Source organism: Hipposideros armiger, unplaced genomic scaffold, assembly GCF_001890085.2.
Source record: "Hipposideros armiger isolate ML-2016 unplaced genomic scaffold, ASM189008v1 scaffold_24, whole genome shotgun sequence".
Lineage (NCBI taxonomy): Eukaryota > Metazoa > Chordata > Mammalia > Chiroptera > Hipposideridae > Hipposideros > Hipposideros armiger.
In genome coordinates this window covers 1,222,118-1,366,296 of record NW_017731374.1, presented here as the reverse complement: position 1 = coordinate 1,366,296, position 144,179 = coordinate 1,222,118, and the positions used below count along the sequence as shown (strand labels likewise).

Here is a 144,179-nt window from a genome sequence, read left to right as displayed (position 1 = left end):
CGCAGAAGTTATAGGTGGGTGGCCTTAGGGCCCAATCTAATCAGCACAATTGTTTGTTTCCTTTGGCCCACCCAGTGTTTTAAATTTGTTCCACTGTCAACATTTAAAAATGGAAATTTCATATACATGTACAAACAAAAACCTACATTTCCAGCTTTTCCTGAAAAATCAGAAAATCTGGTATTCTCAGCACAATTTCTACAGGGCCACAATAGGTGGATGTTGGGTAGCTGTTGCCTCCCCTAATGATCCTTTAAAAGCCCAGTCCACCTCACTTCCCACTATGGTCTTATCCCTACTGCCTCACCCTGTGAACATGCAGGCTTTGCCAGCCCAGACTGGACTCTAGAGGCACCCATTGGACCTTCTCCCTTGGATTCTGTCTTTGACTGTACTGTTTGGCTGGGAGAGAAACATTTCTTTCCAAAATCTGGTTTTAGATTTTCAAATTGCAAAACAGCCAGTATGTTGTAAACCTGGGTATCGTGCCCATACATCTTAATCTTCAGTGTGTTACATCTTGCACAGTATTGTTTTATAGGAGTTTTGGAATGACCTGAGACAAATTACGAACCCTTGTTAGAAAACCGTAAGAACCACTTGATGAATCCAATGACTGGTCAGTTTTGGCATTTCAGATGAATGCATCTATCTCACCATTCACTTCCAAGCATCAACTATTTGCATTTGCACATAAACTAGCAATGCCTTTTGTATTCAGAGGTCTGCACAGTTTAAAAAAAAACCAAAAAAACCCCACTTCCCCAGACATTCTTTCATAGGCTCTCCACAGTAAACTGAACAAAAGCAAATATATTATCCTCAGTTATTGACAAGAAAAAGGAGACTCAAAGAGGGTATGACTTTCCCAAGCTGACCTGGCCTTTGATGCCGGACTCTTGAAGTTTTACTAATTTCTAGCCCTGCAATTTCAACTCCCTCCATCCCCATGCTGCCTCTAAAGAGTGCTTTCCTAAGAAAATGTCCCTTTAAGAAATACCGCGAGAACTTGCAATGAGTGACCCCCTCATTGCAAGACACTGATCTAGAAAACACAAAGCTTTGGAAACGCTAACTCCTGCGGTCACATCTGCTTTCTGACCTCACACTGTTCAGATTAGATTGCTGTCAGAAAAGCCTTGATAAATCAGAAAAACAAAAGATACCAAAGGATACTTGGTACAGTGGAAGGAACAAGGATTGTGGAGTCATACATACAGGCCTGGGTTCCAAGAGTCCCCAAACCTCACCCCCACCAGCTCAGCCAAGGGAAAACCACATGCACTCAACTGGCTGAGCATGAATTAGAGGCAATAGAAGGAGGAACAGAACCTGGGGGCAGGGGGGATAAAGACACAAAAACAAACACTCAAACAAAAACCCAAGAGTCTTGTTTGATGTGAAGAAAAGAGGGTCAAACTGAGACAGAAAGACACACCTGATGTCTGGCTTCAATGGGTTTAGAAGGTCACAAACGTAAAGAACTGCTTTATCCCTTCTTTGAGACATGGCATGAATGCACAATAGTTTGCTAGGGGGCTCTCTGGTATCAAGCTGTCCCTTCCCACCCGCCCTTTACTGGGAGAATAGCTAAGGTGTTATGCTTGCTTAGCCAAACTGACTCCCTTGCTAGAAGGATGTTCAAAACATGAAATTGGGGAAAGGTATACTAGATTGTGTATCCAAGAGCATTTTTACTAATTATGTCTCTGGGCTTGAGGAGGGACAAAAAGGTCAGTGGAGCGCACCATTCCGTTATTGCTCATCATCTCTCCCCTGGAACACGGCAGCAGCCTTTTAAATGGCCTTTGTACTTCTCTTCATCCAATCCATCCTCCAAGCTATAGCTAAGAGAAGTGGTCTCATCCTTGCCCACATACTGGAATCACTTGGGAAGGTAAGGGAATATTGGGTTGTTGGAAAAGTCATGACGTATTTTTTCTATGTTTTTCATTCCAAAAATGCGTCATGACTTTTCCAATTGACCCAATGAATGAAGGAGTCTGTGGCTTGGTTGGGAATAGTTAGGTATAGGATTTAGACTTTATCCTCTAAGTAGTTTCAGAAAGATTAGTTTAGCACAGTAACCCTCAAGCTTGATTTTACATTAGAATCAACTGAGGAACATTTAAGACTTTCCCAGACCAACTATATTAGCATCTTGAGGGGTTGAACCCAGGCATCAGGGGTTAAAACTTCCCTGGTGAATCCAGTGGCATCAAGGATGAGAACCACTACTCACAGTTTCAATATGGAAGATAGATTGGAAGGAGAGACCCTAAGGAAGAGGCAGGAAGGTAGGTGAAGAGGCTGATATAGCGGTTTAGGTGAGAGAGGATAAGGCAGGAACGAAGGCAAAAGTGTTGAAAATATGAAAGAAAGGATATGAGCTGGGTCCAGGAAGGAGATGCCTGGGGTAGGCAGGATGAGAGAGATGTCAAGGATGATTTCCAGGGTTCTGCTTGGTCAACTGGTTGAATATGGTATCATTACTGAGATGGGGATGACTGGGAGAGAAGCAACAGGGGTGGGGAGGAGATGCTGAATGTGGTAGGTCTGCAGGACACTCAGGAGGAGACACTGAATGTATGTCTGAAGCTCAGAGACAACACCCAAGGGAAAGAGTATATGGTTCTGCCCTGGAGCAGGAGAATAGTTTGAGAATTCTCAGCATCCAGGCAATAGCTGAAACGGTGGGTGTTGATGAGTGACCAGGAGAGAAAGTAATAAGAAAGTCAAGGACATCAGTGAAAAGGGGAAATAATTAATAATGAAGTAACATTAAACAAACATAAAAATTGTGACTGAGGATAAGGCCAAGGGTTCTTATCCCCCAGCATCCCAGAGGGCAAGACAGACAAGAGAGGAGAGCAAAAAGACTAGTCAGCATTGGCTCCCAGCTGACATAGCTGCTTCTGCCTAACGTATGGCTCAGGTATTTTAAAGAACACAGTCCCTGCCGCCGCCCCTCCCCCCACCATATGCCACTAGCCTGAGTTAGGGATGACATCTGAGTTAAGAGAATAAATCTGAATGCAACATCCTGCTCTTGTCAGGTGGCATCAAGAATCCCAATTTACCTCATAGCCCTGCCATCAGGAAGGAGTGCAGCCTTATTGCACAGATCTGAAAACTGAGGTTCAGAGGATGGACATGCCTTGTCAAGGTGCCACAGTGAGTCGGTGACAGGATTAGGGAATTGGCACACAGGTCTCCTGGGGACCAGTCCACAGCGCCCTTCATTGCATTTTGGACATTGTGTCTCATTGTTGTAAAGTCCAGCACAGCACTCAGCATTTCCCCAGGTACTTGGTGTATCAAAGGCAACTTAGAAATGTCTTGTTAAAGAGATAAAGGTTTCAAAAATATCTGAAATCTGACAAAATGGGTATTATTAAGAGGAAGACAAGAAGGTGCCAGGGGTCACGAACTTGAAAGCAATCATTTGGGCATAATATTTGCTACAGGAGAATTAATGAAGCTTGCTCTATGGAGTTATTTCCTTAACTAAATTTGGCCACAGGTTGGTCAAGCAGCCATCAACAGGCTCTGGCTAAGAAACATCATCATAGTCTGGGGTCAGGAGGAGAAAGAGCAGTGGAATGAGAGTTAGGAGGTCATACCCAGTTTTGCCTTTCCCTGGGTTCTTGAGCTTATCCTGTCCCTTCTCTGGGTTGCCTGTAAGGTGATGAGATCAGTCTAAACCATCTTTGAGATCCTTCAAAATCAAAGGCTTGGTTTACCCGTTGCCTTTCCCCAGATCCCCGTGAGATAGCTACCGTAAATTCTTTCCCAAATATGGAATAAGGACTCTTCCTTTTGCCCAACGCCTGGCTCCCTCCTCCAGGTGGAATTAATTAGCTATCAAGGCTTGATGTGGGGGAAAAAAGAATTCCATTCTCGTGTTATATTTGTTAAAAACACATTTCCATATAAGCACATACATCTGCCTCTGGCTTGCACTGAAAGGTCCTTCTGCTGACAGTTTCTTGGAGAGTTCAGAGCAGGAGGCCTCTTTTTCCAGTCCTCACCTTGCTCAGAAGTTAGGGTTTTGAAGCCCCATCAGTCTGCAGACTTTGTGGTGTTGGGGTGCATATATATCCCTGAAAAGCTTACAAGGTGCTTTCCCATAAATTATGCCATTGGGTCCTCACCTCAGCCCTACAAGGTGGGTAGTGTGGGTGTTATTACCATTTTGCTGGTGAGGCATCTCAGGTTAGGAGAGGTTAGGTGACTTGACCAAGATCACAGTGGTCGCTGGCAGAGCTGGGATACCAGTGAAGGTGTCTTGACCCAACAGCCAACGTTCTTACCATTACTCATTCATTCATTCATCCATCTATTTGGCATACATTTACTAAGCACCTCACATGAGTCAAATGCTACGAAAGTACAAGGACGAGAAAGACACAGTTCCTCCCTTGAGCTGCTCATTGTCTAATGAGTTGGCAGACAGATCTGTAAAGCATTTAGTGGCAACGTAAGTGCTATGTTTTGGGAGGGAGGGAGAATGGACCTAACTTCACCTGGGGAAACCTCCTCAGGAAAGCAGATGTTGGAACAGGAGTTTTCAGAGCAATACAGAGGGAACAGAGCACTGTAAAGAAAAGGAACAGCATGGGTAAAGGCACAGAGGCCTGAATAGTTGAGATGTTCAGGGCACACTGAAAAGTCCAGTGTAGCTGAAGATGCAGGTGCATGGTGCGGCACGGCGGGAAGTGAGGCTAAGGGGTTAGTGGGGACTGCGTGGTAAAAGCTACCTAGCTTTCTGAGGGGAGCTGGTCTTGCTCCAGTAAACGATAGGTAGTTGAGTCGTCAGCATGTGGGTGTTCCAGAGTTTCTGGTTTGGTTAATCATGTGTTGGCTACTGTCTGTTACACAGTCACCTTACACAGTCCAATTGTCTCCTCCTCCCTACACATGGCTGACTTGACCCAATTATTCCAGAGCATTGCTCAACCTCTGTATAGCTTCCATAAAAGGAAAAGAGGAGGAGAAGAGGGGGAGGAAGAAGAGAGATGCTTGAGCAATCCAGGCCCATGTGGGTTTCACATTCTCAGGAAAATCCTTGCTGCCTCACTGGCAGAGGGAGAGTGGCGGTTCTCCATGCACTCACTGTGTGAGCACAGGTCTAGGCCTGAGTGGGAATGAGTCAGTGGCCTCAGAGCAGGTTTGGAAGGGAGCTGGTGGCTGATGGAGGGCATGGGTGGAGGAAGTATTCAGGTGGGGGTGCTCTTCTTCTGGTCAGGGAGATCCTCCTGCTCCTCAGCCTCCCTCCAACCATGAAAACTCCCTGTGTTATCCCTTGTCCCCCCAAAGGCAAGGGTCAAAAAAGGGACCTTGTCAAATACTGAGGGTGAACAGGAAACCATTTCAACTCTTGTATTTTCAGCCTTGATTTACAGTTAGCCACTTCCAACCACAAAAAACAACATACACTGCCTAGTATTTGCACAGCCCCTTAGAATTTATACTTTATCATCCAAACTGGGACCCTTGAGAGTGTGATGTTGCCAAACAGGACACTGGGACATCAGGCATAACCTGGGACTGTTCTGGACACACTGCGATGTATAGCTACACTAGATACCCCCAGGTCACAGGGCCTCGAGATGGATCTTACTATGTCCACTTTACAGTTGAAGAGAAGTGTGTGTTTCCTGTTGGCTGGCTCAACTTGGGTGGTGTGCTGCCAGGGGATGGAAGAGGAAGGTGGTCCAGCAGACTGGATGGGGTCAGTGCTTGTCTTGCCCAGCTCTTCATGGGCAGCAAGGGGCTGCATTGCTAGAGGGAAGGCACCTGGTGGGGCCAGGAAGGGAGCTTCCAAACGTGAGTGCTGAGGATGAGGTGGGTCTTGCCTTCAGCGTTCCTACATCCATTGCCTCACTTAATTCTGACATTAGCCCTGAGGAAAACAAGGTTCCGAGAAATCAAGAAACTTGTCTAAAGTCACAGACGTGTTAAGTGAGAAGCTGGGATTCGAATCCAAACCCGAACCTTTTCATTGCACCGTGGGGCCCCCACGCTAACACGCCTAGCGTGAAGTTCTCAAGGAGGCCGATGTCTGGTGGTGGAAGCTATTCTCTGCCCCCTTCAGTAATCGACTACAATTTTAGCCTCAGGCACTTATCTAAATATGCCTTGAGTCTAGCCACAGTTGTGCCCAATATGCAATAAATGCCCGGGAAGAGCTAGTAAACAAACTGTCATTAACTCAATCTCTCCGCTCTGGCAGGGTGGCTGCTCAAACAGATAATGCTGTCCAGAATCTGAGTGAGAAGGCCAAGAAGTGCTGTAGTGATTGTCTCTGCTGGGTTGGCCGTGGCTCCAGGATTCCTGCTAGGCCTGGGAAAGCCAGAGCTTCCAATGTAAAGGGCAGAGCCCGTGGCTCTAGCTTCGCTCTTGGGGTACCATAGTCTCCCCCTGATCCTGTCCTGATCCCAGCTAACTCCAAGAAGCCGTCTGGACCCAGGCCCACTCGCTGCCTCTGTTCTCAAGTGACAAGGCAGGGGGCCCTGTAGCCACCACCCTTCCCTGTTCATGGACGACAAATTGCACACAAGGCAATGGGCGTCTGGAGTGTGTATTCTCTTCAAGCTACTCATACATTTCATAACAGGAGTCTGCATCGCAGAGTTACGTCATCCTGGATTGCTTGTCCAGGTGGCTGCAATCTGACCTTGCCAAGTTTTCTCTAGAACACTGTGAGCCCTATTAGGTTCCTGTTTGTCTGAAATTTTCCTCCCTTCTCCAGTGAGTCAAAGCCTAACGTGGTCTATTCCCTGGCTACTCGGTGTGTGAACCACAGTTGAGTAGCATTGGTACCATCTGGGAGCTTGCTAGCGATACACCAACTTGAGTCCTACCCCAGACCTACTGAATCAGACTCTGCACTCACCATGATCATGAAGTTTGAAAAGAACTGCTCTAGATGCCCACGAAAGTTCAATTCCAAAGTGCCATAATTTCCTAAAATAAGTTTAATAAGGATCGAAGATGACAGTCAAGTGCTATAAGGTATTATTAAAATACTACAGAGCATTCTTCTACTCAGTCTATAAAAAGTTATGTGAGCACCAGTTAGAGAGATTAGCAAAATTGTCCTAGTTCAAGAATATTTACTGGGCCGGCTGAGTGGCACGTTGTTTAAGAGCTGGCTTGGGATGCCAGCTCTGAGCAGCAGGGCCCTGGTTCGGATCCCACATGAGGGCCAGTGACACTGCCCTCTACAGCTAAGATGGTGAACAACAGCTCGACCTGGAGCTGGGCTGCCGTGAGTCACTGGCTACGGCGTAGCCTGCAACCCCTGCTGCAGTGGGCTGCCATAAGCTACTGTGTGTGGCCAGCAGCCAGTGTGAGTGGCCAGCAGCCGCTGTGAGCAGCCATCCAGAGGCTGGCGACCGATCTGCCTCACCCAGGAAGAGTGCAATGATAATACCAACATGGGCCAGTGAAGCAAGGTCCTCCACAACTAGACTGAAGAACAAAAGGACAGCAACTTATCTATTCCCCTTCCCCCTGATTCCCCAGCACTGTTGCCATCCCCCAATTCCCCAATAAAATCTTTTTAAAAAAAAGAATATTTACCAAAATCTGTCTTGAAGGCCAAGGCCCAATTTTCAGTAGTGGCACCTGAAGCTCTGTGCTGAGAATAGGTTTGGTTTGGGTTAAGGTCAGACAGAGGCTGTGCTTGGGTTTAATGGGAACGAGTTGTGATGGATTAGCAGTGTCTGCCATGGACCCACAGGTGCAGTAGCTGCACTTTGCCCTCTGCACTTCGGCATTTGCCCTCCCTGTCCTAGGCACTTGCTGCTCCCTGGCACTTGGTCTGATTCATATCTCTTGGCAGTTTCCCTATTCAGCCTGTGGCAGTTCCTAGTCACTCCTGGGGACTGGGGACTAGATGACTTCAGACCTGATGATTTGGGACAAGGTCTAAATCCAACACCAGCTCACTGTCCTGTACATGGTGACCCCATGTTTGGGCCTTCTCCACTCCATAGTCACAGCTGCATTTCTCTAGGAAGAGGGCATAAACACGGCCCTGAAACAGGCTGCCGGCTGTGTTAAATTCATTTTTTCCCCCGGCGGCTGGGGGAACCATGGTCTTCTTATCAGAGATTCTGGGACTTCTCACAAGTCCTAGAAACATATCTAACTCACAGGAGCATTACCCTCAACACCAATTTTGCTCAGGATATACTGTTTAAGTTTTAGACACAGTCACCTTGAGTGTCAGTCCATCCCGCTTAGCCTAGAACTTAACAGGAGTGAGAGTAGTGACTGGCTGGTATGAAATCTTATGACCTAAGATGTCATTAGCAAGGATGCCTGAGGCCACGTCAAGAGGCTAAGAGCTCCACGTGAGACCCAAGGATAGAAGCCTGCCCTCATTTCCCTCTTGGGTAGAGAAAGCCATCCCAATTCTCAGCTCAACAACCCTCTTCTTTGAAAACAAGCACTGCTGAGGCTTCAAAAACAGAACCTGAGGACACCAAGACCCCTCGCCTAGGGCTGTCTCAAGTTCCTTGCCTTCCCACAGCTGCCTAAAAAATGGGAACCACTATGTATTGAAGTGCCTATAAATGCTATGCAATTTCATATACTTGATCTCTCTGACACGTCACAACAATCCTATATGGTAAATGTCATTTTCCAAATTTATAGACAAGCTAAGTAACGTATCCGAAGTCACACAGCTAGTCAGTGGTAGAACTAAAATTCAAACCCATCCCGATTGTTGAGCTTCCAAAGTGGCATGCCTCCCATGTTCATATTTTCTGCAGTGACATCCAGTGATCTCCCTGTTGCCAGCTTCAGTGGTTACTTCTTAGTCCTCATCACAGCTGATATTTTAGCAACATTTGACACGGCTGACCTATGCCCTCCTTCTTGAAACACTTTCTTCTCTTGGCTTCCAAGAACTCTCACTGGCTGTTGCTCCTCAGTCTCCTTTTCAGATTGTCTGACTGTGTTCTGCTTAATCTCTTCACTTTAAAGGACTCAGGACCCAATCCTGAGCGTCTTCTCTTCTCCATCTATACTCTGCCTGAGTGATCCCACCCATCCCCTGGTTTAAATTCCATGCATGTATGGAGGTTTCCAAGTCTGCAATTCTTGCCCTGACTTCTCTCTGGATTTCCATCCTCACACAATAAACTATCTGTTTGACCTTTCTTCTTAGATAATAGGATTATTAATATTTCCCCTGGAAAAAATTTGCTTCTCCTCCAATTTTCCCCATCAAAGTACAACATCGAGTTACCCAAGCCAAAAATCTAGGAATCACCTCTGATTCCTGTTTCCCTATGCCCCATGCCCAATACTTCAACGAGTCCTATAACCTCTACCTCCGAAAAAACCCACAGTATCCCTTTCTCTCTGTCTCCATCTCCAACACCCTAATCTAAGCCCTGAGCACCTCTTGCCCAGATCCCTGCCGTGCCCTGAGAACTGGCATCCGCGCTCCCAATCTCCCTGCAATCCATTTGCCACACAACAGCCAGAGGATCTTTCAGAAAACAGAAATCAGATCAAGGCACTTTCTTACTTAAAAACCTCCCAGTGACTTTCCATCTCCCTTTGAATAAATTCCCAAGTCCTTGCCTTTCCTCGCAGAGCCCCATCTGATCCGCCCTTATCTTGTGCTGCCTTCGCCTCCCTCACCCACCACCCTCCAGACACACTGGCCTCCCTTCATACAGCACACCCACGAGGCGGGTTTCTGCCCGAAAGCCTTTGGGGCAGGCTGACCGTTCTCCAGAATATCCTTTCCCTGATCTTCCTGGGTTGGCGCCTTCTTGCCACCAGCTGGAGTGCTCCCTCCTCAGAGAAACCTTCCTGACCACCAGTCTAAAGTAGCCCCACAGCCAGCCAGTGTCACAGCCTGTGCTTTAACTCTCTGCATAGCGCTTCCTGCTTTCTGATCATTTCTTGTTTATACATTTGCTGCTATAGTAAGTTCCTCATTATACATCAGGATCCAAGACCTTTCCTGTCTTGTTCACCCTTGTCTCTTCCGTGCCTAGAATGGCGTCTAGCACACAGGAAGCTCTCCTCAAATACCTGTGAAATGAATGCATGAATGAATGGTCAAGAAGACAAAGCACTGATGGTTGTAATCCAGAGAGACAAAGTCACCAGGCAGCCTTTGAAGAGAAGAAAGCATGGTGAGCTAGCCCAGAGTGGTTCAGGCACATCAGAGCCCTGTGCTTTAGAGGTGAGGCACTGGTCTGGGGGCGCTTGTGAACCTCCTGCCGTCTTCAAGGACAAAGTCCTCAGTCGGAGTTTACTTCCTTTCCTTTCTTCTCACACTTTCTTGTTAATTATAGAATGATATAAAAAAGCAACACATAATCTCATCGCCCTAACAGAATTTTTTTCACGTATGCCTATTGTCTTCATGTCTTTTTCCATAAGCAGATATAGTTCTTACAAAATCGTAATTGTAGAATACATAGTATTCGGTGGATTTTTTTGCATCTTCTGTTGTATTATAAATGTTTTCCAGTCTACTCCAGATCTGCATGTTTTTCTCTAATATTAATAATAGCTGGTGTATATTGGGTGTTTGTGCCAGCTACTATTCAAACATTATTATGGATTGTCTCATTGTATCCTCCCAGTAACCTCACAAGATGGGTACTATTTGTATTTCTGTTCTGTGGGTGTGGACACTGTAGCACAGAGAGGTTAAGTAACTTGTCTGAAGTAACCCAGCTGGAAGTGGACTGATTCCAGAGCCCCAGCTCTTCCTACTACGTCTTACTGTCAAATGAAAGTCACATTCTCTGGCTATTAGATATTCAGCTCTTTATCTGTAAAATAGGGATAATAACAGTGCCTCTCTCATAGGGTTGTTTTTAGAACAAAGTGAGAAAAATGTGTGAAGTATATAAACAGACAATTCATAGAATTCAAGCAGCCAGCCAAAGTAGTAAAGCTGGTTACTTTAGTATTGGAGTCACCAGCGAAACGAATATTAAATAGCAACGAAAGATCAATGCCAAATATTGGCAAAGATTTGGGGAAGGGAGCACATTCACGCATTGTTGGTGGGGGAAGAGACTAGGGAAGGTTTTTTTGAATTGCAGCTTAGCAGTTGCAGGAATAAGCATAAACTAGGATCTGGAAGTTCCTCTTCTGAATCTCTCTCCTGATAAAACACCTGCCCATGGGCATAATATGTATGAACAAGAACACTCATAATAGGATTGCTAATATTCACTGTATACCACCTAAATGCCCAGGAAAAACAGAATGATTAAACTATGGTACATCAGCACAGTGTAATAGACTACCATTAAAAAAGAATTGTATAAATCTACACAAGCTATAATGAAAGCAGGTGTCATTAAGTAAAATAGTAAGATTCAGAACATCGTGTACATTATGATCCCATTAAACTCTTTTATTTAAAAAATGATACTTGAATGAATAAGCACAATGTGGTATATACATACAATGGAATATTATTTAGTATTAGAAAGGAAGAAAAGTCTGACACATGCTACAACATGGATAAACCTTGAGGACATTATGCTGAGTGAAGTAAGCCCACCACAAATTATATATATGTATAATTTTACTTTTATGATGCTACAGACGGAATGTTTGTGTCCCCCATAAATTCATAGGCTGAAACCTAATCCTCAATGTGATGTTGTTTGGAGATGGAACCTTTAAGAGATGAATAGGTCATGAGGGTCGAGCCCTCATGAGGGGGATTAGCACCCTTATAAAAGAGGCCCCAGGGAGCTCCCTTGCCCCTTCCGCCACATGAGGACACAGAGAAAAGACAGCCATCTATAAACCAGGAAGCAGGCTCTCACCAGACACCTAATCTGCTGGCTTCTTGATCTTGGATTTCCAGCCTCCAGAACTGTGAGAAATACATTTCTGTTGTTTCTAAGCTTCCCAGTCTATGGTATTTTGTTAAAGTTGTCCAAATGGACTGAGACATATGAGGTACTCAGAGTAGTCAAAATCATAGAGACAGAAAATTGAGCAGTGTACTAAAAACTTACATGGAAAAATAAACACTAAATTCTGGAGAATGGTTGAGGATAAATAGGAATGAGATCAGGCTGGTACATATGGGGATTTCCAGGAATGGTTTCTTTTTAAAAATAAAAAAAAAAGAGACAAAATGTTATGATTGACAAAGCTGAGGGAAGAATGAATGATGATGAATGTACATAGATGAGATAGATAGGTAGGTAGGTAGGTAGGTAGGTAGGTAGATAGATTTAAAAAACAAACAAACAAACAAAAAACAGAGGTTACCAGGGGCTGGGGGGAGGGAGAAATATCGAATTATTGTTTAATGGATATAAAGTTTCAGTTTTGCAAGATGAAAAGAGTTTAGGATACGGATGATGGTGATGGTTGTATAATATGAATGTACTTAATACCATAGAACTGTATACTAAAAATCGTTAAAATTTTGTTATGTGTTTAAAAAGTTATATGGGATATATATTATATATATAATATATAACATATTATATATATATATATATATATATATATGACTTTACATGTAAAGAAACAGTAATGGGAGAATGTACACAAAACCGTTGACAGTGGTTGAGGAGAGAGAACGATGTGGAGATATGATATAAATGGAGAATTTCATTTTTTCTATTTTATATCATTCTAATTTTTTACATGGAGTATGTATTGGAAATGGATAGTCACACAAGGTTTCTTCTGTCTTTGACTATGCCCAGTGATTGGCTCAACTGCCTTATTTTGTACCTTCCTCCCCAACCAGTGTCTAGGAGAAGGTATAGTTCACTGTAGATGCCAATTTGAAAATTTATAATAAAGCTTTAAATTCATACTGCAAGATAAATTGCTATATTTTAAATAGCGAACTTGGAACATGAGACAAGGGAATTTTGAATTTCAATTTGAATTAAAAAGAGGGTGGGGAAATAGTGTGTGGAACATTTCTCAGGGCCTCTCCTTTCTTGCCCCTTTTCAGGTCTTTCTGTTGGGCTCTTCTGTTTTGAAGGGTAGCCGGGGCACGCTAAGCTCTCGGTGGATGGATTGGAGATGGAACACTCTGTTACAAAGCAACTAACAATAAACAGTTGTTGAATGAAAGGCAGAGGGGCAGTGAAAGAAACTTGAGGTATGACTTCAAAGGAACAAAGGGGTGCACAGATCTCTCTGGCCATGGCAGCGACACAATGCCATCTCATGAGGATTAAAGATGAGGGCGTTACCTTGGTTACCAGGGTGTAGCTGGGCCATTCTATCCTGTGTCATGATGCGGGAGGGGTGGGGGGGCGGTCAGGTGGTTGGAAAGCACCATTCCCTATTATTCTGAGGGGGACTGTTAAGAATGACAAGCTGAGCATCCCTTGTCTTGGAGGAGGTGTTAGCTGCTGTGTGGTGCTTTCTGCCTGGTCGTGTACAATTAGTTTTGTTGCTGAAGTGTCCACCAGCCATTCAAAGCAGTAGTGGTGACTTCGACCAATTTGTTGGGATTCTTAGAACTCTTCCTAAGGATCAGCTACATCATTTGCAGGTCCTGGTGCAAAATAAAAATGTGAGGCGCCTTGTTCAAAAATTATCAAGCGTTTCAAGAAAGTGATGTCAGAGGATTAAACCAAGCAGAGGTTCCTTCTAAGCAGGGGGCCCTGAGTGACTGTCTGCGTCTCAGGCCTATGGAGCTGGCCCTGCCATCCACATAAACACACACTCAATCCCCACCTTTCTCTGAGTCCTCAGTTTCTCATTATCCAATTCCTCCCACCTGCTCTGTTAAACCATCCCTCAACCCAGTGTCCCCATATCCCTGGCTTAGGTAACCCCATCATCCTCATGCAGTAGAGTCCTAACTCTCAGTTCTTGTATCTTGCTAACTCTGGAACCCTCAGTCTCACCAACTGTCATTGGAAATGCTCCTCTACCTGTTTTCTGAATTAGTTTGTGGACTGGAAAGAGGAGCTGGTGGGGAGGCTTGGAGTCGCCAGCTGCAGTTTGCTCTCCCCAACAGAAAAAGCTTTTACTAGTTTCTTTTCAGTTACCTGAGGGTAACACCCCTCACCCCTGAAACCATTAACCTTCTTCCAAAGGTCACAGTTCTGTCCCATAGGATGAATATATATTTCTTCTATTAAGAAAATATTGAAACTTTTCCTTGTGACACGATAGCCCTGTCATTGTTGTGTTCAAAGAAACATCTTTGGCTTGTTTTTATTAGAAAGAGCCCCACATTAGCTGAATTATTTTTATGACTGAGCCAACCGGAACTATTCTGAATAATTCCTCTCTGATGCCCCAATTTTTTCTTTGACAGAAAAAGGAAGTTGTGTTTCTGTCATCCCACCACATCTCAACAGGTCAGAGAGAGCAGGGATGGTAAGCCTGATTCTTGGGGGCTACCTCTGAGTGGGTAGAAATGCATTCATAACACTTGACAGATTCCTTGTTTGTCGTTTTGATTAATCCTAATCCGGGGATCCTATGTTACTGCCCGTTGTCCTTCTGCCCCACCTATTTGCCTCTTTCTGGAGAAGCAGAGCACATCACCAGGCTCCAAGCTCAATACGGATGGAGGCCGTGGGCCCATGATGCTGCTCCAAAACCTTTTAATCTAGCCTTTGCACCTTTGCTGCTCTAGTCTTTCAAAAACATTTCGCCTTTTCTCATACCCTACACATTTCCCAGCGTCCCTCATCCTACAGAACTTTGTCTCCTAACACCAAGTGAACACCCAACTCTTCTCCATCCCAAAGTACCTCTGTAGTTTTGCTTATCTTCTTTTCTTTCCCTTTACCTGTGCCTGGAATCCCTTCCATCACCTTCAAAACTCTGTTCCTTTGACTTCCTTGTCTTTCTATCTTTGACCTCCAGTCCTTCCTCCTCGGGGTCCCTCCTTTCTGCTTATAAACTCTCCAAATATCACCCATCTTGAAATAACTTTTCTTTACCCCAGCTTGCCCTTAAGTCATCATCACATCTCTTTCCTTAACTTTGCAGCCAATAAACTCAACAAATATCCGTCAAGCTTTGTCTTCACTTCCTTGCCTCCCACACATCTTCAACCCATAGCAATCTGTTTCCTTTTGACCTTGCCACTGAAACTAGTTTGACAAAGATCAATAGCCTCCTTTTGCTAAACTCAATGGGCACTTTTCCGTCCTTGAGTCACATGACCTCTCTGTGAGTCTCATGTTAATCATCCCATTCTTTATGAAACTCACTTCCCTCAGTCTGCACACCTTTCTCTCAAGGTTTGACTCCTACCTTTTTGGCATCTTACTCCTTTTCAGTTATATCATCCTCTGTCATAATGACAGCAGACAGACAGCACCAGTAATTAGGGGTAGTACGTGAAACTTGGGTTCCCAGTGATGTTGCTTACTGGGAGTTAGAATTCCACTAACTCTTAGCCAAGAACTTGGCAAACTCAGCACAGGCATGTCTAACGAGCTAAAGACATCTGTGTCCAGGTGCTCAAGCAAGTGCTATGGAAAATTCTGATTATCTTCCATCTCTTCACATTGTCTTCCAAGTTTCCAGAAGCCTTCCTATCAGGATGGAGATAACCACGAAATAGAAACATGGTCCCAGCACTCAAAAGCCATCTGGTTCTATAACATTGACTAAATCGAAACAATTCAACCTTAGAACTCTGAGGACCAAGGGTGCGGAATGATTGATGTGCAGTCTCTCCCTTCATTCATTGTAAGAACTTTACCCTGGTGATTCTTCCCCTCGCTCTCCTACATAACCAGCTTCTTCTCTCCACTGGGTCATTTTCAGCCTACAAACATGCTGTTATTCTAATATCATGCAATATTTGTTTTTCTCTGACTTATCTCTGACTTAGCATAAGGGCCTCAAGGTCTAGTCATGTTGTCAAAAATAGCAGGATGTCCTTCTTTCTCCTGGCTGAACAATACTCCATTGTGTGTATACATCTCACATCTTCTTATCCATTAACTACTGACAGACACTTAGGTTGTTTCTATATTTTGGCTTGTGAAAATGCTGCAGTAAACATGAGAGTACAGATAATGTTTCAGTATCATATTTCCTTTACCCAAAAGTGGGATTTCTGGATCATATGGTAGCTTTGTTTTTAATTTTTTGAGAAACCTCCATACTGTTTTCCATTGTGGCTGTACCAATTTACAACCCCATCAATAGTGCACAAGGGTCCCCTTTTCTCCACATCCTTGCCATCATTTATCTCTTGTACTCTTGATGACAGGCATGAAGTGATATTTCATGGTGACTCCATGAACATCAAGGACTCAGGCCTCTTCTGTCTTGTTGCATTGACATTCTTCACAGACACTTTCTCCTTATTAACTGAAATGGCTGCTCAAACTCCAGCCATTACATTCACATTCCTGTCAAATGAAAGGAGAAAAGAGAAAAAACACACACACCCTTCCTTTACTGATACTTCCTGGGTTGCAAAACCCACTTTTCACTTATATTGCATTGAGTAGAACTTAAGTCACCTACGTACAAAGTGCCTGGCATATAGAAAGCACTAAATAAATTCTTGTTTCATTGTGGTGATCTATTGCTAGTAAGGATTTGTAAAATCTCACGGAAAGTCTAGGACAACATGAACCAATGGTTCAGGGCAGAGGCACAGGTGTTTAACCATGCATCTCTTTGTATTCTGTATTTTTGATATTTTGACATGCTGGGGACTTGATCACTCTGGAGGGACTGTCCTTCCCAGGACTAGTTAATTCCTAGAGATAGTAAATGACTGACCTGGGGGTGTGCCTTTCATATGCAAACCAACCAATCCAGAGCCCCCCCACCCCCACCTTCTCCTCTATCAGGCTGGCAACTCTGGGCCGCTCTCCACCTGCCTAAATCACCCAAGAGTCAGGTACCAGGCAGTAGTGACCATGCCCCAGAGCCCACTACAGTTATTCGAAGTAGCCAATCCTCAGCCCGCTTACCCTGCCTAGCCTGTTCCTTCCCATGGAAACCAGTTACAGCTCGTGCCTCTTTTCCGGGCTCCCTCTGCCTCCTGGCTGACCTTGGTGCTTCTGCGAGTGGCCCTGCCTTGCAGGCCGCGCCTGTTTCTAGAGAACCGTGGGTATAAACGTCTTCCTTCATAACAGTCACTTCCATATCTGCATGTCTTACCACACCTGACTAAACAAATCCTGAGCACTTTCAAAACAAGAGGACAGGGCAGCAGGCTGTTGCTTGGCTCCATGGGACTCATGGTGAGGCTCCCCAAGAGGCTTGATTTATTGCTGCTGCTGCTGGAGAGGCCCTCAAACCATGTGATTTACAGACTCAGCCTTAGATGAGGGGGCTTACTTCATTTTGGGCAAATGGACCATATGAGTAGCGGTGGTGGCGGCAGCCACCTTTTCTCTACCCTTGGAAATCCTCTGCTGGCTGGGCCTGAGCTCACCCCTCTGTAGCTCTTGGAAAGGATGACATCACAGTGCAGAAAGGCACAGGGGGACCACCGCTTTGGGGGCCTGGGAGGGAGGGTGCAAGCTTGCCAGGTGGAGGGGCAGCCTTGGGAAGGACAGGAGATGGGCGGCGATTCAGGAGGCTTCGCATGGCCATCGGGGTTGCTATGGATACCTCCTCCTACCAATGGGAAGAGGTGCCAGCAGCGGCCACCGGAAGTGCGGGAGGCCCAGGGGAACAAGCAGCTCAGGAAGCACCAAGGAACCAGATGCTACGGCCAAATCCCAGGGGCAGTGTGGGGTTCAAACAAAAATGTCGGAAGATGAGAGACTGGTCGAGAGGTGACTGAAGAAGGGAGAAAATGGGGTGATCCTGGAAGCAGGTTGGGCCCTGGGCTGAGGTGGCCTGATGAAGGTGGGGAAGCAATGCGACACCATTCAAATCCACAGACATTCAAGTTTCACCTTCAGACTTGACTTTCAGAGCATGTCAACCTCAAGTCAGCTAGTCCAACCTCTGTCCTTACAACTCCTTGGGAATGATATGTAAAGTGAATTTTCATGGATTTAATGCCTCTTTCTCATTGATACCCATTAGCATTTCACACAAGCGGTTTCTGTTGGATTTTTACGGCTTCTAGGAGGCAACATAACCTAGTTCAATGAGCATGAACTCGCATCAGAAAGACTTGGGCCGAGACTCTGCCACTTACCAAGACTCCATTCTGTCACTTTTCACATGGGGATAATGATGGCCACTCCAGGCTGCTAGGAGGACCAATCAGGGAGCATAAGCAGAGCACTCTCTTCCCTACAAGTTTAGAGCAACCAGCTGACCAAAAACCAATTCAGTCGTTCATTCCACAGGACTATGACTACACAGCACAGACCTTGGGAAGTGTCAGCTGTCCGACGACCTTATTTTCTTAGCTTTCTGTGGGGCTACAGGGGCAAAGCAGTGGGTGTTCCAGGTGCCACTCATCTCGGAGCATGTGTGATAAGGCGACCCTTGGTACCAGATGAGGCAGGGACTTCCTCTGGGGAACTCGATGGTGAGGGGTGGGGAGACCACGACTTCGGCTCTCTCGGTGGAGGGTGTTGGGGTCTGATGATGAGAGGTGTGGGGAGGGGGCTGACTAATCACACAGCTTTGCTTCCTGAGAGCTGAGCCACTTGAGAAATAGACACGAGAGTTAGCTGGGGATCAAAATGCCAGGTTTTGGCTGTACTGCTGGACTGGAGAATGTGCTTTGCACCTGCCCCGCCCCTTCCCTCCTGCCATTCAGGTGAACCCTAACCATGGCCTTAATGGCAATGATAACCGTAATCCCAGCCATAACCCTAACCCACCCAGTCTGAGACAGCTCTGGGCCTGCGTGCAGGGGCTGGCTAATGAGCCCGTGGAGGGGAGGAGATCACGTGTGTCCTGGTACATTCTGGAACACAGTGAGCCCAGGAGTGGCTGAGTGACTGCGTTCTTGCCCAAATGACTGCTTCTGTGGCAGAAGTGAAGAAGGAGAGAGAAAGGACATCCCTCCAGGGAGCAGAGTGAAGTCTCTGTCCTCTCCGTCAGAAGAGGGGCTGTTGGCAGCCTCACCTCCTACAGCCTCCCCTCCTGTGGCTTTGCTGGTTCAGGGGAGTCCTCAGCCCCTAACGATGGATTCCGGGCTCTCCACTGAGCAACAAGGACAGCTGGGCCTGAAGCTGCTGACTGAGAGTGGACACTCACCCTCCCACGTGGTAGGATGCACTGAGCAGTGTGTGTGTGTGTTTGTGTGTGTGTGTGTGTGTGAGAGAGAGAGAGTGAGAGAGAGGGGGGGGGAATGAGTTAGAAGAGCCCTGTCACTAAAGCACTTTTCCCTGGAAGCTGGCTTCTGCAGTGGGTCCCTTCTCTGAGGGTGACACTGAAGGGAGAATGGCCTCCCATTCTGAGGTATAGCCAGGGGATGAGCCTTACTGTGGGCAATCAGCAGACAGAGTGCCGGGCTTCTACTGAGAACTTCGAGGTGGTGCTGGATCAAGAGAGAGCAGTGGCAGGCAGCACGAAAGGTGGCATGGTGGTTGCCACAGACAGCCATCTCCCCTGCAGCCATCCAGGCTGAGACTGGTGTAGGCAGGCACTCCCCGCAGGTGGCAGCAAGAACACCCCAAGACTGCTTCTGGGTTTTGAATTGACCAGAGTAGGGGGAACCGAGAAGATGTCTTCATAAGCAGCCTTGGAATCATTCCATTTGAACTTTAAAATAAATCTGACCTTCTTTGAACTCCGGCTGTTAAAGTGGCACGTATCAGATATTTAGTTCATTTTGGTTATCTTTCACATTGAAATTAGATTTCTTTTTCTGATCACATATTAATAATCAGAACTATTCCTATAAATATCTGGATAAAAATATCACTTAAAAATCTCAGCACTCTGAGCTAACTGTCATTAGTGTTGGTTATCAGCTTTTCTTGGGCCTTTTTATGCCTTCATGTACACAGGTGTATATGTAAATCCTCATAAGAGAGATGGTATCAATTTTTTAAAATCATGGATACCTTTCTGTACCATCCCCCACCCTCTCCACACCCCGCAGGCAATCCTTGTTCATAATCTGGTATGAGTCCTTTCTTTTCTCTGCCCCCACACAAACCTATACAGTTTGTTGTCTGTATCTTTATACTATTGGTCTTTGTTTTAGAAAATGAGATCACTTGTTTCCTTGCATCTTGCTTTTCTCTATCGGCAGCACTCCTGGAAATCCCTCCAGGTCACCTGGAAGGGCTCCACCTCTTCTTAAATGGCTGCTAACTGTTCTATGGTCGGTTAGGTGAAGCTGGAATCCTCCACCCACTTTCTCCAAAGACTCTGACTCAGCTTTGAGAAGATGGTGTGGGGCAGCGAGACACCAGGAGGTTTGGAGACTGAGAACCTCGCTTCCTTAGTACCTGGTGAGCGTGAACTAGGAAGACTATGGGAAGACAGCCTCTTAAATAATGATGATGTGGGTACAGATGGTGATAATGACGATTATTTGCATTTATTGGTTTTGACCTTCTTAATGACTTCACTTACTGACTTTTCTAAGTTTACGTTTTCAATAAGTAATGCCTTCCCATGGTTCAAAATATCAAAATGTACAAAGGGTACACAGTGAGAAGTTCCTTTGCCACTCCTGTCACCCAGCTGCCCAGTTCCCCACCCCACAGAAGACCACAATTACGGCTTCTTGAGTTGGTACATTATATATACAAGTAATTTTGAGTTTCTTAATTCCACTTACTCTTCCTACCACAGTGAAGTGGGTAGTAGAACAGATATTACCCTGTGTCACCAATGAGGAAGCTGAGAGTTCAGGATTGAGACACTAAGCACAGCCTGGACTGGGACCCCACAATCTGTCAGAACCCAGGCCCCCTCGGCTGGGCATTCCATTCATTGAATGAGCTCACCTGTGTGGTTCAATGACAATGTGGCCCATTGTCAATCCTTCCCTAGAGGGAACACTCACCTCCTACATTGACTTACTGGATTTTTCTCCCCAGAGGCATTTTTTTTTTCTTCCTGAGGAGCAGAGCTGATTCCCTGAGCCGTGGGATGTGGCCGAGCCAAGGACTGTCCCACCTCTGTTCTTGCGGCATCTGGGAAAACTTCTGGAGAAGGCTGGTGCTTGTGCAGCTGGGCTTCTGCTTGTGCCTCCTTCCTATCTGCCTGGTGTCTGCCCCCGGGGCCTCAGGACAGAGGCTGTCTGTTCTTTGCATCTGTGTTGCTACCTCTGCCAAGAAGCCTTCCCCAGTGCCCCTTAATAATAATCCCCCCGATGCTTGGTTGAGAAAGATCAGCTGAGAGTTCATGGGCTTATCCACCTACCTGATTCTCACAACAAGTGGATGAGATAGGCACGAGGAAGCTGAGTGAGGCTCAGAGAGGCCAAGCGACCTGCCCAAGATGCCACAGCAGACAAGTGGCCCTCCTGGGACTTAAACCAGGGTTTTCTCCTGCCAGTTCTCAGTCTGGGTCTACTGTACCGGGCCATCTCTATGAACTGCCCATGCCCTTAGCTTCTGCCTCTAGTGCGCAGAGGTGAAAGCCATGGGCTTGGGGATCAGCAGATGGGCATTGAGGCCTGGCTTTGGCACTTGCCAGATCTGTCATTTAGGGCACATTCCCAGTCTCTCTAAACTTTGCCCAGCTAAAAAGTGGAGATCATAAGATTTCACGTATAGGGTCCTTGCGAGATCACAGTACTCCATGAGAAAATGAGACCATGCACACAGCTCACCCATCGCAGGGCTTGTTAGAAGTGAGCAGTCAAGGCTATTTATGATGACTTTAAAAACTGACTTATTAGACCCAGTTCTCCTCCCTTGCTTCAGGCAGTCAGAGGCCTAGACTCACCAATCTTTGAGGTTGGAGCAGTGCTTTGCACAAAACAGTTGACATTTTGAGTTGGAGCTCGAAAGTTGGCTAGTCAGACAAACAAGGGAGGGGCTGCCAAGGCCAGCAGGTGTGAGAGTGCTGGGGTTTTCCCCAAATGATGGCTCTTCCCATGTGCCTGGACCTTGCAGGTGGCTTGAGGGGGTGTGGGGAGAGATAAGCCTGGAGAGGTAAAGAAAGACCTGACCAGCACAGGGGGTAAATGGAGAACCAATTTGGCTTTTTGCTTGGAGTGTGTGTGGGGAGGTGTCCATGACAGGGATCAAACCAGAACTCTAAACCTGAGGCTATGTTAGGCAGGATAGAAAAGAAACAGAACTTCCTGGGTGCCTCCAGCTACCCCACAACGGATTGGCAGCAAGAATAAGATTTTTGTCGTCGTATGAACTCAACTGTTTCTCTTCCCAAATGCAAGTTTCCTTTATGGATAATTCTGATTTCTCTAGATTTATCAGTCTACCCTTCCCACTGCTAGGATCATTTCAGATAAAGATGATCGCTTATGAATTTGGGAGTAGAAGCACCGAGGAACACTCAGTTGTATAATCAGAAAGGTTTTTTTCTTTTTTTTTTAGCTGAGCCATCCTGCCACCTGTTGGCAGCTCAGTGGCAGCTCAGCTCGGGCCGGGAATTGAACTGCTGTTGCTCAGAGCTCACACTCTTGAGCGAGCTCTTAACCAACTGAGCCACTCGGCTGGCCCCAGAAAGGTTTTTATTACTGGGAGGAAGGATCAGACTAAACCAAGAAAAAAATAAGAAAACAAAAAGCTGCCTCTTAACAGGGCCTGTTTGCAACAAAACCAACAGTAAAACCAATTGCTGGGTTTCTTACTAAAACCGTAGAAAAAATGAATTATGTAAAGTTTGTATTGAACACGAGATAGTGCATAGAAAATAACAATATAGTACCATAATTTTACATATATAACATGTCACCAGCACTTACTTTGTTTAATATATGCCATCTTCATTGTTTTATTTTCATGAACATAAATTTTCTAAGCATAACCTAGTTTCCCTAGGCCTTGCCAACCAGTGGGTAGTCTGGGGTTACACTGAACAGTAATAACCCTATTTTTTCAGTTTATGCCTATGATACACAGAATAATGGCTCCTCCAAGATGGCCATGTCCTAGTCCCCAGAGCCTGTGGATATGGTAGGTTACACAGTGAAGGGGAATTAAGGATGCAGATGGATTAAAGCTGCTTATCAGCTGACCTTCAAAGAAGGAGATAATCCAGGCGGGCCCAGTGTAATCACAACGGTCATGATAAGAGGGAGACAGGAGTGTCCAAGTTGAAGAAGGAGGTGTGAACAATGGAAGCGGAGGCCTGAGTGATGTGGCCACAAGCCAAGGAACATTGGCGGCCTCTAGAAGATGGAAAAGGGAAGGCAACTGATTCTCCCCCGGAGCCTCCAGAAAGAAACGCAGCCCTGCTGATGCCTTGATTTTAGCCTCTTGAGACCCTCTGACGTCCAGAACCATGAGATACTAAATCTGTGCTTTTTTTAAGCTGCTAACTTTGCGGTGATTTATTGCGGCAGAAATGGGAAACTAACATGATGCCTTTACTTGCTGACCCAGGAGCTGAGCCCTTCCACCCAGCCCAAGCCTCAGTGTCTATTCTGGACAGACGTCCTTGGCTGACTCAGGAGAACTCCCAAACCCCTCTCCCAGGCTGTTCCACTCCGGCTCCATGGGTAATGTGCGATGCCTGCATTGCCTTTGGGCTATGTTTTGCCACGGAGGCAGGTGTCCCTTGAGAGCACCCAGGCCCACCCCAGGGGATCATCTTCCAGGACACACAAGGCCTGAAATGCTGTGTTTCCAAGGTGGCACTCTGTCCTTGCTATATCCCAGTCACTTCAGACCCCACCGCTGCCCGTGAAGAAGCTGAGAAGGCTTCTTCCCCTACGTCCTGTTTCACTTGGGCATCTGGTCTCCAGGGAGTGTTGCTTGTGCCCCTGTACACCTTCAGCCTGTCTCCCCAACCCCTTGGGGTGCGGTCTCCAGGAAGGACTGGGGCCGGCGCCCGAGATGCCAGGCTGGCCGCCCTGCCCCGGCATCTGTTCTGTACTGGCCTCCCTGAGGCTCTCACTGACACCTGTCCTGCTCCTGCAGCCAAATACCCTCACCTATGTGAACTTCCACACACCTGCCCACGCTCACCAGATGGGCCCAGGTGTGTTTTCATCCCTGTTAAGGTCCCAGGGATCCCCTTCCATGACCACAAAAGAGCCTCAGTTTTACTTGCCTCACCCTGTTCCCTAACCCATGCTCCTAGAATCTTGAGTTCCTCCACAGTGAACATGGCCACCACGGGGGTTTCAGGACCTCAGTCTGCCAGGAGGGAAGAGCCACTGTAGTGCTTTACTCTGGGGCAGGGCGGAACTCATACTGTGCCACCATCCCACCTGCTGCTGGGCACACTGAGCAGAGAGAAGTCAGCACCTTACCCAGGTTTGTGTCCTCAAAGATTTACTTCCCAAGGCAGCCTCTTTGGGCATGAGATGAGGATATGGCAGGAACTAAAGACCATTACCCCCACCTTTCAACATCATCATCCCCTGCTAACCTCAGCCACAAAGCCGGAGCAGGCCATCAGGAGCCGGCGGGGGCAATCCAGGGCTCTCAGAGCATCATCCCAGCTCCATCCTCTGCCTTGGCTGACAGAGCAGTTGCAGGGGCAGGGGAAGGGTCTCCTGTAAGCAAGGAACCAATCAGACCCTGTCTCTGCAGCTGAGTCTCTTGTGGAGCTCATTTGCATAATTTGGCTCAATATTTACAGAGCCAGCCTCATTTTCTGGGCCGCCTCCGTGACCAACAGCTGGGAAGGCTGCAATTACGGCATTACATGCACACAGGGAAGCCACTGCGAGTGCACGCTGAGAAGCAGCTTCCAAACCAATACAGCCCTAGGGGAGCCCTCGTCTTAGTCTACCCCAGGTCCCTGGCGCTGGAGCTCTGCCTGGGCCACATCTGCGAGCCAGGCTACACCCAGACACAGCTGACAACATCAATGGCAAACGGAAACAATTACAGTTACTTTTCATTATGCCAATCACAGTAGCTGACTTCTGTTGGGTGCTTAGGTGCAGGCACTGAGCTAAGTTCTCTGCATGAAATTTCTCACTTAACCCTCACAACAGCCCTAAGGAAGGAATGCGTCAGGACAGGTTCAGGCCACTGTTCAGACAAAATGATTTCCTATGGACTACTTGTGTCTCCTGATACAGTAAAGTAGTTTTTAAAAATAATAACACTATTTTTTAAAGCATGCTTTGCCATTCACAATACACTTTTACAATAATCTCATTTGATTCTCTCCAAATGTCCATGTGAATTAGATGATAATAACTAATATTGGTTGAGAGTTTATCCGTGCCAGGACTGGTTCTAGATGCTTTGCATCTGTTAGTTCCCTTCACCTTCACAAGAGCCATATAAAGTGGATGCTATGCTCCCCGTGTTACACATGAGGAAACAGAGGCACAGAGAGGTTAAGTAACATGACAATGGTCACACAGCTGATAAACGGCAGAGACCCAAATTGTCTGGCTTCAGGCTGCCTTCTTTAACCACTAAGCAAGATGCTGTTCTAGTTGGTTTCATGAGAAAACTGGACCTGGAATAATGCAAAGGTCTCACAAGTGGCAAAGCCAGGAATGAAGTGCAATCATCTGCATCTTTTCCACATCCCAGCCAGCAAAGCTCAGCCGTGTTCATTCCATAGGGTAAAGGTAGTGTGCTCAGAGCAGCTGCCCTGGAGCAGACACACAACCAGCATCTATGAGGTCTGTGAGGTCACCGACTGGTATGGGAGCGAGAACAGGGGTCCCCTTCTTAACTCCTCTTTGCTTCAGGTCACACCTGCAGGGCCAGTGAGCCCAGGTGACGGCGGGTCAGAGAGAGGGGAAATGCTAGCTGGTAGTGCCTGGAGAGCAGGGAGAAGCCTGCAGAAGCTCTGGGGGTCCTGATACAGCAGCCACCCCCACACACACACAGGAGAGCACCAGGAAACAGCTGATGGGCCAAATCAAAACAAGCACCATACTGAGTTGGGCCTGGTGGGAGTTTTTTCCACATGCCAGCAGAGAGGAGACACAGAAAACAGTGAGTCGTCAGATGCCACATTCTGGAACTGCCCACACACACCTGGGACAGCGAGCGGCACCTGGATGGTTTTTGGCTGCAAAACCTTTGTGGGAAAAGCAGGCAGTAAGGCAGGCAGGTCAAGTTTACACCTAAGTGTCCTAATCTCTGTGATGCTAAATGCAAGGCAGTATCTTGGATTTGCTCTTGGAACAGTAAAAGGACATTAGTGGAAATCGGCATAAAGCCTGTGGTTTAGTTAACAGTAAAGCACCAGTGTGAATTTCTCAGTTGTGACAAATGTACCATGCTTATCTAAAATGTCAACATCAGGGGACACTGGACGAAGAGTATACAGGGGCTCTCTGCCTTATCTTTTTCTTAAAGTTTAAAATTACTCCAAGTAGATTTTATTTAAAAAATTAATAATTCAGGGGAGAGATTCAAGATGGCGGATTAGGTAAATGCTGTGCCTACTGTATTCCAGGATCACACCAATATTACAAATAAATTATAGAACAATCAACCTCAAGAAGCATCTGGAGGAGACACAAGATGGCAGAGTAGGTAAATACTATGCCTGCTTCCTTCCATGAACACATTCAAATTACAACTAGATTATAGAACAATCAACCTGGAGAACCATCTGAAGGCTGGATAAACAGAAGTTTTATAACTAAGGATATAAAGAAGGCACGTTGAGACTAGTAGGAGGGGTGGAGACATGAAACTGGCCTTGCCCCAAACCTTTGAGTGGCGGTTGAGAATCAGAAGGGATATCTTGGCCATGGAGATCCCCTCCCCCCGAGGAGTGAGGGACCCCAGCCCCACACCAGCCTCCCCAGCCCAGAGTACTGCTGCTGGGAAGAGGGGCCCCCACAACAACCAGCTGTGAAAAACAGTGGGGATTCTGACCTTCCGAGTGGGATGGAAGGTGGCGTCCTCTTAAACGGTCCATGCACAGACTCGCTCGCAGGCACTCACCTTGGGCTCCGGTGGAGAGATAGTAACTCGGGGGAAACTAGAGGCATATGGGGGCAGGCTGAGGTGTGTGGCTTCAAAGCAAGGGCTGGAGGGCAGTCGCCATTTTCCCTGTGTGGGTTTCTCCTTCTGTGTAGCCAGCAGGCAGGCACCATCTTGCCTGTGTTGAGCCCTCCCCCACACGGACAAATCTTCATCTGATTGGTCTGGTGAGCTCTGCAGCTCTGCCCTGCCCAATTTCCCCAATGCTGGGGGGCACTTTTTCGAAGAACAGCCAACCCTACCCACATTGCCCTCTTTCTTGAAAAACTGTCAGATTTTGCAGGGACCAGGAGGGCAGCAGCTGGCCTCGGTGTGCTCTGAGACTTCTGCTGAGTCGCTCCAGGCTCAGCACTGGCACCAAACCAGAATCTACATTAACCTGGTGACCACAACTCTCCCCATTGTAGTGAAGCCACAAGACCCTGCCTCACCCAACTTGTGTACCACACAAACTTTATCAGGAGCTGAACCTGTAGGGAGCCAGCAGGTGGCAGCAGGCCTCAGTGTGTCCTGGCTTTTCTGTGGAGCTACCCCAGGCCTGATATTGGTGACATCCATCCTCTGTTCCCTGAAGAGGGACAGGTTCAGGCCCCATGCTGGGCTCCCCAGCCCAGGAGTCCTGTGTCAGGAAGAGGAGTTTCCATGGCATCTGGCAGTGAAAATCAGCAAGGACTCTGCCCATCCCGGTGGGGCAGAGGGCAGCTGCAAAACCCAGATGCCCTCTTATAGAGCCCACACACAGACTCACGTGCTTACAAACACTCACCTGGTCTCTGGTGGTGGAGGGGTGACAGCTCGGGAGGCCCAGGGACGTGCAGAGAAGGGCTGAGTTGTGTGGCTGCAGGGCATGAGCTGGAGGGGCAGGAGCCACTGTTGTCCCTGTCCACACATGTGGCCTACAGGAGGGTGCCATCACACAACACACTCAAGAGACACTCCTGGGACATGGGCACAGGAGATCAGGGAGACTGCACCACTGGACCATACAGGACACATACCACATAAGGCCACCCAGCAAAGAGTGAGGGACATAGCAGATCTACCTACTATATAGAAGCAAGCACAGAGCAGCAGCCAGAATGGGGAAACAAAGAAACAAGTCCCAAATAAAAGAACAGGAGAAACCTCCAGAAATATTATAGAGTTAAATGAAATGGAGGCAACCAACCTACCAGAGACAGAGTTTAGAACACTGGTTATAAGAATGCTTAAGGAACTTGGTGAGAACCTCAACAAAGAGATAGCAAGCATAAATAAGGACATAGAAACCATAAAAAGAACCAGTCAGAAGTGAAGAATACAATAATTGAAATGAAGAACACACTAGATTATGTGTCCATATTTATGGGGGTTTATTTCTGGGGATTTTAATTCTATTCCATTGGTCTGTGTGTCTGTTTTTCTGCCAATACCATGCTGTTTTGATTACTGTTGCTCTGTAGTACAAACTGATGTCAGGGAGTGTGATACCTCCAGCATTGTTCTTTTTTTGTTAGGATTGCTTTGGCTATTCAGGGTCTTTTGTGGCTCCATAAAAATCTGATGATTTTAGTTCTATTTGTTTAAAAAATGCCATTGGGATTTTGATGGGGATTGCATTAAATCTGTATTATTGTTTTGGGTAATATAGTCATTTTAACTATGTTGATTCTTCCAATCCATGAACATGGAATGTCTTTCTATTTCTTTGTGTCTTCTTCTATTTCTTTAAAAATGTCTTATAGACTGAAGCTCGGTGGCGCTGCCTGGTTGGTGAGCACATCTGTTCTCTGGCTTCACAGGAAGGGGGCATGGAAGCTCTAGCTCGGTGCCCTCTCAGACCTCACCCATTGTGTCTCTTCCATTGGCTGGTCTTGATTTGATCCCTTTATATAAAACTGTAATCGTAAGACAGCCTACCCTGAGCTCTATGAGTTGTTCTGATTATTGAAGCTGGGGGAGTCATGGGAAGTCCTGAATTTGCAGCCAGTTGCTCAAAAGTGTAGATGGTGTAGGGCCCCTTGAACGTGGGGCTGGCGTCTGAAGTGGGGACAGTCTTTCTGGGGTCTGTGCCAGCAAGGCCCCAGCTGTGGGATCTGCTAACCTCGGGTGGTGAGCATCAGAACTGCACTGCAGTACTACAATCAGATAGAACCTTCCCTGGACCTCAGTTTCCCACCCATGAGAATCAGCCCATGATTTTAAATTTCCTAAGGGTTTTTAAATTTTGGACAATTTGATGAAAGCAAGGGACCTTCTCTCCAAAAGAACGCACAAAAGAATATGAAAATTTTGCATACAAGTTCAAGGACCTGTATTAAGAATGTTTTCTGACCAAAGATTTAGAAAGTTTAATTTGATTTTGTGCCAACTCTCATTGACTGGTAGTGGTTGTCTGGGGTGTTGTTTAGAAGGGTGTGGAGGTCAGGTTCAGGTGGAAAGAGTGTCAATCAGTGATGTCTCCTGCAGATAATGATTTTTTATATATCTTTTTATGGGTTGAATTGTGTTCCACCACCCCAATATCATATATTGAAGCCTCCCCCCCCCAAAATATATATCTTATAGTTTTCAGTGCACAGGTCCTTCACATCCTTGGTTAAGTTTATTCCTAGGTGTTCTATTCTTTTTGTTGGAATTACAAGAGGAATTGTGTTTTAATTTCTTTTTCTGAGATTTCATAGTATAGATAATTTCTGACAAAGGAGCCAAAAGCATACAATGGAGAAAAGATACACTCTTCAATAAATGGTGCTGGGAGAATTGGAAAATCACAGGCAAAAGAATGAAACTTAGATTGCTATCTGTTACGATGTAACAAAATTAACTCAAAATGGATCAAAGACCTAAACATAAGACCTGAAACAGTAAACTGCATAGGTGCTAAACTTATGGACCTTGGGTTCAAAGAGGATTTTATGAATTTGACCTCAAAGGCAAGGAAAGTAAAAGCTAAAATAAGTGAATGGGGCTATATCAAACTAAAAAGCTTTTGCACAGCAAAAGGAACATTTGACAAAACAAGGAGGCTACCAACAGAATGAGAGAAGATATATTTACAAACAATGCCTCCAATAAGGGGCTGATATCCAAAACATATAAGGAACTCATACTACTCAACAACAAACAAACAATCCAATTAAAAAATGCGCAGAGGACCTGAATAGACATCTCTCCAAAGAAGACATACAGATGGCCAACAGACATACGAAAAGATGCTCAACATCACTAATCATCAGAGAAATGCAAATAAAAACCACAATGAGATCTCACCTCACACCAGTTAGAATGGCTATCATCAAGACAAATAATAACAAGTGTTGGATAGGCTGTGGAGAAAAAGGAACCCTCATACACTGTTGGGAATGCAGATTGGTGTAGCTGCTGTGGAAGGCAGTGTGGAGGTTCCTCAAAAAATTAAGAATAGAATTACCATAAGACCCAGCAATCCCTCTCCTGGGTATCTACCCCAAAAATCTGAAAATATTTATCCGTAAAGATATATGTGCTCCGATGTTCATTGCAGCTTTATTTACGGTGGCCAAGACATGGAAACAACCAAAGTGTCCTTCAATAAATGATTGGATAAAGAAGATGCGGTGTATATACACAATGGAATACTACTCTGCCATAAGAAAAAATGAAATAGTGCCATTTGCGACAACATGGATGGATCTTGAGATTATTATGCTAAGCGAAATAAGTCAGACAGAAAAAGTCGAGAACCATATGACTTCACTGATATGTGGGATATAAAACTGAAAGCAACAAAGGAACAAGACAAACAAATAAAGAAACAAAAAATCATAGACACAGACAACAGTTTAGTGATTACCAGAGGATAAGGGAGAAGGGGATGGTAGAAGAGGGTAAAGGAGGGATCAAATATATGATGATGGAAGGAGAACTGACTCTGGGTGGTGAACACACAATGCAATAATATAGACGATATATTGTAGAATTGTACACTTGAAACATATGTAATTTTACTAACCATTAAACCCCAATAAATTTTAATTAAAAAAATTTAATTAATTTAAAAAATTTAATTAGAAGGAATCACCAGATTAGATGAAGCAGAGGATCAAATCAGCAATTTTGAAGACAACGTGGGAGAAAACACACAGATGGAACAACAAAAAGAAAAAAGAATATAGAACAATGGAGACAGTTTAAGGGACCTGTGGGACAACATCATGCGTAACAACATTCGCATCCTAGGAGTACCTTTTGAGGACCAGAGAGCAGGATGGTGCCACAGCTGGTTAGGGAGTCCAGTGCCTCCTGGTGCAAGGTGAGGACCTTGCTCCCAGCATTGAGGATGTGGCTCTGGGCTCAGCGGCTCATGTGCAGCACACACCCCTTCAGTTTGGGCACCTCCTGGACACACACATCATCCGTTATAGTCCCTACCACGCACGTGCTTTGTCCTTCCGGCCAGGAAGCTTCACCCTCCGGATGGTCCAGAAAGGGACAGGGGACGGGTTGGTGTGACTCCTGAACAATCTTTTCAGCACCACCTGGTTGAAGGCGGAGTTGGTTCATCTGGCAGAAGCCTGCAGGGCTTGAGCAACAGCCTTCCGCAGAGGTCCTGGCTCTGCAGCTCCTTGCACAGAATGTTTTGGTTCTGGTGGCAGACGTGACATCCATGATGGCAGCTCCTGCTCAGCCAGGTCAGTCAAGTCCTTTCATTAGGTTCTATAGTTTTACCTTCCACATTCATGTCTTTAGTCAACCAAAGATAACTGAAGACACACATACACATATAATAAGGTGACTTTATATTTATTTATTATTTTTTTTAAATTGGGGAATTGGGGGAAGGGGAACAGACAAGTTACTGGCCTTTTGTTCTTCAGTCTAGTTGTGGAGGACGTCGCTTCACTGGCCCGGTGACTTTGTATTTTGACAGAAGCCAGTTCCCCCAACACCATTGGCTAAATATTCCATCCTTTGTCCACTGATTCTTGAGTCGCTTCTATCACATATCAAGCTCTCAGATACTCCGAGATCTGTTTCTGGATCTTCTCTTTTCTCCCATTTGTCGGCTTTGTCCTGTGCTGCTTCTTTGGCTCTGGCTTTGTAACATGTCTTCATAACTGGTACAGGAGGTAGGTGTAAATAATAATTATTATCATTACAGACGACGACACTCAGGCCTGGAAAATACAAACGGGTTGTCCAAGATCACACTTTTAATAAGTGGCTAAACCAGGTTTTGAACCCACATCTTCACTATTTCAACAATTGGGCTCTTTCCACTTGCCCAGGCTGTGTTCAGCGTTGTCGGTTTCCCAGGAAGGGAAGGGGTTGGGGTGGTATTTTGATGGCTGTGGCTCTCAGCCTCAAAGGAGGTCAAGTTCGTCCTCAGGAGGAACCAACATTTCCATCTGGCTCCTGGAACCGAAGGAAGGAGCCACATCATCTGCCACTGTTGTCTTCTCGTGCGAGCACCCAGCATAGGCCAGAGAAGCAGTCCTGAGCTCAGAGCCCAGGGAACCAGCCCCCGTCANAAGGAAGGAGCCACAGCATCTGCCACTGTTGTCTTCTCGTGCGAGCACCCAGCATAGGCCAGAGAAGCAGTCCTGAGCTCAGAGCCCAGGGAACCAGCCCCCGCCACCCCCAACCCCCCCACCTTTTAGTGGGCTTCCTGCTTCCTGTCCTGTGGGTGCAACGAAGGGCTGAGAAGCCACATAATTATTTTTATCTTTTTGAAAACAGATCTGACCACATCTGTCTCTCCTGCTAAAAAGAAAATAAACCAAGGACACGACCCCCACCACCGCTACCCACCAAGAAAAACAAAACCTACGGTCACTCCCCAATGAAGGAACAGGCTGCAGATTTGTGTTTGTTTCTTTTTGGCCAATAACCCTCTTCCGTCCCCCCTCCCCCTATAACAGAATCATATGCAGAACACTGAAATGTAAAACATTAAAGGGGTAGCTTTAGAGGCAGGTGGCCTGTTCAGCCTCTTCCTTGTGCCTGGCATACAGTAGCTGCTCATTAAATATTTAAGGCCTGAATGAAGCAGGCCCTGGGGCCTGTCCACAGAATCTATTTGGCCACCCACCACTGACCTTGACTCAAGTGTGTCTCCAACATTGCATTTGAGTGCCTTATAAATGTGGCTCTGCCCTAACTTGACCTCGCACCTCCTAGGCCAGTGCCTGAGCCACACTAACAGTCTCATCATCCCCCAAAATGCCTGGCTCTTCCTTGTGTGTGTACCATTACGAAAGCTGTTCCTTCAGCCTGGGACATCTTTCCTCCTGCCATGTGCACTCCTATCAAGCCTTCGCAGCCCAGCTCACATACCTCCTGCTCCATGAAGCCTTTCTGGATCTCTTGCTGACTCCTCTGTAAGCCCCATCTTTGTGCTGATAGCACCTGCTATTGTACTTTCTATGGTGGGCTAAAGCTCTGTCACAAAACTCCTCAGGGCAGGGTTTGGGCCCTTAGTCCTCATCCTCAGTCCAGTACTCAAGCTGGCCCTTAGAACTCAACAAATATTGTAGGAATGAATGAATGAATAAGTGAATCAATAGCACAATCTAAACACATGAATATGGAGCTACTGGTCAACCCACTGGAGGTCTGTCATTAGAGGAGTCAGCCCAGGACAGACTACCCAGACAGAGCAGCAATGGCAGATACCTGGCAATGTGTGTCAAGCCTCCCAAACATGGCTCTCTCTGCACCAAAGTCTGGGAGAGGTTTCCACCATCTCTAGCTGAGAAGCAACAGCCAATCAAGAGTCGGCTTTTGCAGGGGGTGGAGCCTCCTCCTTCCTGAGGACTCTTTCCCGGCACCCACACCTCCCTCCCTGCTCACCCCAGACAGGGGCCTAGGAGAAGCCCCTCCCACCTCGATGGCCTTTGATAGCCTTGGGGAATATCCCCTTCCACGTTCTAACTCCTGAGTTTCCTTCGGAATTTTGGCAGATACTAACAGCTCCTTTAGTCCCTGAGAACTTGCCCAAATGGTGGCCCTTTTGGAGGTCGGGGGTCCCACCTCATTAATCCTTCTCTGCTGGCCAAAGGGGGTATCTAATGCTGGGCTTTGCATTAGGGGCTCAATGACTATCCTTTCCCCTGCACAGCTTGGGCAACAGAGGGCCAGTATGGGCTGCGTTTTCTAGATCAGCGTCTTTCCCGCCTCCCCCTAGCCTGGTTCCCCATAGGTTGCTTCAACTTTCCATGTCCCAGAGGTGCTGGTTCTTCCCCGCTTTGCACTCCCACATGAACATGGCTCTCCCTCACCACAAGGGGGTGTGTCAGGGCATGGCGGAGTGTTTCCCTACACCGTTCCAGTCTGTTCTGTCGGGTCCTGGCTTTTCCCCATCACTCACTTGGGCGTTCCCTCCACCATATCAGACCAACCCGCCTTCCACCCCAAGCCTGCAGCCAAGACATCAAAGCACAGTTCTTTTCAGTTCTTGTTAGCCATGGGTGTTGCGATCCTACTGCCATTGAATGATACGGAAAGTTTTGTTTTTGGCATTGACACATGTCCATAAAACAAACGTGCAAATAAATAATTATGGTCAGATATACCCAGTTAGTGTACTACGTGTTCAGAGAGTAGAGCAAGGGAGTAGTCTTCTGCTGGCCTGGGCAGGAAAGCCATCACAGAGCACGTAACACCAAAGTGGGTTTTCAAGATTGAGTTCAGATGAGAAAGAAATATGGAATTCCTAGGCAGCGACCGGCACATCTAACTGTGTGGAGGTGTGGAAAGGCCTGGGTAATGCAGTCTTGCTCTATGTGGAGAGGGAGGGAGACAGGCTGGAGGCGGAAGTTGGAGCAAGTCTGCAAAGGGCATTGAAAGCCAAGTAGAGTTGAGAGTGTGTTATCTTGCCCGTGGGAATGCAGGGAGTATGGCTGGCAGAGGGGTATCAAACCAACTCCAGGTATCTGACATCCCAACCGTGTCTGCAGCAGATAGCAGGTAGGTAAACGCCTCACCAGCACACCAGTGACCTTCCCAAGCAGTGTTTTCTGGGTCACGTAGCAAGTCTGAGGTAGAATACCCATCACCTAACACAGCAGTTCTCAAACCTTCTAGTCTTAGGGCTGCTCCTCTCTCCTACAAATTGAGAAACCGGAGTTTCTGTGCATGTGAGTTCTATCTATCAATATTTACTTGATTACAAATTAAAATTGAGAAATCTAAAAAAATAGTAATTCATTTAAAATAAACCCACTACATGTTAAAATTTTAAAAAATAATTTAAAAAAATTAAAGAATGGTGTACAGTAAAACCTTGGATTGCGAGTAACTTGGTTTGTGGGTGTTCCACAAGAGGAGCAAACATTTCTAATACTTTTTTTTTTTTAAAGATTTTGATTGGGGAATTGGGGGAAGGGGAACAGACAAGTTGCTGTCCTTTTGTTCTTCAGTCTAGTTGTGGAGGACGTTGCTTCACTGGCCCAAGTTGGCACCATCATTATGCTCTTCCTGGGAGAGGCAGATCAGTCGCCGGCTTCTGGACGGCCGCTCACAGCGGCTTGAGGGCTGCTCACACCGGCTGCTGGCTACACACGGTAGCCCATGGCAACCCACTGCAGCAGGGGCTGCAGCCTATGCCCGCTGCTGGCAACTCACAGCAGCCCAGCTCCAGGTTGAGCTGTTGTTCAGCATCTTAGCTGTAGAGGGCAGCGTCACTGGCCCTCATATGTGGGATCCAAACTGGGGCACTCTAGTGTCCCAAGCCAGCTCTTAACCAACACGCCACTCTGCCAGCCCTCTAATACATTTTAACTTGGTAAACGAGTAATGTCTTGCAATACGAATAGTTTGTTTCTGGAATGAATTATGCTTGCAAACCAAGGTATTACTGTATTTGACTTTTGCAAATCTCTCTGTTGTCTGGCTTAATAAAAGACAGCTGGATTCCACATCTGCTCCTTCATTCAATCTGTTGTGGGATCACGTCACGTAGTCTCTGGGAAACTCCACTATGCCTATGAGAGCAGGGTCTTAGTGTTACTATAAAAATAGTTCTTACCTTAAATAGACATTCCCATCTCCCTCCCTGAAAGCTGTCCTCAAGCCACATTTTAAGAATTGCTCAGGCCGACCAAGTGGCGCGATGGTTAAGAACTCGCTTGGGATGCCAGAGGGCCCCGGTTCGGATCCCACATATGAGGGCCAGTGACACTGCCCTCCACAGCCAAGATGCTGAACAACAGCTCAACCTGGAGCTGGGCTGCTGTGAGTCGCCGGCGACAGTGTAGGCTGCAGCCACTGCTGCAGTGGGTTGCCATGGGCTACTGTGTGTAGCCTGCAGCCAGCATGAGCGGCCAGCAGCCGCAGAGAGCCACTGTCCAGAAGCTGGCGACTGATTTGCCTCACCCGGGAAGAGCGCAATGATGGTGCCAACTTGGGCCAGTGAAGCAACATCCTCCACAACTAGATTGAAGAACAAAAACGACAGCAACTTGTCTGTTCCCCTTCCCCCAATTCCCCAGCACTGTTCCCATCCCCTCAATTCCCCAATAAAAAAAAAATTGCTGGCCTAGTAATAGCTAGGCAAGTCATCACAGGAGCAAAGAGCTGTCAAAACAGTGAGGGATTTAAAAAAAAAATCACAGGAAGGAAAGAGACAACTCAGGGAAGCGAAGAGGCTTGGCTGAGAGCAGGGCAGTGTCACCAAGCTGTCTTTGGAACCTGGCTTTGACATTTAGTAGCTGTGTAACTTTGGCCTGATTGACCTCACTTAATCCATCTGTAAGATGGCAATAATGTTAGCACTTAGCACAGGGTGAGACACCTGGACTTGTAAATGTTAGCTCCCTTCTCTTGGACCAGAATAGGACTTTGTAAAAATAGCATTTGTTCCGTAGCTGGGAGATACATGCAAGTCTGGGGTTGGCTGCTTTTGTTTCTGTAACACGGATCAGATGTGGATTCCAAATGCACGGACACCTTGAAAACTGGTGTATTAGCACAGATGCTCAGTCCAAGGCCACAGTGTAATGTGAGCCAAACCAGCACGCTCAAATTTAGGATGCATTAATAGAGGTATCATGCACAGAAAAAGGGAGGTGAGAGCTCCTCCTATAGTTCATACTACTCAGATTCTCCCGAAAGTACTGAGTTCATCAGGATGGGGAAAGGACTTGACATGATTCATCCCAAGTGAGGGGATTTTTTTTCAGCATAGAAAAAACTTGACCAGAGGGGTGGGAGGTGGTCAGGGAGAGATATAATCACTCTTCTTAAAGACCTGAAAGGTTGACACGTTGGCTCAGAATGACCCCCAGAAGTGAATAGGGTCTGAGCATGGCCCATCCAGAGACGCAGAGGGGTGAGGGGTACATGACACTCACTGGAGTGTCTGAAATATAAAAGGTCTAAGTCGGCAGGAGTGAATGTCACTAGAAGCATTCCAGTGGAGGCTGAAGATCAGGCATTAGATCACTTGATCACTGAATGACACCACCAGCCGCTTCCAAATCTGAGTTCCTGTGCCCTAGGAGACTGGAAACACTGTCAGAAGAAAAAAAAAACAAAAAAAAACATTGAGAAGAGTCCCTTGGGGTGGGTGAAAGGAACAGTGGGCACTTTGTCAGGCGGGTTTGCTAGGTCTCTGCCAAATTTAATCTGAAGGTGAGATGTAGCTGCCAGTTCGTTGGCCTAGAAACTGACAGGAGAAAATTCAGCACTGCACAGAAACAGCTCACAGAAATGAAAACTCTCCGTGCCTGAAATGCCCAGTGTTGCAGCCCTGCTGCCCAGCTGAGTGGGAAGCCCACCAACCTCTTGGGGAAGTTGAGGTGGTAACAGTGAAGCAGGGAGGACAAAGGCACCCAGGGTTCAAAGCAGCACACTCAGCCACACTCGCTCCCACAGTGGCACCTCTTCACTGGCGAAGGGCAGAGAACTTCTCCCAGATGTCAGGGTGAGCCATCAGCACCCACGTCAACAAAGCTGGCCTTGGTGACAATGCTCTCCAATCCCCTCTGTCACCTGACCTCCAGCAGACTGTGAGGCAGGCTCTAGTTTACAGAGAAAACCAGAACACAGAGGTATAGCGACATGGCTGAAGTCACGGCTGGTGTGGGCTGTGAAGACAGAAACCCACGCCTGACTTGAGCCCAAGTCCCTGTGACCTGGCCTCAGCATGGGATTCCTGGAGTGCAGCTGTTGGTCTGCTCTCCATCTAAGTCTCAGATGTAGACTCAGATAGAATTGGTCAACAATCCCTCTGTCTCTCCAACCAGCCAGCTCCCTGTATTATGTATCAGGTCTTTCAGAATCGGGTGCAAAGATCCCGGGGTCAAGGACAGAAAACCAGAGCAGCCTTTGGGGTGCTGTTCATTGTCGCTCAACTTCTCAGTTGGCTTTGAGAACTGCAAGGGTGGCAGAAAAGGCAAGGAGAGCCCAGAGCCCCAGGAAAGATGTTCATTGCCCGTTTATCCAGTGCTGACTGGGCATCTCCTTTGGTCAAGCCCTTCAGTAGGTTCTGCAGATACATAGATGAAAGGCACAGCCAGGCTTTAAAGAACTAATTCACTACATTAGTTTATGGTGTTTCACTTCTATGGTAGATACGTACAAGTGGCTGAGGAAAGAGAGATCAGGTCTGGTCCAAACTGGAGGGAAAGGGGGTCACTGGAAGGTTTGCTGGAAGGGGTGCCTTGTATGGTTTTGGACACTGAGGAATTAGCAAGGTAGAGGTGGGAACAATTCCAAACCAACGGCTTGGTCCCAGTGACTGCTCATTATTCACTGAATATATGAACAAGGGGAAGCAGCATGTGTCACAAAGAAGTGACAAAGTGACAAAAGCAGTTCTTGGGGGGGACCACAAATAGCCGTGTGAGGGCTGCACTCCCCTCCAGTCTGCTCCCCCTGCAGTCTCCTTCACCCCCAGCTCATAAACCTCACATTGGTCCCAAGCACCAAAAAAGGTAAATGCACCGAGCACTTCAACTCCCCGTGCTGAGAGGGGCCGGGACTTCTAGAGACTGACCTGCTGGCACCACAACTGGCACAGAATAAACAAGGCCTGCCTCTCTTGTGTATGGAGGTTCTGTTATTGGAGTGCTAAATTCAGAAGAAATGATCTGAACACATTTTCACCTCCACTTAAATCCAATGAGAAATAACATTTATGCAAAGAAAGTGGCCAAGCGAGGCGACAGCTCAGCACTCAAACAAGGGCGATGGAGTGCCCAAGATTGGTTACCCACAGGGGAGATGCCAAAGAAGGCAACACTGAATAACGGGAACCGAATTTCTCATTGTCCAAGAAAGGAGTGAGAAATATGGAAAGGGAGAAGCGAGAAGGGACGTTGTGGTGCTGAATTAGACTTAAAGGTACGTGTTCTGAGCTTAAGTTTTCAATTGTCTGTAGACACAGAAACAGAGATGTGTGTGCACGTATGGTTTTCCATGAGCCACCCACACAGCAGGTAGCTGTGAGAGCCCAGTAACGATGAGCACACCCAACATCAAGTTTGGGTTCCTAAATACAATCTCCATGAAAGGGAACCAGAGCTCCCTGAAGAAATGATAAATTCCAAGGCTGGGGCATGCAAAGTACAAGAGCCTGAATATATTACTGAGCCAGAAAGTAAGGAAGTACTCAAGAGTGATGGGGGCCTGGCAAACACAAAACCAGCTTTAATGGTCCACAGTGGCAAAACCTGGGACGGTAGTGATGGATCAAAATAACGGTAGTGATGGATCATATTCCACTGAATAAAAGGGGAATTTGAGTCTCTAGGGAAGCCAATGTTAAGTGGGAAAAGAGAATGCCAGAACGCAGAATGCAAGCTAAGTGCAGAAGATATTCTGTAATTTAAAAACCACCACTTGACAATCATCTTAGTAATAATTCAGGCAAAAAATACCAGTGGATACTAAAACTAATGGGCAAATTTTGATGAGAAGATATTAAGTTTCAAAGTATCTCCCCATAAGATATTTATTAAATACAAAGGGACCAACAGTAACTGTCCCAGTGAGAAGCCTGGTAGACACTACCTCCCTTGAACGATCCAACAGTACTAGTGACGGGACAAATCGACGCTGTGTGCCATCTTAGGGGATGTGGGCAAGAGCCCAACAACGCTTCTGTGGTACTTCCTCAAATATGCCCAACTTGAATCTAGTCATGGAAACACCAAACACGAACTGAGGGGCATTCTATAAGACAAGCGTCTTGTTCTTAGAAAAGTGGTAAGGTTATAAAGGTCAAGGAAGGGCTGAGAAACAGTCTGGATTGAAGGAGACTAAACGCAGCGTGTTATACTGGACTGGATCCTTTTGTTAGAGGGCATTTACTGGGCCCACTGCAAAACTTAAATGGGTGTGGGGAGGAGTAAATGGAAGCTCTTTGTGCTGTTCCTGCAACTTTTCTGTAAGTTTGAAATGGTCTAAGGATGGAACAGTTAATGCTCTTTGCTGAAATGCAAATACAGTGTAAAAATTAGAACACCAAAGTTAAAGATATGAAAAATATTTTACAATTAAAGTAGTAACTCGTTAAAATATTTAACTTCCTTTTAGATAATTTCCTTAGAACTGGAGACAATATAAAAATTAGTCAAAATGCTGCCAAACAAGCAGAAGCGGGCCTACTTGACCAAAATAAAAATAAAAACAAAGAACCCTAAACTAAAATTAAGAAATTGCAAAAATCACTACAGGCTTCATAAACTCATTCAAAAGAACCCTAGCCCCAAGCTTAAGCCCCACTAGCCTCATTCATTCTCATCTAATTTGTAACCAATCAGTTTTGAAGTAATTTATCAAGTGTTCTTCTAATCTGCTATTGCAAGCAAATAAAACCCAGATTGGCTCCTATAATTTACAGCCAAAACACTTTTAAGAGCAGTTTTGAGACAAAATTTTGAACTGTCAGAGAGATAAAAGCTGTCTGTAACCAAACCCAGGATCCGTATCAACACCCTCTGAGCCCTAAGGCGGCTATTCTGTAGGCAGTACCCCGCCCTGTAGACAGTCTACATGTTTAAGCGTGGAAGGCCACTCACGGGCAGGAGGCCCGCCTAGAGCTGGTACAAGTGCAGCATAAGCTTCCCCACGTTTTCATCACGGCAAATACAATACAGGTGCAAAACACTGGCTCGGGGAAGGTGGGGGGCGGGATGAGGCGCTGGGGCTAGGGCTGGGGAGGCGAGGTTCCCCAGGTCCCCAGAAGACCACCTCATGTGCTGGAGATGACTGGAACCTCTACCGTTACCGCTGTCACTCCCTCTGAGCCAGATGGAAGAGGAAGATGACGCTCTAGGTCAGCAAGAAAACTCAGTGAAATAGGCCAGGGTCTGGGCGACTATTTTCTAATTTGTGCTCCTGGAAAACAAGTTGCTCTACACCTATTGAAGGATCTATTCCTATTCTAAGTCTGTCATATTTCGAGCTCAATGGCAGAGACGTTCCAATTCATTTGGATCCGAAGCACCACATAGGAAGCCAGTTTGTCATCACCGATGTTCCTTCGTGCTCCCAGCCTCCTCATTCCCCAGCTCTAACCACATGATAGGGAAGGCCTTTCACAGCCCACTTGTCCCTCTCGTCGTCCCCGAGGTCCCCCAAACACTGCAGTGCTGGTTCCTAGCAAGTCACGCCTCCGCTCCCTGCCTGCCTGTCACCGCTCCTCCCGCCCACTACCCACCCCCAGTTCCGGAAACCAGTCTGCCACCCACAGGTCCAACGCTTCTCCGTCCGTCCGGGGTTCCGTCCTCTTTTCCAGCTGTTCAATTGCCCCAACTCTGATTACAGGGCCCAAGGATTCAGCTGGCATTTTTGTTCTGGTTTATTCATCACTATACCAGGTGCTTCTGACAGTGTGCTTAGTGCTGACTTTCATTATCTTACCGTGAGAGCAAGAAATGCTGTGGTGGTAGCAAAAAAAAAATAAATTCAAGACACCACATAGATGCTAGGCCAGCACATCAGGCACACAATGCTCCTTCAGCAGTGATGTGGGGGTGACACTACTCCTCTGGAAAGAACCTGGGGTAGTAACAAGCAAACCAACGTGAAGCGAAGACCTGAAGGCAAGATGTCAAGAACGCCAACAAGGCATAAACAGCTTTGTATAACTTGACACATGACAGGCTCGTCGTAGCTTAGGACAGGGATGGCAGCGTGTTCTGTGAAGGGCCAGGCGGCAATATTTAGGCTTTGCAGCCTTCGTCTCCTGCAACTACTCAACACTGAACTCTCTTAGCACCAACGTAGATATAGGTAACGTGTACACAAATGAGCACGGCTGTGTTTCAATAAAACTGAAATTTGGATAATTTTCACACTTTTTTTAACCGTTTAAAAATGTAAAGCTCATGGACCATACAACAGGCAGTGAGCCAAATGTGGCTCATGGGGCTGGAAATTGCCAGCCTGTGGCTTAGAAAAATGAAATGAAAACAAAATGGACGTGGGAGGTCAACTTAAAGGACACACTGTACCTGACTGAGCCTCACGGCAGGGAACTCACCAAAACGGGCTTGGTTACAAGTCCTTACTCCCTATAATTGCTTACTTTTGATTGAATATTGTTTAACAGTCTTAGGCTGGCTGCTGTAAGACATCTAGTATGGGGTAAACGGGGATTTACTGAAATCAATAAATCCCTCACGAACCTTGATTTGCATTCCATCAAGTATCCCACCTCTGTTTTGATGCTTTAGTTGAGAAAACAAACAGGAGACCCAATAATAAAACTGACCTAGTGCCTTCTACATGCTATTCACCATTTACTAAAAAAAAATAAAAGTATCGGTGATAGAGGCATTGCCAAATTTCAGCCTAACATTCTATATGGCAAAAATCACTTTAAAAAAATGAGAAATGCAATGCTAGATGTATTGAAAATATTTTATAATTAATTCTCTAGAGTCCTACCCATCTAGTACAGGAAAAAATTATCTGGTGGAACACTTCAGTATTTTTAAACAATGTAAAGACATATTTGACTTGAGGATGGCAATAAGAATTTAACAAATATAAACTTAAGCTTCCTTACATTTTCCATAGAGCAACTAAACAATAAAAACATTTCAAGAAATTGGTGACATAATACTTCAAATGCAAAATTCCAAAGTCAAATAGTCACTTACATTAAGAGATTTACCAAAACTGTAAATTAGAACACAACAGCAAAAGGTCACAAAAAGCCTATTTCTTTCATAGCATCTTGGCTGGTTCTTTAAGCAGATAAACAAGGTATCGTAAAGAATGGTCAAAACTTGGCCTGAACTGTCTTCTGGTAATTATTAATCCCACTATTTGTAGTTGTTGTCCAAGACAAAAGCTCCATGCCACCAACTTCTGCTGTCACTTTCCAGAGTAAGGAAGAGGCTGTTGCTGTTTTTCTCCTTTTTTCCAGTTTTCGCTATGCTCTGAGCAATTAGGTAGCAGATAAAATGTCATAAAATAAATGAACTTATTCCATTATCCGACCAGAAAAGCCACCCCTCTTCCCAACTCAGTGCTCTGCCTTGAAAGATGAACATTACGTACGAATTCTCATTTTATTTTCCTGAGACATTTTGCATGATCCATTAGAAAACACACAGGTAATACAAAGTCCAAAGGCCTGCTGCGTTTACGGAATACACACATGAAGATTAAACTGCATGATGAACATTGCAGGGAGAAATTATGGTTTCACTTATTTTCATGAAATAGGTTACAAGTGCATGACGTAAAAGCTTAAAAGTCATCACCAAACAGTGCTAAGGATTATTGCAAGAGATTATGCAGGGAGAAATCTGTGCAAATTCATCTTCTTAACTCAGTATAAGATGGTAGGAAAAACATTTTTTTCTTTAAATAGTCTTGTTTATATTCAGGAAAATAGATTTGAAAAACTGAACAAGTAGACATCTACCCAGTCTTTATGATCAAATAACAGTGCCAATGAAGGAGATTCCAAAGAAAAAACTGAGATGAAAAAAAATCCAAATAAAAGCCAACACTGCTATTAAGATTTGTTTTTAATATGCCATGAGATATCTTGATTGTATATTTTCCAAAGTATTTTCCCAGCCACATCTCCCAACCCTTCCAAAAGACTTCACCAGTCTTTCCAACGTAATCAAAGATGCTGGATTATAGTTCTGTCCACCTTCTTTTTGAAAGCAGTAGACTCCTAATGACTTTAATGGTCATACATTCTTATCTAATAAGGAAAAACATTTACAAATATTAGAAACCCAGTTTCGAAACATTTGCATTAATTTTGAACTGAATCGGCATTTTGTAGGTTTTAAAAAAGGCAGCAGTTTGAACTCACGACTTGCTGACAAACACATTTCTGCTGAGGGAAGGGAAGAGAGGGAGAGTGAGTGCTGCGTTTCTCCATTGGCCCCAAGGTGCTCATTTCACAAAGGGATACATCAAAAGCAAACATGCAATGATGATTTTAAAACTTTTACTGCAATATAACAATGAAGTAAACAGTAATTAGACACTTACCAATTTTCCCCCAAAACAAACCAAAAAAATGTAAACAGGAAAATAACTCTGCCTATACTTGTACAGCTCCTCAAATCATGTTAGAAGGGTCTCACATTCAATGATCAAGAGATTTTAAAATAGCAGTAATTATTTTCATTTTAAGAAAAGGGTCCCCCTTCTCCCCTCCCCCACCCCAAGTATTTAACACAAAAGAATAGGCTTTCTTGACATTAATTTTATACTTATTTGAAGCAGCAACAATAACCATCAATAATTTGGCATTTCTGTTTATAGTTGTTTCAAAATTGTTTTCGATTTCACAAAGCCATTATCCAGTGTTGCCATGAAAGAGAGACTGTAGATTCTAGGTAACAAAGATTCGTTCTGAAACCAATGTTAAGTCAAAGAAATACAAAGCAGGGCATTACACTAAATTTCTGGATCTAGCACACTAAAAAGAGTGAAACCTAGGAAGTTATCTACTGTTTTATACAAGAAATAAAGGCCTGCAAAAGCTGATTTTTGGTTGTATAGTATTTTACACACTGTGGATCTGCAGCATCTGCTAACTGAAGCAGACATGCACTGTATTTATCCCAGCCCTATATCCTAGAGATCCCTCCCTCCCCACCCCCAACCATCTACCTTATACCAAGTATTATGGATATGAGCCCAAGTCATCCCAGACAATCCAGTGAACAAAGTTAGTGTAATGCACTGGTGTGAAGTGTGAGATTAAAAAAAAAAAAAAAAAAAAAACCACACAAAAAAAGTCCCTTTCAATCTTCATCAAAGTTTTGCTGTAGAAGAAAATTGGCAGCCAAATTCTCATTCTTCTCACAAGCAAAGTAAGCTTGTATCACAAGTCCTTCAGGAAATCCTAATGCCTTTAACTGGAATAAAGAAAGAAAACATATTATGGACTACAGCATAGCACTACTGACACATCATTTGAAAACATACTGTAAAAGACCGAAAAAGCTCTTGAATATTTTACACAAACTCATCCTTATCCGAATATGGATTCATTGTCTAACCCAAGAGGCTCGGCTACGTGGAACCTAGGCCCTTAAACCACCACCTACAAAAGTCTTTGTTCCTAGTTAAAGCTATTAGACTAACAGATACTTTGCTAATACTCATCAGCATTAACACTAAAACTTAACTGCTTATAATGGTAGTTTAAAAGTAAATGAACCCACAGAATTTGTAAATATTGGGTTGTCGGAAAAGCCACGACGCATTTTTGCAACGAAAAACAGAAAAAATACGTCATGACTTTTCCGACAACCCAATAAAATGGCTTTTAGTATAAAAGTGGTGAAGATACAGATGAGAGCAACCGGAGATGAGTTTATCTACCTCAACTAATTATCTGTAACAGACAGTCTTATCTTTCATTAGGATCAAATATCATTCTCAATCACCTTGCCTTATGAAACACTTCATACTAGGAAAATGAGTGATCAATTATTAGTAATACTACACAATATATTCTGAGATTAAGACATATGATGTTCTATTTTTATCTGCTTAACTTTTATAGCATTTTAAATGGTGATATGAGCTGCTTTCGTTTTCCTAGTCTATTAAAAATCACTTGTGAGTCAATACTCACTGCTTTAAAAGCCTCTAAACGCTCAGGTCAATGACCTAATTCACTAGGTACTATAACTATATATTTGTCAGCCAAATGTTATTTATGAACTCCCTCCTCAACTTTCTCAATTGCCCTGCATTAGCCCATATCAAGAAACGACCTTAAAAAACTGGGCATAAATCCCAATACAGTATGATTAACTATCCATCCATGAAAAGGAGAAGAAACTCAAAAATGATTTTGTTACCTAGGTCTTGTCCAGATTAAAGCTGGGCTAGCTGAAGTAAAAAGTAGATAGGGCACGATCCAACTATATGCTTCTACAAGACACACTTTAGATTCAAAGACACAAATATGCTGCTGAAAGTAAAAGGATGGAAAAAGATATATCCCATGCAAATATTTACAAAAAGACAGCTGGAGTGGCTATATTAATAACAGACAAAACAGGTTTTAAGATAAAAGTTGTTACTAACAACGAAGGACATTTTAGGGTGATAATACACCAGGAAGACTTCATTATAAACATATATAACAGAGCCCCAAAATACACAAACCAAAAACTGACAGAGCCGAATGAAGGGAGAAATAGACAACTCAACAATAGTTGGAGACTTCCACAGCCCCACATTCAATCATGGATACGGCAACTAGGCAGAAGACCAAAGAAACAGAAAACTTGAACAAACACTACAAACCAGCTGGACCTAACAGACATTTTCAGAACCCTCAACAACAGAGATTATACATCCTTCTCAAGTGTCCATGGAACACTCTCCACAAAGACCCTGGTAGGCCACAAAACAAGCCTCAATAAATTTAAAAGGATCAAAATTATACAAAGTATGTTCTCTGACCACAATACAATGAACTTATGTTCAGTAACAGAAGGAAATTTAAAAGTTCATAAATGTGTAAATTGACACAATCCTAAATAACCAATGGATCAAAGAAGAAATCACAAAAAGAAATTAGGAAATACTGAGATGAATGAAAACAAAACCACAATGCAACAGAAGAAAACCACGATGCACTACAGCTTATGGGACGCTGCTGCAGCTGCGCCCAGGGGGAAGTTCATAGCTGTGAACGTCTCTATTAAGAAAGATCTTAAACCAATAGTCTACGCTTCCACCTTAAGAAATTAGGAAATAGCAAGAGGAGATTAAATCAAAGCAAGCAAAGGAGAAAAATAATAAAGATTAGAGAGGAAATAAATAAAATGGAGACTAGAAAAACAAGAGAGAGAATCAACAAAACCAAGTTGGTTCTTTTTTTCTTTAGACCTACAATATCGACAAATCTTTAGCTAAACTGACAGGAGTAAAAAGAAATCTGAAGACTGAAATTACTAAAATCAGAAATAAATGTGGAAACACTACTAATTTTCATAGAAATAGATAATGTTAATAAGGAAATACTATGAACAACTGTATGTCAACAAATTAGATAACTTAGATAAACTAGACAAATTCCTAGAAAGATAAAACTTTCTAATTGACTCAAGAAGAAACAGAAAATCTGAATAGGCCTATAACAAGTAAGGAGACTGAATTGGTAATCACAGAAATTCCCAAAAAGAAAAGCAGGGCACAGATAACTTCCTTGGTGAGTTCTAAGAATGATTAAAAAAAAAATTTAACACTAATTCTTCATCAACTCTTCTAAACAGAAGATGAGGAAATACTTCCCAACTCATTCAATAAGGCCCAGTATTACACTGGTACCAAAACCAGACATAGACATTGCAAAAAAACACAAAACAAAACAAAACCAAAACAAACAAAAGAAAAACAAAAACACCTACACTAATATTCTTATGAAGACAGATGCAGAAATCCTGAACAAAATATTAGCAGACCAAATCTAGCAACACATAAAAAGGGTTCTACACCATAACCAAATGGGATTTATCCTAGGAATCCAAGGTTGGTCCAACATACAAAAACCAATCAATGTAATAAAGCATATTAACAGGAAAAGGAACAAAACCACATGATCATCTCAATGACAACAGAAAAAAACATTTGACAAAATATAACAGCATTTGTGATAAAACACTAAACAAACTAGGACTAGAAGGAAACTTCCTCAATCCGATAAAAGGAATCTGATAAAATGCACAGTTAACATCATACTTAATAGTGAAAGACTGAAATGTTTTCCCCTAAGATCTGGAACAAGACAAGTGTGTTGGTTCTTGTCATTTCTATTTAACAATACACAGGAGGCTCTAGATAGAGCAATCAGGCAAACAAACAAATAAGGGCATCTACATTAAGAAAACTGTCTACTTGCAAATGGTATCTTGCATATAGAAAATCCTAAGGAACACACACACACACACACACACACACACACACACACACACACACACACAGAGGATGAGAATTAATACATGAGTTCACAAAGGTTGCAAGATATAAGATCAATACACAAAATTAAGTTGTATTTCTATAAAACTAGCGATGAACAATCCAAAAATGAAATTAAGAAAACAATTTCATTTATAATAGCAGCAACAACAATAAAAATACTCAGGAATAAATTTAACACAAGAAATGCAAGCTGAAGACTATACATCATTTCTGAAAGAAATTATACAAAATCTAATAATAAATGGAAAAACATCCCATGTTCATGGGTTGGTTAAGACTTAATATTGCTAACATGGCAATACTCCCCAAATTAATCTACAGAAAAAACACAACATCTATCTAAATCCAAGCCAGTTTTTTTCTTTTTGCAGAAATCATACAGGCTGATCCTAAAATTGATACGGAATGCAAGAGATCCAGAATAGCCAAGAACAAAACTGGAGTACTCACACGTCCTGATTTCAAAACTTACTACAAAGCCATAGTAATCAAGACACTGACACTGGCATAAAGATAAACATAGGCATGAGGATAAACATATAGACCAATGGCACAGAATCTAGAGCCCATAAATAAACCCTCACATTTGCAGTCAACTGATTTTTAATAAGAATACCAAGACAATTTAGTGGGGTCTATTTTCAATAAATGGTGCTGGGACAACTGGATAAGCAGGTGCAAAATAATACAGCGAGACTCCTACCTCTCACACCATGAATGAAAGTAACTCAATATGGGTCACAAACCCAAATGTAATAAGAACTATAAGCTCTTCAGAGAAAAGAGTAAACCTTTTGACCTTGGATTAGGCAATATTCACTTAGTAAGACACTAGAATAGCACAGCAACAAAAGAAAAAATTTCTCCAACACAGAAATCAAGAACTGATAACCCTAACCTCAAAAAAAAAAGTTACTATGGAACAATTGGGGCGTCATTTACTCACTTCTGTTATTTGAGGGGAAAATACCAGCATCTTTTAAGAAATATATAATTATAAACCTTGTATACAATCATAAACCTTAATATGTTTGTATCATAAACAAGGACAAATTATTGTCCAGATTGTTTTGTAAGTATTAAGTTAAAATGCACTTTATCGAATTTCCATCTCAGAACACCCTGCAAGTACTATGATTCCCTATTTACAACTGTTAGCAATGTGGTCCAAAGAAAGAGTGACCAGTCCCAGTAACATAAAACCTAGTTTACTGCAGTGCCACAGCCTACACTGGTCGACTTGGTAAGGATGGAAGAGAATCCAGATACCAGGTTCTGATGTTTACTGTACATCATTTTTTATATAATTCATAAGTATCTATTTCACATTTTAGTGACAGTAGTAAAGTAAAATTTGAAATATAAATTAAAAAATGGATAATCCTGAATTGGGTATACAATATACCTTAACCCTCCGCTGGGCGCAACTGATCTCCCAGATTCCTTGCACACAAAGATGCCGCTATGAAATATGTCTTTACTGTACTAAGTCACAAACACGACTGGCGATAGGTTACGGTAGAGGGGGAAGATACGGAAGCGGTGAGTCACGATAAGTTAACTGTTAGATACTTGAAAATTTGTGTGCAATGAATCTGTGAGATCAGTTGCGCCCGATGGAGGGTGAAGATCATTTTTTTTCCTCCCTGAATTTGAAAACATCAACAAAAATTTTTTTCTTAATATGTTTATAACTATTTCATGCTAGAATAGTCTTCACTGCTAGTCCTTTGGTTCACAAAGGACAAGACGGAAGAGCGGGGCTGGAGCGACACCGTCTGCATGGCAGTCCCCAGGGCAATGCTCTATTTGGCTCTGTCCAACAGAACTGCCTCCTGTGACAGAAAGACTGTATCAGTGCTATCCAACGCAGGAGACACCAGCCCCACCTGACTACTGAGCATTTCAACTGTGGCTATTGTGACTAAAGAACTAAGTTTTCAGTTTTACTTAAACTCACCCTTTCTATAGCTTCTTTTTCCTGAGGCGTTACTTGAATGTAGTTCATATGACCACTTCCAGCTTCTGCAATTCCTCCACTGCCACCTCCACCCCCTCCTCCTTGACCACCAGCTTCTTGAACTGGTTCATTTAACATCTGAATAAAATGCTCCTGGTGTTGGCTAATTTGCTGTGGTGATTTGAAGGACAGAGAAAAACAACACATTGATATAAAGTATCTTCAGGGAAATAAGAGTTCTAAAATACAAATAATTGGAGAGAAAGCTGTAACTTTGCAAATGCAATATTTTAGAATAATTCTAGATTAGTCTTTGGGAGGATATGATTTCTTGTACATTATTAAAGAAGCTGAGTACTCTTGAGTGAGGTAAAAAGAATTAAGACAATTCAAATTCTGTTTCAGAAATGCACCCTGCTCTCCCCGCCAAATCAATGTTAAAAACGACTTGGGGATTGGAAGGAAAAACAGAACTCATATATCTTCCACACTAGTAAGCAGTACAATGCTGTACAAAACTCAAATACTCTGTGACCTAAGTATTAATTAAGCCCATAAGTATGTTTTCTAAGAGGCAGTGTTCAACGAGTAATAAGCTTGGGAAAAAAGATTTAACAAGTTAAATAGTTTCTTTGCTAAAAAAAAAGTCTTAATCAAGTGTTTCCCAAACTTATTATTTGACCAACTAAAATTAATCCAACCTTCACCCCAGTTCTTTATGTAGTACATCTATATAGCATATTATATTGATTGTAGCTTAGAAGAACCGTTTTTAGAGTTGGTAGAGGGGAAAGCGGTGCTCATGGACTTTTTCAAAATATAATACACTCTAAACCCAATTTTGAAATTAACACCAATTAAACAGTCACCTGCAGTAACTGGGGATTTTCTCGACCTATCTGTTGTAGCAAGGCTGGAAGCAGGGAAGGATTCTGTTGAATAATTTGTCTCATCTGTTGAAATTGAGGCTGATTCCGTAAAAATTCAAGGGGATGTCCTAAAATACACATAAACATTTTTAAACAAAAGTAGCAATTACATATAAAGAGTTGGTTCAATCATAATTTAGACAGCAGACAATGGAAAGTAAAAATTCTAATTTGAGTTCTCAGAAATACATAAAATGAAGTAAATAATGACAAAAATCTCCAAACTGTACCAACTTCCAAGTCTCATACTTCAGAAATTATTCCCCATTAGCAAAGGCAGAAAGCACAGAACACTAAAAGTTTTCCTATAATTGTACTGGGTATTTAATATGATTAAGTAATCCCGAGGACCTGTGCCCTGTATGCACTCTATCGAAATAAAAAGAACTAAAAGTTGTTACTGTTGCTCACAAGTTCCTAACAAAAAAACGAAAACCCCACTTACTTTATAATACAACCAAAACCTTTAAAGAATACAATCTGAGCTTAAATTTCTGGGAAATTCTAAACCAAATAAGTGAAAGATATTTAATACTTAAAAGAGTTCAGGTTTGCAGATCAGAAGGCGTTTTATTAATACAAACCAAATTACAATTAGAAGATGATTTTTGGTTACTATCAAATTTCAAACATTTATAATCTATAAAACTTGAGATAAATAAGCCACAAGACAATCTAGTACTAATATATTTAGAACTCTTTAGCCCAAGATCTCTTTATAATAATAAATATTAATAACACCAAACAAGCTTGTGACTTTTTGGGGGTAGTGGTATTTGTCTGGTTATGCTATAGGAAACCAAAAATTGCAGATAAAAGAATTATGTTTTTGAAGTTACTAATGAGTAACAAGACATTCAAATTAAAATGACCACATAACATGGATATTTATTCTTCTTTGTGTTAACACTAGCTTTACAGATGAAGAAAATAAGACTCAGAAACTGAGTTACCCAGTAAGTGCTGAGCAGGACAGCCCCCCCCCCCGCCCCCCCGCAATCTGCCCAAACTGTGGCCTCCTCTTTCCATTCCCATGCCTAATCTTGTACACAAAGTGCTTGGGGATTCTGTCAACTAGAGCTGATTGTCATAATTGGAGCTATGAAATGTATCAAAGAATGACCTCTTCAAAATGAACAGTTTGACTACTTTATCAATACATAGAGGAAAGATGGCGGGAGAACACTAAGGAATCCCCGGACCTACCCAAGGCCCCGGCCATGTAAGGACAGGTGAGCTCAAGGGTGCTGGCCAGTAAGGACAGGTGAGCTCAAATGTGCTCTCATCTCTAGGCACGAGGTTTTAAATCTCTTGGAGTTTTATTTCCTTGGTTATAATAAACACTAAAATACTACTGGCTTTGAAATCATACATACTTTATGACATTTACAAGGAGAGAGAGAGATGAGTAAACCATTTCAAATGGCTTCAGAATGTAACCTGGGATGCAAAATGGAATAAACTAAACAGAACAAAACTAAGCAGAATATGCCCTTTGCCAAAACTGCAGCAAATGATGTTTAATATAAGCAAGAATATCTTCTATATCCATTTGGTAGGATTTTTGGGAGGCCCTTCTTTAATGACTAGAGAATGTGCTTTAAGAGTTATCCCAAATGCTCTGGGAATGAACCTCACCTCGAAATAGTTCAGACTGAATTATTGTACAGGAAAATGTCAGGGCCATTTCCTCCCCATCCCAAAGATCCCACCTTACCTCCAGAACTTGTAGTTGTAGTTGTTGCTGTTGTGGTTGCTGCAGCTGCAGCCACTGAAGATTGAGGAGGCCCAGTAGTGGCTGCTGGAGGGGGGTCAACCACAGCCTGACTTTCTCTGTCTCCGGGGATTCCCTGTAACACAATTTTTACGCTTTAAAATATCCCATCATTTAAAGTTAGTTAAATGTTACACAGAGTAAAAGATTTATGAATCTATTCAATATCCTTAATCTAATTTCCAAAAGCATCAAACAGATGTCTGCTTCAATTAAAGGATCCAGACTTATCTGAGAGCTGCATATATGTAAACGAGGTTAGAAATGGCTTGAGTGTGTAGAGCTCTTACTGCTGGGCCCACATTGCTGTAAGGCAGCACTGCCCAACAGAGCTTGATGGGAACGTTCTGTATCTGTGCTGTCCAGTACAATACCATTAGTCACATGTAGCTGCCGAGAACCTGAAATGTGGCTAATGTTACTAAGAAACTAAAAATTTCATTTATTTTTAATTTAAATTTAGCTACTTGTACTTAACAGCTACTTTACTAGACAGTACAGATCTAACGTATAAAGGGATTTTGTAATTAAAAAAATAAGTCATGAAATGATGTTTACATAATGACATGTTATATCCAACACCAAAGTATTAGGGGCAGGATCCTAAACTTGCATGTAAGTATAATAATAATGTACATTAACTGATTTAAATTTTATAATATTAATACAAATCTTATTGAAATTGGACAGACATATCTGGTTTTTATACTATACATTGCTCTAGTTGATTTTTGAATTTCACAGAAACTTTGACCAGCTCAGTAATACGAAGGATTGCATTTGTAACCCTACCCTTAAGATCACCGTAACAAACTTTAACTTTTGAAAATTTGTTAAAAAGTTAACCATCACTGTTACAGATCTACCTTGAATTCTCAGGCTGTATTCAGCATTTTATTAGATCATTATTTCTTCTTTCCATCCATTCACCCTCTCTTACACAGAGGTTTCAAAAACTAGTAACAGTTAGAGCTAGCCCCCCGCCTTTCAACCTATGAAACAAACAGTAAATCTATAAAAAACACTTTAAACCGTTTCACAAAATGCTCTCTCATCTATTCATCTGTATTTGATGCTAAATATCAGTAGCAACTTTGAAAACAGTAATTCATTTTTTTATGCCTCAAAATTTCAAATCTATTAGATCAAAATATCTGATATTCTTAAATTGATACAGCATTCCCAATCAGGTATAAATTAAAGGCAAGTAACTGCTGGAGGATGAGCAGTTCTTCATTCATGACTTTGACTGCTGAAACTATCCAAGGAGTTTCTAACAGAAATACAACCTGGACACAAAAAATGGGCTCAACTGTGAACTGTATTTCCCAAAGAGTTAGGATTGTGGATTTCTAAGATGATAATTAGGGAAATTTAGACTTCAAAACACCAGATAATTATAGAATAAAATGTTAAGACTGAAAAAAAAGTTAATCCATTGTTATTCCAAAACTCTATGCTACTGGGTTGTCGAAAAAGTCATGATGTATTTTTCCGTTTTTCGTTGCAAAAATGCGTCATGACTTTTCCAACAATCCAATATTACTTTAGCCAGTAATGCATCTGTAAAACAGACATTCACTGTCATAAAATATCAGGGGTTTCAGTCCATGCCCAAAACCTATTTCTCAAAAACCTTTATGCTAATAAAAAACAGTAACTTATTCAGAATTCCCTCAACTGCTACTAACTATAAACAAGCTAACAAAATTCAAATGCCAATGGAACCAGGCAAGTCGCCACATAATTCTATGTAAGGTAATAGTGAATAAATAGGAAGATAGTGAACTGAAAGAGTCTATAACCTAAAACTTTTCCTAATCCCTTGCAAAAATTTGGGACCCATGTTGTCCAGATAAACCAGATTATCTTAAGTTTTAAGTAAATCTCCTAATTTTTAAAAGTTAAACTAGTTACAAAAATTTAGAGAATAAGTCAAGTAAAATTTGACTTGGGCTTCTAACCTGAAACTTTCGCTCTAAGTAGTATATCTGGGATTATGCTGGCTGTCAAAAAAGCTGCTAAAATGTTGGATTAAGTTAGATGAAAAATCTGCCCCACTCTCCAACATACAGCTGTCATCCTTTGACGATGACATAATTGGGGTAGAAGGTACAAACTGAAATGGATAGAATTTTACAACTCAGTTAAGCCATGTGGTTTTGTAACTAAAAATCACATAAAAAATTTTTAGGTCATTTGATCAATGCAAATGTTAACATAGTAAGAAAAAAATAAAAGTATTATGTAAATTATCTAGCATATATTATTATTCTCCTGTGAATTGTTATTGTTCCTTTAAAATCTTTGTTTCTTTGAGATTTTGGTCTTAAACAACTAGAATGAAGAGAGTAAAATGTTCTCACCATTAAAAGATACTCCACTGCTCTGTCAGGGTTGTTGAAACTGGCTCTCAGGGCTGCAATTACTTGCTCTCGTTCGTAGCCCATTGACATGATCTCAGTTACCATATTCTCATAAGACTGACCTGTCACTACAAAAAGGTGTGTGGGACGGGAGGAGGGGAAAGAAAGGGAACATTTAACAATTAAACATTCTCCACATGTTTCTTGACTACATACATGTATACAATGTTTCAGGCACTACAGTGCTAGGAATATAAAGACGAATCACAGTATACAATACAACATGTATGGAGTAGGTAAAATAACGATCCCCCATCCCTGCCAATCCCTGGAACCTATGTCAGGTTACCTTGCAAAAGGGAATTCAGGTTGCTAATCAGCTAACATGGGAAAATTATCCAAGTCAGCCTACTGTCATCAAAGGGTCCTCAAAAGTAGGAGGGAAACAGGTAAGAGGGTCAGAGAAACAGGTGTAAAGAAGAAAGCCAAAAGCAGGGTCAGAGATGCTATGCTGCTCTGATGATGGAAGAAAGGGTTGTGAGCCAAGGAATGTGGGCAGCCTCTAGGAGCTGGAAAGGACATGAAACAAATCCTCCCCTAGGGTCTCCAGAAAGGAATGCAGCCCTGATTGTAGCCCAGTGATTTAGTCCCTTGATTTTGTTTTGTCCAGTGATTCCCGTGTCAGACTTCTAACGTAAGATAAAATAAATCTGCGTTGTTTTACCACTAAATCTGTGGTGGTGATTATAGTAGCAACAGAAAACTAATATAGCATGTTTAATAAGTGTAATAAAAATATTGGGTACAAACGTAGCACAGATATAGGATAGAATTAGCAGGTCGGGACTGTAACCAGAAAGAAGAGAAAGATGAAATAACTTCTGACAAGTACGAAGAACATTTCAATCAATCATTTCTGCTGTAACAAGTTCTGTTTTCCTTTGACACCCTTTATTATCAAGCAGAGGGGAAAAGGAGGTGAGAAGCCAGAAAGTTAGAAGTTCACAGACCACAAAAAGCTGGAACAATGTCCCAAGCACTATCATTCCAGTCAGTCACTTGCCACAGGCTCTCTCCAGCTCTAACGCACTCTTCATGAAAATGTCGGGCAACAGACAACCCTGAGATTGAAAGCCAACTCTCTCCCACTAAACTTACTCCACTTAAGCCATCTTTTCTTCCACTTGTGTTCTGGGTACCATTCCCTTTTTTGTCTTTTCACAGAACTGGACCTTTTGGTTATTCTTTCTCTTGTCCATTTCCCACCCTTCCCTCTCCACTTAATTATCCAGATCAGCAGATAACTAAGTCTTTGAGTGCCAACCTAAAAACAAAAGCATGCCGCCCTTGACTGCATCCCAATTCCTTTTTCAAGAACTGGTCCATCTGTCTGCTTTCTTCCCTACACAGCCTTAGCCCTCTGCACATGCTGTGTCCAGTTCCTCATATCCCCCTCTCTCCTCAACCAATACCAATATGTGACTTTGGATCTCTAAAGATTTCCCTCTCACATGCATCTCACCATTACCTGCCATCTCCATTTCAATAAATGACACCACTATTCATCCAAGTGCTTGAACCAGAAACCTCAGTGACTTCAATTCCCTCCCCCCACACACATCTAACCTAACATACCTGGTAGGTCCTATCTCTAAGTTACACCCCACACCTATCTAGTTCCCTTTTTCTCCACTACTTTCACTTAAGACCAGTCCAGAACCACCTCTGGTCTGGATTACACCTTGCTTCCTCTCCTGTCCCCAAGCCCAAAATCCATTCTTCAGCCAGTTGCAAATTTTTTTTTTTAAGTCTTATCTCATTTCGGGCCCCCAACCCTCAACAATCCTCCACACATCACACTCCAGCCACACTGACCTTCTCCAGTTCACTTCAGAAGTCATACCTTCTGCCCCAGGACCTTTACACACATCAGGAGCCTTTGCTGGCCAGTTCCTGTACATGCTCCAGTTCTCAAACTTTACAGTCTCGATGAGGTCCTGCCTACAATTCTAGGTGTAAGTGCCCTCTGTTTTTCTTTATGAAAGCCATTAAGTTTTTTAAACATCATTTATCATGATTTGCAATATTATTTTATGTTTCCCTTTTTTCTTTCCCCCATCTGAATGCAGGTTCAATTGGGCAAGGGACCGTGTTCTTTTGCATCATTGTTTCCCTAACACATAGGAGACACTCATTAGCAGCTGAATGATTTTTTTCCTGCAGAATTTTAAATAAAGGTATTTAATAACTATGAAAGTCCAGTTTAAGAAACTAAATATCACTGAGCAGATCTGGCATTTGATATCTTGTTTATAGTAGTAACTTTTCCTTTTTCATTCCAGAAAGGATTTGTTAATGTCTTTATTTTCTTAATCACCCATTGATATAATGCTAGCACAAAGCCACTCAAGTGTCAATACATGTTCAGTAATCTAGTTTCCAAATACAGAAATTAGTATCAATATAAACAAAATTAAGCGCCGTGAAGCATCAGAACTATACTATGTTAACATGGTGTTTCTTATTTAATTCTTTTTTTTTTTTTTTTTTTTAAGCTGAGCCATCCTGCCACCTGTTGGCAGCTCATGGCTGCTCAGCTCGGGCTGACTCGAACCGCTGTTGCTCAGAGCTCAAACTCTTGAGCGAGCTCTTAACCAACTGAGCCATTCAGCCGGCCCTCTTATTTAATTCTTATAGTAACTCTATGAGAGAGGTTTATCTACCTCTCCTTTTTTTTTTTTTAAAGATTTTTATTGGGGAATTGGGGGATGGGAACAGTGCTGGGGAATCAGGGAAGAGGAACAGACAAGTTGCTGTCCTTTTGTTCTTCAGTCTAGTTGTAGAGGACGTTGCTTCACTGGCCCAAGTTGGCACCATCATTGCGCTCTTCCTGGGCGAGGCAGATCAGTCGCCGGCTTCTGGACGGCCGCTCACTGCGGCTGCTGGCCGCTCACGCTGGCTGCTGGCTACATACGGTAGCCCATGGCAACCCACTGCAGCAGGGGCTGCAGCCTACGCTGTCGCTGGCGACTCACGGCAGCCCAGCTCCAGGTCGAGCTGTTGTTCAGCATCTTAGCTGTAGAGGGCAGTGTCACTGACCCTTCTATGTGGGATTCAAACCGGGGCCCTCTGGCGTCCCAAGCCAGCTCTTAACCAATGCGCCACTCGGCCGGCCCTATCTACCTCTTCTTTTAAAGGTGATGAGGCTGTGGCTTAGAGAGATCAATAATTTAATCATGGTATCAGTGGCTGGTAAGTCATGCTGCAGAGGCACAACCACAGGCTGTCAGGCTCCAGAGCCCTCACACCTAATCATTACGCGATGTCTCCTAAAATTATGCTTTCTAATTAATCAAGTTATAAAAAATAAAAAAGGAATGCCCATAAGCAGCTTTTTAGATGTTAAAAGTACAAGGGCAAATGGCTTGCAGAAAAATTAGGGACAATGGACAACACGAGACAGAGCTAAAGAGTAGAGAGGCTAAAGAAGTAATGATGAAGTACCTTATATATGTCCTAAGAGTGGGTTTTGTTCTTATTTTCTGGGTCACCAAGGAGCTTTGAAATGAAGTAACAACGATCTCATTAGATTTACCTTTTAGAAAGTCCACTAGAGCAGGGAATAGACCGATGAGGTAAGGTCATGAACTAAGGCAATTAAATGGCAGTGGAAACAAGTACTCCAGAGGCTTCAAGGAAGGGGAGCAACAGGACGCCTGGGCTCACTGGGCCAAGAAAGGCAGAGGGTCAGGGTGATGCCTGTGTTTTGATAGATGGTAATGATGCAAGCAAGGAAAGGAATAAAAGAGAAGAATCAGATGCGGGAATAAATGATGAGTCAATTTGGAACCTAAGGAGTTCATGGAGGTTATAGGTTTTCCAGTTGGCTGTTTAAAGAATGAGTCTAGGAGCTCAAATAAAGAAAGATGTGTACTGTAGGTATAATTCTGGGAATCCTTATAGTATACGGATGGTATTTACCGTTCCCATAGTTTGAACTCTGGACTATGGCCTAGATCAGAACCATAGAAAACGTATATATTTAAGGGCCAGGTAAAAAAAAGAGTAAAGAGCTCCGAGACCATAAAGCTGAGAATGGATGTTCTAGGAGATGTGAGATGTGCAGGTAAGACAGCACCATCAGCAGCCAGAGCAGTGGAATCCTGGGCTCCTGCATCAGGCACAAGTGCTAGCTGGTCCAGCTCTGAGGCTGAGTGCACTCTGCTGACATCTGGGTCATCTCCCCGAGCCCTTCCAGTATCTCTGCAACAACTTCCTAAGATTAAGCCTTTCCCTGTTTGAAATAGAATGATTCTGTTTTCCTGATTGGACACTAACTCATACTCACTTGGCAGCAGGGTAAACCCAGAAAACAGTCCCTCAAAGATGTGGATTTGGTACATCCAGGCGATTTTAGGTTATTATTTAAACAGCCATTTTCCTCCTATATGCTATGATAATCAGTCTGCCATTTTCGAGGGCAATAATGGCATCACGGAGTTCAAGTCCAATTAGATCAGAGGACAACCCTGATCTTAGGAGGCGCTACTGCTGTTGAAACCCCGCTGCTACAGCAGCAAAGCCAGAAATCCAGAAGTTCACAGTTCACTGAAGTTGTTGCTCCCACCTGTTCCCAGTCTTAACAGACCAATAATTAGCAGGCACTACAGAAAACTGTACCAAAAATGTTAGAATGGAAAATGGAGGAAAAACCCAAAACTGATTTTGACAGATTAGGTGTGTGAAGGAAAGATGGAAAGACATTATTCAATAGGTATAACTGAAAGTTGGAATAAAAAGGCATTTTCAGTATAAGTACAATATAAGCAAACAAGATGTAGATAGGAACCCTTAGGGCTGTAATGCTGAAATAAAGGCTGGAGGTGAATAAAGATGAAGTGTGAGACAGATTTATATCCATTTCAAAGACATTTTGTAATAAACCTGTACACATATCTCATTTAAAAATCCACATTTGGAAAAACTATTTGCCCTATGGAAAAGAGTATGCTTAACTCTAATAGTACAATTTAAAGGATTCAATGCATAAAACATTAATTTACAAGGTTTTTAGTAACATTATTTATCTGAATCAATCATTTAGCAGCTTGATTATAAGCAACCATGAAAACGAACACATTATCATGATCTAGAAAAATGAAACTTAAACCTCTCCCCTATCTCTTACAAGGTCATTTATAATGTAGATACCTACCAAGTGCACTTGTTGCATCTTCAAAAAGATTCGACCGAGAAGAATCTCCCGATGTGCTATAAAAGATTTTTTGAAAACCATGTATCAGAAAGTGTATGTAAAATTTACATTAGAGTTTAGTAACGATCTCATTTTTAAAGAGTCTTTGATTTTAATTAAATGTAAAAGTCTAGCTACAATATTAAAACAGTCTTCTAGATTAAACCCCAAAGCTTTATCCATCCCATTTATGGCTTGGGAAGAACTTTCAATTTTAATATTCTATTCTGCAAGTCCATTATTTTAAATGTCCTACAGGTATACAATAACATCCTTCCAGATAGCTTACTATTTAAGGAATACACAACAGATAATGCACAACAATTTCCCTGAAAGAATTTACATGAGAAGTTAAACAACCTGTAAGTCAAGTCACAGTAGAACAAAGTCGCAAAAGCAGCACATGTAGAAACTGTATTAGGCTAGAAAGGCCTGGGAATCTTTACATAGTGGAATTTCAGTTAGGTCTTAGGAGTAAGTTTGGAACACAAAAACTGAAGAAGGCATTCAAGTCAAGGAACATATAGCATAAGCAAAAATGCAGAGGTGGGATAAATCCAAGTAGTAACCCAAAGTAAACCACTTTAAAAAGGGCAATTTCAGAAGATGAGTCTGGAAAAAAGATTATGAAAGACCATGAAGAGTAGGCCAAAGAAAAAATAAATCGAAGTTCACAAAAGTGGAAAAGATAGCAGTTAGCAGTTCAGATTAGAACACACAACATGACACACACTTATACGTCTGCCCCAATTTTAAAAACAAATCTCAGTACAGCAGTTCTGAGAAAACCCTGAAGCATAGCAAAAGCAAGGGAAATACCTAATTTGAATTCATAAATTATTTTCTAAGCCTCAGTTTCTTCATCAATACACATTTTGTGCAGGGTTACTGCTGGTAAAGTGCTTAGCAAAATGCCTGGCATCATTAATACCCAATATGATTATTATAATCCTTTGCTATAATTTTTAAAGTATCATCATTAACTGGACAGCAAAACTAACATGTATAGAAGGCAAAGCTTCAAAAAGAACTATATATAAAAAAACTAATACTCCTGCCCAAGACCCCTGCCCAGAGACAAATACCAATACCAGTTTTTACATAACCACCACTTGAGTCTTGCTTTTGTGCATGTTTTATTTAACTTAACCATTATCCTATGTCAGCACAACCACAACTACCTCAAGTTTTTCCAACAGATGCACAGTATCCCATTTATTGATCAAACTGAGCTCTTATTAAGGATTTTTTTTTACTTTGGTTGCCAACTTTTAAATTCTTTCCGTAGTCTAATTTATCTATTGATCCCTTTTTATGACTTTAAGATTATTTTTATTTTCCCTATGTTGTCCTCTAGTTTATGGTTTCACTCTTACATTAAATCTTTATCGATCTAGAATTTTTTATTAGTGTAAGATATGTGATCCATCTTTTTTCCCTCCAGATGGCTAGACATTTATCCCAACAGCATTTTTTCCTCAGTGGTCTGAAATTACATCTTTCTCTTATATTAAGTCCCTATATGTATTTTGGTCTGTTTCTAGACTACTGTCTACTTCACTGAGCAGTCTAATAAGAGCCATTCTAAACTGTTGTAATTATTACCACATATAATACATTTTAATATCTGATAGGATTAGTCTCCTTCATACTGTTCTTTTACAGAACTGGTACTATTTTTGCACATTGCTTTAAAATTTATTTTTAAACATTACAGGTAAGACTGAGGTATCCTTTAACCACCATTCTTCATTCCTGATTTTGCTTTACCACTTTCCCCATCCCCATCCACACAGGAAATTACTTATCAGTTTTGTGGTCTCCCTTTGCTGCTGTTTTTCTACATATTAATACGCACACCCACAGAAAACATGCAATGTTGGTGGCTTTTGTTTGGCGTACGGTTATTACCTATAATATCTGCAATGTGCTTTTTCACTTGATAACAAAGCCCTTAAACCGTTCATTTAATATGCACATATACTGCATACTTTTGCTGGCCTGTGGCGATTGGGTACAGGGCTTCCCAAACTTAAGGAAGCCTAAGAATAATCCACCAGGAGCTTGTTAAAATACAGATTTCTGGAACACATCTCCAGATAAGTCTGAGTTAGAGATCAAAAGTAGAGTCTAAGAATTAATTTCAAATAGACTCCCAGTGATGTGAGCTGCCTACTGGCTACTGCACTTTGAGTAGCACTGTTCTGAGAACAGGTGAAGTCATTCTCTTACTAATGAATATTTAGGTTGGTTCCAACTTGTCCTCAATTGCAAACAATAGTCCTTGTGCACAAGTGCAGTTTCTCTAAGTCAGATATCAACCTTAGGGAATCAATTAAGAGTGGAATTTGCAATATGATAGGTGGTTTTTTTAAAGAACAAAACTGACTTAAAGAAACAAATCCCTAATAATAAAATGTCAGGCCAGTGGTGGTGGACAAACTTTGACACCCCTCTAATTCATATCAAAATATCTTTTGATTATTATCTCACTAAGTTTTGTGCTTTACAGGACACATGAATGTTTTACAGCACAGATGAAGGGACTAAAGCAGTTAGGGAGCTCTTTTTCTGAGCTTCTCTCATCTTTCCCTTCCTGTGTTATCCTTCTCTTAGGTGAATAATCCTGGGAAATAAGAGTAAAGAGTTGGTGTACAAAGCCCAACTAAGTAAGCGACTCTAGCTTTTGCTCTCCTGGACCACTGACCATCAACTCATTCATGCATTCTCTGGGAAGGTAATCCTGACTCTTGAGAATCAGTAGATAAAACTGTACCCCCAGGAAAAAATGGAGTAGCAAACAATAAAGAAAGCTGAATTGATGGTATTAGTATTAGCACATGAAAATGTATTGATCAGTTCTGAAATAACACTATAAGCTTTTTAAGGAGCTTAAAGCATTTAAGAAAACAAGACAGTGTATTGACTCAAGACATATTTAATTAAGTTTGCAATGTTTAAATGGTTTGGGAAACCAATTTGTTAAATTTGTAAGTTCTCTCACATACACAGAATCGACCAACAGCCTTTTTTTTTTTTTAAGATTTTTATTGGGGGAATTGGGGGGATGGCAACAGCACTGGGGAATTGGGGAAAGGGGAAGGGGAACAGACAAGTTGCTAACAGCCTTTTGATGTAATAGCTTAACCTGACCCTGGGTTGTTCTCCCGCCAGGTAAGAGTGTTGAATACATTTCTAGTTGTACCTGGGAGAAGTATCAAGTTAGACAATGGTGTCTCAGAATGCCTAAAGCGAAGTGTAGCACGCAGGCACAGAGAAAATATTTTATTACCTGAGCCTGTGCTTTCCTCTTAGGGAATTAATCCCTTGAAAAGAGGTCCCAAGTGAGCACTGAACCAGGTGACTCAAACCTCTCCAAACATAGTTGACTGGGTCAGACATAGAACTGACTTAAAGGCACAACACTAAAATGAAGACTCATGACTAAATTCCTTCTGTTCATTGTTGTATTTATCAGAAACATCCTCCATGTCAGTAAACATTTCCAACTGCTGCAGTTTCCTATCGTGTCTGGTTCTGATTCCAAGGACTCCAGCTACCACTGCCACTGAAGTCCTGAGCTGCACTAAAGTCACAAAATACAAACAGCTCCAAAGCCAGTGCACCCTGGACAGAATACAACTCATGCTCTCAGATAAAGAAGGGGTTCCCTTGTACAATTTCCGGCCAAGAGAACGGAAGCATTTGCTTTCGTTATCTATCATTGGGAGAAAAAAATAAAATCTGTCATAACTCCTCAATATCCTAACTGCCAACTTCCCACAAGAAATTATTTCTTGCTCCCAAAGTATCCCAGCACTTTCTCTTTTGTTCTAAAGATCTACACAGGCAAAATCTTAATTTCTACACAAGTTCACAAAGATTTGGATAAAACTGAAAAATTGGAACAATCCTTACATTCAACAAAAGGGGATAGGTAAATTGTTCACAGTAGCTGATATTTACTCAGCACTACTGTGGGCCACGTGCTGTTTCACGTCTTTTACTCATTATTTCATTTAGTCCTTATAGCAACGCTAATGAGACAGGTCTTATTGTTATTTACATTTTATAGACGAGGAAAAAACCCAAAGTTGTTAATTACTTTTTTAAGGTTAAGAACAAACGTCAGACCCAAACGCAATGTTATGCATCAACTAGAAATATTTACTGATGTGGAAGGACATTTATGATATATACAACTATCGAAAGAATATTGATCAAATAAATATAAATGACTGAGGAGTAATGTCAAGCTATTTATAATATGTCAAGCTACAATGTAATAGTGTTGTCGTCAAAATCTTATTTTTGGTCATTTGTATTTCCTAAGATTTCTACACAAAATGAATAATGACTTTGATCCCCTTTTCCTTCCCTCTGGAAAAAAACAGAGTATGCAAATATGGATTATGGAAACTTAAAACAGACGTTAAGTATACTGTTTTCATCAGCGTTCAAAGTTTAAAAAAAGTTTAACATAGTAGGTAGTTTGATCAAAATAATAATCAAAGTAAGTACATGCAAGAAGTTCTTGTTATGAACACATTTTCATACAATTTCCTAAAGTCTAGCTCTTACCTGTCAGTTGATGTTGGGCTAGTAGCCACTGGTGCTTCTGCTGGCTTTTCTGCAGGGTTCTCTTGTTTCACTGCACTAGCAGGTGCAGGTTCAGAAGATGCTGTTGTTGATGCTGGAGTGACCGATGCAGGTGTGGGAGTGGGAGCCAAAGCAGGTGTGGGGGTTGGGGCCTGAGCCGCAGCTGGTGCTGTGGAGGAACTAACTGTGGTGGTGGTGGCAGCATTTGATTGCTGAGTTGTTGTTGGTGCTGGTGTTGTCACTGCTTTGGGCTAAACATATTAAAAAGCAAAATAATGAATTATGATAAAATACTACATTATTACCTGATCTTGAATTAGATTGTATTGTTACAGGATGCTACGAACACAATACAAACTTGAAAATAAATTTGTAAAGTGCCATAACAGTCAATATTAGCATTCTGAATCGCTACTTATTTTACTGTTTCAAAGCTTATGAGAGCATATATCTTAACTATCAATTTCAATCAGCTTTAGCCAACAGCTTCCGCTTTCATATCAAGTTAATATGAGAAACAAAAAAAAGTGCCAGCATTTAAACTGATAGGTATAAGTACAAAGAGGTTAACATAACTTTTGAGATGTGTATGTAGTTAAACGGAAAAATAAAGGCCAAATAAAGTTATAGCCACACGCTCGGCTCTTTCGGAACTAGAAGCAGAGACATAAGGGTTCCAATAGAGCAAAAAGCAATTACATATAGGTAAAAATCATACAATGTGAGCTTTATTATTCTCCTAAGGCCCGTCAATGCTCACTACTTGTTTACCTCATGGCTTTCCTAAAGACAAAAGATTTTGATGGAAGATGGGATTGAAATTCAACAAAATTTGCCCTAAGTATAAATCAACAAATTGTAAAAATAATGAGCTGACTTGTCTTGTTCGATTTGAGCTCGTACAGAGTACACTGAGAAAAAGGTGGCTAGTGCAAGGTAGGGAACTTTAAAAAATACAGTCGCATTCACCCCTTCCTTTCCCTACTCTAAGATTCTTATATTTAGCTGTATAACCTTTTTAGCTGCTAATTTAATACTCTGCAAATTATTAACATTCTAAAACTCCCATCTAGATAAAAATGTAATTTAAATGCATTACGCCCATTTAATATTTCCCTTAACGTTATTTGTAATCAATATAATACTGTAATGTACCATGCCCTCAAGGTCTCTATTGCAACAAAGAGCTATTAGCCTCATTCTAAACTGTACCAAACCCATCTGCTTTTTGAAGTTTTTCTACTTACTTTTGATCTTAATAGCTTTTCCCTGTCTCTCCTTTATAATAAGGTCATTTCTCATTGCTTCCATAATGCCTAATTATAGCAGTTATCTTCCCATTCTAACAGCTGGCCTCTACTAGTAACTTGAAAATAAAACAACCACTAACATCACTAGAATCCTATATAAAATAGAACAGGCTTGGCTCCAAGCAGCTATTCCTCAAGTGCATGCACCTACTCTGCTTTAATTCTTAGCTATGTTCTAATAGTCAAGGTTACTATTAATATAATACTAAAGGAAACAAGACCAATAACAAATACATGTCCAAATGTGTGGCTACCACATTTTCCATTATGTCCTATGTGTGATAAAACTAGATGAGACAATGGAATATTACTCAGCCCTAAAAAGGAAATTCTGACACATGCTACAACATGGATGAGCATTGAAGACATTATGCTAAGAGAAATGAGTCAGTCACAAAAAGACAAATACTGTATGATTTCATTTATATGAAGTATGTAAAGCCTGGGAGAGGCCAGATGGAAAGTTATTATTTAATGAATACAGAGTTTCAGTTTGGGAAGATGAAGAAAATTCTGGACACTAAAGGTGGTGATGGTTGAACAATATGAATATACTTAATGCCACAGGACTGTACTTAAAAATGATAGATTTCCTTATAATTTTTAAAAAACACTTGGTGAGACAAAATTTCAGTGTATGATTCTGTTCTTCTGTATTTAAAATAAATGCTTGAATAATACAAAATCAATATGGTTCTTAGTGGATTAAAAATTTTCAAGCCCAATCCAGGTATACTGTTGAGTTGCTTTTGTTCTTCTGTACAAAACTATGCATTAGTTAAAATTTATTTGTTCAACTTTATTTTCTACTGCATATATCAATTATTTTGTGACTTAAAAATTTATTCTATTTTTGGTCTTTGATAAACTGGTTTCTAATTACCTATTTAAACTTATTTTCAGTGCTACAAGTAACATTCTCAGATTATGACTATTCAATCCTAAAAATTAATGTCATGAGTACTACCACTTCTCTTATTTCTCTTAACTCTGCACTGCATGCTTATGTATCTTTAATGAAGCATATAAATAAAACAAGATCTGGGATAGCTGGTTAACTCAGGTGGTTAGAGCGCAGGATCATAATACCAAGGTTGCAGGTTCGATTCCCACATGGGCCAAGGAGCTGCACCCTCCACAACTGGATTGAAATGACTACTTGACTTGGAGCTGATGGGTCCTGGAAATACACACTATTCCCCAATAAAAATTTCTTTAAAATAAATAAATAAAACAAGATCTCTGAAAGGACCCATATTTGTTCTCCACTTTAGAGAAAAACTTTGGCTTTTATAAATGGTTCCAAATATATTTCAGTCCAATAAACCACAAAAAGTTCCTGTTAAAAACTTCCTCACAATAATTATTCCATCATTTTTTTAGCTGCCTTTTTCCTTTTTAGTTTCCAAAAACCTATCCCATTAACTAAGTAACGTCGCTGAAATAATAAGTCTACACGCCATTGCTACAAAATCTTGAGCAGCGTGCAAGGTCTAGCACATAATTTAGCCAGTCTATTTAAGACACCCTTATTTCTAAGATTCACATTTTCTAATAATTATATAATTAGTGATTTTACTATCCAGCAAAACCTAACAATTTGTAACATGACATTTTTGTATAAATTAACTTATGGTTAACCAAAAGTAAACTGTTAAAACCTTTAAAAACAGTAAAGTGCATCCCACTATGGATGTGCATAAACTATACTCATTAAAAGTATAAAGACTGGACTTGGGATCATTATTATTTAAGAAACTCACATGCATAAAGATATACAGAAAATAAAGCTGAAACTTACTTTTGTCACCATAACCACCACAAAGTTTTTCTCATCAATTTTATATTCTTTTAGAGCAGTATCATCATTGAGGATCTTGCCTAGTACATTAAGAAAAAAACAAAACATGTTCTTTAAGGCACAGTAACCTATCTTACATAACCGAGATTAAAACAATCACCAACATCAATTCTATCAACTAATATTTTCCCAAAAGAAAAACATTAACCGATCAGCCAAGATAAAGATAAATATAAATGGAAACAATTAAAAAGGCATAAACATTTGACTGAAAGGTATCAAACACATATACAGTATATAGATATCCCAAGCAATTCTTAAAAATTATTACTATAATAGAAGACTTGCTGGGTAAGGAAATATTAATGAGATCCTGAGAAAGGAGATCATGAAGACAAAAATTCAATACTGAGATTGCCCAAGGATTTCCCTTGGGGAATATCCTATGGAGGAAGGAGAAAAGAACGAACTTCCTGCTCCCACAAATATTGGAAACATGGCAAAACAGAAATGTTCCAATGCTATAAAAGTGAGATACACATAATACAAAGTACTTCAGAAAATGATCTGATATACAGAAATGACAAGAAGGTATAGAACTGGGCAAGGTACAAAAAGGCACACAGGACTTTGGGCATGCTGAAAGTCAAACGTTAGGTTGGGGACTCCTTCAGGTTTCCTTTTCCTTGAATTTTGTTATCCATTTCTAAAAAGTTATTGAATCAAAAACTGTAGGCATTAAGACAGAAAAAGATAGTGTCTTTCTTCACTCTATATAGGAATGAGAAAACAGATCAAGACTAGGAACCAGAAATTCTAGTTTTATATCTGCCACCAACTACCTACTTTTTTTGGCTTCCAATTCCTGATTTTGAAGTGTTTCCTTTAAACCATTTCAATTAAGAAAAGACTACAAAAATCTTTACCTTAGAAGAGACAAGAGTCAATGGGCAACCCAGGACCTACTGACATCTACAATGATAATGTTTATTTTGAAGAACAAAGAAAAGCATTTTCTCCATAAAAGTCACATATCAAGAATATTTTTGTTTTGTTTGTTTTTGTTTTTTCAGCTGAGGCATCCTGCTACCTGTTGGCAGCTCAGCTTGGGCCGGGCATTGAACCACTGTTGCTCAGAGCTCAAACTCTTGAGCGAGCTCTTAACCAACTGAGCCACTCGGCCGGCCCAAGAATATTTTTAAAATACATTTTCCTGGTTACTAGGGAGGCTAGTAATGCAATTTCATATTCTTCGTTGCTTTTTATTGGGACATCCTTTCATTATTGATTTCTAAGAGCTCTTTATATAATCTGAATATTAATCTTTTCTTTTCCTGTCATTTATAGTGCCTTTTGACATATAAGGTTTTCTATATTCAATCAATTTTGGTATTTTATTAAAAACAAAAACAAAACAACCCCAGCTAAATTAAGATTTAATTTCACAGGAATGATTCTAAGTACATCAAAAAACATAATCAGTATAAATGCTTTCATTTCAATAGGAACAAAAAGGCTCAGATTGATTAAAAATACAAAGCCAGGGAAAAGACAGTCTCAACAAATGATGCTGGAATAACTAGACAACAAGGAAATTGGACCTCTATCTCACATCACTTGCAAAAAATCAACTAAAAAATGCCCACCAAAGCTGAATGGATTTGGGCCAGCCGAATGGCTGAGTGGATTAAGAGCTCGCTCAAGAGTGCGAGCTCTGAGCAACAGCGGTTTGAGTCCCAGCCTGAGCTGAGCTGCCACTAAGCTGCCAACAGGTGGCAGGATGGCTCAGCTATAAAAAAAAAAAAAATGAATGGATTTAAAAAGATGTACATATACACAATTAATATTATTTGGCCACGAGAAAGGAAGGTATCCTTCCATTTCTAACAGCATGGATGGACCTTGAGAACATTAAGCTAAGGGAGGTAAGTCAGAAAGACAAATACTGTATGGTATCACTTATATGAGGTGTGATAAAAAATATGGTGAGTTAAATTAAAAAAATATATATTACAGTAAAAGACACACTGCCATTAATCACCCTCAAAATACCCTCCCTCGCTTTGAACACACTTATCCCATCGTTCTTGCCACTTTCTGAAGCAGTTCTGGAAGTACTCTTTTGTGAGTGTCTTTAGCTGCGCTGTCATGGCTTGCCTCCATGTCCTGAATTGATTCAAAACGTTTTACCTTTCATGGTCATTTTGACATTGAGGAAGATCCAGAAGTTGCATGGTGCCAGATCCGGTAAATAAGGTGGAGGGGACACACCGTCATGTTTTTGACAGAAATTGCTGTACCAGAATCAATGTGTGACACGGAATGTTGTCATGATGGAAGATGAAGTAGACACTCACGGAAGAGGACTTCCAGAACTGCTTCAGAAAGTGGCAAGAACGATGGGATAAATGTGTTTGAAGCAAGGGGGAGTATTTTGAGGAGGATTAATGGCAAGTGTCTTTTACTGTTAATAAAGTTTTTAAAATTTAAACATTTACCGTATCTTTTTATCACACCTCATATGTGAAATTCAAAGTTAAACTAGTAAAAAAAAAACCAGAGTAAAATGGTGGTTTCTAGGGGATTGGTGGGGTGAGGAGCAAAGAGTGATGGTGTTTAAGAGTACAAACTTTAGTATTAAATAAGCCATAGAGATCTAATGCAATGAATACAGTATAATGAATATAGATAATATTGTACTATAATTATGTCATGAAATAAATGTGGCTGCATCAACAATCATATCACAATATATAAATGTATCAAAGAACATGCTGTATACTTTAAACTTACATCACACATCCAATTTGTTCAATAAAAATTTAAAATCACAAAAACTTACAAAAGGTAAAACTAAACAAAAAAAAATCATTAGACAGAGAAATATATAAAGCAAATGTGATTAAAAAGAGAGGACTGAATATTAATCATATTCAAATGACTTCACTGTACAATTGATAAAATCAATTTGTGATTTCTAAAACTAAACCAACGTCACTGTAAGGAAGAAAATGGCGTATTAATTTCAATATTTAATCCATACCTGCATAAATTAATTTTTGACCTGCTACGGGAAAGGCATCTTTCCCCTTTTCAGATTCAATCTTCTCTTTCAGTGCTTTCACCTAGAGGAAAAACAAAGGTTTTTTGTTTTCTTTTTGTTTTTTAGAAGAAGTCTAAACAACATATGACAATCCAGAATCTGAATAAATTATGTAAGAAAAGATTTTATACACATTAATACTTCCAGAAACTTAAAGATCATGTCTTTACAATTTCATATCAAAAAGACTCATTAACTCATATTAGGTACAAGAGGTATAAACTTTGTTTTACCACCATCTGTCATACATACACAGATTTAAAAAAAGCTTTAGCAGTTGACTCGATAAATCTATTTAAAATAAAGCTTCCAACATCAAAGAGTTTTGATTCTCATCAAGTATTTATGGGCTTATTTCCCACAGAGTAAGAAAATAAAGCTCTCTAACCTAAAAGGTCTAAGAATGATTCACTTTACGAGTGGGTAATGTTTCACTATAATCACCTAAGGAGGCTTGATAAAGACCAATCATAACGTAACTTCTCCCTTTCTTCCTCTTAGTACTTGGCGCCAGCTGCCTGTGCTCCTCTTTCCTCTGCTGCCACCCAGCTCCCGGGTCAGCGGGCTATTTTGGAGACCTGAAGAGTCCTGCCAGCTTCCAAGCGCTTAACAACTAACTACCTGGCTACCTGGCGGACAAGAGCTACATGGAGGGGTTATGTGCCATCACAAGAAGACGTGGCAGTATTTGAAGCAGTCTCCGGCCCACCACCTGCCGGCTTGTCCATGCCCTACATTGGTATAATCACATCAAGTCTTACGAAAAGGAAAAGGCAGGCCCGCCAGGAGTGAAGAAAGCTTTGGGCAAGTATGGCCCTGCTCATGTGGAAGACACCACAGGAAGTGGAGCTACAGACAGTAAAGACGACGCAGACATTGATCTCTTTGGATCTGATGAGGAGGAGGAAAGCAAAGAGGCTAAGAGAAGAATGCTGTGCACAGTATGAGTCAAAGAAAGCCAAAAATCCTGCACCTGTTGCCAACTCTTCCATTTTATTAGATGCGAAACCTTGGCGGACAAGACAGATATAGCAAAATTAGAGGAGTGTGTCAGGAGCATTGAAGCAGACAGCTTGTTTTGGAGCTGTTCTAGACAAGTTCCAGTGGGTAGGGAATTTAAAACCTTCAAATACATTGTGCAGTAGAAGACAATCAAGTTGGAACAGATGCGCTGGAGGAGCGGTTCACTGTTTGTGAGGAACAGGTCCAGTCCATGGACATGGCTGCTTTCCACAAGATCTAAAATCCATAATGGATCACTGCCCTTAAATAAAAGCTTGAAAGACAAACCCAAAACCAAAACACCACCACCCCCTCACACACACAATTTCTGAGGGTGGGGCCTAGATACCTATATTTTTTAAAAGCTTCATAGGTGGTTCCAAAGTGCAGCCAAGGCTGAGAACCACTAAAAATGATCTTAAACAAGTAGCTTGGTTTCTCTCAGCATCAGTCTCATCTATGTACGTATCTTTAAAGCAGGGGTACTGAAATACAGATGATCTTTATGGTCTCTTCAATTCCTAAAATTATGAGACAATGGGCTCGTTATGAAGTATTTAGAAAATGAGCATAATAAATTTCTGAAACTCATCAGAAAGTAGGGTGGCACAGGAGTGAAAAAGACAAGGAGACACGATGGAACTAGTTTCATTACTTTAAAGGAACCAGAAACAAGGGGGGAAATTCCATTTCCTTCAGTTTTTCCAGACTACTTCTGCAAGTTGTCTAAGTTGATAGTTCTGAGATTTAGGTGAAAAACTGTCTGATAGGGATACAAAGAGAGGGTTCCTTTGTACAATTAAAAAGTGATGATGGGGCTGGTCGAGTGGCGCATTGGTTAGGAGTTGGCTTGGGACGCCAGCTCTAAGCAGCAGGGCCCCAGTTCGGATTCCACATGAGGGCAAGTGACGCTGCGCCCTCTACAGCTAAGATGGTGAACAACAGCTCGACCTGGAGCAGGGCTGCTGTGAGTCACCGTGAGCCACTTTCCAATGGCCAGCAAGCAACTGCCTCACCCAGGAAGAGCGCAAAGATAACACCCACATGGGCCAGTGAAGTGACGTCCTCCACAACTAGACTGAAGAACAAAAGGACAGCAACTTGTCTGTTCCCCTTCCCCAATTCCCCAACACTATTCCCCTCCCCCAATTCCCCAATGAAATCTTTATATATAAAAAAATGTGATGTGTTCTTCCAAAAAACAAAAAAAAAAGATAGTAATGTTAGTAATGTTTATATAGCTTCAAGTACACTAACATACACAATTTCACATAATCCTCAAAACTCTAGGATAAATGGGAATATCATCCACTCAATTTTTTATTACAGATAAGGAAAAAAAGAGGTTACATCTCCTCCCCAAATTACATTGCTACTAAGCAGCAGCTGAAACCTAAAACCAGTTCTTTTGACTCTTATAACACTTAGTGGGTTCATCATTTTTTAATGAACATTTAAAATATGTTTTAATTTTGAATACAGTAAACATCAATAAACAAAGCACATAAACAAAGTTACTTTGGATTTCTCAATAAGTTTGTTCAGAGAAGAAGAGATGCAATATTGCAAATGTGATTGCTCGCCTGGTGAAAAATCATAAATTACAGTCCAAACGTGTCACTATGACTGAATCCAGTTTTCAGAACAGCACAAAGTGGCTTAGAACATAGTAGGCACTTAATTATTGCTTGCTGAATGAGTAAATTAATATAGCATAAAATATGTGAAGAAAATGGGAAATAAAAAATACATGAAGCAAAAAGTAAAAGAAAAGAAGCAGGAATCTCATTTCTCAAACAGGTCAGAATGAAAAGGCAATTAAGATAGATTTAATTGAGATATATATATATATATATATATATATATATATATATATATTTTATCCAATAGAAACTGTATTTTTATTTCTAGCGCCCACAGAATATGTATTTTAAAACTTCAGGCCACAAAGAATATTCCACTATTTTCAAAAGCCTAAAAGATAATGGACCCACTCTCTAGCTTTGTATATAAGAAAAAAGGAGGGAACCAAAAAACCAACAAACAACCCCCCCCCAAAAAAAACACCCCACCTTGTAAGTAGGACAAAAAAAACACAACAGGACACCTCCAATCATTTACTAGTAAATAACATGTGCTTCAAAGAAATCAAAACTGTGATTAAAGAATATTAAGATCACAATGAGAACTCTATAAACATCAATAACTGTATGGTTTGGCTAAAAAAGTAGGCTTACACTAAAATGTTCATTATTAAACAAAAAAGGAAAATTAATAAGCTAAGCACACAACTCGAATGGAAATAACCAAAAGGAAAATCACAAATCAAAGAAATTCAGTGAAATGGTAGAAAATGCTTCTTGTGTCGAAAGAAAAATGGACAAATGTCAAGGGCAGCAATTCACAATTACACAGTGAAGTTCAATGTCATTAGTAACCAAAAGAATAGATTTTAATGTCAGGCATCCTTAGTCTAATAGACTGTCCTGCTGGAAAAGACTGTCCTGAACAATTCATATTCTCAGAGAGTATCAAATGTTTTGAGGGTAATATGCCAAAATGCCTCAACTTTTTTTGGGGGGGGGGGCATTCAACCCAGCAATATCACTTAGGGTAATGTATCAAAGAAAATAACTACACTTTGAAACCAGGTTCACCGACCTGTCCATGATTCTGGCATTGTTTCTTAATCTCAACACAATGATCTTTATTTCCAATCCACTTAAGTCATCTAGTACTCACAGGACACAGGCTGAATCTCGTTATCCCCAAGCTGTCCGATCTCTGAAATTGTCCAATTTCCTATGCATACCAGCTCTCCCAATAACTGTTCACTACACCTGGTCTTGCATCTCATTAAGATATTGGTCCCTAGGGCCTCTACTTCAGTTTGATCTTTATTGCCAGCTCTTATCTGCTTAGAAAACAATGCTACTACTTGTACCACTTTCTTTCTAACATCGAGACTTCCTTGTCTTTCTGCTGCTCCTGCCAGACAAAATTTTTATTTGGACCAACACAATAAAATCATCAGTATCCAATATAAAAATTTATTTCAACCAGTCTGTGGTATCCCTCTCTTACCTCACTTAGCTAACAAATCTCACTGTTAACTCACCAACTGCCTATCCATATTTATATCCAGTCTTCTAAATGCTACTGGAGAAAACAAGACACTATCAATCCTTCTGTTCTCCTGGTTAGCCCTTTCCTCCATTTTCCAAGAGGGTATTTCAAACCTGCACTCTCCTCTAAATCTGATTCCCAACAATACCCTTCACCTCCCCCAACACATGACTATTTTTCTACTTCATTCGAAACATAAGAGACATCAGACAACTCTCAACTTTCTGCCACCAAACTAACAGTTTTTGCACCATGTCCACCTAATCTTCCCACCTGCTAAGTCAAAGCGGCATCCCTCTTAATTCTTTCCCAGTTCCCTGGTTCTCCCTTCAGTGTTCTTCTTCAGTACCTTACTAGATTTGTCATGTTTCCTACCCTCTCCCAGCTTTATTTTCAACTTCTCCCTCAAAGCCAGCTCACTCCCAACTCACAAACAGACCTAATTCTCTATCATCTTAAAAACAAAACTCCTTACCTCCTGTTAGCTACTCTCCTTCCCTTAGTTGCAAGCATTTTTCAAAAAATTAACTGCACACATTGTCTTCACTTACTGGTAACCCCAGTTAAGTGTGCAACACAATGCTGGTGAACAGATGCATGGACTTCTCATTTTGATGCTTATTTTCTCCGATAATGCCTGCTCCCACAATTCCATTGATTGTTCTTAACCATATCACTGATTTCAGCAACATCATAATCACAGTCCTTCCCTATCTTACTGGACCTCTGTGTCACATCTGACAGTACTGACCTGTCTTTCCTTTACACTGTCTTTGGTTTCTATAATGCCATACTCTTCTGGTTTTCCTCTCTCTCTGTTCACTCCTTTGTGAAATCCTGTTGGCCACCCCTTTAAATGTTACTCAAGGCTATGCCCAAGGCTGCCTTTTTTCTACATGAACTTCCAGGATAATCCATCTCCTTTATGTGTATTTTTAAAAACTATCCACATGCCATCTGTATCTCTAGCCCGGCTCCCTCCTGACTGTCAGTTACGCACATGCAAACTCTCTAACGGACACCTTCACCTAGTGTCCCTCCAGGCACTTCAACCACAATGTATTTGTCGAAGGATGGCTTCTAGACTGCTTTGCCTAAATCTTCCCTAACCCAATCAAAGTGAGCACACTTTAAAGCAGCTTATAAAGAATGGCCTTCTTTCTGGATGTTGCAACGGAACAGGTAGTAACGGCACATGGTTTCTCTTGGGAAGGTTATAGCCAGGAACTGATAGAGCTATATGACTCCTATAGCTGTGCTGGGCCCTGTGTCAATGATCCCGTTCCAGAAGTCATCTCAACAGGACGGATCTAAAACTCAGCACTCCAGTACCAGTAAATATGAAAGGCTACCTTATCCAAGTCTAATCATCAAGAAGCAGGGACAAAGCTTTCATTTTACTGTTTATTTACTTGTAAATAAAGAATGGGGGTTTATCATTCACTCAACTAGAGACAGAGCATGGTTAACACTCAAGAAATCCAACTTTTTTTCTAGCCACGTACTTCTTTTATGAAATTGTGCACTTTAAAAGAAAAGCATACTCAATATCTAATATTAAACATAGTTGAAATGGCTTTTATTCTGCCCCCCTCCCAAGGGAGACAATTATAATACAGGCATACCTCATTTTAATGCACCTCACTTCAGTACACTTCACAGATGTTGCATTTTTATGAATTGAAGGCAAGGCCCATCACCAGCAAAAAGATAGACTCACTTTCCTGTAGTGCTTGTTTCATTGCGGCGGTGTGGAACCAAACCAGTAATATCTCCAAGGTATGCCTGTAGTCTATTAACAGCTGCCAGCACAAAAGCTGATAGGCTCCCCTTTTTCATCCCATTCCCTTGTGAGGTGCTGGTCTCTTCCTTCTTCCACATTCCTCACATAAATCATTTATCCAGTGGTTCCAATTCACCATCTAACTATTTCCTGATGTGAATTGAACACTATATTGCATTCCATGGCACTACCCTAATTCAGGCCAACAACCATTAAAAATAGTATTTTCATTTAACAAATTTAAGTTGTATGTTTCAGACATCAAAATAATGTCATAAATTATACCCCCGATAGTAGTATGTTTTTTTGCATGTCAGTCTTTCTTACACAGCACTTTTGCATAAGATTTCTAGGACTACTGCTTACTGATTAGGTCAGCAATCGAATATTTGTAATAACCCAACGTCCTCAATGTTACAGTATATTTTCCTTATTACTGTTTTACCTACGTTGGTCCTTATTGCTGTTATAAATATATACAGGAAAAACTACGCAAACTTTAATGGAAAGTCCTAAAACATACTCGTAGAGGCTAAACGAATAACAGCTCATAGGTGCTATGTATTTACCATGTGCCACGCAGTATACGAAGAGCTTCATAACATTTAACTCATTTAATCTATGCTACATCTCTATTTGAATCCTGGCTAGTTAACTCATATGGAAAGTTGGTATTTGTGAACAAATACCATTGATATTTGTAAAAACTGATGTAGATAATTTTGAGGCAATCTACCAGCCTTTGATCAAATAATTTCAAATCTAGAAATCAATGCTAAAGAGATGTTCACCCAAGTACATCAAAGCTATATGAACAAAATATGTGCATTACACTACTGAATACTAAAAACATCCATCAATGGTGAAATGGTAAAATACATTATTACACATGCGTTCATTTGAATACTATGCAATACAACAAGAATGATGTCTATATATGTAAGGTATTCAGTAAATGCATGTACATATGAAAGAATGAGTGCATGAATGAAAGAAATATTTACAAATATCTTTCAGGGACCAAAGCTAGTAATTTTTTTTTAAAATACAAACATAGGGCCAGCCGAGTGGCACGTTGGTTAAGAGCTGGCTTGGGATGCCAGCTCTGAGCAGCAGGGCCCTGGTTTGGATCCCACATGAGGGCCAGTGATGCTTCACCTTCTACAGCTAAGATGGTGAACAACAGCTCGACCTGGAGCTGGGCTGCTGTGAGTCGCTGGCGACAGCAGGCTGCAGTGGGGCTGGCCGGCAGCTGGTGTGCGCTTTCGTGAGCCGCCATCCAAAGGCCGGCGAGCGAGTGCCTCACCTGGGAAGAGCGCAATGATAATACCAACATGGGCCAGTGAAGCAACGTCCTCCACAACTAGACTGAAGAAAAGGACAGCAACTTGTCTGTTCCCCTTCCCTGATTCCCCAATGCTGTTCCCCTCCCCCAATTCCCCAATAAAATCTTTAGTAAAATAAAAAAATAAATAAAAACATAGTATAGTTGTGTTTATGTGTTACATGTAGGTATAAAAAAAATGATGAGCAACATATACAGAGTCCATAGTGGTTACTTAGAACAGGGGCCCAAAGCATTTCACTTCTTACTTTATATGCTTTATTTACTATAATAAGCCTGAATTATTTTAGTAATTTAAGAGAAAATTTAGAGTTTAAAAGAAAAAAAAAATCTCATTGCACTCCCCAACCATTGTTTACTAATATTACACAAGAATATACAATTTGGGGAGCAGGTTTTATTAAAAAAGAAAAGTCTGAGGCACTCTAAACAAATTTAAAAAATAAGAGCAACTAAATGTTGTCAGTTAACCATTAGCAAAAAGGAAAAACAGTCCTAAAGCCAAATACGTTTACAAAAGGATTTCATAGAGTTATTTCCTGAATTTCTCCCTCAAAGTAGGTTCCCGCTCACTCAAAAAATAGAATTGATTATAAAGATGTCAGTTGACTTCAGCCCAACAGTAAAAATCTCCCCACTGGACCCAAGGAATGAGAGAATATACAAGAAAAGTGCTATTTTTTTACTGAAACAACTGAGAGTACAATATTAATAATGTATGAACAATTAACAGAACGAAGGCAATTAATTCCTAAATTAGGGTTATAATCCCAAAATCTACTATTTTAAATATAATTTAGTACCCAGAATCCATTTTCCCACAGAAATTTGGAATCCAGGCTGCTAAACCAACCTATTTATGCCACTTTAAGATATTCTATTATAAAATATATTCCTAACAGTATGATTTCAACAAGATCAAAACAGGCAAAATTTGAAGACTAAGTAGAAAAGTAGGCACTCCCAAGATACCTATAACTTTTAAAGTTTTTATATAGGCAAAGAATGGATCTAATGCACTACCAGAAAAAGCCTGCCACCTAATTCAACCAGAAGTGTGTGGGGGAGAAGGGAGAGGGAACGACAAATAACAATCTTTATCTACCTGTTGAAGCATCTAGTCATTTGTAGCTGGTCCACTTCCTCTCCTGGAAAAGGTTTATGTAATGTTTTAAAGGGTTTATAAAGTTCACTGAGTTATAAAATTAGCTCTTTGAGACACTGCACAGGGAATTTATTTACCCAAATTTATAGGGAACAGATGGTGTGGTGTCCTTCAGCAGGATTCACTGTGTGCTACAGCAAGCTTCAATTTAGCACATCTCTTTCCAAAAGTGACAGAAATTGTATACATTATCTATGAAATAATCTCAGAATTTCCAAGCTAAGAAAGGCAGAACATTGCTCTTAAAAAAGTGTTTGAGGGCCGGCCGAGTGGCGCGCTGGTTGAGTTGGCTTGGGATGCCAGCTCTGAGCAGCAGGGCCCCGGTTCGGATCCCACATTAGGGCCAGTGACGCTGCGCCCTCTACAGCTAAGATGGTGAACAAGCTTGGTTGCCAAGGCAATGGCCTAGGCTGCAGTGGGGCTGGCCGGCAGCTCAGGCAGCTGGCGTGAGCTTTCGTAAGCTGCTGTGAGCGGCTGTCCAAATGGCTGGCGAGCGACTGCCTCACCCCAGAAGAGCACAATGATAATACCTACATGGGCCAGTGAAGCGATGTCCTCCATGACTTGACTGAAGAACAAAAGGACAGCAACTTGTCTGTTCCCTTTCCCCAATTCCCAAACGCTGTTCCCCTCCCCCAATTCCCCAATAAAATCTTAAAAAGAAAAAAAAAACTGTTTGAGGGCCAGTGAGCTGCTGCACCCAAACTGGTAAGAACGCGTCTCTTAACAACAAGGTTGCCGCCGGTTCAACTCCCACATGGCATGGTGGACTACACGCGCCCCCCCCCCCCCCAACTAGATTGAAAGCGGCGACTGGACTTGTAGCTGAGGTGCATCCTCCACAACTAAGACTGAAGGACAACAACTTGACTTGGAGCCGATGGGTTCTGGAAAAAACACACTGTTCCCCTTCCCCAATTCCCCAGTGCTGCTCCCCTCCTCGATTCCTCAATAAAATCTTTTAAAAAAACACAACTGTTTGAAACTGATGATTACAACAAGTCGAGAGAATGAGAGTATCTCATTCACACAAATCTCTTTCAGAAAGAATAGTGAAAACATAGATCAATAATGGAAAACTGACAAAAGCAGAATGTTTAAAAAAACTGTATACATTTATGTCTAATTTCACAATTCACTAAAAATTGTCAGCTCCATGATCTCACCTCAGCTCCATGAGAAAGGCAGGTAAATTATTATTACTGTACTCCCATTTTACCAGTGAGAAAAAGATTTAAGCACTGTGCTCGAGGACATAGGACAACTATAAAGTGGGAGAAAACTCTACTTTAGGAAGAGTATGACGTATCTGAAAGAGCAAGATGTAGAAAAAGTAAACAGACTCAAGAGATGCTCTTAAGTTTTGCTGTAAGGAAAAGCAGAGAAACGAGGCGCAAGTTAAGGAGGTATGTGGAGTTAAGGGAGGGTTTTATTAAGAGCGAGAAATGTTTGTATACCCTAGAAATGGAAAAATTAATGAGGCAGAAAAGGAGAACTGATGGAGTCATGTCCTTCATACATGACAACAGTATAGGATACAGCGGAAAAGTAGAGACTGGCCTCAGATAGCACCATCGACAACAGGCAGCTATTCACAATAAAAGGAGGCTAGTAGCTAGGTAGCTCTGGCAGGCCCTTGTAAAATTCTGTCCCAATTGTTTCTATTGTATGTTCTCAATAAAATATAAAATTTCAATAAAATATAAAATCTAGGGTCATCAGCTGAAAATGAGAGGGGATGATATAAAATTTGCCTATGGCAGTGGAAAAGTAAACAGACTAGTGAAATGTATGACTATCAGGCAGTACGAAGGGCCTAGTTTGGGTTAATGTTCATGAATTTAAGTGAGACAACTCAACAGGGCTATGTGTTCATCTTCTAGACTAAGCTGCACAGGGACAAGTACAAACACAGGGTTGAATTCAATCACATTTGAGGTTTTTCAAGCAAGAACAATGGAGTGCGAGTGGGACCAAGTTGCCAAGCACTGTCACACTTCTAAGCACTCTATGTATATAATCTCAAACTCATATAACCTTTAAAACAACCCTATGAGGTTAGTACTTCCAGTAGCAGTACTCTCCCCTTTTACAGATGAGGAAACAGGCACATAATTGGGTAACTTGCCCAAGGTCACAGAGCAAATACTACAGCCAGAATCAAAACTCCGGCAGCCTAGCTCAAGAGACATGTTACGCTGACCCTTGCAAGGTATTGATTATAACCACTGGTCCTACTTGTAGCTGGGTAAGGGTGGAAGTGATAACATGAGGACAGTGAAAACAACTATAGATAAAAGGTCTCATTAAAAACCTGTATCAGAGGGAAGGTAAAGTGGGGTACCAAAAACAGATTATGGGGGATGGGGAAAGAGCTACAGCAAATGGTAATGATAAATGCTAGTTACTTACTAGTCATGGGACTGAATAACTGAGGTATAGACGGAAAGATCACTGGATGAGAAATTAAGGAATACAAGGTCAGGTTACAGGCAGGGCCATCTTTCATATTGAAACTACCAAGGTCACTGACTGTGACCCCAGGCAAGTTAGTAATCATGCTGGTCTTCATTTCTTCTTTTTAAAACACACACTATTATATATTTTTCAAAATTCTGGTGTGGGTTTCTTTTTTAAACCACATCTACCACATGCTGTGAAGCTCAGAATTACTGACATCATTTTCCATGTTTTTAACCCACAGATAAAGGCAGCTACACCAAGAAAAAGGACAATGTCAAGGATAATTAACAGTACATGTTCACAAGTACTATCTCCACGTACTCATCTCCTATTCCATTCCTCAAACCACTCAAATATAACTTCTGGCCCCACCACTCCATGGGGACTACACATTAGAGTCATTAATGACCTCCAAGTTGCCAAAACAAAAGGTCATGTCTCATATATATTTTTTAAGATTTAAAAAAAGATTTTATTGGGGAATTGGGGGAGAGGAACAGCGTTGGGGAATAGGGGAAGTTACTGTTCTTTTCTTCTTCAGTCTAGTTGTGGAGGACGTCACTTCACTGGCCCATGTTGGTATTATCATTGCGCTCTTTCCAGTGAGGCAGATTGGTCACCGGCCACCGGGCAAGCCACTCACGGCGGCTCACGCTGTCTGCCGGCCGCTCACGCTGTTTGCCGGCCGCTCACGCTGTCTGCCAGCTATTCATGGTAGCTTATGGCAGCCCACTGCAGCCTACACCGTTGCCGGCGACTCACCGCAGCCCAGCTCCAGGTCGAGCTGTTGTTCACCATCTTAGCTGTAGAGGGCACAGTGTCACTGGCCCTCATGTGGGATCCGAACCGGGGCCCTGCTGCTCAGAGCTGGTGTCCCAAGCCAACTCCTAACCAACGCGCCACTCGGCCGGCCCTCATGTCCCATTTTTATCTTACTTTTTTTTCGATTTCTCAATTATTAGACACATGACCCTTTCCTCCTCCTTGAAACATGTTTTTTGGATTCTTCCCATCTAAAAGGTTGTTCCTTAACTGACCTCTTCGCTATTCAATCTTTATTTGTTAGAGCACCCCAGGATTCAGCCCTAGGCCCCATCCTATTACCCAGAAACATTCTCATCAATGTTCCACAATTCTATTAGAATAGATATTAATTAATTACATACAATTAATACTTTAGGCATTAGGGCTCCCATTTTCTCAAAGAATGGGCATTAGAAAAGACTACTGGATGATTTCATCTGTTCCCATGGACTGACATTAACCATATGCTGCCTCTTGTAATGTCTCTATCCCCAGCCCAAACTTCTCTCTGGAATCAAGACTCATAACAAATCTCTTGTCATCTCTACTTGGATATTTAATAGGCATCTTAAACTTAAGTCTTGAGTTCCCAACCCAACCTCCAAACTTGCGCCTCTCCCAGTCCTCCGTATCTCAGGAAAAGAACATGAGTATTCACACAACTTATACAACCAAAATCTAGGTTTAATCTTTGATTTCTGAACTCCCCTCACTCCAACTCATCAAAACATTCTCTCAACTCTACACTCCCAAACATATCTCAAATCCATCCACTTCTCTTTATATCTCCACTTCTACTTCCTTGGTCAAAGCCTCAACTGCTTAAGACCATGGTACTAGCCTCCTAATTAATACCTGCTTTCACTCTTGCTCATGCTAATACCCATTTCTCCATACAGCTTAAAATCCCCCAAAGGCTTCCTATATTACCTAAATCTCCCAGCTGATTATAAAGCCCTATAGGCTCTGGTCCCTTGTCTACCCCTCTCCTAATCTCTACTGTCTCTTCTCCCTCACCACCTCTCCCACTGGATCAGCAATACAGGCCTTTTTTGATTCTCAAATAGAAAATACTCTCCCCATCTCTAAGTGCTTATTATTATTTAGATCTGTTTAAATGTCACCTTATTCACAAAGGCCTTCTGTGACCAGTCAATTTAAAAGTAGCCACCCAGTCACGCACTATCACATTACCTTACCCTATTTCAATTTTCTACATAGTTCTTACCATTATCTAGCTTTTAAAATTTGTTTTTTGACTGATTTATTCCACTATAACGTATGCATCATGACAAGAGGACCTGACCATTAGTAAGTACTCAACAAATACTAAATAAACGAATCAACATGCAAACATGAGGGATCACTGACTTCACAGTTCACCAAAAGAATGTACTCAATTCATTCAAAAGATCTTTATTAAATGCCTACTGTGTACCAGGTGTATAAAGAAGAAATGTCTGCTAGAAACCCTACCAGGTTTCCCAGGTACTTCCCTATTTTTACCAATATGTCAAGAAACCTTAGTTTCACCTCTGCAATACAGCATTTCAATACATTAACTACTTAATGTTTTAATAATCTAGGAAACTTCTATAATAAGGCACTATCTCCAGCACAACTATATTAAAACACAATAAACCACAATAGGAACAATTCACTAATAAATAATGGCTAGCAAATACCATACACACAGAACAAGTACTAAAGCAGTATTTTATAGCCTAATCACCAACATTATACAGATAAACCACATAGTAAGGAATTTCTTTGCAGGTTACTACACAGCACACTACATATGCTGTCTATAGTAATTTAAACTACTGTATCTTTACAATTCTCTTATCAAAAACTTCCAATGTAGATACACAGTTTTGATGTCACTTATGTAGTAATATAATCATATTTCAGCTTGTGCATTTCAAATCTCATCTCAAGCTTACTGTTGTTGGGTTTTTTCTTTCTTCCTTCCCTGTTGCTGAAAGAACATAGTGGCAGGGGTTAGCAGACTGAAGGATTAAATCTGTATACCACATACACTTTATTATAATTTTCAGTGATACAATAAAATCTGCACTGTATTACCATAATCTCAATTTTTGTTCTTTAATCCACTTGTTCTCAATTAATAGGTTTAAGTAATGGCAAAACAAAAAACTAAGTGACTTTAGATCTGAGCTTAAAACTATGTGTACTCTATTTCCCTCTAAATGTCTACCACACCATCAACTTTTAGAATTTTTAAGAATTTTGTATGACTATCAGTCTAATTATTAGATATCTCAGAATGCTTTAATTATATCGATTACTTAAATTTCTCCTTTTCTTTACAGTAAGTCATGTATTTAAAATATAACTTCACACAATGAAGAATATTCTCTTTTAGCAATGGTCTCCCCACCCCACCTTCTTTTGTTTCTATATTGTTTGAATATTTTATAAGAGGAGGTGCATTATTATCTTAATAATAAAAAGACTGCTTTGCAGTGGTTAACACTAAAGGCAGTGTAATGTAATGGTCAAGGAAATGGTACAAAATGGCTAATAAATGTTCAAGTTTTGCTAGTTAAAAAAAGGGGAGGATTTTCAACGTTCAAAAACTAAAGCAAACAGGCACCTTAAAAACAAATCCTCTTGCTTCTTCCACTTTATAGTCTACAACAGTATAGCCCTAAGCTACAACTAGGTCAATAAGGCTTCCAGAACACCCAGACAAGGCCCTGTACCCTTCCAGTCCTGCCAAAGCTCACTAACCATTTACTTGTTCAACAAATAAATCACTCCCATCACCACTCTTATCTCTCAGTCCTTTCACTCATTTTTGCTCCAGCTCATCTCAAGCTCACAAGTTTCTATACTGGTCACTTCAAGTTAATTTCCTCAGTTCATTCTAATAAAAAATCAAACATGGACAAACCTTTGAACAGCCAAAATGGAGGTCTCAGAGACCAAAATCTGTTCATTTCATGTGGATCTCCCTAGAGGTCTCACTAAAATCTATTTTTTCGCTTTTATTAGATCTATTTCTAATATCCTTGATAACCTAATTTTCACAACAGATTAGAAACAGGATACTTAGAGCCACCCTGTATTAACATAATGTTCATTATTAATAGAAAAACCACTACAAAGATAAAATAGTTCTATCTTGAAAAACACTTCTGAAATTTAAATCCATTAAAATGAAAACACAAGTCATTTTAATGTATGATGGATTAAATGTTTTCATTTTTTGCCCCCCCAAGAGTGTTAGTTTATATATTTATATAAATAGCAACAAGGTTATATTTAGACAAAAAGCAACAAAAAGGTAAAAAAAACCCCTCTAACATTGAGCTTTCTGAAAACATACTTTTAGAAGTATATTTACAATTCATATAACTAACACATTGCTTGGACAATAAACTGGAAAATAGCCAATATAGTTAAGAATCTTTACAAATGCAATATTGGCTCTAAGATAATGTATAGTGTCTAAAGAATTATACAAATCTTATAGAACATAAATATTTCAGTGGAGCTGTATGCAGAAAGCCACTGAATAACTTCAATAAACCCACAGATTTAAAAAAAATTAATTGTTTCAATAATTCTGGATTTAATTTTGAATATTATAAGCTGGTTAAGTTCCTGCAGCACCAACATTTAAATACTACAAAGAACCAAAGTCAAATAGACATTTTATGAAGTTTTGTCCGCAAACATTAAACAGCTGCATTTTAAATTTCATTCTGTAACTTATTAGTACATACTAAGCAGTAAAAGAATATTCAAGAATTTGATTTCTATTGGTAATATCAATCCACAGGGTATTGTTAATGACTTTGAGGACACTGACGTTTCTCATCTATAACTGATACCTCCTGCACCTTTAAGAATTTATCACACAGCATACTTCTACACATAAAACCACTTTGTGCCACAATTCCAAAAAGGTTGGGAACTGCTTAAATAATGTTTATTAAATAAAAATGTAGAAAACTTTAGATTACATGAGACAGGTAAACATATACTATATCCTCACTCAAATGTATCCATTGATTAATAATTCCATTTACTGAGCACCAACTAAATACCATTTAATCTTCACATCTCTGCAAGGCAGGTACATAGCAAATAAGTCACAAAGCTACAAACGAAACTCAGGTCTATTAACACCAAAGGCCCCCCCCCCATCTCCACCAAAAATAAAATCACCTATTTTTTAAAATATAGATGAGCATTAAGTTGTTGGTTTCGATTTAGCATTATAACAATCTTAACGGTGTGGAGAACGAAAATCCCAGAATATAGATGAAAATTCCACAACATAAGCAATAAATTTACACTCATGGCATTTTTAGAACCTTGGCATAAAGTTGTACTGATTTCAACATAGTAGCTCTTTTTGCAGTCACAAATACAGAAGATGGCACGAGAATTTACCACGTGGACTTTTGAAGTGTTCAGGATTTAATTGCAGAAGAGATTCAAAGTTTTTATTTTCTTTTTTCTCCCTGAAATGCTATCATTCGGGGGGGTGGGAGGAAGATGCAGGATTCCAACTCCTATAATTCCAAGACTTCTAACACAGCGGATCCGTAAATCTGGAGTTGAGTTTGAGCCTGGATTCGAAGGGCTCTGATGTAAAAATGTTCACCACCAAGGCGGCTTCAAAATGCAATCTACGTAAGGGTGTGGATTCGGTGGCGGGAGAACTGCAGCCAAACGATTCAAGGTATATATACAAATAAAAGGGTTACCAATTCTGGGGGAAACGAGGGCACAGAATTCACCTTCCCCACCACTCACCCTACGGCAGACGAAACCGGACACCTTTTTAAAGAAAACATTCATTATCTCCTGTTAGCTTAGCGCCTAATTGAGTCCACTCTGGGGTAGTGGCGACGCCTACATCTCCCTCCCCGCAACTATGCACCCACACCAGAGTGCCCAGCTCCGCCGCCGAGGAAGCCCTGACACCCTCCTCCCCCACCCGCGCCCACCTCTGGCCCCATTAACCAGAACTCCTAGGCCGAGGCCTTCCGTACCCCGCGTGCGTATGCCCACGCCATCTATCTCCAGGCCTTCAGCGTCCGGCTACGGCTTCCCCTTACTTCTGCCACAAAGCCCGTGGACAACTCCGAAGGGACGGCCGCACGCCACTGGGGCTGGGACCCCGGGCCCTGCCCGCACCGGAGCCCTCGGGCCTCATCCAGGGCCCGGGGCCCGGAGCCCGAGCCCCACGCTCACCGCGCCCTCCCGGGTGCGCCGGGGGTTCTCACCACTCGGGCCCGCCGCCGGGCCCAGCTCATAGCTGAGGAGCGGGTCCCCGCCTGCGGAGAGGGGGGACCCCACGCACAGCCCCACCGCGTCGCCCCCGCCCCAGCGGACCCCTAGCACTCCCCGCCGCCGTACGCCGCCGCCCCCGCACTCCCCGCCTCTCGCACCGTCTCCTCTGGGTCGATGTCAATCTTGAAAGTCTGCTGCTGGAGGGTCTTCAGGGTGACCTGCATGGTGCCGACGCGCAGCTCCGATGCCAGGCCTGCTCCGGGTGCTGGCCGCTGGGCGGGGTCTGTGGCCTGGCGGGGCCCCGGGGTCGCCCGCGCTCCTCGTGCACTCGGGAGGAAGGCGGTGGGGGTGGGGGCTTGTCACATTCGCCCTGCGGAGCGGCCTCTTCCCCAGCACTGGCCCCAGGCCGGGCCGCTGTCTCCGCGACTGCGGCCTTCCCCGCGAGTTCGGGCCGCCGTGCTTCCTCACGCGCCCGGCGCCAGCCACTGAGTCTGCAAGAGGTGCGAGGGGCTCTTCGAGACAAGTAGAGAATCCGCTAGCTCACCACAGGATGGTGGCCGCCATCATCATGACTCGCCGAGACGCGCCCCCTCCCCCACCCGAAAAACCTGGGGGATGGGGCCGGACTGGCGAAGCGCGCAGGCGTAGGTTGCGGCGAGGCTGTGCGCAAGCGCGGCTAAGAACTCCGCCCCGGAATTGGGGCGGGACGGATTGAGGCTGTGGAACGCAGGCAGCCTGGATAGGATGTACGCAGGCGCAGTGATTGTGAGTCGGGGCTCTCGGTACTTCCTTGTCATATCTGCAAGCCGGCCGTTCTCCCGCCCGCCGCCGCTCCGCCTACTCCAGACTCCGCCTGGCTCCCTGAATTGCGCAATCGGTAGCCGGGGAAGCTCTACGTGGAAAACGGGTTAAGTGCATGCCGAGTTCTGGAGCTGGGGAACTAGAGGGCGGTAGGTCGGGCGGGGCTTAAGTGAAAGGGTCGTGGTCACCACAGTAGTGGGCCGGCATTTACAGGGCGCTTGCTGTGTAGCTGAGCTTTTGTATGGGCGACTGATTCTGTAATCTTCAGAGCACAGACTCACGCTAGCGCTGTACTGCCCGTGTGGACCTTGAACCTAAATACAGGGGCCAATAATACGAGGTCGAGTTGTATCACTTCTTTGGGCAGAGCTTTCCATTGGTTCTTCTTCTCTTCGTAGAAGTCAGAGTTCTTAGATCTGAATATACAGCTCCTGCCTGTCATCATAGCTTACTCTCCCGGCTTGCTCTTGGCGGTGTTGGTGGACACGACGCATATGCTCCCGCCTGTGGGCCTTGCACTCGCTGTTCCCGTGTCCTCTTTCCCGATGTCTGGGTGGCTAGCTGTCCCTCCTTCGAATCTTCGACCAAATGTCACCACCTCCGTGAGGTGTGTCCTGCATACCCGACTTAAAACCCACAACTTCCCTTGCTTCATTATCCTGCTTTGCTTTATAGCATTTATCATCTTTGAATTATCCTATAATGTAGTACATCTTTATTATGTTTTTCATCTTCCTTCCTCACCTCTAAACCCTAAACTGAAGCTTCACAAAGGCAAAAGTTTTGTTTTGTTAACCTAGCGTGAAGAAACATGCCTGGCACATAATAGGCACACAATAAATATTTGTGGACTTGGTGAATATACTTCCGATTCCTCATCAATAAGACTTGGATAATAATAGCTTTCAACTTTATTGATTATTGGGGGTGGGGTGGTGGTGAATAATATATGCAAAATCATAGTATAAGGAACATAAGCAGTCCATAAGAAGTTCACTATTGGGCCGGCCGAGTGGTGCATTGGTGCGTTGGAGAGCCAGCTCTGAGCAGCAGGGCCCCGGTTCAGATCCCACATGAGGGCCAGTGATGCTGCGCCCTCTACAGCTGGGATGGTGAATGGCACCTGGACTTGGAGCTGAGCTGCCCGGCGCAGGCGACAGCGTAGGCTGTAGTGGGTTGCTGTGGGCTGCCGTGAGTGGCTGGCGGCTGGTGTGAGTGGCTGGCAGCTGGCATGAGGGATGAGCTGCTGTGAGCCGCTGTGGGTGGCTGCCCAATGGCCGGCGAGCCACGGCCTCACCCGGGAAGAGCACAATGATAATACCAACATGGGCCAGTGAAGTGACGTCCTCCACAACTAGACTGAAGAACAAAAAGGACAGCAACTTGTCTGTTCCCCTTCCCCGAATCCCCAACGCTGTTCCCCTCCCCCAATTCCCCAATAAAATCTTAAATTAAAAAAAATTGCTATTAATAGTAAGCCCATTTACAGATAAGAAAGCTGAAATAATAGAGATGTTGAGTAATGTGCTTAGAGACAGAGCTCAAATTCAAGCAGAATGGCTCCAGAGCTGTTGCCAGGTGTCTGCCTGGCTATTCTGCATCCTTAATAAGGCACATTAAGGCACACACACCCTGTGGCACATTTGACTTTAAGTGGTTCAATTATAAAGCAAAGTTACACTTAGACCACTAGCTATGAGACCAGTTGCAAACTATTCCTGTGGGCCAGCGTCCTTACTGATACAAAGTCACTGCTTGGTGCTCCGTGGGTATTAGAAGTTCAGATATAATTCTTCTGTGGAACCTTCCCTGACCAACCTCCCTGTTCACTAACGTATTTCCGCTTCACAGCAAGTATCTACCTGTATTGTAATCCAATATCTAACCTTCTGCCCTCTGTCTTCCTGTATCTCTACTGTTAGTCACCAGGTGGTCTCATCTTGTCCCTTGGTTTGAAATGCCTCCAGCTTGGACTTCTCCCCACTTAGCTATAAATAGAGTTAGCCAATTGCCTATGCAGTATTTTCACTTGAACTATGACAAGCCTCTGAAACTTAATACAGCCAAACTGAACCATTTATTTCGCTCTGGACCTCACTTCCCCCTGACATCTGCTTTCCCCCAGGTTTTCCCCATCTTAGTTCAAGGCACCACCATCTTACCCAGGTACTCAGACCAAAAATCTAGTCATCATCCCTGATGGGTAGGTCTCTTTCCTCCTTTCCTCCCTGTCAGCCACCACATTCAATCCATTATCAAGTGCTGCCAACTGTATTCTCCAAACCATATCCCCAAATTCACCCATTTCTCATCATTTCTACTACTACCCTAGGCTAATCTATCATTATCCTTCACCTGCCTCCCAACTGGTCTCTCCACTCCCACTCTTTCCCCGCAACAGCCTTCCCAGCAGTCAGAGCGGTCTTTTCCAACCATAAATCAAATCACGTCACACCTCTTCTTAGTCCCTAATTATACTTTAGAATAAAATTCAAACTTTTTACCTAGCCTTGGAGCGTTCATATGATCTGACTCCTGCCAAATTATCTGGCCTCATCTCCTTTCTTTCTCCCCCTCATTCACTGTCATACCTCTGCCCCATTGTTCTTTCATCCCTCAATCTGGCAAAGCTGGTTCTAGCCTCAGGGCCTTTGCAGTCAAGATTACCTCAGCTTGAAATTCAAGTCTTCCCGTATCTTTAAATAGCTAACTCCTTTGCATCATTCACAGTCCAAGTAGAATTTTAACTTCCTTAGAGAGGACATCAATAACTTTTATAATAAATGTATATTCCTTTACTCTAGGCAAGGCACTCTTCTAGGCACTTTACATAGATAATCTCATTTGAGCCCCACAAAGCTCCATGAAACAGGTACGACATTACCCTGGTTTAAATTTTTTTCATGGATCTACCTGAAATTATTAATTTTTTAACTTGCTTATTGTCTATCTCACAATACTACCCACTTCCCATGTCTGCATCTTGGGGAAAGGAACTCTTCCGCCTTATTAACTGCTCTTTCCCCAGCACCTAGAACAGTGCCTGGAACACAGTAGATGTTCAATAGTGTACGTTGACTGACTCCCAACACAATTGTAAGCTCTATGAGGCCAAGTGTTGTGTGAGTCTTGTTCATAATGGTATCTTCAGAGTCAGGCACAATGTGGATGTTCACATACGTTGATTGAAAAAATGGTGAAGTCACTGCAGTTAAAATTGACAACAGTTGTAAGAAAATGTGAAAACATTTTAAAAACTAGAATATGCTGTATAGAATTATAACATTTGCACATTTTTTGCTACAACTACTATTGTCTGCAGGAGAAAAAGGGGGAGGTGAGAGATGCCTCTCCCCATATTAGTGTGTGTTTTTAAAAAAGTAATCTTTTGCTCATGGCAAAAAAAAATAGCAGTATAGAAAGGGAGCGATTGAATATAAAAATCTTCCTCCCCATTTACAGAACTAAGCATTGTTTTGAGTGTCTTCAGACATTTTATAGATATATACAGGAATATATCCCCCCAAATAGTTGTGACAACAGTAGATTTTAAATGTCAGTTAATTGAAAGAGTCACCTGATAACATTTTCTAAAGTACAGTGTTAAGGTAAAAAGTTGGTTTTGTTTTCTTTGAACTTCTGGAAAAACTATCCAGACATACCCACCCTTGGCCCCACAGCACAGGTTGGACAGCCTGACTATGCCTCCTTGTAATATGTAGTTGCCTTTACCCAGAGCGCCACTGTTCACATGACAGATGACAGGACCCCCCCACTCCCACCCCCACCTCCTCCAATGCAAAGACCACCAAGTTGAGGGCATTTGTGAGCAAGGCCATGTAGGATAGGACTTGGGCTTCCTCAAGAGTTATTGGGCGCAGATAAAAAGAGGAAGGGAGTCATTGATTCCAAATACTTGGGAACAAGCCAGGGGATTTGGCTTGTATTTTTAGAAATCAGTCAAATGATTTCAAGGAAGAGAATGAGCCAGCAGAGATGCAGCATCTGCTGACTTAGAAAATACCAGGGTAAAAATACCAGACTTCAAACCACTCATTCAGCAAATAGTTAATGAGACTGTCCATGCCAGGGACTGTTCAGGGTGTTGGGGATACAACAGAGAACAAAACGAAGTCCTTGCCCTCATGGAGTTTATATTCTAGTGGGATAATAGGTGAACAGATAAAAAACTAAAAGATATTTACAGTAGACCAGGTGATGATAAGTGCTGTTTTAAAAAGCACATGAAAAGGATCAACAGTGCACACACACAAAAAAGAGTTGCTACAGAGAATGTGCCAGAGAGCGTTCATCCCTTTTCCTCCATCATCCTTTGTGCCCTCTTCACCCAGCAGTTGGCCCCAAGGAGGCTGACCTATACGGATTACAGCAGTTGGCTTCCCAGGGATTCCCAGTAGGAGATGGCAGTGAGGGAGGAGAGTGAAGATAGGCACTTCATTCCTCTTTGTGGTTGACAGTGGTCTTGATACAAGGTCATTGCTTCTGTAGGTGATTCTTTCCTTCCAGGTGCTGGTAACTGCTCCCTATCTTGCTCCTTCATGTCTAGCAGACCTTTATTTCTCACTCCAGGGTACTGTAGTCTCCCTGTACTGTACTCTCCCCTATCTTGTTGTAAAGAGTCCCTTTATTGCATCTTCCTGGAATAGACCCGTATTAGTTTCATAGGGCTGCTGTAACAAAGTACCACAAACTGTGGCTTAAAACAATTGAAATTTATTGTTTCACAGCTCTGGTGGGTAGAAGTTCCAAATTAAGGCATTGGCAGGGCTATTCTCCCTCTAAAATCTGTCAAGGAGACTCCTTCCTTGTCACTTTCTAGCTTCTGGTAGTTTGCTGGCAGTTGCTGGCATTCCTTGGCTTGCAGTTGCAGCTCCTCAATCTCTGCCTCCATCATCATATATGATAGTCTTACCTTGTATGTCTGTCCTTCTGTGTCTCTTCCTGTAAGGATACCAGTGGAATAGGAAAAACTCTATTGTTTCTTCTATTGTACTCACCACTCAATTATTACTCTTAGTACTTTACTTCCGGTTATCAAATATGTGGGTTTCTTTCCCTACACCAAGCAATTCTTCAGTTACCTGCAGACACCAGCTGGATGTCTTAATAGTTCACTTCAGCTCTGACATTATCTACCTGGAGTTCGCATCAGCTCTCACAAGTTGTGCTCAGCCAACTTCAGATGCCAATTACAAGTTCCAGCTTATCACCTGTACTTTAGGCTGACTGGCTCTAAACTGGGGTTCCCACCACCCCCTCCTTGGGTTTGATAATTTGCTAGAACAGTTTACAGAACTTAGAGAAATACTTACAAGGTTGGACAATTAAGTTCACGAACTCATCCTAGAAAAAGTGCTACATACCTCATTACTGAATATCACTATGGCCACCTTCAAAGTACTCCGCTTGGGAAGCTATACACCAACACCAGTACCTAGTCCACCCTTCGAAGCAATTTTGGAACTCTTTTTCTGGAATGGCCATCAGAGCTGTCGTCATATCACCCTTGATGTCCTGAATGTCATCCAAATGTCTTCCTTTCAATATTTCCTTTATCTTCGGGTAAAGAAGTCATTGGGGGCCAGATCAGGTGAGTAGGGAGGGTGTTCCAATACAGTTATTTGTTTACTGGCTAAAAACTTCCTCACAGACAGTGCCATGTAAGCTGGTGCACCTTGGTGATGCAAGAGCCATGAATTGGTGAAAACTTAGGTCACCTAATTTTTTCACGCAGCCTTTTCTGCCCTTCCAAATAGTAAACTTGGTTAACTGTTAGTCCAGTGGGTACAAATTCATAATGAATAATCCCTCTGATATCAAAAAAGGTTAGCAACATTGTTGCAACAAGTTCCCGAACTTAATTGTCAGACCTTGTATGTACCACCTCCTCTTTATCCATTCTTCCATCCACAGACACCCAGGCTGCCTCCACATCTTGGCCATTGTAAACAATGCTGCAATGAACATATGGATGCACACATCCCCTTGAAGTAGCATTTGGGTTTCTTCAGATAAATACCCTGAAGTGGGTCCTTCTTTGTCTCTTGGTATAGCCTTTGTTTTAAAGTTTATTTTTTCTGCTATAAGTATTGCTACTCCAGCTTTTTTTGTTTATTTCCATTTTCATGAAATATCTTTTTGCATCTCTTTACATCTGTGTGTGTCTTTCAAGCTGAAGTGAGTCTCTTGTAGGCAGTATATATAAGGGTTTTGTTTTCTTATCCATTCATCCCTACTAATGTCTTTTGATTGGAGCATTTAATCCATTTACATTGAAAGTAATTGTTGATAGATAGATGTTGGTAGCTATTGCCATTTTATTATTCATAATTTTGCTCTTTTTTTTCCATCTTAAATAAGGCCCTCTAACATTTTTGTAATATTGGTTTGGTTGTGATGAACTACTTTGGATTTTTTTTTTTTATCTGGGAAGCTCTTTATCTGTCCTTTGATTCTAAATGATAGCTTTGCTGGGTAGAGTAATCTTAGTTGTAGGTCCTTGCTTTTTATCACGTTGAATATTTTGTGCCAATCCCGTCTGGCCTGCAAAGTTTCTGTTGAGAAATCAGCTGACAATCTTATGGGAGCTCACTTATAAGTTATTACTTGCCTTTCTTGTACTGCTTTTAGGAGTCTCTCTTTACCTTTCTAATTATAACCTTTGTCATTCTAATTATAATATGTCTTGGTGTGGGCCTGTTTGGGCTCATTTTGTTTGGGACTGTGCGCTGCCTGGACTTGTATGTCTATTTCCTTCACCAGGTTAGGAAAGTTTTCAGTCATTATTTCTTCAAATAGGTTCTCAATTCCTTGCTTTCTCTCTTCTCCTTCTGGTGCCCCTATGATGCCAGTGTTATTATGCTTGATGTTATCCCAGAGGTCTCTTAAAAACTATCCTCACTTTTTTTTTATTATTTCTTTTTCTTTTTGCTGATTCGATTGAGTGTTTTCTGCTACCTTGTCTTCCAAATCATTGATTCTGTCCTCTGCTTTATCCAGTCTGCTGGTGACTCCTTCTAGTGCGTTCTTCATTTAAATTATTGCATTCTTCACTTCTGCCTCATTCTTTTTTATGGTTTCTATGTCCTATTTATGCTGCTATCTCTCTGTTGAAATTCTCACTAACTTTCATGAGCATCTTTATAACCATTGTTTTGAACTCTGTATCTGGTAGGTTGCTTGCCTCCATTTTGTTTAGTTCTCTTTCTGGAGTTTTCTGCTGTTCTATCATTTGGGATGTATTTCTTTATTTCCTCATTTTGGCTGCCTCTCCATTTGTTTCTACCATATTTTGCCGTGTATAATGCGCACATTTTTGCCAAAACTTGTAAGGGAAAAATAAGGATGCACATTATATGTGGGTAGTACTAATTCCATAGCTATATAAATGTTTTTAATTCTTTTCTTTATGCTTATGAGTTAAAAGTATAATTCTAGAAGTCAATAATGATATCTGTATGCAGAATAATACCCTGGAATACGATAATCGGTTTCATTGAACTTATGACAAACTTGCAACGATGAAGAGTTCTTGGCCTTCTATGATGCGTAAATATCATAAATTTGTTACCAGTACATAAAATTTCTTGTACCTTGTATCTATCTATTCTTGTATTTTGTAATTATTTGTTTCATGAAATTTCTTGTACCATAATGTGTTTAAAAATAAATGCTAAAATTCCTTTATAATGCAAAAAAGCAAGCACCTAAATGTAAACAAATAAAAATTTGAATTAAAATATTAAAACGAAGGATTTTTTTTCCCTGAAAGTTTGGGCCAAAAACATGGGTGCACATTATACACAGCAAAATACAGTATCTATTAAGTAGACCTGTCTCCCAGTGTTGGCCAGGTGGCCTTATGTAGTAGGTACCATGTGGGGCCCTGGCACAGTCTCTTTGGTCACCTGCTCTGGGTGCTCCAGGAGTGTCCCTTGTGTGGGTTGTGTGTGCCCTGCTGTTATAGTTGAGCCTTGATTGCTATTGGCACCTCAGTGGGTGGGATTGACCCTCAGGCTGATTGGCTGGGAGGTTTGGCTACGTCCACAGCTTACAGGCTGCTATGCAGGGGGCTTACCCTACTGAGTGGGATTTGCCCCAGTGGGCTCTGGTGGCTGTTGAGACTGTCCTTTGGGTTTGCTGCTTGAGAGGATAATTGGGTGGTGCTCTGCTGTGGTCTGAGCCAACCTCCAAGTATGTTGGTTTTGGGGCCTCTTGTGAGGGGCTCCAGTGCAGGCCCAGGTTACCCACTGCCTGTGACTAGCCGAGGCCTACCTGGTAGGAGCTACAAAGCTATCCATGGCTGTTCACTGTCTGTGCTAACCCTACAGGTGCTGGGAGAGGCCACGCTGCAAACCAAAGATGTCTGCCACCAGAACCGGACTTGGGGTAGCTCTGCAAAATGCTAGGGCACCCCGAGGCCTGCTACCACCTGCTGGCTCCCTTAAAGTTCAGCCCCTGATGAAGCCTCGTGTGGTACACAAGTTGCATGAGGTGGGGTTTCAGGGAGTCACTAGAGTGGGAAGAGCTGTGTTCACCAGATTAATGTAGACTCTGGTTTGGTGCCATTGCTGAGCCTGGAGCAACTCAGCAAAAGCCTCAGAGCACACCGAGGCCAGTTGCTGCCTGCCTACGGCCCATGGACTGCAATAGTTTTTCAAGGAAGGATACAATTTGGGCGGGGCTAGCTGCTAGTAGAGAAAGTACCTCTGGTGTTGAGTGGGGTGGGGTCCCAGCTGAGCAGGGTGGAGTGAGTGGAGCTCACCAGTCCAGTCAGATTCAGATTTGGCCTGTGGGGGAGCACTCAACACAGGAAAGATGGTGCCCTCCTGCCGGCTACATGGGCTAAGGACCCCACACAGGGAAAATGGCAACTGTCCTCCATCCCTCACTACAAAGCCACACACCTCAGTCTGCCCCCCGGATGTCTCTGACACCCCTGAGTTACTGTCCCTCTGCTCCCCCAAGGTGAATGCTTGCAAGTGAGTTAGTCTGTGCATGGGCTGTTTAAGAGGATGTCTCGGTTTTCTGCAGCCTTGCGGCCCATCTGAATGATCAGAATCCCCACCGTTTTTCACAGCCAGTTGTTGTGGGGGCTCCTCTTTCCCGCTGGGGAGACTGGTTTGCGGCTGGGGCCCTCGCTTCTCTGGGGGGAGCCTCCGGGGCTGAGATATCCCTCCCGGTTCTCAACCACCACACGGAGGTTTGGGGTCGGCCTGTTTTGTACCTCCTCCCCTCCCACCAGTCTCGATATGGCTTCTTCTTTATACCCTTTTTATAAAACTTCTGCTCAGCTAAACTTCAGAAGGTTCTCCAGGTTGTCCCATAATTGAGTTGTAATTTTAATGTGTTCATGGAAGGAAGCAGGCACCGTGTTTATCTCCTCCGCCATCTTGGATCTCCCTCACTCACATTCTTTAAGCACCAGGAAGAGGGCTTGGGACAGAGAAAGAGCTCAATTAATAATGGAAGGAAAACTTAGCCACCCATCCAAAAAAGCAAACTGAAAACAGGTGATATTGTTATGTGTTAAAATTAACAGTTAAGATTTAGTAATCTCTGATATTATCAGACGTATATGGGAATGTTTTCATAGTTTGTTGGTGAGTTTACAATTTTTTACAACCTTTTTGAAAGCCATTTAACCATCTAGGGGGTTCTTAACTTCTAGAATTTCATCTTGTACATATTACATGAATACCTCTAAAAGTATTTTTCTCGGCTTAGCTATCTAATTATGAGTTGAAAAGTTGATTTAATGGTGCAGTCAGCCAGCTACTGGGGCAAAGGCTTGGCATTCACATATTTTATGTTTAAACAGTATCATTTACACAACTCAGCATTCCTTTTTCTCATTTGACCTGATTTTCTCATTAGTTTTGCAAGAAAGAGTAGAAAAATTGTCAGCAATGAATTGTGAAATAGAACTTTTGCTAAAGTTCAATATGTTTAAACAGTTTGGGATTTTTTCTGTTTTTCTTTCTTCCCATCTCAACTTTTTTTTTTTTTTTCTCATTCAACAGGTTTTTTCATTTACAGCTAAGGCTGCTTTTAATACGTGGTTTATTTCAAGCATACCAGGCTTATCTTTTGAACTAAAAATCATATCTGTTTTTTTGTTGATATCATGTTTATTTGTTAATAGTTTACCACTATTTATTTTCCATATTTATTTAGAAGTGATTATATGCCAGGCCCTACCTATGTTGGATGACTCTCTGAACCTCTGCCTTCAGGAGGATACTAGGAGAAATAAACAAGTAAAACATCTCTGTTATTATGTGCAGGGATTGAGGCAGGTCCCAGGAAGGCAGTGAGGCTTGATTGACTCCAGGCGGGGTAGGAAATGGAATCAGGTTTTTTTGTTATTGTTGGCTTTTTTTTGGCTCTCTAGATCTCTCTTTCACAGATGGTTATCTAATCTACTTATTGGCTAAATGTCCTGAAAATTGTATTAGAATTAGAATATTAACATAAAGGAAACTTAATAAATCCATATAATTCTGTGGGCATCTCTGAAGACACTCTATTTAGACCATTAAAATATTTTTTTAATTTTAAATGGAAAGTGTGGGTTCCTTTTTCAGGGGCCCATGTTTGTTATTTGTGGTTTTCCAATACACGGCTGCCTGTGTTTTGCAGGGTTGTTATATATTAATTAAGAAGAGTCCCAGGACCCAAAGTGTTTGAAGTTTAGATAGCAGTTGTCCCACTGATATATCTTTTTTTGCATATGCGTACATTGTTGAGTGAAATTAGTTTTATAGTTTTTCATTCCCCTTGGTATCCCTAGTCCGTCTCATTCCTTGTTGGGTTTCCTCACTGCCAGTTCTAAATTACTATAAAGTAGATGTAGCCCACATTGTAGTTTAGTTAAAAATGAAATAAAACCAAAAAACACAGGGGCTGTGAATGGGGGGCGGGGCTCAGCCTACCATCCCATATGGGAGTTGAACTGGTGACCCTGTTGCTCAGAGCTCACGCTCTAACCAACTGAGCCACCCTGCAGGCCCCTAACCCATTAAGTTTTCACTTCACATTATGAGATGACTCTGGTCAAGTCATCTTTCTGTGCCTCACTTTCCCTCCTCTGTGCACATCTAAGAATTTCTCCACAAAAGATGCAAAGAAGTGAAATTGCTGGATCATAGAGAATGTGTATTTTAAATTTAATAGATCCTATCAAAAAAATTTCTGTGTCAGTGTACATTTCCTATCAACACTGTTGGAGAGTACTAGCTTCTCCGGCTCCCAGCCAATGCTTACTAGGTTCTATAATTTTCTTTTTTTTTTTTTTGCCAATCTCATGGGCAAATCACTTCAGCCTCTCAAGAGTTCAAATCCTATTCTTCCTTAAAGGTACATTTAATTTTCATGATCTCTTAGAAGGTTTCCTTCAACTACTCAATGAATCATGCTCCTTTCCTCTCAATTCCTCAGTATCTTATCTACTCATTCAAGTATTTGTTGAGCATTTACTATGTGTTCTAGTCATTGCAGATAAAGCAATGAGTAAATTAGCAAAACATTTCTGCTTTATGGAGCTTACATTCTAAGGGGGAGAGCAGACAATAAAAATAAAGTGAAATTTGTAGGATATTAGACAATGATAGAATAAAACAGATGCGGGGGTGGGAAGTTTCAGGGTAGAAGAAATAGGATTGAAATTTTGGATACAATTTCTTGGGAAAACCCTAGAGAAAGTTTCTTGTGTCTTTCTTGTAGCATTTATCATGTTCTATTCTGTGTTTATTTTATTTTTTCATTGTGGTACAATATACATAACATAAAATTTACCATTTTAAACTGTACAGTTCAGTAACATTAAGTACATTAACAGTGTTTTGAAACCATCACCTCTATACATCTCCACAACTTTTTAATCATCCTAAACTGAAACCCTGTACCCATAATACAATAGCTCCCCAAACCTCCCTCCCCCCAGGCCCTGGCAGCCACCCTTCTACTTTCTGTCTCTATGAATTTGACTACTCTAAGTGCCTCATATAAATGGAATCACAATATTTGTCCTTTTGAGTCTAATTAATTTCACTTAGCATAATTTCTTCAAGGTTCATTTATATTGTGGCATGTGTAAAAATGTCCTTCCTTTTTAAGGCTGACTAATACTCTAATGTATGTATGTACCGTATTTTGTTGATCTATTCATCTGCCTGTGGACATCTGGATTGTTAACACGTTTTACATATTGTGAATAATGCTGCTGTGAACATGGGTGTACAAATATCTGTGTGAATCTCTGCTTTGAATCCTTTTGGGTATATAAGCAGATGTGCTAGATCAAATGGTGATTTTATGTTTAATTTTTTGAAGACCTGCCATACTGTTTTCCATGGTGGCTTCACCAGTTTACATTCTTACCAGCAATCCACAAGAGGTTCAATTTCTCTGCATACCCTTGACAGCACTTTTTTTTTTTTTACTCAATGGAACAGATCTGAATGCTCTACAACAGACCCTTCCATATTAAAAAAAGAATCATGTGATGAAAGTGATAATCCACATAATAAGTAAAGGAAGATTGCTCAGTTAAATTATAGTGGTATCATTAATGAACTAAATAGAAAATAAAAGTTAGATTTGAACTTCACATCATAGACTAAAATGTATTCCAAATGGATGAATGGATTATATGTGAAAAATAAAACCTTACGACAATTAGCTAGAGCTAGAGGTGAATGTTTACCTAAACTCAAAATGGGGGAAGGCCTTCCAAGCACAGAAATAATGGAATAAATTGCAAAGGAATAGATGGATTTAATAGCATCAAAATTAATAATGTGTCTGTTTGAAAAAAACCACAAACAAAATAAAAAAGCAAGTGATAAACTGGGGGAAAAGTATTGCAGTGATCTTTGATATATAATAAGATAAAACCCTGTATTATTATTATTATTTTAATAATCAGTTAAAGCATCAAAGCGATATAGGGATTTTAAAAAATAAAATGGCAGTACTCTATGTTAGCAAAGATGGAGAGGTGGACATTTTCCTACACTGCTTATAGACTTATAAATTGCAGTATTCCTGGAAAGTTATATGGCAATATGTGAAAAGGTCTTTAAGTTTTTTATGTGTTTTGACATAATAACTCTACTTCTAGGTATTAGTCCTAATGAAATATTTAGAAGTATGAACTCCATCTTATAAACAAGATTTCTGTATCATCATTAATTATAATAATAAAAATTAGAAGGTAGAAATAGCCCAACTGTTGAACACTAGAAGAATGGATAAACAAATTACACTGTATACATTTCACAGACTTGCTTAATCATTGTAAATCATAATTTTGAAGCATATTCACTGACACAGTAAAATGCTACTCATTCATTTATTTGTTCCTTCTGCAAATACGTATTGAATAATGTATCAGGCGCGGTTACAAGTGCTGGGTTTTCACAGTGAACAGAACTCTCTTCTGGAACACACATTCAGGAGAGGGCAAAAAAGAAATAAGCAAACAAATATTTTATGTCAGGTGGTGATAAGTACTAGGAAGAAAAATAAAATCAGATCAGAGGAGAATTAATACTGTTAAAATGTGATACAGTGATAGTGTCAGGGGATGTGTACGTATATAGTACAATCCCAGTTTTGTAGAGAGAACAGCCCCGTTGCCTCCACCACAATAGATACATGTACATAAAGACAGAGCAGTGACAGAAGAGAAAAGAATCAGAGTGCTCACAAGGGTTAGCCCAGGGTAATAGAATAACTGGTTTTTCTTTAAGAAATATGTTCCCATTTCCCCACAATGTCCGTAAACAACATTAAGAATCAGAAAAATAAAACACAGCACGAATTATTTCTTTGAGTTAAATTCATTGAGTTCAATTTAAAATGAAAATATATTTACACATGTTTATTATTAAGTTCAACTGCTTAAAAGAACATTTGTCAAACCCCATAGAATGTACAGCACAGAGTGAACCCTAATTTATACTATGGGCGTAGAGGGATAATGACGTTTCAGTGCAGTTTCATCGATCCTAACAAATGTAAAACCCTAGGACAGAATATCCATGGTGGAGAGGTGCGTGTGGGAGGACAGGGGATGTATGGGGACTTTCTGTCTCTGTACTTTCCACTCAATTTTGCTGTGAACCTAAAACTTGAAAAAAAATTAAGGAAAAGAACATAACAACCATAATGATGTCAGGCATTGGATTTCTTTAAAGAGGACATTTTGGAAATACATTTATTTGGGCTAATTTATTTGGCACAAATCACATTTCTTTCCCCCACAATCCCAGAAGTATGATTTTTCAATGTCACCTGGTAAGCACATCCATTTATAAGGGGCAGACTAATATTTATCAAGCTGAGGTACAAAACCAATGCCTATTTATTATTTAGAATGAGAAAGAGTGCTGTCACATGGGCTGGAATACAAGTGTGATATAAGCAACATATTTTCTTTGTGAAGGCGTGGGAAAAGTCTTTATTATTAGAAGGTTGCCTGGAGAGCCTGAAATCAGAGGAAGTAGGAGCTTAATTTTATGATTTGCTTATCGAATAAAGTCCTTCTCAAAGTGTAGGTCCATGGACTACCTACACCAATCTCACCAAAGATATTCATGAAAATGCAAATTCCTAGACGCTAACCTAGATTTACTGTATCAGAATCTATATTTAGGGACCCAGAATACACATTTTGAGCAAGCAGCCGATCTAATATTTACGTGCATGGAAGCTTGAGAACTGGTACTTGGTTCCAGTGGAACCAGGTAGTGATGCCCCTTCTCCGCAATATGGAAGACTTTGCCAATAGGAAATTAACAAGGGTGTGGTGAGACTGACTTTTCCCCAAATCCACTTGGCGAGCACTGCTAATTAAACTCAGACTCTGCTTTGCGCTGATTCCTTGACTATTTATGTTAACCTCATTTGTTTACTGTCATTCATGGGAGAAAATCATTCTTTCTTCTCTTCATAGCACTGCCCAGATTTATTATATACTTTTTATGTGTTTTTTGCAGCGACAGTGACAGTTTGATGAGTTTTGACAAATACATATATTCATGTGACCAACACTCCAGGAGTATGCCATCCTAGGAAGTTCACTAGGGTTCCTTTTCATTCTATCCCTGCCCCTCTCTATCCCGGCAACCACTCTTACGATTTTTATCCCCACAGATCAGTTTTGCCTGTTCTTGAACTTCATAAAATGGTGTATTGATTATGGGCTAATTCCATGATTGTTATTGAAAGACATTGACACTCATTTTTCCAAGTTCTCTCAAGAGAAACCACTCTAGACAACTCTTAGAAAACTCAACACATTTCATTTTGCTTTGGTAAAGGTGAAATACCATAATTAAGATTTCTTTGCCTAGACCAGGGGTTGGCAAACTTTTGAGACGGAAGAGCTGCCAAGGGTCAGCAAACTGTGGCTCGCGAGCCACATGTGGCTCTTTGGGTACATACGTGTGGCTCTGAAGTACAATTGAAAACGAAAATAAAACTATCATAGTTTCATTTATAAAATTTTAAAGGATATTATTCACATAATGGTGATTATGTAAAAATATATTTATGGCTCTCGAACAATTTTTAAATTGTTGTGAAGGACAGGATTGGCTCTTCCAGGGGTCGGCAAACTTTTGAGACAACATACCCAAAGAGCCACATGTGGCTCACGAGCTGCAGTTTGCCGACATCTGGCCTAGATATATAAACAGAATCCTGCTGAGGACTTTAGAAACTGTCCTTCTGTAGCTAGCTAGCTAGCATTAAACCTTCAATTATTTAAAAACCCTGATAATAAAAGAGTATGCAGATGACCCATACGGAATCAATTCTTCTGACCCAAAAGAATTTGAAGATCAACTTGCTGAATGCTATTAGTAATATGTAGGAGGAAGTAAGAAAGTTTGAAGATAGGTAAATGTATGCCAGTTGATTCACCGAGTTTGATCCCAGGTTAAGATCCCAAAAGGCATCAGTAATATCTTTCCCAGCCTTGGATTTCACCCTAGTCTTATCCACTTTTGTCTTTTCAGCCCTACAGTTGCAGTCATTGTCAGAACCTAAAGGAATGTGACACCCCTTGAGAAATAGTACAGCCTTTCTACCCTCCATTATCATAATTCTCTTGGTCCCATAACAACTTTCTCTGGTCCTTACCATTTTTGCATGCTTTGATTCTTCCAGCAGTTTAACATTCCTGCTGCGATTTGTGTGGTCCCATGTCACTGTCATAGTTATCACTTTTGAATGTTCATTCTATAACCTAGCTTACAGAGTTCTGGCCATCACTCGAATTTCTTTAAGAATCTCCCCACCTCTTTTCATTGGAATTGCCCAAAGTCATGTTCCTGAGCTCTTCCTGGTACTGTCTTCGTTTGGAAACTTGTGGCATTCTGCCCATATTTTCTTAAAATATTTTGAAGTCTAGCTTCCTGAAGTCCTCTGTATACATTTTATCCAGCTCAACCTTGCCTTCCCTTGAAGGGAGCTCATCCCTTCCACTCCAACAAATCGTTTTTTGCCATTGGTTGGACTCAGTCAGAGCACAATTATTTTTATTCTTTCTTCTATCTTCTAGGACATGAAATTGTTAGGAAGGCAAGTGAAAAACTCTGCTTTTATCTGAATGAATTATCCAGAATGTTATCTCCATTGTGTGTGCTCTGCCAATTCTGTGGCTTTCCTCCATGTGGCTCAGCTCTGCTTCCATAAAAACATCACTTCTGCTCCTCTCCTTTCATCTTCATCCAAGTGTTCAGGGATTCCTCTGAATGTATTATTATCACAGCCTACAGTGCTGCTCCATCTCCTCCCAACAGGTCTTTTGTGCACAGCACACCCTTCTATCATTACATTCCCATGGATCCTTTCCATCCCGCCAACTCTCAGTGGTATCTATGAGGTCTTGTTTGTCACTCGTGCTATAACCTCAAGGTTGCTATGTTGCTCATGTTCTGTGCATGATATCTCGACATCTGCTGCCTACGTTTTGTTTTTGATGTCCTTTCCAATTGTTTTCTCATTCAATTACTCAGCACCTCCCTCCCCATTGAAATTCTTCCCAGGCCCTCCTCAATATCATCCATGGAAACCCATTTCAATTTAGCTAGGTGTTTTTTTCTCCCTTCCCATCTGTTTTCCATTTACACTCCTTTTGGCCAGATGAGTTGGTCTCTGACTAAACACATTCTTTTCAGTCTGTGAAAAATGCTCTCCATTCTTAGTCAAATATCTGTCATTCCTACATTTGAAGCTCTGGCCCTGAAATAAAACACACCAATGTGTACCCAGTTTTCATATTTCATATCATATTTTGTTCTCAACATTTGTCCCCCTAAGTCTTTTATTTTGCATCCCAAATTTCACAGCATCTCAAGATGCTCCCATACTCTATTTTGATGGGTTTTCATTTCCCTGTAACTTGACCTTTGATAGCTTTGACCAGCCTCAGCAGGCCATGCCATATGGTAGGTTCATACTCCATGAAGATAACACCCCTTCTTGCATGACTTGATTGCGTCAATTCACAAACATGACTGTATCCCTCACAAAGGAGTCCCCAAGTCCCAGCGTGTGACTTTTCCTCCTTAGTTTTGCCATTTCGTGTGCCTTCCTCCTCTGTGAAAAGAAAGGTGTGTAGTCGAAAGGAGGCTTGCTCTGCTACTTACTACTTGATAGCTAAAGAGGAAAACTAACTAAGTGAACTTTATCCTATCAGCTTCTTTATCCTTTAAGTGGGGATGTAATACTGACCTTACAGGTTTATTATGGTTTAATAAGGTACTATATATGAAACCACTTTGTATGCTCAAAGTAACACAAACATAGGTTTTAAGAATAATCATAGGATCATTTAGTTTTCCTTCAACATGCAGTGCATGTGCAGCTGCATGAAAAGTTGCTCAATATTTGTCTCAACCCTATAATAACTCATTTATTGAGTGCCTCATGGAAGCCAGATCCTCTATAAGGAGAAACAAAGGCATGTGCACAAAACTTGGTAGGGGCTTCTCAGCCAGGGAGAAAGTGAATTTGGAAGCATGTCTTTTCCCCCGGAGGGTTAAAGTGGGCCTTGTAGTAGCCTGTGCACGCCTACAAATGTTTGCATATGGCCTTGTTCTTTGGATTTTAACACTGTCTTGCGCTAGTGTTTCCGGGCACCCCAGAGGTCATCTCAGCTGTGTGCAAGAATCTGCCTATTTTCTAGATCCCTGGGCAGTTCTGACCTCTTGCTCATGCAGGATCCCCCCCTAAACTAACCTTGCCACAGTACACTCTTCTCCACTCTCACCACGATGGATGGCATGGTTCTCTAGTTAGTTTGTAGGACAATCATTACAATTACTCATGATAATAGCAACTACAATTCTCATGTGTTGAATATCTACTATGTTTCACATACTCTACTACGCTGTTTATATGCATCGGTGTTTTTCAACCATTTTTCAAAATTACTGCTCTTTAAGGAGCCTTTTTAGACATGTTTTTCTTAATATCCCCTCCATGAAATTTTAATGCCATGGATATACAGCGTATTTGTTTAGGGACTATATGTATGTAGGTACTATCTGCTTTATGTATAAAAAGAGTGAGATTTTTGCACCCTCTTCCCCAAGAACCAATTTTCACCCCCTTAGGGGCAATATTACCCCATTGGGAATTTATATGTTACATAGAATGCATTCTCAATAGGGATAATGTAGATTAATATATTAATGTGTATATTTTTTCTATCATTCCCTCCTCAATCATTCTCCAAGTAATTTCCAAACTATTTGCTCAATCCCTGAACCTATTACACAACTATTGACCCCAGCGAAAGAAACCTTGATTCAGAGGTAACAGCAAACACTCCATCTGAGGAAAGGCTGCCTTTTCCACAGAGAGCCCAGCCCCCAGGTCAAGGCCGCACAGACCTCAGCTTGATGAAGTCCTGTGGTCTCTCTCGATGCACACTAGTTTCTTTGTGACCTCCTCCCCCAGGACCTTCAATGGGATGCTGAACATTCCTCATGAGAAACCTGAGGAGGATGCTAAAAAGACAGCCACAGTTTTCCTACTGCCGGCTGCCAAGTTTCTGGAGGGCCCAGCTGTTGGGGTAAGATTTTGTAGAAGTTTTTAAAAAAAATATATATATATATACTGCAATCTCTGAGGTCACAAATGCTTTCTTCACTTTCTATAGTGTCAAAGGGCTAGCAAATGTGGAAATGAGGGAAGGTAGTGGCGGCAGGACTGCTGAAAGAGAGGAGAGAGAGGAGAGGAGGTGAGATGAGCAGGATGGGGTGGGAGGAAAGCGAAAGAAGCGGAGGGAGATAAAGTGTAATGGAAAGAGCAAGGGCCTTGGAATCAGACAACCGGCTTGGTGACTTTGTGACCTTGGGAAAGTTACTTAACCACTCTGGGCCAATAATAATATTTGTTTCTCAAGGTCTGTGGTTGTATGTATAATACCTGGCATATAAAAGGTGTACACTTGTGTAAGCATTATTATTATCACATACACATATTGGTAATGAAAAGAATTCGAATCAAATAAATTTGCCAGTCAAATTTTCTTACCAATACATATGGGCATAATACACAAGGCATTTTGGGACCTCAGGAGCAAAGGCTGATGGGAGAGGACCCTTTTGGAGCTTCTAAGGGGCTCAGTAACTAGCACTCCTTTTCCCCATTCAATTGTTGGACCAATTGAGGCATAAGACGAAGGAGTCAGCAGACGGAGACCAATATATGGCCCTCATTCCATATCAATGCTACTTTACAGAGCGTAGCTTCTATCTTTGAGCAAGTAGAATTCTTAACACTGAACTCTAGAATTTGACCAACTTATGCATCAGCCTCAAGCAACACCAGGGAACAGGGCAGGCTTCCCCACGTGGAGAAAGATGCTCCGTGTGGGTAGCTTCTAAGGCAAGGAACCAAGGCGGGAGTTAGGCCATGCCTGACTCCTTTCTCCTTCTGAACTCACCAGGTAAGCCAGGTAAGCCAGGGAGGTAAGTGCCTCCCTGGGGGAGAAATGTGTAAGGGAGCAGCGGAGGCCAGGTGTGCTACGCTAATGGATATCCCTCCACCTGGACAAGATAAATCAAGGAAGTTTAGGTATGAGCTTACCATTTCCACCCGGCTCCAAGTCAGTAATGGGAGAGTGGAACTAGGGGAATTTAATGAGACTATAGAACTGAAGCTAGAGTGGAAGGAAGGGATACGGTTGTGTGCTGCAAAATGTTTAATAACACTCAGGAAAAAATTATATCAATTTATACATTTTAGTGATATAAAGGGTGTGTGGCACACAATTTATAAATAATAATAAAGTATACGGTACTCTTTAAGTTCCATAAAGCCAGTTGAATGCTTTTTCTGATTTTCGCCGAACTCTTGTATCCATAGCCAACCTATGGTTGCAATCAACCATGATTTGAGAAGTGGAGTAATTGCCACCATCCAGATAACAATAGATGAAAATAACTCGCGGGCATAGACAATAGTAAAATGTAGTAAGATCATTAAGAGGTGATGAGTTTTGAATATTTATGATCTTTGCTTTTCATGGAAATTAATTGTAAGTTTATGTAATTTAAATTTTAATGATGTCCGTGCTTAAGAGTCCAACTTGTAAAAAGCCTGAAAATGTATCAGTCGGCACACCACTAAGGGATATCCCACAGTCCTAGGTGTGTTTTTCACAGATGTGGCAAATTACAGTTCAATCCCCACGTACAGAGAGACATTTGGGTGCCACGTGAGGATTGAAGGGCGGGCGTGCTCGGTGCAGGGATCTCCAGGCAGGAAGAACGGTATCCACCAGGGGGCAGTGTGGTCCCAGGTGGTCCCGTATCTAGGGAGCCAGGCCTGTGGTGACTAGAGGATTAAGGAGAAGAGCCACATCTGAGGGCAGAAGGCTTTTCTCTGGGTGTTGATCAGGGGAGCAATCAGGAAACCAAAACAGAAGTCTTGAGGTGCTATTGGAGACGGGGTTAGGGGGAGGAGAAGCCTCCTCCTGTTCCCTGCACCCATCTGGCTACAGCATAGGGCAGCAAGACCCATTCCAGAGGTCACGCTCCCGAAGGGGAGGATTCACTCTGGAGGGAGAATGAACTTGCATCAGGAGCTTGAGTGGGACTGAACTGAATTACCCCAACTGGGGCTCAGGGCCTGTCATTGAGAGGGCCAGGGAAGGGATATCAACACAAAAGCAGGCTTTTCTGGTTAAACAATTTGGAGCTTGGGAGGACACGAGCAAGATGACAAAAATCCAATTTCCAAACTGTTCTCTTTCCTGCACATAGGAGCTGTGGTGGAGTTTTTAAGCAGGAGCAAGTTACATACTCACCCACCCACAACACACCATCAACTGAGGCTCTGATATTTTAAGTACTTTCCATTTAGTTTATCCTAATTCCATTTTGTATATTTACAGTCACTTTCTGGAAGGCCCACTTCAGGCTTCAATGCCTCTAGGAATCTGAAAGTGTAATATGTCGGTGGCTTACTTTTTCTAAACTATGTAAGGTAAATCCAGCCACTTTAACAGAGCAAAATCATAATTGGTACCTGGAAAAATCACATTTTCATACTCATTTAGGCAAAATTATCTTTAAAATTGTATAAACTATACAAATTATTTATATAAAGTAAGTTTTTGTTTGTTTCTCTATACCCACCTGTTAGGAGGTTTAGTTGGCTTCCTTGTTTTGTTTGTGAAGGTCTAGCTTTGTATTAAAGCTTGAAAGCCCAGGATTTTAAAAGAGCTGTGCTTATCTCTTTGCTTGCTTCAGGCATGAATTACTCCCAGGCCAGCAGGATAATAGTCACTTTATAACTGATATATGGGCCGTAGGTTAATAGGAGTTCAACAAATTTAGTTTGAGACAATGTGTGACTTCATCTTACATTATTTTTAACAATTTATGAACTGCTAAATTCAGTGGTATATGAGAAATAATGGGAAAAGAGCAAATTTGGTGTGATTAATGTCTAGTATAGATTAATTCAAGTTGTTAAGTTCTTTATTACAAAAAGTGTGTTATGTCTATGTTAAAAAACTAAGTCATGTTTCCTATAGAAGAATAAGAAAAAAGATATGTAAAATAAATTAATAAAATAGGATCACAGTATACATATTGTACAGTTCATATAAAAAATTTGTGCAGTTCATAATTTTAAAACATGCATAAGTAGAAAGTAGAGTATAATGAATGCTTAAACTTCATTAATCTTGTTTTATCTATATAGTCTTACAACCCCATCAGCATTATATTATATCTCTCAATATAGGAGTTAAAAAATAATATACTATCACCACATTTAAAAAATAATTTAAAAAATTCTATGGTATCATTCTATAACTGGTCATTGTTCAGATTTCCCCAATATGTGTGTGTGTGTGTGTGTGTGTGTGTGCGCGTATGTGCGCTTAGACAATACAATACATTGCAATTAGTTAATATGTCTCTTAAGTCTCTCAATCTATATGTTCTGTCTTTTTTTTCTTTTTACAATTTATTAACAATAACTTTTTTTTTCACTTAATATATCACAAACATTTCCCCATCATTCTTCAAGGCTTCATAATATTCCATTGGGTGGATGTCCCATGGTTCATTTCCACAATCCGAATACCTTTGTCTTTGGAGACTTGCTTGATTATTTCTTTAAGAAAAAAAATGATGGATGCAGAAATGCTGGTTGAGGGCCGGCCTAGTGGCATGTTGGTTAAGAGTTGGCTTGGGACTCCAGCTCTTAGCAGCAGGGCCTCAGTTCAGGTCCCACATGGGCCAGTGACGCTGCACCCTCTACAGCAAGGATGGTGAGCAACAGCTAGACTGGAGCTGGGCTCCAGTGAGTCACCGGCGAGGGTGTAGGCTTCAGTGGGGCTGGCCGGCAGCTGGCGTGAGCTTTCGTGAGCTGCTGTGAGCCGCTGTGAGCGGCTGTCCAATGGCCGGCGAGTGACTGCCTCACCCGAGAAGAGCGCAAGGATAATACCAACATGGGCCAGTGAAGCAATGTCCTCCACAACTAGACTGAAGAGCAAAAGGACAGCAACTTGTCTGTTCCTGTTCCCCGATTCCCCAACGCTGTTCCCCTCCCCCAATTCCCCAATAAAATCTTAAAAAAAAAAAAGAAAAGAAAAGAAATGCTGGTTGAAAGAATCTCTCTCTCTCTCTCCCCCAATACTTTTTCTAGTGGTTTGCTTTACTTCTGAAGTAAAGGTCTGAACTTGCTTTTGAATGTGATTTAAATTTAAACTCTCCAAAAACTGAGGATTCCTACAAAAATATTGAAACCATTTCTCACAATACCAGTAGGGCTCAGGATTCAGTAAACATTACAGAGGGTCAGGGAGAGATTTGTGGCAAGACCTGACAGGTGTTCACAGCCAAACAGCAGGTTAAACTGGAAGGTGTCATATGTCCTCAATGACTCACCCCTCTGGCTTGGTGAGTCACTTCAGTTTGAACTGAAAATGTACCCCCTTTTATATGATTGATGAAAAACCCAGAGCATGTACATAGAATGCCTTCTTTGATGTTTGTGCTCGGATCACAAGGTTACAAGAAAGTCTAGTCTCCATTAGAGAATGTGAGTAGTTGTTATTGCCATGGGGTAAGATTCCATGCCTTCCTTTGAAAGCTCTCAGGAATTCAATGTGGGGTTGAATGAATGAGAAGGGGAGGGAGTAAAAATAAAACATGATCACCCATGAATTGATAATTATTGAAGTTAGGTGATGGGTACATGGTAATTCATTTTACTATTCTTCCTAATTTTGGGTATGTGTGAAAATTCATGCCCATAATAAATTTAGCTCATCTCTCAGAGCAATATGGCCAATTCATGGCCATGTGCCCCTGGGCGGCTCTTTGAAGCTCCAACTACAGCCCTTGAAGCAAGCATGAATGAATAAGATTTCACGATAAATTATTGTAACGGGGTGTTTTGAAAGTAATAACAAGTCCTTGGAGAGGTTTCAAACGATATTCCACGAAAGCCTGGGCCACCACCATTCACTTTTATTTCATGCAGTAAATGAATCATGTAGGAATATTTTATAAGGAAAATTATTGTAGCCACTTGTCAATGAGGCAGGAGGATTCTGCCTTATACCCTTTGTCAAGGAGACCATTGCAGTCTTAAAAAAAAAATTACAATCAAGAAATTCTACCTTCTGCATAATCTGGTTTGTAAAAGGTACTGAAAACACCTATGTTGTACTGAATTGGGTTTCATGAGATAACACTGATTTTTTTCCTTTTAAACTTCCTTAGAAAGTCAGGGACACCCAAGGACCTCATACACAGTAGGCCATCACTTAGAGTGGCGCTAGAAAATCAAGTATCTAAAATTTTCATTGTAGAACTGATCTCACGTCCTGGTAGAATACATTTTGGATAGAAAGAATGCTTACATTAGTTATACAGATATTTGACCTATTAAATGCCTCCTCACAGTAGGCTAAGGACTAGGTACCGAAAACCAAAGTCAAATCACTTAACCAGCTCCAGATTCTCTGACATACAGAGAAGGGGAGAAATTTCGATTTCTGAGTCAGCAACCACTGGCAAGCAGATGGCTGATATTTTGTGTCCCTACACCCTGACAATGACACTAGAAAGCTATAATCCTTAATAGGCATAAATTAGATCTTGATTACAGAAGACCTCATTTCATAAAATAATAAAGATTTTTATCCCTTCCAGGGATTTCTCATTTTACATAAGGAAACAAAGGATGAACGAGGCTCATAAGCTCAAGGTTAGAGCGAAATCATCGTTCATTCTGATTTGACTACATGAAGTGGCAAAACCTAAGATCCATCCTGGTGACTTCATAAAATAAGAAAACATTTTTAGGGCCGGCCGAGTGGCGCGTTAGTTAAGAGCTGGCTTGGGACGCCAGCTCTGAGCAGAAGGGCCCTGGTTCGGATCCCACATGAGGGCCAGTGACGCTGAGCCCTCTACAGCTAGGATGGTGAACAACAGCTCAACCTGGGGCTGGGCTGCCAAGAGTTGCCGGCGACGGCGTAGGCTGCAGTGGGACTGCAGTGGGCTCCCCTAAGCTACCGTGTGTGGCCGGCAGCCAGTGTGAGTGGCCAGCAGCTGATGTGAGTTGCCAAGAGCTGCCGTGAGCGGCCGTCCAGAGGCCGGTGACCGATCTGCCTCACCCAGAAAGAACGCAATGATAATACCAACATGTGCCAATGAAGCGACATCCTCCACAACTAGACTGAAGAACAAAAGGACAGCAACTTGTCTGTTCTCTTCCCCCGATTCTCCAATAAAATCTTTTTTTTAAAAAATTTTAAAAAAAGAAACATTTTTATATCCTCAGTGAAAAAATGCATTATATTCTGTCTGCCATCCACAACTGCTTGTTTCTCAGTAATACAGTACACAATATCATTTCCATCGAGTTTATCTAGGTGAGCAGAAGCTGGCTTGTATCAGCTCAGGAGAGCCAACTCCTGTCTTCCCAACTCCATGTTCCATAACATCATCGGGAGGGCTTGAAATCAGACACAGTGGGAGTATTTACACCATGGAAATTGGCAAACACTCCAACAAGGAGTGTTTTTATTTTTAATTTGGAGAGTTAGTTTGCCAGTACGCCCCTTGTTATACTATAGATGCTTCATAGTCAAGGCTTTAATGTTTATAGTTTCAGCCAATTTGCAGGCAACCATGAAGGCTCATGACATTCTGTGAAGGCATCAATCAAGTCCAAAGTCCTCAATGTGGTTCTGCATGGCTTCGCCCTTGGTCCCTTCTTAAGCTTTGTCATGTGTCATTTTTTTACTTGCTCACTGTTCTTCAGACCCACAGACGTGCTTTCATTCCTTTAAAAATCCCTTGGTCCTTCCCAACATTTGGACTTTCTCCAGTTTTCTCTGTGCCCCAAGCCCCTTGCTCCTAGTTAACACTTAAGTGTCCTTCAGCTTATAGCTGAATTTCTACTTCCACAGGGAAACAGCCCCTGACTTCCAAGTCTAGGTCAGGTACCAGAGCTGAAAGCTTTCCTCGCACTCCAAACCACAGCTTTGTAAAACAGATTGCAGTTTGTAACTCTATACCGTGTCTATGTTTGATTCACGGCTACCTCCTTCTCTGGGCAGTGGCTCCCATGGGAGGCAGGGCTGTGTCTAATTTTCCTCCTTGTGCTCTCGCTACAAACTAGTTAGTAGGCATCCAGCCATTTTAAGATACATATTTAGAAAATAGTTTATAAGATTCAGAAAAATGTAGAGAACTATATAATACACACCCGTGTACTTATCAACCAACTTTAACAAATCTCAACATTTTGCCAGAATTGTTTTACATTTTCCCCAAAGAACAAAAACATTGCTATTCTAGTTAGAACCTTTGTGAATTCCCCTGAACCCCACAGCCCTCCTTTTCTTTCTGGAGCAAATCGTTATCATGAAGGAGGTGTGTATCCCTCCTCTGTAAAAACAGGCCATAATTTGCATAGGAAGGTCCATCCACCTGCATAGGTAGAAAAGATAGTACCCATAATCGCCAGCATGTGTGGTGTCTGGAAGTGAGCAAAAGACTCTTCCTAATGAGAATTTATGAATGGCGTCCTCCTTAGAGAACTGATGCCCTGTTTGGTCCAAGGGAGCCAAACGTTTTCTCCTGTTTTTTAAACATCATTTAGAATTTGTTTAAAGTTGTCTAAGTTCTGGCATTAGCTTGATTCTTAGACACTTTAAGCTTTGCTAACATGACAAAGGGGGAGTCTTGAGTCTTTATTAACTGAGCATCACTGGGGAGCTGGTTAGAAATTCCCATTCCCAGCTCCCACCCCAGACCCACTGAAGCAGAAACTCAAGGGTGGGGCCCAGCAAGCTGTTCTAACAAGCCCTCCAGGGGATTCTGGTGCACACTCAAGTTTGTGAACAACTGACCTGGGCCAAGGAATTTAAGCCCTCTAAGCCTCAGTTTACTTATCTGTAAAATGGAGTGCTCACTTCAGCAGCATGTATGCTGACCTGTAAAATAGTAATGCTGATAATATGTATGACACAGGATCTTTGCGGGGATTAAATATAGGTTAACATTTATTGAACACTTCTCTCAGTGCTGGGCACTGTTCTTAGCACTTCCCACATTTTATCTCATTTAATCTTGAAATTAACTTCATCACAAAAAAAGATTAGAAAAGTACGTGGCACATAGCAAGCACTGAATAATTATTAGTATTCTATTATTATTATTACCTTTTTGAGTTGTAAAGATTAAATGAGATGATGTAAGTACTTAACACAACACCTAATACATAGCATATGCTTAATAAGTATTAAGTATTTGCATATAAAAGTATTTGTCTAAAGAGTAAATATTACTCACATGGGTCATTGTGGGAAGTGGGGTCTAGTCGAAAAAGATAGCTGACATGGAATCACCCAATGGAAAAAAAGGCCATTAAAGAAAAAAATTTATAGATCACATTTCAACATTTCTTTTTCTGATTTGTCGTAAGTCAAGGAAGTCCAAAAGAGCTCTTTGAACTCATTGGGAGGGCCGAGAAGGTAGTTAACTAGTCTCTAATTAAGCTGGTAATAGCTGCCCTCTATTGGAGAGATCAAAACCCAGAGAAACAGTGCCTGCGAGGACCTTTGAAGACAAGGCTGCTCTCCGTGATGACAGCCTTGAAGCTTTGGACCCTGTAAAATAGCCCAGAGAGAGTGGGCTCTGTCTGTTGGGGTCCAGGAGTAAAAAGGGGAATGTCCAAGTGGGTGGAGAACAGTCAAAGGTTTGTCAGGAAAGTGTTCACTTGTATTTGGGCATTTGTATTTGTTTTACAATCTTACCCTGAATTGTGTCTTCTACAAAAAAAAAAAAAGCACTAGGAACTGCTTTGCAGTTTTATATAAAGAATCCCTATCTATTGAAAAAGGAATGTTGCATAGAAAAGTCAAGCAGTTGAAGCCTTTCCTATTTACACTCTCTTCCCCAGCTATGCTGACATATGGAAACTTTTGTCTTTTTCTTGGTCCAGACCAGTACTCTTCAATAATGCAAGCTACATTTGTAACTTTAAGTTTTCCGAAAGAGACACTTTTAAGCAGTAAAAAGGAACAAGTGGAAACAATTTTAAGAATATATTTTATTGAAACCAATATATCCTGAATATTATCACTTTGATATGTAATTAATTTATAAATATATGAACATATAAATATTAGTGACATATTTTACAGGGTTTTTTTTGGAGGGGGTACTAATTCTTTGAAATCCATTGTGTATTTTACACTCATAGCACATCACAATTTGGATTCACCACATTTTTGAGGGCTCCATAGTCACATGTGCCTCGGGGCTCCTGTATTGGACAGTATGGGGCTAGAGGATGAGACATTCAAAGGTAGCATCTCATCTATCTTTGTACCCACAGTGCTTTGTGCCATGCCTGAACCATAATCCTATTCCGTAAGTGAACGTAACACGCAGAATTCTAAGATCACCTCGAGGGATCCTTGCTTTTGTATAATCCCTTCCCCTTTAAGTGTAGGTGGAACATATGAATATGATGACATATCAGTCTATTGGTTATGATGCATTTATGGCAAAAGGGAGATTATCTTGGGTGGGCCTGCCCTAACCAGGTGAGTCCTTCGAGAGCAGAGAGGTTTCTCTCACTGGTAGCAAAGGAAGAAACCAGCGAGAAGCATTCCTGCTAGCCTGGAATAAAACCCAAAGATGGGCAGTTAAGGGTGAAGAATAAAATTGTATTTTCTTCGTACCCCAGGAGTCCAGCTTTCTTAATGAGATCATTTAATTAGTATCACTGAAATAATCTCAATCCACAGCTAGGTCTCAACCTTTAATGCACGGCAATATAACATTTTTCTGGTGGACACAGTCTCCTATTCTCTGCAAAATTCCCTTAAGTCTCCCTACCTTCCTTGATTCCCAAACTTCACAATGGCCCCCTTACTATCAGATGAACTTGTCTCTTGCTGCAGAAGAAGTAGACTCCAGCAGATGGGAGGAAACATTCTCCATTTCTTCTGCATTACCGAATGGAGCTTAGAACTATACTTAGAGTATTATTAAGTAACACATATACTGTAGGTATGTAAAGGATGGTTCCGCTATTTGACAATAGTATATGCTCTTAGGCAGGTGGACTATTTCCTCCATAACCTTATTCTACATATTGGTTTGCTTGTCATCTCGTTTTCATATAACGTAGAGATAAACTTTTAGCTCAATTTGAAATTTGGAAACTTTTAAAATTTATATTAAAACCTATGAGAGTCTCTAAAGTCAAGTTTTAATTTATATGTATTGCATTCTGCAAAATATGTCGACAAGATTACCATTTGTATGTTAAGTATTTCACAATATTTGAAAGAAGCCATTTCATGCCTCTACCATTACCCTCAGAGAGCTCTTCGAGTCTCAGTTCTCTTATTCTGTCTAATTACAATTTCATTTTAAAAGCAGTTGGGAGCATATACACCCTGAGCATTTAAAAATGTTACATTTAATGTATCTAATGAGTTTTTAATTTCAACAGAACTAACAAAAATAATTGAAAAACTGAGTTGCTAATGGAAACACGCTTCTCTATAGAAGCAATTTACATTAAAGAATTTTAAGTTCATTATAGAAAATTTGAAAATCACATGGAAGTATAAAGAATAAAATAAAAAACAGCCTTAATCACACCACTACTTCCCACCCAATCTTGAGATCTTCCAGTCTTTTATGTTTTTCAAACTTGATATACTAATGCACGCACATTTTTAAATCCTGCTGTTTTCCCATTGACCATTATATTGAGGCCATCTTTTTTTCCTGGGCTATTTAATACTCTCCAACAATCTAGTTTTGGTGATAAATTGTATTCTATTATATTATAATCTGTTAATAATTTATTATATTATACTTCATATTGCACATAATATCCTAATATATAATCGGGTCCTATTATAATTTGATTACCAATTCCCAGCACACTTCTTTTTAGAACTAGAAAAATCTAGTGTATATTTGGCTTCTGGTACATGTTCAGTTTTAGTATTTTTCATCCCGCCATCAATAACCTTAACTTGAATTTTTGCCCAGTTGCAGACTTCATAGTCTGTAAACAATTGCAGACCTCTTTTAAATTCAGCAAAAATAAAAAGGCCACCAAACTCTTTAGGTTTCCGGAATTGTAGCCTTTGTTCATGGCCTCTTCTAACTTTTCCGTTACTTCCTAACGCCTTGTTACTCCAGCATTCCCGCTCCCCGTCACCCTCCATTCAATTCTTTTTACTCCTCTGTTCTTCTTCAATATGGAGGTTTTTTTAATTGGAGCTTTCCTTACTTCTGAGTGCTCAGATACGACACATAAAGCGTGCAAGCCTTTTGTTTGCCTACACTTCATACGTTTACCTGCATATCAAGGGTGGAACCCTCTAGTGAGAGAGCCCTGTGTATCATGTTCATCGCGCTGCTGATGAAAATGTCAGCTTTTAAATTTATCCAATGAGCAATGGAGTTACGGAGCTGTCATGTGCTCTGAAATGCTCTACTGTGACTAACATAGTCTCTTACTGAAGATAGACCTTCAAGGAAAGCCAACTGCTAAGCAGAGGTTTGTTTAATACGAGTGAAATCAGAGCAAGGGATTTGAGATTCGACATTTAGAATGTTCGGTGGCAACAGGCTAAGGCAGCCTTTTGTATACATCCTTATAATTAAGGGTAGATGTGGGGTTAGGGTTGGGCTGAGGGGCAGATATTGTGACAGAAATTCAGCAAGGAAATGAGTGCCATCTTGTAAGACAGCCAGCTGGCTATGTTATGTTAAGGCCCTCTGCTTTACTGTGCATGGTACACCATTCTATTCGAAACTGCCGCATTGATAACTTGCTTCTTTATTCACCCTCTCTCCTTCTTCCTGGTCACCCATGACTCCTGTTTCTTGGCCTTCCTCTTAGGTCTAATTGTCTTTCTCTGTCTTCTTTCCATGCTGACTCTAAGCTCTTACATCTCTGGAGTAACATGTTTATACAAATTTTGTCCTGGGCCTTGGGTGGATGACATGTCCTGCTTTCCTGGTGGCTGGCTGGGGCTGTGTGATGAGCTCTGGCCTGAACTATGAGCAGGAGCAATGTCTGTCACTCCTGGGCTAGCACATTGAATTGCCAGCATGAGCGCCTTCTTTCCTCCTGCTACAGAGACCAGCAGTGTTCCAGGTGGGTGGTTGCCCATCAGTCTGAATCCCAGAGTGAGATGACACTGAACAGAATTCCTAGTCAGCTCTAGACATAAATAGGATGAGAAATAAACCTTTGATGTATCGATTCACAGTGCTGCAGCATAATTTAGCTCTACCCTGGCTGAAACAGCCTTCTATTTTTTTCAAACTCATCACCTCATCCCCCGAGATTATAGCTTTAACTTTATCCTCTAATCAAATGAATTCCAAATCTACTGACCTAAGCTTCCTTGATCTCCGGAGCTCAGATCTCAGTTTTCTAGTTACTACCTTGCGACACATTCAGTGCTCATAAGAGCCTGAACCTGAATATTTTGTAGGCATCTCAAATTCACCACGCCCCAAGCTAGTTCATCATTTTTCCCTCAATGGCTCCTCCTCCTCTATTATGAATGTCAGTTAGTAATGCTATCTTCCCTGATCCACTCAGCATTTGAAGCTTGGAAATGTGCAAATTTCTTCCTCATGAGTTAAGTGGGTCCAGCGTTACCCATGGAAGTTTCAAATGGCAGAGAGACCAAGTCCAAACACAAAATCCAGAAGCCAGAGGCACAATAGAGTTGTATCCATTCAAGTCACTAGAAGCTGTTTCTCTTCAATTCTTCCGAATATATATAAAAAAGGAGGCTCTCATTTTCCTTTTCATACCATCGTTGACTTTTTTCTCCACTGGTTTGCTCAAAGCAAAAGTGATTGTCTTCTCCATCCGTCACCTAAAATGATGAGATTATTCTTTTTTCTTTCTTTTTTACATTAAAAGGACCCTTGTAACAACAGGATTACAGTATGTGCCAAGCATACAGGCTGCTGCAGGCTCCATAAACTAAGGTGGGCTTTCTGAGCTTCCCTGTCTTGTTTCCATCACATAGTGATGAAGAGCTGGCCTTTAGCCCCTGAATACAGCCAAGAAAGGGAAATCCAGGCTGATGTTCGGGTGGCAATGGCGAGATAGTATCAAATCTATGGTCCCTGAACCCAGTGTCTCCACCCAGGTTCATTATGTGTGTCTGCAGATTTATGGCAATTGCAGATCTGGAAGACAGCCATTCCAAATGTCACCAGGCCACTTATTTATTCATCAAAGCAAGTCTACGATCCAATTGTTCCTCTACTCATCAGCAGAAAAGGAAAGAGTGATGAAATCAGTCTTTGGCTACATTGCAGGAGTCACAATATATTTGGGACTAGCTGCTATAGTTACATTTTATGTTATAATTTACAAGAGGAGAACAGGGGATTGAGAGCAAAGTACTCGCCAAAGCACATAGGTTCTGGGGAGCAATCCATGCCAGTCTTTGCTAAGGCATTCCTCAATATCTCTGTAGGTTGAGAACCAAGGCCATTTCTTTGGTAAAAGTAGGGGCGGGGTGGATATGCCATACCAAGCACTTACAGAGACAAATGCCAGTATTTCGTGGGAGCCTGTGTATGGAGTCAAAGCTGCAGAACCAAGCGTTTGGAGCTGTGTGGGGTGTGATTGAAGGAGAGTAAATCAAGATCAAGCTACTAGCATTGCTACTAAGAAGATGATGCTATTCTTATCCCTCATTCTTTGTGACTAGTTTTGTCTCTCCTGCCTGCAACTTTCAGCTTGAATGGCAACGTTTCTGAGAACTACCATGAAAAAGGGAGTGGAGTTGGGTTAGACTTGCTGTTTATTATGTGATTTGTCACTCAATCTCACTGTTTAACTGCGGTGACTCACTCCATTCGCAGCTGTGTCTGGTGTTTCCACACCCAGAACACCTCTGCACAACACGCCCAGGAGTGGGGGGCACCTCTGATGTTCCACTGGGGTAGGGATTGTGACTGCCTGGCCACAAAGAGTTGGTGAGGGGGCTTGGGGGATGGCTCACTCCTTACAAAGACTTGCAGTTGCCCTGTTTACAGACCCACACAGCATTTCTGCCTTTGGAGGCACCTGGCACTCTCAATTTCTGTGACTTACTGGGGATTCTAATGCATTAAGTGGTTTGCTTCTGGTTGACGCCTCCTCCTGGACCCCTTTCTGTCCCCTCCTTGGGTTTCCATTTCCAAAATATTGTGGCTGTCTATAACCTGCTGTCATCCCTTTTTCTTTGTTTTTGTGGGTTCATGTTTTTCCTTTTAATTTTCACGGTCATTTCAGAGGGTTTGGGAAGGGAAAGACAAATTTGGGCGTATAATGTTTCATGTTTCCTGGAAGTCCACTTACCCCTTCTTCCAGGTTTCAGTATGCCTCTCAGAGCACTGCCGAATGTGTCTCGAACCCAATAGGTACTCGATACAAATGGCAGCAGTAATCATATGATAAAGTGGCTTCCCTGAACCAAGGGAGAGAAAGGCAGGGATTAAAGTTACCCTGCATGAAGATTTCTGAAAATAGTAGATATTTATCCAATATTTATCTAAATTTTTTGTCCTGCATTCATTCAAAACCGAGTTATCTGCACCGTCGGATTTCGGTACTGGGACATGGGTAAAATGACCAGAAATCTTTGTCTCTCCTCTGGAATTTCTCCTGTGTTTCCTCACATGACACATGGTTCTTCCATCACTAGTGTAATCGATCTTTTGCTATAGGCCGGAGTGACAGTGGAGTGACTGCCTTTTTATAGTGAGAAAACAGCTGTGCCGTCATTACATTCGCCAGGAGAGAGAGGAAACATTGTGAACGGTTTCTGTTCGCCATCGGCAAGAATGGTGAGATGCTGGGGCGACACAAATTATTCCAGAGGTACAGACTCTCCTGTCGGTTTCCAAGAACTGGCTTAGCTTTATCCACAAAGACCCCGATGGAGGGTCTGAAATTCTCCTTTAGGCCAGCCAGAGCATGGCCCTCACACCAAACCTTTCACGGTGCCAGCAGATAGTTTCCAGAGAGGAATTGGGAATTAAGTTGAGCTCTGGTTGTGAGTGATTCTTTTTCATGCCTAGCACCCCCAAACAAAGAGTGTGAGCTGCAAGCCAGATCGGCAAGTACACACCCACAATAGAACGGGTGCATGGGTACGGGGCTGTGCCTGATTGAACTGCTGCCACAGCGCCTGCGGCCAATTTCTCCGGGTCCCCGTCTTGTATTTTCACAGCTCTCTCATCCTTACCCCACCATCCTCTTCCCCAAGCCCTCAAATCCATTTGTACTCTTGTTTGGAAGGGGCCCAGGCCACGCCGATTGGCAGCGCTGTGATTGGTTTTCCTTACCTCTGCCTCTTTTGTCTCCGCGTTTGATCACTCTGATTACCACATCTTATTTTCTCTCCCTTTACCATCAGAAACACAAAGAAACTCTTGGAAGAGTAGTGCAGTTACGGTAGAGTTTGCTGATGTCCTGCTATGGGAAATAAACCCACTCGAATTTCCCTCTCCCTCCCTCCTCACCCAAACAGTCACTACTGATGGAAAATATTAATGCTGAGAATTGTTTTATCCCTCAGGAGGTGTTTTGACTACAGTGGCAACGTCCTCGAGAGGCGACACGTCGACATGTTGAAGTTCTCATTTAAGACCTCTATCATTGTCATCATAATTGGTGCCTCCATTTGCTAGGCTCTGTTTGTTTGTGTGCATTTGATTTCAAGTGATATTTCTTAGGATAATATTCACAAGGGTTTGGGGCTCCTGGAATGAAAAGTGTTATATAAACTGAAATGCTTACCCCCTGGCAAAAGGTAATCTCCATTGCACACACCACCTGGTTCTAACAGCTCACATTTGCACAGTGTTTTGTAGTTGAGAAAGAATTTTCATGTATATTGTTTCATGTAATCCTCCTGATAGCAGTGTGAGGAACACATCACGGGTGGTCTGGCTCCAGGAACCATCCCACCCTGTCATTCCACCAGGCATGTGTGCGTCTGTACCTGGTGAATTGCTCACTTTTCACAGCTGTTACTGTGCAGCTCTGTAAAAACTCTGTCCCAGGTGGCTCAGTTTCAGAGAAGAGTCAGATTTATTGAGGCACAAATAAGCATGAAATAATTAGAGGAACGCTTTGTGTGTGTGTGTGTGTGTGTGTGTGTGTGTGTGTGTGTGTGTGTGTGTCTCCTAAGAAGGAAAACTGGGCAGGTAATTAATTACAGGATCTCCTTGGCAGACTGGGAGAGAGGGGAAATCTGTGGATACTGCAAAGTTAATAAAATTGATTCCATCACAACTATATAAACATTTCAGTTAAGGATACACAAATTCGGGCAATCACTACAGCATGAACTGGGTATATTGTGTGATTTACCACACATTAAGATATGATTTCTTGGGAGTGACAGCAATGCACTGTTAAGGCAGTGGCAAAGAATAAAAAAGCTGTTTGTCTACTGGGACATACCCAACCTTTGAACTGAGATTTTATAAAGAGAGTTTTAAGGCCATCAACGATTTCTTTATAAGAACATCCTTCTAGAAGAAGAGGCCAAACAATACTGTAATAATTGTGGGTGTGATCTGATTTCTTCACAGGTCTTGCCTAGAAGTCTAGTTCTGGAAGGAATGCCTTTCGTGCAAAACTGTTAACAAATGCAGCTGTAGATGGCCCCACAAAGCTGTGGGAACACATGGGCTTTTGAGACGTGCACAAGCTAGGATTGAGCTTGACTCCTAGATTCTTCATGGACCAGTTACATAACCTTGGGCAAAGCTTGATTTCTGTGAGCCTCAGTTTTTTCCATGTGACTATCCATGGATTAAAAATGCCTCCTTAGGGCGGGCCGAGTGGCTCAGTTGGTTAAGAGCTCGCTCAAGAGTGCAAGCTCTGAGCAACATCGGTTCGATTCCCGGCCCGAGCTGAGCAGCCACTGAGCTGCCAACCAGTGGTAGGATGGCTCAGCTTAAAAAAAAAATGCCTCCTTTACAGAGTAGTTGTGAGGATCAAGTGGGATAAAATGTGCAGCGTGCCCAACAGAGAAGCTGTGCCGTAAGTGGCGGCCATTCTTATCATGGCTTGATGCCACTCCCCTTCGCACGGAACCCAAACACCTTTGGCTCAGAGACTCAGTTCAGCTCCTCTTTCTATTCCCTTGAAACCCCAAGTTACAAAGCCTCTCAGAAGAACTTTAATTTGGCTGCAGCCTGCAGTTATTCGTCACAGCTTTGCTTCCAACTAACATCCAGATTGATAAATTGGCTCTGCTGGACGAGTTTTAGAAAGGATTGTTTAAGAAGCACGGTTTTGGCTGATCACACGACAGCTGATAACTTGGTCCAGAATCTGGTTTGTGTGAATGATTATACATAGGAATCAACTTTTCATTTCTCATGCAACAAAGGAAACAGGATTGTAGCTTTATCTGTTACACATTGTAAATCACTTGACTGTCTCTCACCTATGGGTTCTGGAATCAGATGTAAGGGATGTGGGAGCCATGAGTGCACTTCGCGGAATCAGAAGGGAGAATCACACTTGCCCATTACACTCACCACAGGATCTCTGTTGAGAAGGGATCCGTCTCTACAGGGTCCCTTCTGCACACCAGGCATCTCACTTAAACAGACCAACAAGAAGGAGCTACAATAACAGACTTGAGAGTGAGATAGTAAATTGGTGAAAAACTTTCTGTTGGAAAACAGAAATCTGAACACATCAGCTTAGCAAAACAGGAAATTTATTGGCTCTCGTGACTTGGAAATTCAGGGATGCTGCTGGCTTCCGACACCAGATTATGAACCCCAGTGGACAAGAGAGATTCTGATTACTCTGGCAGGAAAGTCCTGGGGTGGATTCTGCTTAGACATCATTGCCGGACAAAGGAAAATTGCACTATCGTATGTCACATTCTATTTACTACAAAAATCACTTGGTACGGAATGATATTACCTCTATTTTGTTTTCTGCTTTTCTCTTCCTTCCCCTCCTTTTTTTGTGGTTTGGGTATAGATCCTTAAATGTCCTTAAGTCTATTATGTTTCCTACTTCTGTTTTACTAATCAGGGCTCCACTTGTATCACATGCCCATCTTTGAACCATCCACCATGACCAGAGAGACGAGCGTGTTGATTGGCCAGCCTGGACCACGTGATCATTCTTGAGTTGGGAGGAGGGTGGCATCATTATTCACAGATCCATCAGGAAGACATGAACTGGGGAGGATGCAGGGTAGACAACCACCATATGTCTACTACACCCACCCGTGTGTTGTACCTTTTCTGTTGAGAAATGTAATTGTTGTGACTAAACTGATTTCCCTCTGGCTTCAATTCAATCCCTTTCCTCTTTCGCCAGCTGGTCAGCATCTTTTCAAGGCTCTCCCTCAATAAAAGGCAACAGTTACACCCTTATGGCTCTTGAGAAGTTACATTGTTTAGTAGCATAAACAACGTATAAATTTATAAATTTAACAATAAGAAAAACACTCCCCATTTCTTTAAGTTTTCCCAGGCTGAATTTCTAAGTCTCTTACCATCTTCATAGATCTGATAGATAGTGTTTCATTTTTATTCTTGCCTTTTTCTAGTTCAGGATTCCAAATGGAGCTGATGTGAAAGACGTAGTGAAGGGTACTGCTGAGAGAAAATGAATTTCTGAGTCAGTTGACTTGTGTTCAAATCCCACTTCAACCAGTAGTGGTTAGGGAAATGCACATAAAATTGTTTTTTTGTTTTTTTCATTTATTGTATTGGCAAAAATTTTAAATATCAATGTAATATATACCTTTTTGTTTTTCCTGCCCTGCATCAATTTCTTGAGTTCCTTGGCAGGGATACCATATGCATTTTGCATCAAGCCCTACCTGAATCCACATCTACTCCTGGACTGCTCAGTTATATGAACCAATACATTCCCTTTTTAGTTTAAACCACTTTGGGTCAGTTACCTCTTGCTTGAAACTGAATTGCAACTTTCAGAGTTGATAATTTCCCTTTCTTGTGAAGGTGTGGAGAAGGCATCAGTCAGGCACCTAGCAGCAGGTTGACTATATCAGACCCCTTCCCTGCAACATAAGTTGCAGCCAGAGGAACTATGGCTTTTTTCTAGGAAGCCTCCCATATTAAGCCTTTTGTAGAGGCTGTGGAAGGCCACCAGAGTGAAGGCTGTCTGACACATGGGACTTAATGTAGGGCAGGAGTGGATCTGAGCAAGAGTGGTCCTGTATGGATGCTTTGTGTGGGGCATTTCACATCCTCACATCTTCTCAGCCCACGTTTCACTCCAGTCACTGTGATGGCAGCTAGCTTTGTGTGAATGTATTCTGACAGTCAGTGCCTGACTTCATCTGTGTCACATCCTCCTGCCCTGGGACTTCTCTAATGCTGTGCTGTAAGATGGCTGTGGAAACCACTCAAGCACGTGCGACCTGATAGGGCGGGAGAGTTAAAGCCCAACGGGGCATTCCTTTTCTAATGGGGCATGAGAGTTGATGCACAAATGAGGCATTTTTTTGTATGGCTCCTTGGAAGGTGTGAGTTGGTCAAGCCCTAGTAACACAGCAGTGGCCAACCTGATAATACACCGTATTTTCCCAATGTAGAAGATGCTCCCAAGTATAAGACACACCTTAATTTTGGGGCCCGAAATTTGAAAACAAAATGTATTACATAAAGTTATTGAACTCGAGTTTTATTCGTCATAAAATTCATATAACTCCTCATCACTGTCAAAACTCCCAACCGTTAGCTTGTCCTCATCTGTGTCTGATGATGAATCACTGTCTTCATATATTGCCTCGTCCTCAGTTCCATCTGTGGCATTTCAAATGCCACACTTCTTAAATGACTTGACAATGATCTACAACCACTGTGTAAGACACACCCAGTTTTTAGACCCCAAATTTTTTGAAAAAGGGTGCGTCTTATACATGGGGAAATACGGTAACCATGTATTGCCACTCACTCTGGCTGTCCTCTCCTGGATTATCTCCCAAATGAACTGCACTGCCTGGACTTTTCTTTGTGCTGGATCTATACAACAATGAAGAGAAGATCCTTTCCTGTCTGGGTTACACTTAATTCCCTGTACACTTAATACACGTACAATGCCCTGGGAGCAATATCCTCATGTCTCTCTCTCTTTTTTTTTTTTTTAAGATTTTATTGGGGAATTGGGGAAGGGGGACAGTGTGAGTGTTGGGGAATTGGGGAAGGGGAACAGCCAAGTTGTTGTCCTTCAATCTTAGTTGTGGAGGGCAAAGCAAGCTCAGCTCCAAATCTAGTCGCGCTGCTCAGCTCAAGATGCTGTGTTCAATTAGTTGCGGGTGGGAATAGCCACCATCCCATGCGGGAGGTGAACTGGCAGCCTTGTTGTTAAGAGTGCATGCTCTATCCCCTGAGCCAAATGAGCCACCCGGGCGGCAGCTCACCTTAAGGTGCCAAGTTCAGGCTTTAGCTGTGGATGGACGTAGTTGAACAGGCAACCTTGTTGTTAGGAGCATGTGCTCTCACCAGCTGAGCCATCCTGCCGCCTGTTGGCAGCTCAGCTTGGGAGCAGCCCACTGGCCCATGTGGGAATCAAACCGGTGACCCTGTTGCTCAGAGCTCGCGCTCTTGAACAAGCTCTTAACCAACTGAGCCACTCGGCCGGCCCTCCTCATGCCTCTTTTTCATCCTCCCTCCAACCCAGAGAGAGCAGACCTACTTCATGGCCAGCGAGCAATATACAAGGCAGGCCCCAAACCTTTAATTTTATCACCATCTCTTGGACACTTTTCAAACCTTCTCCACTAGTTTCCTTTCAAATAGCCCCATAATTGAGAAAGCCCCTTCCTCAGGGGTTATTCAGTTATGGCCTGTCCCTTTGTGTGACTCATCAGGAAGTTCTAAAACTCAGCAGTGGATGTATCTTAGGCTCAAATGGAGTGCTGCCACTTTTTCTTCCACAGTATTATCCTGAGAAAGTGAACTGCGTAACTAAAACACCAGCCTTTAAATAGAATGGAACGTTAACAAAATCCTCCTTGTTATATACTGTGATTCTAAATGTGACTTATGGATTTCCATGACTCACCAGCCTTGGATTACCAGATAAGGTCATATTTCCTTTTATGACCTAAAGTAAAATGACCCTAAGTTCCCATCCTTTGAAGACCCTCTGCTGGGTTTTTCTCACCAGTGAACCTGAGAATCGGGAGAACAGTCACATACCTTCCATATCTGTTCTGCTGGTCGCTTTTGTCAGCCATTCACCCCCAAAGTGGCCTGCTTCACCAGCATCCCTCACTCTCCACATAGATTTGCAAGTATGGAATAGGCCTATGAGCTGGATTTAGTCAATTTGGTAATCACAGTTCTTAGGGGTTTGTTTGTTTTTAAGATAACCCTCGTCACCCAAAGAAGTTGTAGGTAGGTGATAGTTTGCCAATCCCACATAACCTTGCTGCCATGTTATAATGAAAGCAAGCCTCAGACCAAATTCTGCCACACAAGCAGACATGCGCTCAACATCAACGAGCAAGCAGGCACACAACAGCTCACGCTGTCTACTCTGGAAGCTTGATGAAGTCACAGCCTCTGCCTGGCCTTTCGGATGGTCCGATAAACTTCTGTTCACTGGAGACAAAAGCCAAGACTCCAGAGGCAGGATCCTGTCATCCTTTCAGTCAATATCAGGCAAGCATATTCCACATCGATGGCGACACACCGGCGGTACACATACTCGTTAGAGCAGTGGTTCTCAACCTTCCTGATGCCGCGACCCCTTAATACAGTTCCTCATGTTGTGGTGACCCCCAACCATAAAATTATTTTCGTTGCTACTCTTTAACTGTAATTTTGCTACTGTTATGAATTGTAATGTAAATATCTCTTTGTTTCTGATGGTCTTAGGCGACCCCTGTGAAAGGGTCGTTCGACCCTCAAAGGGGTCGCGACCCACAGGTTGAGAACCACTGCATTAGAGCCTTTTAGCAACGAGCAAGTCTTCCCAGAGCTGTGGGCTGTCGGGCTGTCTGGATTCTGATCCCTTGATTGTATAAGGGCAGAGATATATTTAGCCAATATAAAAATACTATATTTTTTAGCATTCTCAGAAATATCTTTATTACAGTGCTTTTTAAAAACTTTTTAAAATTGAAATATATTTGATAAAGAATACCTTTAATTTCTACTAACAAGAACCCATTTCTGATGTTTTTTATGCTGATCAACAGGACTCCATTTTCCACCATAAAAAAAAACCTTTTTTTTTTTTGACATTCTGAGTGCAAATTAGCACAGCTTTGACTGTTGACTGAGATACAGACAGCAGGAGCACCAGTGGACGGGCTCCTGAAGAGAATGTCAGCTGACCACTCCTGCTGCCCCTAGAGTGAAAACAGAAACTAACTGGCACATCTATAACATCTAAGCAGGAGGTTTTAAAGTAAATTACTGTCATCATTACAGGTCCCTGAACCGCGAAGTCTAAGCCCCCAGATCTCTTGGATTCCACAGATTGACTCCCGGACCCAGATAAAGCAATCACAAAGGTTGGATGTCTTCCAGACTGCAAATTATGACCCACTAATAGGTCATAATATGAATTTAATGGGACATGGCCAACATCAAAAGCAATGACAGAATATATAGAAACCTCAGCATGTATACTTAATAAGGATAGAATTGCTTCATGAAACTCTTGTTTATGTTAGCTATTTGTGGCATGTGTTCGCTGGAATGCTATGTAAAATATAAAATATCCTTTAAAATGTCTTTTAAAAGACAATGTGTATCAAAAAGTTGCAAACTCAAATAGTTGAAAATACATTTCAAAACGCTGGTGTTATTTACTGTTTGAATCCCACTTAAATACCAGTGGTCCTACTCTAGATTCCCACCTGGGCCTGTCTTTCTGGGCATGGTTCTAGCTGATGACACCCACTTCCATCCTTGGGCAGCACACTTGGCATCGTAATCTGCAACAGCAGCATCCAGATATATGGTGACTTCACTGCAATCACCAAGGACAATGGGTGGGCACTGGCTTTATATTTATGTAACTACAGGGCCAATCCTGGTAATTTTCCAAAAACCAAAGGAATCTGTTCCAAAGACTCCGAGAGTTCTCTCAACCTCCCCAAACTAAAACCTGCCAGCAAACTCCCAGTGGCAGTTCCAGCCATGAAAAAAGAAATTCTGCCTTTACTAGGTACCCGCCTTATGCCCGCCTCACAAGTAGTCTGTATGCTGAACACACATCCTAAACCAGGTGTTTTCTTATATATCAAATACATTGAAAAGCATGGTTGAAGTTTTTCTGACGATTGCATTGTCTCCTCTTCTGCTTTCAGACGGTGACTTGTGCAGAGGGGGAAATTTGTGACAGGTAACCGAGTTCTGTCAAGTGTTTTTAAGGACTCTCTCATTGAAAGGCAGCACTATCCAGGAGCGATTATTAACTTCAGACAGCATTTTTTATTAGCCAAGTCATCAATGCTCCAGGATCCTGCATAAGAATTGACAAATGGAGTTTGCTGAATGAATATGTCTACAGGATTCTTTGAACTTAAACTCAAAGCCAGTTTTTGCTTAGTAATATGGTACAAAATTTACAGTATTAGCTACTAATATTAAAATATAAATATGTGTATATCTACATATGTGTGCATTAAAAAACAGTTGAAGAATATTATCTGTTAAAAGCGATGAATGAGGGCCGGCCGAGTGAGTGGCGCATTGGTTAAGAGCAGGCTTGGGATGCCAGAGGGCCCCGGTTCAGATCCCACATATGAGGGCCAGTGACACTGCCCTCTACAGCTAAGATGCTGAACAACAGCTCAACCTGGAGCTGGGCTGCCTTGAGTCGCCGGCGTCGGTGTAGACTTTAGCCCCTGCTGCAGTGGGTTGCCATGGGCTACCGTGTGTAGCCAGCAGCCAGCGTGAGCGGCCAGCAGCCGCAGTGAGCGGCTGTCCAGAAGCCGGCGAACGATTTGCCTCGCCCAGGAAGAGCACAATGATGGTACCAACTTGGGCCAGTGAAGCAACGTCCTCCACAACTAGACTGAAGAACAAAACGACAGCAACTTGTCTGTTCCTCTTCCCCCAATTCTCCAGCCCTGTTCCAATTCCCCAATAAAAAATAAAAAAAAAAATCTTAAAAAAAAAAAAAAGCGATGAATGAAGAGCCAGTGTGTTCTCTCCCAGTGGGACGTCCATTCCAATGGAAGGATACAGTTGACCTAAATGGAAAACGTGCTTAATAATAAGTAGAAATGGCTGAAAAGAGCTCACCACGGATGGCAGAGTCAGATCGTCCACAGAAACTGGAGGGAAAGGAATTTGTGATGCTTGGGTCAGGATTCTGGGGTAAAATGATCTTGAGGCCTGGTTTGGGATGTATGCGAAGCCTGAGAGAAGCAGAGATAACGCAATTTGTGATGAGGGAGCCTGTGAATCAACAATACGGGAAGTGACACACAGGTTAGTGGGGACGAGTCATGTCAAGTTGTGGTTGCTCCAGAACCAAGGAGAGGGCTTGAAGGCACCAATGAAGCCCATCATGCTTAGGGCAGCTGGCGGATCATAGGAGTCCTCATTTAGCGCGTTGGTGCCGCGTGAGATATAATCTATTGAAAAAGCCCCATCTCTTCTTCCATTCTTTCCAAAGCTACCTTCCTTTTTGTTGTTGTTTTTTCAGAATCAGGAAAATATGAGAAATGTCTGTCTTTTAGAATTCGCATTTTTTGATGCGTGCCCTTATAGAAAATGAAAGTGAAGTTCCAAAATTAAGCACATTTTAGTTTCTTCAACATAATGGGTGTATTGCCAACCTGTTAAGTTTATCCTTAGATGCGTGTGGTCCACCCCTGTTGTGTTAGATGCTGAGTGAGGGTGTGTAGAGCAGAGGGCAGGAAAATAGCACCAGAGAACTGTGGGTGTACAAGAGGCATGATAGTCCAGAGATCAAGGGCAGCCTCAGACACTGGACCATCGGCCTTCACATCTCAGTTCTGTACCTTCTACCTGGGCTTTACTTGCCATCTGATGGAAATCTAGGGCAGGGTCACCTGGAGTTTAATTATTGGTTGGCCTGTGCAGGTCCCAAATCCCTATATGATTTCTCAGATCTCTGCTAGTTCTATCTGAGACACATGGAGAGTAAGAATATAGGCTCTGGGCCTGCGCTCAGATCCTGACTCTGCCACTTACAAGCTGTGCAACCTTGGGCAGTTAAGCAACCTCTCTGTGCCTCGTGTGCAATTGAGTTTTCTCAATTATGAAATGGGGATAATGATAGTACCTACCTCATGAGGGCTTTTTTATTATTATTTTTTAAGATTTTTATTGGGGAATTGGGATGGGAACAGTGCTGGGGAATTGGGGGAAGGGGAACAGACAAGTTGCTGTCCTTTTGTTCTTCAGTCTAGTTGTGGAGGATGCTGCTTCACTGGCCCAAGTTGGCACCGTCATTGGGCTCTTCCTGGGCGAGGCAGATCATTCGCTGGCTTCTGGACGGCCACTCTGGCGGCTGCTGGCCGCTCACGCTGGCTGCTGGCTACACACGGTAGCCCATGGCAACCCACTGCCACAGGGGCTACAGCCTACGCCGTCGCCGGCGACTCAGGGCAGCCCAGCTCCAGGTCAAGCTGTTGTTCAGCATCTTAGCTGTGGAGGGCAGTGTCACTGGCCCTCATATGTGGGATCCGAACCGGGGCTCTCTGGCGTCCCAAGTCAGTTCTTAACCATGGCGCCACTCGGCCGGCCCTCATGAAGGCTTTTGTCAGTATAAAATTACTCATGAGGATGTGCTAAGTCCTCATTAGCTGTTATTATTATGCTCAGGAGAGGCAGTAGAGCACAGGGGTTCACGTAGTAGAGCCAGACTGTTTGGATCTGAATCCTGGCTGTGTGACCTCAGGCAAGTTTCTTATCTTCTCTGGTGCCTCCATTTTCTCATTTGCACAACAGAGATAAGGCATACCTACTTCATAGAAACCAAACTAGAATTAAATGAGTTAATATGTTTAAAGCTCCTAGAACAGTATCTGGCATATAACACGTAAGTGTTTGCCACTGTTATGATTGTGCTGATTTTGCATTTTTTTAAATCAAACTCTGGGCCTTACCCATGCTAGGTACTTATTAATAGGCTGCCGAACACATGAATGAATGAATGAATGAATGAATGAACATGTGCCATCTAATTCAGAGGCCTGCAATATAGATATCGGCTGTCCGTAGCATCCCGAATTTGCCAAGTACACTTGGACTTGTCTGCATCACACAGGACTTTAGTTGAAGTGTAGACATTGTCCCCAGCTTCTTCTCCCTTTCTGCCCCATGGTGACAAGAGCCTCTGGGACATGAGGACATGACAGCCTCAAAAAGCATCTCTCCATTTTTCCATAGGTCTACTAGGGAGCCATAACATTCCCAAAGTTTGGAAATCCATGGAGGGCACACAAATTATACACACAGTCCAATTACCCTGCGTCCTTTTCTGTGCAAATATTTCTGGTGGCGAGCTACCACCACCGTCCTTTGAATGTTCAGGTGGCACTGCTGGGAAAGCAAGCTGGCCCTCAAAGCAGGCTAACTTCCCTCTTATCCCGGGGACTGTCCCTCCGCTGCCTGGGTGGCAGCAGCAGTTCTGCCCCTTCATAAACATCAAGACACAAAATAATGGAATGTTTAGTCTGAGTAATACATTAAGGAAATCAATTAGGCCCACATGCAACTTTCTAAGATTTTAATTACAGTACTTAGGGTACCACACTAGAGCAGTTTGTCAGGAACATAATTTGTTAATGAATAACAACTGACACAGTGAATTAGTTGGGATTGTAATTAGCTCTTGCTAGCCATCCATTGGAACCCTGATCAAAAGCCAGTCAGAGAAAGCGGGCGAAATGAACGTAAATGATAACCCCGACGGCTCTGTCTGGATGGTCCCCGGGATGCCGGTGAACCCAGAGAGACCTGGCTAAGACCGTGGGCACATTTTCACTCAAGTGTGGTCTGAGGCGCAGCCCCCGCTTCACCCAGGAGCTTCTTAGGGATGCAGACTCTAGGGCCACCCCTACCCCAGACCTACTACATCAGAATCTGCATTTGAAGATGCCCAGGGGGACTTATAAGCATACTCAAGTTTGAGAAGTACGGCCAGAGTAGAAAGAGCGCAGGTTCGAAGTCAGATCTCTACTGTAACTCTTGTGACACACCCACTCACCAGACGTGTGTCCTTGGGTAAGTGCTAAGTCACTTTGAGCCTCAGTGTCCGTATCTATAAGTTAGATCCACTCATACCCATATTACAGGGTCGTAGTAATGACTAGCAAAACATGAGCATGTGCCTAGCACACAGCAGTTGAACAAAGAATGAGCTTCTGGGAAGCTCGGCAGGGCTCCCTGGGGTCCAGGCCTGACTACAAACAGTGCCATGAGTTTCTCTGACCTGGGTCATTTATGTGATGCCTTTTCTGAAAACCTCTGAGTACCTTCCTGTCTCCAATCTTCCCATCTCACAACAAGCTAGGACTAGGACAAAATGATAAAATATCACAAATAAGTTCAAAGAGTTAGTAGAGAAAACATTTTAAAAGATAATGAAAATACTGAAATTAGCCAAAGAATATGCTAAAATTAGATTTGAAAAACTTTTTTAAGTTGCCAAATGACCAAATAAGAAAACATGCCTTGATAATATCAAACACTTGGGAGCCTGCAGGGCCTGGATTGTTCTATGTCTTTCCATGGGTGGGCAAATCCTCAGGAATGAGGTAGCCATGAGCAATTCTCCCAAGACGGGATTCATGCAAGAATTTCTGAGAGCTGAGATCCATAGTTAAGGATCAAATTTTTTAGGAAACATGTTTGATGCACTGTACACAATGGATATGTCTTTGTTAGAGCATGCGAACTTAAAAATATGCACATTGAAGCCATTTCCTCCCAAGAAAATCTCCCTCTAAGCTTCCTCACCCAACTCAAGATAGTGCTGGAAAGAGCCCTTACCTAAGCTGATTATGAGACCATGTGCTCAAATGCAGGTCATGACTCATAGAGAAAATGGTAATAGTCTCACAGCACATTGTAGGTAGACTGCAGGGTTTCTGGGGCGTCTATGAGAGACAAAGGGAAAAAAAATTTTTTTTTCCACATCATGTAAGTACAAGGAAAATTAAAAATCGAGAATGGTATTAGATATCAGGTTTGCATAAAACATCCAAATAGTCACTATTTTTAAATGAGAAAATGAGTTTGCTTCTGGAAATATAACTTTTCTAAATCAAGCCTGATGCTTGAAATGGCTACACTCAATTCCTGATCAAAAAGGGTTTAATAATGATCTCTTCAAATTTCAGACATTTACCATCACTGAGAACCTTTGCATGAGGAGGTCATAAAAATGCATTTAAACCATTGTTTTACAACGATTCCAAAGTTCATAATAGTTGAAATTATAGTTAGGGACTACAGCAGCCCATCCTTTTCTTTTACTGATAAATTTCATGTTGAAATTTCTTGTGATAATGCAAACATTTTTCAAATCTAATGGAACTTTTTCATATCTAGTATTTCAAAATCTTAATGTGGCTCCAATTTGCAGAACTACCAGGTATATCATTAGAGCAGTCACTATTGAAAGGACGCATCGATTACAAACACGCAGGAATCCTAAGTATATGGGAAGGCCACCACCAGGAGCTCAGCCTTCCTGGTGTCCCTTCTCTCAACACAGACCGTGGCACCTAGGGCCAATGGACTGTGCGTGCTCTTTGGCCACAGGTAGGTAACACGAACTCCTCCAGAAGCTCCATGGGCCACTTGCCCACGCTGGAAAGACTGGGCTCCATGTTTAGCTGCTGGTGTGGCTGTCCAGGTGGAAGGACTTCTCCTTGGCTCTGCCCATCACATTGAGGCTGAATTGTTAGTGCTCAGTGGGGTTCATTACTCTCCTGGCTGCACACAGTTCCTGCTCATCTTGGGCTACCCTCTGCAGAGCCCCAGATAAGGTGCTCATGGCCAGAGGTGAGCAGTCTGGGGTCTCCAGAAGCCCCAAAGTCTTGGGCACACCTGTAGCCCATTCCTGGCACGCAACTTGGCGATTGGGAAGCTTTTGATTCTGCAGCGGCAGGAACCAAGCCATCCTCTTTCTGTTTTACTTCTTGAATCTATGCCTGTTGGGCTCGCCTACCAATTCCTCTTTTACTTCCTGTTTCAAAGATTGGTTGAAAGACTGGGGTCTTTCTCTACTGTGTCGGAGGAGACTTGGCCATCTCCAGTTGGCTTTTATTTCTCCCAGTGACAACCTGACCTTGCCTACTGTTCTCATCCCATAATAAGATGCCTGGAGTACTCTGTACTGGGTTTGGGATCAAATGTGGACTTTTAGTGGTTTGACTTGCTCCACTTCCTCTGGTCGTTGTGGGGTGCTACTTCACCTTGGTCTTTCCTTGTACCACAATGATGACATCCCATCCTTGGTTTGGGGAAAGAAACAGACAGGAATTGAATGAGTGGGAAGCAAGAGGCTTCAGGCCTCATCTGCATTCTTTATTCTCTTACAAGGGCTTTGCATTAGAGCATCAAACACATCGCTGTTAATAAATTCTGTAATTTCTTTCCCATTTGGTCACTGAAAATGAAACAATGTTATATTGGAGGTTTCAATTGATGCAACAACATACATTCTAAGAGAGATTCTAGGCCCTATGCAGAAATTAGAGAAGTCAAGTTGAAAGCCACAGCTTACCAAGCCCCTCACCATATCAAGGATATAATAAGATTGAGAGAGTGGAGAGTCAGGGAGAGTTTATGAGAATTTCTTTGGAGACAGTCGTCTCTGAGTCCTCTTTCCTCATCTCAGGAGAAGGGTTCAGGGGAGCTTGCCCCCTCACCTTGTCAAGGGAGAGGAGTTTCAGGGGACACAAGAGCAGTTAGGGGAATACACAGGCCTGCTGTCCGACCCCACACCACTGCCCCACCCAGGATATCAGAGGATGAAACCCAGCTCACGTGGAAGCAAAACAAAAGAGAATTGTTTCTGCTTGGGGATTGGCCTTCACTCCCAATAGAGTTGTTAAGGTAGAAGAAGTGGCCCCAACAGAAGATAAGCCAAAGTTGTATTTCTGGATTTCCAAGGGCAGAGGAGAGAATGAGTAATACTAGACCAGCAGGCTTTTGCCTGGGTCAAGTTCATGGCCTGTGAGAGCTATCAGTGAACTGCCCCAGCAACTAACTTTAACGTTTTCCCAACCCGCTTGTCATAGGTAAAACATTTTCTGCCACTTTTACCTTTCCTATCACTTATGCCCACCTGATCCTGCCCTACCCCAGTCCTGAGGGCGTCAGAAACTGCAGTTGACCAGCTGGGGGAGGGGAAAATTGATGGAAGATGCTACTACATTCCTTCCCCCTTCCTCCAGCCCCCTCCCTCCTTGGGAAGAAAGAGAAAGTCTTCCCTTCAAAGGAGTTGGCAGCTTTGATTATTATTACAGGAGACTAGACTTTTTAATCACTGATTTTACACTACGACTTAAAGTGACCATCAGACTTTTGATCAGAATGCAGCCAGAAAATTATGAGATTGCCTGAGTTTCATCCCACTGAATGCACTTTGGAGGGAAAGTGGAAAACACAGATAAAATTGCCATCTGATTACATTCCTTGAGTCCTGGTTATTCAAGGTTCTACTTACCATTTCTTAATGTATAAACCCTGGGCAGGGAGCTGTGTAGGGTTAGAGACAGCATTGGAGCGAGCCTCACCTAAACCTTCAGTGTAGAGTCACAGAATGTCAGGCTTGACAGAAAGCTTACGTCATCTATTCCAAATGACCTTCTGCTGTTTGAGCCCCTCTGCCACACCCCTGCCCAATGCTCCCCTCACTTGTGCATCTTCTGAAGAGAGTTTACTCCATTTTGAAACAGCCCTTTTCCTTTTGTTGATTGTTTCCTTGGCTGCACAGAGGCTTTTTAGTTTGAAGTAGTCCCATTTCTTTATTTTTGCTTCTGTTGTCTTTGCTTTTGGAGTCAAATCCAAAAACATCATTGCCAAGGCCAATGTCAAGGAGCTTTTCCCATGTGTTTTCTTCTAGGAGTTTTATGGTTTCAGGTCTTATGTTTTTAAGTCTTTAATCCATTTCAAGTTAATTATTATGAGTGATGTAAGATAGGGGCCCAGTTTCATTCTTCCTTTGATCATCCAGTTTTCACAGCACTATTTGTTGAAGAGACCATCCTTTTCCCCATTGAGTAGTCTCGGTTCCCTTGTCAAATATTAGTTGATCATATATGTGAAAGCTCATGTCTGGGCTCTTGAACCTGTTCCATTGGTCTGTGTTATTTATTTTTATGCCAGTACCATACTGTTTTGATTACTATGCCTTTGTGATGTAGCTTGCAATCAGGGAATGTGATGTGGAAGTTTAGGAGACATTGATTTCTGAGGCCTGATGATACCTTTTTACTCAGGTCTCTGGGAAACTTCTCTGGCTCCCCAAACTTCTGCTCTCCAGATTGTTGCTCCGGTCACACTGCATGGGATTTTTCCTATATGTCTATGAGCACCCTGAGGGCAGGGATTGTCTTGTCCCTTGTGAAATCCACAACACCAAGTTCATTATTGGAAGAGTAACAAATGCCAGTAAATTAGTGCCCTTCCCATCTCTGCATAATCCTCAGTATTCACTGGGTATGCTTGTTCAGTCTTATCAGGAGAACCTTGATTCTTTGAACAGGATCAATTATCCTTTCTTTGCTGCAAGCCTCATTCCTATATTTGAGTCTCCAATTCTAAAAGCACTTCGATTTTTAAAATTGTCCTGAAAAGAGGAAGAAAATGACTCTCCTCCAAGGTCAGGCAGTTGGGCGGGTGGGTTAACTGGGAAAGGTTAACTGGGAAAGAAATCGATGAATTCTACTGTATGAAACTGTCCATAAGAATCAGACCATCCTATTTCTGATATTTTCACCTCATTCGATGCCACTGTTCTTTGGAAGACTGGAACATTTATTATTCAGACTCTGGGCTGAGAAGTGACATGGACTAGACCTAGAGATAAAGGGTAGTTTACTACTGGCCAGCTGCCACCCTCGCCATCTAACAAATACAGGTTTAAATGAAAACATCATGGGCCCATTGCTGCCTCGGTTCCATCACAGAACTATTTATGATATTTTGAGCCCCAGTTTTGCCTGTCTTTAATGCTGTTTTTGAAAAGTGTTGTGTACTTTCATCTCACTGGGTGCTTCTCCCCTCCCTCTCGGCCCCACCTCTGCCTTAGGGTATTTCCACAGCCTCCCACCTGGTTCCTTTCACTGGGTTCTCCCTCCATCTTCTTCAACCCCCACACTAAAGTTCAGCTCTGGCCTCTGTGTCAAGAGCCCTCCTGGCTCACTGAACAAGGGCCAAGTATGTGAACGTGGACTTGAAAGCTCTCTGCCTTTTTTTTCTTTCCTATGGTGTTCTTCCTGCTTCAGCCAGTTTCACCAAGGGCTGCAGTGTGAACATGTCCTCCCTTTTTCTAGAGCATTCTGTGCACTCCCTTGGACTGTGCCTTCCCTCCAGTCCTGCATGCTCTACTCCCCTCAACCTTCAAAGCCTAGTTGGCATTAGCCCTTTCCTTGAAGATTTCCCTAGTCTGTCTTGCCGAAAGTGGGATGTCTCTCACCACAGGGCTGGTGAAAGGATTGAACAAGATTATGCAGGGAAGCAGAGTGTGGAATGGAGGATACCAGCAGCTGAGAGGAGGCAGAAATGGGGAGTTGCTGTTCAATGGGTAAAAAGTTTCAGTTACACAAGATGAGTAAGTTCTAGAGATCTGCTGTCCAACCTTGTGCCTATCATCAACAATACATACACTTAAAGATTTAGTAAGAGGGTAGATCTCATGGTAAGTGTTGTTTTCCTCCCACCAGACTTATTCCTCCCTCTGCCTCCACATCTCAGGAAAGCAGCAGTGCCATCCATCCAACAGCTCAAGGCAAAAGCCTCGGAACGAACCATTCCTCTTTTCCCTGTCCTTTAAATCCAGTTGTGTTCTTTAGCAAGCAGGACGGCATGGGACCCACCAATCAGAATAGTCAGGCAGTAGACCTTTCTAGGGGATCTCTACCACTGCAGGCATTGATTTTAGTTTTTGGTTCTAGGGGACAGCTGTGGGTATTGGGGTGTTAGGGTGGGGGCACTACTTGGGGGCTGTTAGCAGTGACTGTTTACCAACTAATATAGAAATACTTCAATATTTTGACCACTGGGAGGGCTCCTTACCAGCTGAATAGCAGCCCTCATCCTGCTGCCTTTACATCTAACAGACATCTCCAGTCTGGCTACGTCTGTCCACCTCAATGGCTGCTGCTCTTGAACCAGCCACCATCATCTCTTGCCTGGACTTCTGCAATAGCCTTCTCAAATTTCCTCGCTCCCAAGCATGCATTGCTATAATCCACGCTCCAAAGAAAAGCCAGAGTGATCTTTTAAGAATATAAATTATGTCATATAACTTTGCTTAAAATGAATTTCATTGTCTATATAGTACATTATGCAAACTTCTTACTCTGCCCTACAAGGAGCCATATTATTTGGTGTCCTCTGATCTGATCTTCTCCACTCTCTCTCACTCCGCCCCCCCCCCGCCCCCATAGCTTTCTTTCTGTATCTTTTTCTCTTTCCCTTCTGCTTACAATCGTGGCACTTGCAGTTCTCTCTTAAATACTATTCCCACTTAGATCTGTGTATGGGCTGTCTCTTCCTTCGGGGCCCCAGTCAAAGTCAAATGTCACTCTCCTCCATTTGTTATAAGATTTGATTTGTGCAAGACCTTTTATTTACTTACTCAAACTTTTATTGAGTTTTATTACTATGAACTTGGCCCTCTGCTAGGTACCAAGGATACACAAATGAATAAGACCAAGTTGTTCTCCTCAAGGGCCTCAGTTGAGTAAGAGAGCCAGAAAAGTAATTTCAAAGATCTCAAGATATTTATGGTACAATGCAGCAAAGAGCTGTAATGGGAGTCTTGTGGGAGCACAGAGAAGGACGTAACTATTAATAAATGTGTCTGGGGGAATCAAGGAAGGTTTTAGAGAGTAACTGACTCTACCTGGGTAATTACAGTGGAGAAGCCTTATTTTAGAATGAATGAAATTGAACTGAATTATACTGTTCTATTTAAGACCTAAGATTTATTAGTGTTTGGTAAATACTTAAACATGAGGTATTCTTGATTTTATACAGTTTTAGTGGGCATTAAATATATTCAGAGTAGGTTTCTTTACTTTTCTATTCAGGAGGGTTTAAGCGCTTCTTGTTTAGCTGACTTTACAACAAAGATTGATGGGGCAAGTAATATAGGAGGTAGAGATTTTTGAGTTGGTGGGGCTCTAGCATTTCCAGTTGAAATGAGGTGAGTAGAAGGTCATGGTCACACAACTGACCTGTTTTGGTTTTTTACTTTTTTTGCTCCTGAAATAAAATTGGTCAGATGGCTCCCTTATCCTTAGGCTAGGTAGGCACATTCCTAATTGTCCTTTGCATGTCCCAGCAAAGTGGTTGTCTCTTCATCTTTTTCCCCCCAGCTTTATTGAAATATAATTGGCATATAACATTCTGTAAGTTTAAGGTATACAATGTGATGATTTGATACACGTATATAAAGAAGGTCAGACAATTAAATCCGCGAACTTTCTATCATGCACTTACATGGTGGAAAGTTCGCAGACTTAATTATTCTTCTACCTTTTGTATATTACACAATGATTACCACAATAAGGTTAGTTAACACATCCATCACCTCACATAATTCAGTGTGTGTGTGTGTGTGTGTGGTGAGAATATTTAAGATCTCTCTTAGCAACTTTCAAGCATATAATGCAGTATTGTTAACTACTGTCACTATACTGTACATCACATTCCCAAGATTTATTCATCTTATAACTAGGAGTTGACCAACATCTTCCCATTTCAACCACCCCCCTGCCCCTGGAAACTACCACTTTACTCTCTGTTTCTATGAGCATGACTTTTTTAGGTTCTACATATATCACACAGTATTTGTCTTTTTCTGTCTGACTTATTTCACTTAGCATAAGTCCCTCAAGGTCCATACAGGTTGTTGTAAATGGAAGAATTTTTATTCTTTTTTATTTTTTATGGCTGAATGATCTTTCAGTGTGTTCCAGTTTGTGTGCTGGTGTGTGTGTGTGTGTGTGTGTGTGTGTGTGTGTGTGTGTGTGTGTAACATTTTCTTTATTCCCCTGTGATGGACACAGGTTGCTTGTATGTCTTGGCTATAGTGAATAATGCTGCAGTGAACATGGGGGTGCAGAAATCTCTTCAACACAGTGATTTCATTTCCTTGGGTGTCTCTTCCTAATCAATCTTTGTAGAGACAGCAGGAAAGAGAAAATGACCACACTCATGATTTTCATTCCATAGTTACCGTAACTGTCAGAGTCACATGGTTTTATTATTCTCTTATGTTTTCCTTCTTATTAGTCATCAGAATTTGTAAGTGTGTATTAATTTGGGGGTTATTTGTTGAATATCTGTGTCTCTGCTGTATTAAAAACTTCAGGAAGGAGGAAATTTCTGTGGTCCACTGCTGTCTTTCCATATTGAGCTCCTGGCATATAGTTGGTGCTCAAAATATACCATATTTCCCCATGTATAAGATGCAACCTTTTTCAAAAAATTTGGGGTCTAAAAACTGGGTGTGTCTTATACAGTGGTTGTATGAACGTAAAAACAAACATGAAAAAAGCGGGAAATGCAAGTAAAAAAACTACAACCACTGTATAAGATGCACCCAGTTTTTAGACCCCAGATTTTTTTTAAAAGGGTGGGTCTTATACATGGGGAAATATGGTATTATTCAACAAATGGATGAGTGAATAATCATGATAATTTGAATAAAA

The 144,179-nt window shown here is 42.0% G+C and overlaps 1 protein-coding gene and 1 pseudogene across 3 annotated transcripts; one reads left to right on the top strand and one right to left on the bottom strand.

Annotated features, from left to right (window-relative positions):
• Positions 1-43,422: 43,422 nt before the first annotated feature.
• On the bottom strand, positions 43,423-89,028 carry RAD23B (RAD23 nucleotide excision repair protein B). Of its 3 annotated transcripts, none has more exons than XM_019635878.1 (10): positions 88,561-89,023; positions 71,384-71,465; positions 68,341-68,420; positions 65,212-65,480; positions 60,592-60,647; positions 55,377-55,504; positions 52,954-53,086; positions 51,177-51,304; positions 50,308-50,478; positions 43,889-45,262 (listed from the first exon to the last, which is right to left on the bottom strand). In XM_019635878.1, exons 1-10 carry the CDS (start codon positions 88,624-88,626, stop codon positions 45,149-45,151), a joined length of 1,227 nt encoding a protein of 408 aa, XP_019491423.1. In that variant the 5' UTR covers positions 88,627-89,023; the 3' UTR covers positions 43,889-45,148. The 3 variants fall into 3 exon arrangements, with proteins under 3 accessions (XP_019491425.1, XP_019491423.1, XP_019491424.1); XM_019635879.1 differs by lacking the exon at positions 88,561-89,023 and adding an exon at positions 88,162-88,461; XM_019635880.1 differs by lacking the exon at positions 50,308-50,478 and having other exon boundaries at positions 43,423-45,262; positions 88,561-89,028.
• LOC109379278 (elongation factor 1-beta pseudogene) lies at positions 71,941-72,686 on the top strand (annotated as a pseudogene).
• Positions 89,029-144,179: the final 55,151 nt, after the last annotated feature.

Excerpts from the sequence above, each read along its gene's own strand:
- RAD23B (XM_019635878.1), bottom strand. The coding sequence starts at position 88,626 with ATGCAGGTCACCCTGAAGACCCTCCAGCAGCAGACTTTCAAGATTGAC. Across the intron at positions 68,421-71,383 it reads TCAAAAATTAATTTATGCAG|GCAAGATCCTCAATGATGAT; the intron begins GTATGGATTAAA and ends TTAATGTACTAG. Across the intron at positions 51,305-52,953 it reads TACAACTACAAGTTCTGGAG|GACATCCCCTTGAATTTTTA; the intron begins GTAAGGTGGGAT and ends TGTGTATTTTAG.